The sequence below is a fragment of the Arvicola amphibius genome, chromosome 8 (assembly GCF_903992535.2).
Source record: "Arvicola amphibius chromosome 8, mArvAmp1.2, whole genome shotgun sequence".
NCBI classification, from domain to species: domain Eukaryota; kingdom Metazoa; phylum Chordata; class Mammalia; order Rodentia; family Cricetidae; genus Arvicola; species Arvicola amphibius.
Genome location: NC_052054.1, coordinates 63270428 through 63385213, shown reverse-complemented (window position 1 = coordinate 63385213; position 114786 = coordinate 63270428). Strand labels below are relative to the sequence as shown.

At 38.6% G+C, this 114786-nt stretch overlaps 1 protein-coding gene and 3 pseudogenes across 7 annotated transcripts; 3 read left to right on the top strand and 1 right to left on the bottom strand.

Annotated features, from left to right (window-relative positions):
* Positions 1–3418: 3418 nt before the first annotated feature.
* On the bottom strand, positions 3419–41985 carry LOC119821746 (annotated as a pseudogene).
* A 5342-nt stretch (positions 41986–47327) lies between these two features.
* LOC119821745 lies at positions 47328–92253 on the top strand (annotated as a pseudogene).
* Positions 57121–80755, top strand: LOC119820843 (zinc finger protein 54-like). 7 transcript variants are annotated; one of them, XR_006020867.1, is made up of 7 exons: positions 57121–57308; positions 58414–58529; positions 59010–59092; positions 70080–70206; positions 77404–77482; positions 79217–79321; positions 80306–80755. XR_006020867.1 is itself a non-coding variant. In XM_042055522.1 (6 exons), the coding sequence occupies exons 2-6, from the start codon at positions 58454–58456 to the stop codon at positions 78173–78175; spliced, it is 447 nt and encodes a 148-aa protein (XP_041911456.1). In that variant the 5' UTR covers positions 57121–57308; positions 58414–58453; the 3' UTR covers positions 78176–79431. The 7 variants fall into 7 exon arrangements, 5 of the variants coding, with proteins under 5 accessions (XP_041911456.1, XP_038195416.1, XP_038195414.1 ...); XR_006020866.1 differs by having other exon boundaries at positions 78094–79321; XM_042055522.1 differs by lacking the exon at positions 80306–80755 and having other exon boundaries at positions 78094–79431.
* Positions 92254–92419: 166 nt separating the features above from the next.
* LOC119820856 lies at positions 92420–104408 on the top strand (annotated as a pseudogene).
* Positions 104409–114786: the final 10378 nt, after the last annotated feature.

Here is a 114786-nt window from a genome sequence, read left to right as displayed (position 1 = left end):
TTTGTGGTGTTAGAATGGAGAAGAGAGGGGACTGTAATAAGGTAAACCCAAATGCACTATGCATGAAGAAAGTACTTGAAAACCTATTACTTTGCAACCCAAGTAAAAAAATACAATAAGAGAGGACAGTAGAACACAAGTGCTATAAAAGTATGGGACACAAATTATAGGCTCAATGACCTTTATTTATGGCTAGAAACCGATTATGAGTAAGTATATCCCATACTCATCTTTTTGGGTCTGGGTTAACTCACTCAGGATAGTGTTTTCTATTTCCACCCATTTGCATGCAAAATTGAAGATGTCATTGTTTTTTACCACTGAGTAGTATTCTAATATATATATATTATATATATTATATATTATATATTATATATATGTATATATGTATATATATGTATATATATATATATTCACACCTTCTTCATCCATTCTTCCATTGAAGGGCATCTAGGTTGTTTCCAGGTTCTAGCTATTACAAATAATGCTGCTATGAACATAGTTGAACAAATGCTTTTGTAATATGATAGGGCATCTCTTGGGTATATTCCCAAGAGTGGTATTGCTGGGTCCTGGAGTAGGTTGATCCCCGATTTCCTGAGAAACCACCACACTGATTTCCAAAGTGGTTGCAAAAGTTTGCATTCCTGCCAGCAATGGATAAGTGTACCCCTTACTCCACAACCTCTCCAGCAAAGGCTATCATTGGTGTTTTTGATTTTAGCCATTCTAACAGGTGTAAGATGGTATCTCAAAGTTGTTTTGATTTGCAATTCCCTGATCGCTAAGGAGGTTGAGCATGACCTTAAGTGTCTTTTAGCCATTTGGACTTCTTCTGTTCAATTCAGTGCTCCATTTTTTAATTTGGTTAATTAGCATTTTATAGTCTAGTTTCTTGGAGTTCTTTATGTATTTTGAAGATTCTTGATCCTAGAGAGGCTGATTAAGAAGGTGAACCCAAAGAAAAACATATAGTTATCCTCCTGGATATTGGAAGTAGACAAGCGTGCCGGGCAAAAATTGGGAATTTGGGGGTGGGGTGGGATGGGGGTAAGTGGAGATGGGGAGAGAAAAGTAAGAAGGGGAGGATGGGGAGAGTTTGGGGGAATGAGATGGTTGGGATAAAGGAAGGGTGGATATGGGAGCAGGGAAGTTTATATCTTAATTAAGGGAGCCATTTTAGGGCTGGCAAGAAACTTGACCCTAGAGGGATTCCCAGGTATCCAGGGAGATGTCCCCAGGTAGTTCCTTGGACAGCTGATGAGAGGGAACCTGAAATGGCCCGATCCAATAGCTATACTGATGAATATCTTGCATATCACCATAAAACCTTCATCTGGCGATGGATGGAGATAGAGACAGAGACCCACGTTGGAGCACTGGACTTAGCTCCCAAGGTCCTAATGAGGAGCAGAAGGAGCGAGAACATGAGCAAGGAAGTCAGGATCACTATTGGTGCACCTACCCACTGAGACGGTGGAACCGATCTAATGGGAGCTCACCAAGGCCTGCTGGACTGGGCCTGAAAAAGCATAGGATAAAACCCGACTCCCTGAACATGGCAGACAATGAGGGCTGCTGAGAAGCCAAGGACAATGGCACTGGGTTTTGATTCTACTGCATGTACTGGCTTTGTGGGAGCCTAGCCTGTTTGGATGCTCATCTTCCTAGACCTAGATGGAGGGGGAGGACCCTGGACTCCCAACAGGGCAGGGAACCCTGACTTCTCTTTGGACTCTAGAGAGAGAGGGAGGAGAGTGGGGGGAGGGAAATGGGAGGCGGGGAGGATGCAGAAATTTTTTAATAAAAAAAGTATGGGACAGTGTTTGCTTGATTTTCAATTGGAGATGCAGGAGGAAAACAGGTGGAGTGGATGTGTTAACTGAAAGGAAGGATGCAGGAAGCAGCTTCATGAAATCCCACTATCTTATAAGCTAATAGGAAGTATAATTTTAAACATTAAACAGTGGTATCCCACATGGGTAAATAATGCTCCTCCCAGTCATGGTGGTATTAAAAGGAACTCTCTGTACCAGGTACTAATTATCTGTCTAGTACTTACTAGTTAGGGATGCCTGAGAGTCATCCCAAACAAAACAGGTCATTTCTAGTGCTCTTGCTTGAAGACTCTAGGTACATGGTGTTGCTAAAGACACACAGAGAGAGAGAGAGAGAGAGAGAGAGAGAGAGAGAGAGAGAGAGAGAGAGAGAGAAGAGAGAGAGGAGAGAGAGAAGCCACAGTGTTGAATATTCCTGCAAACTCTTCCTCCTGGCTCCCTTTCGCAGCCTGCTGGCAAAGAAAGGGTGTCAGTGGTCTTACTTGTCCTTGGACCCTGTATCATTCAATACCACCCTACATCACAAGTTGTTTGTACTGGTGTAATACTTGCATGATTGGTTATGGGCATAACCAAGGTCTTTTCAGATTGTATTAGAAGCATGATTGATAGAGAAAAATTTATTTCATGGTCAAAAACTCAATCTTGCAAGTTATAAGTCCAAGGAGAGAACCTACTGATGTTTTGTTAATGCTTTTTGTTAATCTGTGCTAAAAATATTTGTTATATTTATGAATGGTACTGAATTCAACTTGACTTAAAGAAGTCTCCTTTTGCAGTTGGTAATGATTAATGCATAGATTCATAACTGTCCAGAAGGTACTAAGTAAAGCAACTGTTAGACTTTGGCAATTACCAGTTCATCATGGCTGAGGGAGAGTCGCATGAGTCACTTTGACCTCTTTAAGATTCTCCCAGAAGTTAATGAAAGCAATATGATTTATTATTTTGGTAGAGTAAATACTTCCCATTTACCTTCCATATGTGAAAATGAAATCATGCCCTCAAGTATTCCTTTAAAATTTTTTATTGCTTTCATTTTAAAGATGGAGTTTCTCTGTGAAGCCATTTGTATTGGATTTTGGACTATGAACCATGCTCAACTCAGTTTTTATTTCCAGAGTGCTGATATTATGCCCCATGGAGACTCAAGAAACACCTACGGGATTTTAAAGCTATTTGTGAGCATACCTGTGATGTTAAATGCTGGTATTTAAGACATTTATCACTTTGCATGGTATTATTATCAATAATTGAATGTTGAACAAGGTAAATGGTTTTATCACAATTATTTTTAGGGGCTGGCAGGATGATTAGTGGGCAAAGCACTGGTTGTTCCAGAAGACCAGCATTAAATTCTCAACATGCACACAATAGCTCACACCTGTTTTCATTTTATTTACAGCTTCAAGGATCTGAAGCCCCCTTCTGTCCTCTACAGACATCAGACTGACATAGAGTTCACAGAAAGTCTTATAGACAAAGCACCCATGCACATAAAGAATAATTCACATAGTTCATATTGCAGGATTTTATTTGAATATAAGTTCTGTGATATTTTATAAGATTTAACACTTCATTAAAGGCTTTCACAAGTTCCTTATCTTTATATTTCTATTATGTACACTTGGAATTTGTAAGTCAAGAATACCATGTAAATGTCACTTGATATACAATGGTGTTCTGTGCAGTATGAAGTCTCTGATGTCTTCTAACATTTGAAAGGTGGACAGAGGATATTCTAAAGTCAACATATTTGTGAAGTTTCTCTCCAGTATGAATTTTCTGATGTGCTCTAAGATGTGAGCAGCTAGTAAAAGACGTGTCACATCCTGTACATCTGTAATTTCTCTCTTCAGTGAGAATTCTCTGATGTGTTATAAGGTTTTTCATGCACGTAAAGATTTGTCACATGTCAGACATTTACAAGGTTTCTCTCCAATAGGAAGTTTCTGATGTCTTCTAAGATGTGAAATATGGTTAAAGAATAGGTCACAGTTTTTGCTTACATAAAGTTTCTCTCCAGTATTACATTTTCTGATGTTGTCTAATATATGAGCATGTATTAAAAGATTTTTCACATTCCCTACACAGTGTCTCTTCAGTATGTGTTTTCTGATGTTCTCTGAGAGTTGAATGTGTAGACAAAGATTCACCCCACTCCTTACATCTGTAATATCTCTCTCCAGTATGAACTCCCTGGTGTTTTCAAAATATGAATTCTGGATAAAGGACCTGTCACATTCTCCACATTTGTAAGCTTTATTGCCAGTATGAATTTTCTCGTGTGTTCTAAGATATGAGACTGTAAAAAAAAGTCTTGTCATTTTCCTTACATTTATAAAGTTTTTCACCAGTGTGGATTCTGTAATGGTTTTTAACATGTATTATTTCAAGAAAGGACTTTCCACATTCCTTTCATTTGTAAGACTTCTCCCCAATATGAAGTCTTTGATGTGTTTTAAGACTTGAATGCTGGGTAAAGAATCTTTTACAGACATTGCACTTGAAGGGTTTCTCTCCAGTATGAATTCTCTGATGCTTTGTAAGAGTTGACTTCACAGTAAAGGATTTGTGACATTCTTGACATGTGTAAGGTTTCTCTCCAGTATGGATTCTCTGATGCTTTGTGAGTGTCGACTTCAGTGTAAAGGATTTGTCACATTCCTTACATATGTAAGGTCTCTGTCCAGTATGAATTCTCTGATGGCTTCTAAGATATGATTTTAGAGTAAAGAATTTGTCACATACTTCACATTTGTAAGGTTTTTCATCAGTGTGGATTCTGTAATGGTTTTTAAGATGTGATATCTCAAGAAAGGACTTATCACATTCTTTGCATTTATAAGATTTCCCTTTAGTATGAAGTATCTGATGTCCTTTAAGAGTTGAGAACCGGGTAAAGGATTTTTCACAAACTTTGCACTTGTAGGGTTTCTCTCCAGTATGATATCTCTGATGCTTGGTAAGATCTGACTTTACATAAAAGGATCTGTCACACTCTTTACATTTGTAAGGCTTCTCTCCAGTATGAATTCTCTGATGTAGTGTAAGAGTTGACTTCAGATTAAAGGATTTGCCACATTCCTTACAGGTATAAGGCTTTTCTCCAGTATGAATTCTCTGATGCCTTATAAGATTTGACTTCACATTAAATGATTTGTCACATGCTTTACATTTATAAGGCTTCTCCCCGGTATGAATTCTCTGATGTACAGTGAGACTTGAGGCAGTACTGAAGCATTTCCTGCATTTCCCACATTGGTGTGTTTTCTCTCCAATGTAGACTGGTTGTTGTGAAAGACTGTCTGTAGTGTCAAAACAGTCATTGTATTCTCCCTGTCTGTGCTCTTTCTTTGCAGTGTAGAGTCTGTGATCTGGGGTAATGTTGGAGCACAAATTTAAGGATGCCTCAGACTCTTTAGAATTGCAAGGTTCTTCTCCAGTGTGCATGCTTTCATGTCTTTCTGGCTTTGATGAATCAATAGAGGCATCCCTGTACCTGTTGCGTCTATAGTTATTAGAGTTGTCTGTAGTTTCACTTGTTCTATAAAGTGCACATGTAGAGGGGTCATTAAGCATTTTGCCAAGCTCCTCACACTGACAGGTCTTCTTTTCAGTCTTCACATCTTGTTGGGTATGATCATATACGTAATAGTTCTCTGGAAAATAAGTACAACCGCATTAATGAAGCTTGTTACTTGATTAAATATTTGGTCAATGATTATCTCTCTAAGATCTGGGTTAAAAAAGTCAACCAGCAACTACTAAGATATTTCCCTTTCATTGTAACTGAATGTATTCTCACAAAACCCTGACAGCCTTCAAAGATCTTTGAATCATAATAGATATCTGTACCTTTTTAAAAATAACTTACACATAAGATAGATCAGGAAATTGAGAAATCAAAAGTTAGCTTTGGGATTAAGCTCATTGATTGATTCAATTCTTAATAAATTCAATTCTTAATCTGTCTTTCTATGTTTAAATATTTCTTCTCAGAAATTGGTGAGTACAGTTTAATCCAATCCCAAATTCACAGTATTTAACTTAACTACATGATAGGAATTAAAGATTACTGTTCAGAAGACCAAAATCCATTAAACATTAAATTCTTACTTAAATGCATTACAGCATTTATTTTTCTCTCTAGATAAACAAATGAGATTTTTCAAAAGGAATGGAGGCAAACCAAGTATTTTGCCAGACACAAGAGGCTCAGTTCATCTGAGGCATGGCTGTCATGGGCAGCTATTGCTTATTTCTATCTTTCACTGTCTGAGGTCCACACACTGCTGCTTTTAACTTTACACATGTGGTTATTCTCAAGTCTAGTCTGTACACCAACTCCTGAGAGTATTTTCCAGAAGAATGTCTGTTTATCCTCCTCTGAGGAGAAAATGAAGGATGGAATGTAAAAGTAGACATCAAGGATGTTGGTTAAAGAATAATCATACATCATGTACCCACATTATTCATAAAATTATTCTAATCTGATGTCAGGATAGTCAAATAAAATGCATTTTGTACTAATATTTACATCATAATTCAGGTGTAATAAGTACCTGTTCTAATCATTACAACAGACAGGATGCTTCCTGGGATCAGGAAACTACACTGTTATATGATTAGGAATCCTTTCAAGTGGAATTGAATATTGCAAAAATGTTCTCAGTTCTTGCTTTCTCTTTCACCCAAAGCCATCACTGTCATCTTGTTCATTCTCTAGCCCACCCTACTGTACCTTCTCCTCTCTACATTCCAGAGGAATCTCATTTGCTCCAGGGCTACCATGCCTACAATTCATGTGTCCTGTGAGGTATCCCATGATCCATGGTAGAATGTTTAGAGAAATACAGAAGTCTAACACAATATTGTTCTCAGTATATGAAGAGAACGCAAAGTAGAAGAATCTAGGAATGATTTCTGTCTTGTATTTCCTGTCAGAATCTTCAGTGTATTTTTAGGGGAATTTTAAAGTTTCACATCTTGAGATTTTTCTCACAATTAAAATCATGTCAAATTCAGGCTGGGCAGTGGTGGCACACACCTTTAATCCCAGCATCAGGAGGCAGATGCAGGCAGATCTCTCTAAGTTAGAGGTCAGCCTGGTCTACAGAGCAAGTTCTAGTACAGTCTCCAAAGATATAGAGAAACCCTGTCTTGGAAAACAAAACAAAAGAAAACAAACAAAAAACCAAACATGTCAAATTCAACAGTGAATATGGAGCTTTAAGATATGGATGTAGATAATATATGACTAAGTTTCTGAATGCATTGAGAAACCAAAATGAGGAGTGTTTGACAAGACTAACATGGAAAAGAAAAAGAAAAATCAAATACCATGAAAACATTTTTTCTCTACTACCAAACTTTGCCTAGTATCCTGTTTTTTCCAATACAGATTAGCAGAGGGTTTACAACCTATAATGCCAGTATATACAAGGAATTAGTTAAGAGTTCTACAAGCAAAATGTTCTTACCCAGAGAGACCAGGTTGCTGTAATTCTCCAACATCACATTAAGGTACAACATCCTCTGAGAAGTGTCCAGGCATTCCCATTCCTCTTGGGAGAAGTACACAGTCACATCCTTGAATGTCAACAGACCCTAAAACAAAATAGTTGTTTGACAATGTGTTACCAGACAGAGTGCTTTCCTTGAGGTTAGCACTTGAGGAAATTGGGGATGAAGACAATTACTTAAACAGATGATTTTAATACATTTACATTTTATAATGTATTATCTAACTCTGTGAAAACAGTATGACACAACAGGCTTACAAGCAATATTCACAAAACATACATTTAAGGTCTGGACACAGTTTCCTATGTATTTTGGGTGCTGTGATTATGACCCTCGGGATTCAATTGTACATGTCTCAGAAGGAAAATTCTTTATGATGAAATGTGCTTTAGTTCCTGTACCTGTAGATCACTGCCACTCAATCAATTCTGTGGATTCTATTGCCTTACAAGACTCTCAGTTTGTGTGTTTGAAACCTAGGACCCATGCCATCCCATTACATAGCAAAGTGGTAGAAAATGGAAAGTGGAGATTTCATGGCTAAGTTCATAGGCAACAAATTTTCATTTTTTTCACAGTAACAATGAATTTAATAACACTGTATACTATCAATTTTACCATTAACTTATAAGAACAGGCAATCTATGGGATTTATTTTGTAAGCATTTTTGAGCTACTCCCAAGCATATAGAAAAATCCACATCATATTTTAGATATTCTAAAAATTCCAAAATAAACAGGAATATGCCAACTTAGAATGAAGTAACGATTTCAGAAATTTTGAAGAATAATTTCTGAAGAATTTAAAAATTGATGGAAGTCCTGTTACAGGATATTTGTTTATACTGCATGAAGATCTGCCTAAGGTACCTGATTGGTTTAATAAAAAGCTGAATGAGCAATAGCTAGGCAGGAGTTCTAGGGAAAGAGATGAACTCAGGAAGAATCTGGTTTTGAGGGAGACTGTTGATAGAGCTTTCTTTCCTGCCTGGTCTCACAGTTGTTCAGTCCCAAAGAAATACACAGAGGTCTACATTGATCATAAATTGGTTGGCCTGTTATCTCAGGCTTCTTATTAACTCTTACATTCTACATTAACCCATAATTCTTGTCTGTGTCAGTCATGTGGCTTGGTACCTTTTATCAGCATGGCATTCTCATCTTGCTTCCTTTGTATTGGGGTGAAGACTGACCCTTTCCTCTTCCCAGAATTCTCCTGTTCTGGTCACTTTACCTATACTTCCTGCCTGTCACCACAACTATACTTCCTGCCTGACTACTGGATAATCAGCATTTCATTAAACTTGTACAACTGACAAACCTTTACAGTGTACAAGACTATTGTCCCACAGCAGGAGACACCAAAGAGTCACAGAGCAGATCGGAAGGAAAGAAGAAAAAAAGGTAGAAATCCACATGACAAAATGTAGATTAATTGAAACAGGTAATTAGAATTATAGGAGTTATTTGAGACAAAGCCTAAGCTAAGATCTCAGCTTTCATAATCAATAATAATTCTCAGTGTCATTATTGAAGAGCTGGTGGTCCCAAAAAAGAAAGTTCAACTACAATGTCCAAGAACACAAGAAATGATATTTAAGTTGTACACCTAAGGGTAGCAATTGTGGATGCATTCAAAGTATCATAGATTTCCTGTCAGTAAAGGAAATTCTGTAAATATGTAAATATGAAATTCTGTAAAAAAATGTTATCACTTTTCCATGTGTTTCAAATATAGAGCTCAGACAGACTAGGGGAATGTTTTAGCTTTTTTTGCATCTGAAGTTTAAAGTTTTCATTGTGTTCCTTTTTAGTACTTATGCTATATTGTCTAAGAGATTTCAGGTTAGTAGTGTTTATGATTCTTTATTTCTCTGGAAATGCATAGTGGTGACATATTTTATCTGAGTCACGAGTCAGGAGTAAGTACAAACCTGTGGTCAGTGCTCATTCCTCAGATCTCCACTTTCAAACACTGGAGTTTCAGGGTAGAGGAATAGAGCCATGACTGCCACAGGAACTGACTAGAGCAAAGCAATCATACGGAATGTTCTTTCTGCAGCAATTGTGATGGTTTATGTACAGCAATCAGGAAATTCCAAGACATTATGCCTGATGCAGTCCACATGATGCTCCATAATGTGTGCTTGTCAGAAAGGGCTACACAGTGGGATCTTGTTTTGGGGAAAAAGAGAAAGAGAAATAAAAAAATATTGATCTCAGGCCAGGAGTGGTGGTATGTTTCTTTAACCCCAGCAGTTGGGAGGTAGAAGCATGTCGATATCTGTGGGTTTGAGGCCAGCCGGGCCTACAGTGCTACTTCTAGGACAGCCAGGGCTACACAGAGAAACCTTGTCTCAAAACACAAAATAAAACAAAAAACCCCCAAACACTGATTTCTCTAGTTAGGGAAGTTACAATTGAACATCTTAACCAAGCGAGTGATGTGAGTCCCAAATATCCTGAGACAAAAAGATGGCAGCTGTCAACAAACACATGGCTTCGTCACAATGATATTAATCACCAAAGAGAAATACAAGTAGACTAGTGTGGTACTTTGAATGCAATTGGCCCTCATTGGGAATGGTACTTTTAGGAGGTGTGGCTTTGTTGCAGTAGATATGGCCTTGCTGGAATGAGTGTGTCACAGTGGGGGGAGATTTTGACTTTTTAAAACTTCATTCAATGTGACACTCAGTTGATTTCCTGCTGCCTGCATGTGTAGGACTCTCAGCTACTACTCCAGATTGTCTTCCTGTATGACAGCATAATGATAATGGACTGAACCCCTGAAACTCCAATTCAATTAAATGTTTTCCTTTAGTAGTGGTACCATAGCCTTAGGGTCTCTTCAGAGCAATATAAATCTTAACTAAGAAAATTGCAATCTGAATCTATACTCGTGACCATCATTTTCATGGTAGGATGAAGGCACATGTGCAAGCCATGTTTTGCAGTATACAGTGTGCTTAAATTTGTAGGAACAAATTATTACTTAGTATTAAAAACCAAACTTGATCTCTTTATTGTACATGCTGCTAATATGTTGTGACAATTATCCCATGTACTTCAGTATGTACTTCTTATAAAGAATATTTAAGGAAATGGACAGTTCCCACATATAGTTCCTACATGACACAGGAACCCTAAGTCACTAATAAATAAATATATAATGTCCATTGTCTCCAAAATTAGGTATCACACAAAGATATTTTCTGTTTGTGTGTTAAAATAAAAATAGTCTCAAAATTACAGATCATAAGTTCATGTAAATTATATGCTCTCTGGGAAAAGAATGATCGGAGATGGACAGAATGGGGAAATTTGCTACACGTGTGTTATTTTTGGTATTACATTTTATAGCTATAGTCATATATACAGTTTTGTATACGCATAAAAAACAGAAGAGGATACAAGAATATGGTAGAGGACCCAGGAAGAAAACCAGAAAGCTAAGCATACACAATATTTGACAAAGGATGCAAAAAGATACAGTACAAAAATGTGGTCTTTTTAACAATTGGTGCTGGTAAACAACCAACACGAAAATTTAATTGGATTCTTATCTCTAATTTCTACAAAAATCCATTCAAAATGGATCAAAAATATTAAAAAAACTAACATCACATAGAAATCTAGAGAATATGGGGAATATCCATCAGGATGTTGGGATAAGCAAGGACTGATTGATCAGAAGGAATGCCAACAGTACAGGAACAGAACAGATGGGACTACATGAATACAAATTGTTTATGTATAAAAAAAATAACAGTATACACAGATAACAAACTGATGGTAGAGAATCTATACCATCAACAATTCAGGTAGGGGCTTGTACCAACAATTTACCAAAGATCACAGAAATTAAATAACAAGCAACTAAAATTGCCAATTAACATGTGGGCAAATGAGCTGAATAAACACTTTTTAAAAGACAAATACACATAGAGTCAATAAATATTGCAAAAGTGCTTGGGATCCCAAAAATTCTATCATGGAAACACAAACTAAAATTGCTTTGGAATATGGCTGTCATCAACTAACCAGAAAACAAATGTAAGAGAGGATTAGGAGAGAAAGGAAGCCTATGCACTGTAGATGGAGGGGAAGGGGCAAATTAATAAAGCCATCGTGGAAATTAGTTTACAGATTATTGAAAAATTGAAGCTATAACTAATGTAAGACCCAGTAATGTCACTTCTTGGACATAATCTGAGAACTCCACACCCAAATACAGAGACATTTACACCCTATGTTCACTGACACTGCATTCACCATAGCAAAGTATCAGAATCATCCTAATTCTTTATCAATGGATTAATGTATAAATGAAAATGGTATACATATAAAATGGAATACCATTTCCCTGCAGGAAAAATTGCAATAAAATGCAATCAAATGGTTGGACTTAGAATGTGTAATATTAAGTGGGGTCACACAGTGTCAGAAATAAGAAACCACATTTTCTCTCAAATGCAGAATCTAGACAATAATATGTTTCTATGAGAATCAACATACATGTGGGCACAGCAAAATATGGAGAAAAGAGAACAATAAAGGTTAAATACCAGGGTTGAGGTGGGATTGAATACAAGTAATGAACACCAGTTATGAAAATGATATAAATCTAAGTGCTTTTCTAGGTCTAGTTCTATCACAGTTATTTTTCTTTTCCTCTGATGAATGAGTTGGTAAAAATATATCCAATAACAAAAATGTAAAATGTTTTTTTAGTACTGTTTTTTTTAGTAATAGATCTTCTCTCCCCAGTGATTACGCTGCCCACATAAAAGTACACTGACTTATACAGTATTTGGGTCTGCTTAATCTCAGTGCATGGATTTTTGTTGTTTGTTAACAATTCTCATAATAAAATATAAAATATTATCAGTAGTGGAAAATTAAAATCTTTCAATATCTAACAATAAAACATTTCCAAAAAAGGACATGACCACTGACCTGAGACATTCTTACTGGAGAATCAGCCATTTCTTCTGGTATTTCTTCTTTGAGTATCTCTTTCAGGAACAATGAATAGATAGATGGCTTCCTGTCCTTTCATATAAGAGGTCAAAAAGAAAAAGGAAAACATTAGTACTGAAAGCTGCAAGAGAGCAATGTCAGACCACATGAAAAGACCCAAGAAACAGAATGTGTCCAGGTATCCAGACAATGTTCCCAAATCCAGGAAAGCATGGAATGACATTTAAAGCTTGAAGAGACAGTCAGTATCAACAGTATTGTTGAATCCAGAAAGGAAATATATCTTCAAACTGATGCAAATATAAGTGCATTTCAAGATAGTCTCGACATGACATAACCTATGTTATCAAACAGCTTTGCAGACAATAATTAGAGGCAAAATTTATACAGGAGAATTAGAGGGTTTTTTCCCATGAGAATAAGGGAAATAATAAATTTCATGTGAAGAATAGTAAAGTCTGGAAACCTGGAAAGTAATCATCCATGGGCAAGACAGCAAATCACTAATTGTCACAGAGAAGGCATAAAACTATTACAAATAACCCATCCAGCAACTACATCACAAACAAAAGCATTGTGAGTAAAAATGTTATGACCAAAAATCTAGCCACTGTAAATTGATATGGAGAATCCTCAATTAAATAAATAGATCCTCAAGTTAAGTAAGTCTAGCACATTGACCCAGTTCTACTTCACAGATGATTGATCAGTCACATTCATTGCCACTCTACTCTCAGTAGCTACAAAATGGAACCTAAATGTTCCTCCACTGACAGATGAATACTGTAAATGTGGTATGTATACACTATGGAATACTATTCAGTTGGAAAGAAAATTGAAACCACCAGCTGTTCAGGTACATAAATGAATCTAGAAAAGATCATATTAAATGAGGTAACCCAGAAAGACAGATATTGCTTGTTCTCTCTCATAGTAAGTTTCTAACTTCAAATGCTTGGATGTGACTACACAACCTGGAGTAACTAAAAGTAACCCAAAAAGTAAAATGAGAGCACTCTGGGGTGTGGGAGGAGTGATCAACAGAGAACAGTGATCTAAAGAGGGGTAACTGGAAAACTGCTTGGGGTATGTGCTGCTAACTATGGAGAATGGACAGACATATACAAAGGAGGGTAAAATAACAGCAACGATTTCTTAAAAATCATAAGGAATTTTTCTTTTGTCATTACTAATATTGCCTATAATACATATAAGTCTCTGGAAGCATATAAAGTTAGCATATAAATAAAAATTTCCCATCTCAGCTGAAGTTGCTCTTCACAAGAGCCATAGATTTTCTAACTAATCACCCCACCCACTTGCTTGGAAATTGTTGGTCACAGATGTCCTTGAGATTCCCAAAACTTTACAGGCCGCTGTGGCTGCCCATGTTTGTTTGCCTCATAGAGGTAGAAGGTGAGTGTTTATTGTTGAAGAATCCATGTGCTTCTGTCACAGCCAGAGGACTTGAGATGGACCATTTTAAAAGTTTTCTCCCTAGAACCAAGCTTTAGTGGAACCCAGCAATGGCCATTGTGAACCACAATATTTTCTCCTTAACACTATAAACATAAGGGTACAAGAGTGGCCCACATATATTGTTGGTAACCAAGAGTTTCTAATTGGACTTAATACCTCTTCAATAAGAGGAAAATCATCCCTGGCCTGGAAACCTAGCCTATTTCTGGGGATTAGTGAAGGCTGAATCTTGGAGGAGAACTTAATCCACTATGCATTACTCACATGCATAGTCATAAGATTATTTTTGCCTCCTAGTCTCCATTCTTCTGTAGAAAGTCTTCTGAGCTGTAACAGGATAAACCTGAGATCTTTCCCAATGAAAATCTCCAGAATTATTTCTAGTGAAACAGAATATGACAAAACTGAATTCTTGTCCTACAGATCCTCATTTCCTCCCTCTCGACATTCTAGGGCTCAATAGGTGAGCAGGACTGCGTGATCAATGCATCCAGCACATGGTAAGGAAATTGTTCAGAAACCAACTGGATTTCTAATGAAGTTCTTTGCTCGATAGCTAAAGATACAGGAGTTTACAAGTGATTCCCCAATTGTCAGGCAGGGCCACAATACTAAAAACATTTAGAAACCATTTTCAGCTAGTGCCACTTGAATGCCACTTCCAGTCACAGCTCAGTCCAATCTCTGGAGCAGAAATGGCACAGAATAATTGGGATCACAGAAGCATACAAAAATGAACTAGCGAATTTACCATGGACCAAATTTGATGAAAGTCTTAAATCCGGCAAAGGAAACATGCCTGAGTAATTTTGCAAAAACCTGAGGAGGTGAAGGGAAACATCCAGCAAACTGTTCCTGCGCACAGAATCCAGACTGCTGCAAATGTGTAACATCCAGTCAAAGCACTCTGTGTAGTCCTCGGCCATCGCGAACCCTCCTATCCATATTCATACCACTGACTCTCAACAGACCACAAAATAAATCCCAGCAGTATTTTTCTTTTAGCATGAATTCAAATTGGTTTTTAATAAACCCCTAGTCAGATATTAGAGTAAATGCTGAAAAATCAGAGAAGTCAAGGAGCCAGCCATGAGTGCAGCTTCTTACCTCTACTGAATCCACAGGCCAAAAGGGTGAGATCCTGTCTCTAGGAATCCTCAGACTGAGTGGGCTTACTTTGCGTCTCCTCCGGCCTTATAGTCCTCTCCCAACCAATGTCTCCCCCTCCCTAATGCTGGGATTAAAGGCATGTGACTCTAAATCCTAAGATTAAAGGTGTGAGCTCTGTTTCTCTTTTAGACTAGTTAAATCTCATTTAGCTCAAAATGGCCTTGAACTGATCTTACTGTTTCTTTATCCCAAATTCTGGGATTATAGTTTTGTGCTACCAAAGTGTGGCCTCTATGGCTAACTAGTGGCTAGCTCTATACAGTGATCTTCAGGTAAGCTTTATTTATTTGAGCATAAAAAAATATCACCACCAGTTGGGACAGTTTTGTTAGTACACACTTTTAATTCTAGCACTTGTGGAACTCTATGAATTTCAGTTCAACCTGGTCTATATGGTGAAGTCTGATCCAGACAGAGCAACAATGTTAGTTCATGTCTCAAACAGAGCAAATGCAAGAACCAAAACTAACAATTTGGTCATGTGTCCATGGAAAAAGTGCTTATCTTTGACCGAGGACACAAAAGATTATTGTAGACATTTGAGTGATGTAGTTGAGCTAGTATAATTTTTCAAAAGTTGCTTTCTAACATTATCCTATACCATAATACCTTTTTTTTTATTTTTGCCTTCTTCCCTACCTTAGGGCCAGTGTTTCTCTGTGTAGTCTCAGCTATTCTTTAACTTGCTCTGTAAACCAGACTCACAAGGAACTCCGAGATTCACCTGTCTCTGCTTTTCAGATGCTAGAAATAAAGGCGCGCACCACCACCACCTGGGTTTATAATGCCTTTTCTTTTTTTCTTTTTTTTTTTTTTGGTTTTTCGAGACAGGGTTTCACTGTAGTTTTAGAGCCTGTCCTGGAACTAGCTCTTGTAGACCAAATGCCTTTTCTAACTGTGAAAATACTTTGATCTGATAACAAAAAACAGCATACTCTGGTTTTCCAGGCTCTAAGATGTACTAAGAACTCAGCACAAGAAGACACATTTCTCTTTTCACTTTCTTTTTTCTATTTTTCTCTGAGAGAAGGTCTTACCCTGAAGCCCTTGGGGCTCAACCTGAAGGTCAGAAAATCCAAATAGACAGCCACTGGCACTTACCTCTAGCTCAGTCTAAAATGACAATCATGCCTCCAGGAATCCTCAGAATATGATTGACGACTGAGTGCTGTCTCCTCCGGTCTTACACTGCTCTCTAGTTCTGGGATTAAAGGCATGAACCACCTCCTCCCAGTTTCTATGACAAACTACTTTGGCTACTGGGTTTTAAAGTATGTGTCACCACTGCCTGGTTTGTAAGGCTGACCAGGGCGATGCTTTTACTTTCTGATCATTAGGCAAGATTGATTTATTAAAATACAATTAAAACATCACTATACTGTACTGCTATCAACACTAGATGGTGGTCTTGTCATTTTACTAACTCAGTAACAATTTAGTGCTAGGGTGCTTAGACTCCTGCCCATGCACATACACACTCTCCCCACCTACCCCCAGGTGGATGCAGAGACTCTTGCTGTACCAGATGCAGAAAATAACTAAGTTATGTGGTTCCTGGCCTAAATACATCAATGACTCTGGAGACACAGAGAAAGAGGAGTAGGTAAGGGAATAAGAAGGGAAACAGGATAAACGACTAAGACATACCATTCTCTAGACTCCCCACAGCTCTTGTAATCAGTAACCAACAGCAACTATTCTTACCCGCACTGACCACACGCTAGACCACAATCAGTCTAGGAAAGGGAAAGGCTCATAGGTCCCACTTTCTATGTCTCAAATGTTGTTTATGGATGAATTATAGGAGAAGAATCATTTGTCTTTAGCTGTAGTCCTCTGCTAAGTCCAGCAGGCTCCAACACATAACTCCAAAATCGCAGTCTCACAGATGGCCCCCGTTAAACTCAGGGGATCCCAAGCAAAATGAATAGAGAGGAACATAATAGAAAGATTTGGTTCAAATTGTGAAACAGAATACTAGAGAGATAGGCCGTGAAAGTAGGCTGTGTTTGAAGTGTGCATGGACAAATACACACTGTATGTAAATATACATATGTGTTTGGGTGTGAAATAGTTAATAATATAAGTTTGTTTGTTTTTCTAATCAGGGTTTCTCTGTGTAACGCTGGCAGTACTGGAACTTGCTTTGTAGATCAGGATGCCCTAAAATTCTGGAGAACTGTCTAACTCTGAAAGAACAGAAGAGACTCCATTTTGAGAAAGAACTCCATTTTAGACAGGACCTAACTAAGGGGGCATGAATGCAGCCCAGCAAAGTCATAAACCTTTCCAAGAAACTGTGCCAGTCCTGGTCAGAGTGTCCCACAGGATGTCCAAACATCTGTTTACATCTGCTTTGTTGCAACATCCCTGTAGGTATTTGATTAACTGCTATTTTGAAATTCCCCTTTACCCTAACCAACAAATGCAAAAGTTGTATTTTTTACCCAATCCCAAAATGCCAAGGCTTGTGCCTCCCTGCCTTGTGGTTTTGCCTGTAAAATCCCCTAACCCTGAAGCCTGGAGCCATTCTTCTCCACCCACTGTGTTGGAGTGTTGTATTGCAGTCCCAGTTAGCTAACATGTAATCAATAAACCCTAGTGTGTTTGCATTGGATGCTGGCTGTGTGGTGGTCTTGTTTGGGGGTCCCTTTACACAGGCATAACACCTCCACTGTGGGAGTGTGAAATTAATGGACTACCCCATCATGCCCTGCTCAGAAATTTATTAATTTAATTTAATTTAATTAATTTTGGTTTTTCAAGACAGGGTTTCTCTATTTTGCTTTAGCACTTGTCCTGGAACTAGTTCCTTTAGACCAGGCTGGCCTCAACCTCACAGAGATCTGCCTGCCTCTGAATCCTGAGGAATTAAAGGCATGTGCCACCACCACCTGGCCAATTTTTTTTTAATGGAAGGAAGCATTTATTTGGGCTTACATTTCCAGAGGAATGGAAATCCCATCATGGTGGGGAACCATAGCAGCAAGTATGGTGGCTGGAGCAGGAAGCTCATCTCACATCTTCATTTGAAAGCAGGAAGCAAAATGAACTTAATGTGTGAGGAGACTAAACACTCAAAGCCCACTTGTAGTACTATACTGCCCCTGCAAGGCTGTACCAGCTAAACCTCCCCAAATAACTCCAGCAGATATTGAGGGATGTTCTCATTCAAACCACTATGTCTTGTTGCAAGGGAATACGGTGAAATGTGATGGAGCAGAACATTCAGGCATGCACAGGCACACACACATACTCATGTAAACATGTATAAGGACTGCCAATAGGATACATACCTAAGAATGAACTTTTTAATAATTTATTATGTATGAGTGCTTTTCTTACAGTATATATGTGCATTACATGTGTGCCTGGTGTCCACAGAGGCCAGAAGATAATGTAGGATCCACTGTAACTAAAGTTACAGATGCTTGTGTGCTGATATGTGGTAGCTGAGAATCAAACATGGGTCCTCTGCAAGAGTACCCAGTGCTCTTAACCAGTGAGTCATCTCCAGCCATGAATGGGTTATTTTTTAGGCATAGCATATGTGTTTTATATTTTACTATTATAATATTATTTGGTTAGTTGCTGCCCTTTTCTTCATGATTTATAGGATTTTAAGTGTATTCTGATTATTGATCATAGCTAAAATTTTATTTTTTTTGTTTGTGTGTCACAAGTAAATTGTTAAGATAATATAGTTAGATTCAGGAAGCTATGTTATATTACCAGTCATAGTATAACATAGTAGTTAAGAATATGAGCTTTGTAGATATACTGCTTTTGTTTAAGTCAGAGTGTCTCTGTATACTGCCATTGTAACCTTAGAGAAGTTTTACAACTCTATTAGATTTCTGCAAATTAAGTTTGCTGTTTGAGTTGTCTCAGTTAAATCTTTGTTTATTAATTTTTGTTCTTTACTGTCTCTGTGGCTTTGCTTGTAGGCGACATAATTTAGTTCTTTTGTATTCTTCCTTCATTTCTCAGTTATTAGGCTGAAACTTGAAACTTGTTTGATGTAATAGTTAGTGGAACTGATCCCTCCTTGAAATCAGATCTCTAACCCCCAAAGTCTTAATCTTGGTAACCTGTGCGTGTGTGTGTGTGTGGTTGACATGAAGCCATACCAGTACCATTATTGATTAACACATATTTTATGGATAGTTCTTGTAACATTACTGCAACACACAATTTCTTGGAGAGACAAACTGCTTTTGTGATGTTTTATACCATCAGAATTTTAAGTGGACATGTGTAACACCTGAGTTTGCTGACTATAAAATGCGATAGTAATGAAATGATTGCAGTAAGAGTATGTGTAGTAATGAGCTGTGGGCCGGCTTCCTGGCTAGCTTATGCCCCAAAATAAAAACACACAAACTGTATTCATTTAAACCAGCCTCTTACTCGCATCTTGATTAACCCATATCTAATATCTGTGTAGCACCACGAAGTGGTGCTGTACCGGTAAGATTCTAGCATACGTCCATCTTGGGCTGGAGCTTCATAGCGTCTTACCTGGTGGCTGGATTCATGGCGACTGTCCCAGAGAGCAGAGGCAGGGCGACTGTCTCACTTAGGAGAGGCGTGGCATCTGACTGAGCCATCTACCTCACTTCCTTCTTCCTGTTCTGTCTACTCCACCCACCTAAGGGCTGGCCAAGGCAGTTTCTTTATTAAAACAGAAGACCCTCCCACATCAAGTATGGACCACAATTATTTTTGTGTTGTTTACTTTTCTCTCCACAGTGAATGGTACCATATATAGTTTCTGTGTCTGAGTGTGTAAAACTTTGATTAATATTAACTTTTCATGATACTGTAGTTTTTAAAGCTCCACAATGTACATCTATTATTTTATCATGGTAAATGATAAAATATAATATTATTTATGTGTTTTATGTTTTGAAAAGTCAACTATATTAGTTCCCTTGTTTGTGTGTGTGAAAAATATGTAGCTCAGGCTAGCCTCAAACTCACCATTCTGCTTTAGCTTCTGACGCACTCAGATTACATAAGCATGTCCCACCACACTCAGCTTAACTTTTTATCTAGGAAAAACTTTTAAATTATGAACATATGCGGGAGTTATTTTATATCTTACTAGTTTTTATGTATTTTGTTATCAATTCTAATTTTTCATTTTTATTAAGGTTTATTCATTGAATTTACAGTTAGTAAGGTATTTAAGAATAACTAACTTAGACATTTTTGCTCTCAGTATTAAATTTAATTGTATTATGAAGACAGAAATATTTTAGGGATACTGATGTTTTAAGCTTTGTGACTTAGTATAATCATCAGATTTTATAATTTCTATTTTCTCAAAAACATTTATACAATTGAAAGGTACATAATTATCTGAGAATTGTTTTCAGAGTTCAGTAAATCAAGCTTAAGTTTGTAATTTTCAAATTAATTGTAATTTAATTTTAAAATAAAATTTTCTTTTATTGAATTTTATTCCTGTTGGTTTACCAATATTAGGGTTTTATTCAAATCTCCATTTTGATATTGGATTTGTCAATTTTTCCCTGTAATTTCATCAAAGCTTACTTTATATTTGTTGTGTCATTTATTAAAACCATAGAAATTTGTCAACATTTCCTAATAACTTTAATATTTTAATTATCTGCTGTTTTTGTTATCCTTATTTTTTTTTCTTCAAACGTCTGCTTCGCCTAATAGCTGAATAAGTTTTGAGCACTTATTTACGTGCCACATCGTTGTGTCCTTTTCTTTTTTTGTATTTTTTTAATTAAAAATTTCCATCTTCTCCCCTCCTCCTCCTCCTCCTTCCCTCCCCTCCCTTCTACACATACCCCCACTCCCTCCGTCTCCAGGCCAAAGAGCCATCAGGGTTCCCTTCACTATGTTAAGTCTAAGGTCCTCCCAACTCCCCCTAAGTCCAGGAAGGTGAGGAACCAAACTGACAAGGCTCACAGTGAGCCCATCCATGCTGTAGAGTCCAAGCCCATCGCCATTGTCCTAGGTTTCTCAGTCAGCCTCCACCATCAGCCACATTCAGAGAGTCTGGTTTGGTCGCATGTTCCCTCAGTCCCATTTAAACTGGGCTTGGTGATCTCCCGTTATTTCTGTCCCACTGTCTCAATGGGTGAACGCACCCCTCACGGTCCTGACTTCCTTGCTCATGATCTCCCTCCTTTTGCTCCTCATCAGGACCTTGGGAGCTCAGTACGGTGCTCCAATGTGGGGCTCTGTCATTTTCCCCTTCCATCGCCAGGTGAAGGTTCCATGGTGATATGCAAGATATTCATGAGTATGGCAATAGGATCTGGCCATTTCTGGCACCCTCTCCTCAGCTGCCCAAGGAACTAGCTGGGGGCATCTTCCTGGACACCTGGGAACCCCTCTAGAGTCAAGTCTCTTGCAACCCTAGAATGGCTCCCTTAATTAAGATATATACTTCCCTGTTCCCACATCCACCCTCCCTATATCCCAACCATCCCATTCCCCCAAGCTCTCCCCATCCTCCACTTCACACTATTCTCTCCCCATCCCCCTATCCCCCCATCCCACCCCACACCCAAGTTCCCAATTTTTGCCCGGCAATCTTGTCTACTTCCAGTATCCAGGAGGATAACTATATGTTTTTCTTTGGATTCACCTTCTTATTAAGCTTCTCTAGGATCACAAATTATAGGCTTGATGTCCTTTATTTATGGCTAGAAACCAATTATGAGTGAGTACATCCCATGTTCATCTTTTTGGGCCTGGGTGGCCTCACTCAGGATGGTGTTTTCTATTTCCATCCATTTGCATGCAAAATTCAAGATGTCATTGTTTTTTGCCACTGAGTAGTACTCTAATATGTATATATTCCACACTTTCTTCATCAATTCTTCCACTGAAGGGCATCTAGGTTGTTTCCAGGTTCTGGCTATTACAAATAGTGCTGCTATAAACATAGTTGAACAAATGCGTTTGTAATATGATTGGACATCTCTTGGGTAAATTCCCAAAAGTGGGATTGCTGGGTCCTGAGGTAGGTTGATCCCAAATTTCCTGAGAAACCGCCACACTGTTTTCCAAAGTGGTTGCACAAGTGTGCATTCCCACCAGCAATGGATGAGTATACCCCTTACTCCACAACCTCTCCAGCAAAGGCTATCATTGGTGTTTTTGATTTTAGCCAATCTGACAGGTATAAGATGGTATCTCAAAGTTGTTTTGATTTGCATTTCCCTGATTGCTAAGGAGGTTGAGCATGCCCTTAAGTGTCTTTTGGCCATTTGAAATTCTTCTGTTGAGAATTCTCTGTTCAGTTCAGTGCCCAATTTTTTAAATGTGTTAATTAGCATTTTAAAGTCTAGTCTCTTGAGTTCCTTATATATTTTGGAGATCAGACCTTTGTCTGTTGCGGGGTTGGTGAAGATCTTTTCCCAGTCAGTAGGCTGCCTTTTTGTCTTAGTGACAGTGTCCTTTGATTTACAGAAGCTGCTCAGCTTCAGGAGGTCCCATTTATTCAATGTTGTCCTTAATGTCTGTGCTGCTGGGGTTATATGTAGGAAACTGTCTCCTGTGCCCATGTGCTTGTAGACTACTTCCCACTTTCTCCTCTATCAGGTTCAGTGTGTTCAGATTAATATTGAGGTCTTTAATCCATTTGGACTTGAGTTTTGTACATGGTGATAGATACGGATCTACTTTCATTCTTCTTCAGGTTGACATCCAGTTATGCCAGCACCATTTGGTGAAGATGCTTTCTTTCTTCCATTGTGTACTTTTAGCTCCTTTATCGAAAATCAGGTGTTCATAGGTTTGTGGGTTAAGATCCGGGTCTTCTATTTGATTGCATTGATTAACTTCTCTGTTTTTATGACAGTACCAAGCTGTTTTCAATACTGTAGCTCTGTAATAGAGTTTGAAGTCAGAGATGGTAATGCCTCCGGAAGTTCCTTTATTGTATAAGATTGTTTTGGTTATCCTGGGTTTCTTGTTCTTCCATATAAAGTTGATTTTTGTCCTCTCAAGATCTGTGAAGAATTTTGATGGGACCTTTAAGGGGATTGCATTGAATCTATAGATTCCCTTTGGTAGAATTGCCATTTTTACTATGTTGATCCTCCCAATCCAAGAGCAAGGAAGATCTTTCCATTTTCTGGTATCCTCTTCAATTTCTTTCTTCAAAGACTTAAAGTTCTTGTCAAATAGATCTTTCACTTCCCTGGTTAGAGTTACCCCAAGATATTTTATGCTATTTGTGGCTATCGTGAAAGGTGATGCTTCTCTGATTTCCTTCTCTGCTTCCTTATGCTTTGTATATAGGAGGGCAACTGATTTTTTGGAGTTGATCTTGTATCCGGCCACATTACTAAAGGAGTTTATCAACTGTAGGTGTTCTTTGGTGGAGTTTTTCAGGTTGCTTATGTACACTAGCATATCATCTGCAAATAATGAAAGTTTAACTTCTGCCTTTCCAATTTGAATCCCCTTGATCCCCTTGTGTTGTCTTATTGCTATTGCTAGAACTTCAAGCACTATATTGAAGAGATAAGGAGAGAGTGGACAGCCTTGTCATGTTCCTGAATTTAGTGGGATGGCCTTGAGTTTCTCTCCATTTAACTTGATGTTAGCTGTCGGCTTGCTGTAAATAGCCTTTATTATATTTAGGAATGACCCTTGTATCCCTAATTTTTCCAAGACCTTTATCATAAAGGGGTGTTGAATTATGTCAAATGCTTTTTCAGCATCTAATGAGATGATCATATGGTTTTTATCCTTCAGTTTATTTATATGATGGATTACATTGATAGATTTTCGTATGTTAAACCAGCCCTGCATCTCTGGGATGAAGCCTACTTGATCATAGTGGATAATTTTTCTAATGTGTTCTTGGATTCGGTTTGCCAGTATTTTATTGAGAATTTTTGCATCAATGTTCATGAGTGAGATTGGCCTGTAATTCTCTTTCTTGGTTGAGTCTTTGTGTGGTTTAGGTATCAGGGCAACTGTAGCTTCATAAAAGGAATTTGGCAATGACTGTTCTATTTCTATATTATGAAATACATTAAGGAGTATAGGTATTAGGTCTTCTTGGAAGTTCTGGTAGAATTCTGCATTGAAACCATCTGGTCCTGGGCTTTTTTTGATAGGGAGGTTTCTGATTACAGTTTCTAAATCTTCGCGACTAACAGGACTATTTAGATTGTTCACCTGGTCCTGTTTTAACTTTGGTATATGGTACTTATCTAAAAAAGTGTCCATTTCTTTTACATTTTCCAATTTTGTGGCATACAGGCTTTTATAGTAAGATCTAATGATTCTCTGAATTTCCTCTGTGTCTGTGGTTATGCCCCCCTTTTTATTTCTAATCTTATTAATTTGTTTGTTCTCTCTCTGCCATTTGATTAGTTTGGATAGGGTTTGTCAATCTTGTTGATTTTCTCCAAGAACCAGCTTTTTGTTTCATTGATTCTTTGGATTGTTTTCTGTGTTTCTATTTTGTTGATTTCTGCCATCAGTTTGATTATTTCCCGTCTTCTACTCCTCCTAAGTGAGTCTGCTTCTTTCTTTTTTAGAGCTTTCAGGTGTGCTATTAAGTCTCCAATGTGTGCTTTCTCTGTTTTTTTTTTTTAAAGTGGGCACTTAGTGCTATGAACTTTCCTCTTAGCACTGCTTTCATAGTGTCCCATAGGTTTGAGTATATTGTGTTTTTATTTTCATTAAATTCAAGGAAGACTTTAATTTCTTTATTTCTTCCTTGATCCAGGTGTGGTTCAGTAGTTGACTGTTCAGTTTCCATGAGATTGTAGGCTTTCTGGGGGTAGCATTGTTGTTAAATTCTAATTTTAATCCATGATGATCTGATAAGACACAGGAGGTTACCAATATGTTTTTGTAACTGTGGAAGTTTGCTTTGTTACCAAGTACATGGTCAATTTTTGAAAAGATTCCATGAGCCGCAGAGAAGAAGGTATATTCTTTCCCATTTGGGTGGAAGGTTCTATAGATGTCTGTTAAGTCCATTTGGTTTATTACCTCCATTAAGTCTCTTAATTCTCTGTTAGGTTTCTGTCTGATTGACCTGTCCATTGGTGAGAGAGGAGTGTTGAAGTCTCCCACTATCAGAGTGTGTGGTTTGATTGCTGCCTTGAGTTCTAGTAATATTTCTTTTACATAAGTGGGTGCTTTTATATTAGGGGCATAGATATTCAGGATTGAGACTTCATTCTGATGGATTTTTCCTGTAATGAGTATAAAGTGTCCCTTTCCATCTCTTCTGATTGATTTTAGTTTGAAGTCAACTTTGTTAGAAATTAGTATGGCCACACCGACTTGTTTCTTAGGTCCATTTGCTTGATAAACATTTCCCCAACCCTTTACTCTGAGTAGATGTTTGTCTTTGTGGTTGAGGTGTATTTCTTGTAAACAGCAGAATGTTGGATCCTGTTTTCGTATCCAATCTCTTAGCCTGTGCCTTTTTATAGGTGAATTGAGTCCATTGATATTAAGTGATATTAATGACCAGTGGTTGTTAACTCCAGTTGTCATTTTTTATTTGGTAATAGAGATTGTGTGTTTCCTTTCTTTGAGATGTGCTCGTGAAGGGTCGCTAGATATCTGTGTTATTTTGAGCAATACTGGACTCCTTTGTTTGTGGTTTTCTTCTATTACTTTCTGCAAGGCTAGATTTGCAGCCACGTATTGTTTAAATTTGTTTTTATCTTGGAATATTTTGTTTTCTCCATTTATAGTGAATGAAAGCTTGGCTGGGTATAGTAATCTGGGCTTGCATCCATGGTCTCTTAGTTTCTGCAAAACATCTATCCAGGACCTTCTGGCTTTCATGGTTTCCATAGAGAATTCAGGTGTAAGTCTGATAGGTTTACCTTTATAAGTTACTTGACCTTTTTCCTTTGTAGCTCTTAATATTCTTTCTTTATTCTGTACGTTTTGTGTTTTGATTATAATATGGCGAGGGGATGGTTTTTTTTTTTTTTTTTTTTGATCCAGTCTATTTGGTGTTCTGTAAGCTTCTTGAACCTTAATAGGAATATCTTTCTTTAGGTTTGGAAAGTTTTCTTCTATAATTTTATTAAATATATTTTCTGGACCATTGACCTGTAATTCTTCTCCTTCTTCTATACCTGTTATTCTTAGGTTTGGACTTTTTATTGTGTCCCAGATTTCCTGAATGTTTTGTAATGAGAATTTGTTGGATTTGCTGTTTTCTTTGATCAGTGCGTTTATTTTCTCTATGGTATCTTCAGAATCTGAGATTCTTTCTTCTATCTCTTGTATTTTGTTGGTTATGCTTGTTTCTGTAGTCTCTGTTCATTTACATAGATTTTCCATATCCAGCTGGCCCTCGGTTTGTGTTTTCTTCCTTGCCTCCATTTCAGTTTTCAAGTCATGCACTGTTTCCATTATCTGTTTGATTGTTTTTTCTTGGTTTCCTAGGATATCATTTACGGATTTACTCAATTCTTCAAACTTTTTGTTATTCTTCTCGTCCATTTCTTTAAGGGAGTTTTTCACCTCCTGTTTAAGGGACTCTATTACTTTCATAAAGTCAATTTTTTCTACTTCTTCTTGATTAGTGTGTTGAAGTCCTCCTGTTGTAAATTCGCTGGGTTCTGGTGCTTTCATGTTGTTTTTCAAATTGTTGGAGGAATTCTTGTATTGGCGCCTTCCCATTTCTTCCTCTGAATAATCCCCTATTGGTCTTCTTTTACAAGTTCAATTCTCCTTGCTGGCCAGGCAGCTCAGAGGTAAAAGGCCTACCTTGCTGCAGGCAGGCTATTGAAACAGAGGACCTCCCACCCACCTGGGTGCACTCAATTCCTGGTCCTGGCGCCCAAACAGGCTGCGCTGTGGGATTTTGTGGCCCTAGAGACGGGAGGATGAAGCGGGGGTTCTGGGTGCAAGCTGGGAAGGGACAGGAAGAGAGAGGCAGTATCCGGGGAGAATAGCACCTGCAGGAAGACCAGGAAGGGTAGGGGGGGTGGGAAATGTCCGTGGTCCCTCTCCGGGTGGCTGCCACGGTTCAGGCACTCACTTACCCCAATGAATGATGGATCTTCTGGTAGACAGTCAGGTCTCCTTGCTGGCCAATCAGCTCGCTGACAAAGGGCCTACCTTGCTGCAGGCAGACTATTGAAACAGAGGACCTCCCACCCACCTGGGTGCACTCCCAAATTTTTTTTTCTTTTTTCTTTTTTGGGTTTTTCGAGACAGGGTTTCTCTGTAGCTTTTTTAGAGCCTTTCCTGGAACTAGCTCTTGTAGACCTTAAATGATTGTATCAGTTTGTATTTTCTTTTTGGTTGTATACTTATGTTTTCTTTCTTTCTTTCTTTCTTTCTTTCTTTCTTTCTTTCTTTCTTTCTTTCTTTCTTTCTTTCTTTCTTCCTTTCTTCCTTTCTTCCTTTCTTCCTTTCTTCCTTTCTTCCTTTCTTTATGAGACAGTGTTTTTCTGATTAACAGCCCAGGAGTTCCTGTCCTGGAACTCCCTTCGTAGAAAATGATGACCTTGAATTCACTAAGATCCACTTCCGCTTGATCTGGATTGATGGGTTAATTGAGTACACCAGCACACCCTGAACATTATCTGGTTTAATATCAGGAAGAGCTCAGAGCCAGGTGTAATCCTCTATTTGGGTGTGTCGATTAGTTTTTGTCTGTTTGTTTTTAGTTGTTTTGCACTCATGTTTTAAAAAGGATTTCACTGTGTAGTGTTGATTGTACTGAAACTCTACAACAGCTTGTTTTGTACTCTGGAGTACCCGTATTAAAGGCATTTGCCACCACCACCTGATGTCAAAGCTCTTTTAAGTAACTTTTCCCATATGTTTCCTCTGGAGTTCTGATAGAATCCTGTCAGTCTGACCACGGGGTTGTTTTAAGGGTGACATTTTATACGTGCTTACGTTGCATTTCTACTGAAATCTTTAGTTCATGTTGTTTAAATTTGATGTGTTATATTCATCTGTTTCAATTAGAGTTTCCAATTTAGTGTCACAGAAGTCTTTAAAGTCAGTTAACAAGAGATCAACTTGATCACTCATTTTCGTCATGCAGGCTGTGCAGTTACCTTGCATAATTGACAAGACATGGTAAGAGAAGGAGTGTTATTGGCAATCAGCTTTCATCCCAGCATTCCGTAGGCATAGGCAGGTAGATCTCTGTGATTTCAAGACCAGACTGGCCTACAGAGTGAGTTCTAGGTCAGCAAAGACTACAGAGCAAACAACAACAATAACAAAAAATATAAATATCAGCAAGGACATGAAAGCCTTTTAACCCAGCACTCAGGGGCATAAGCTGGGGAACTCAGAGTTCAGGTCAATGACATCTATATAGTGAGTTTAGAAAGACAGAAAAACACAGAGACATTGTCTCAAAATAATGCAAACTGCTCTATTAGAAATATATTTTATAGGACAAGAAGCACCATGTAAGCTTCCAAAGGAAGGATCCAAGCAAAAGTCCTATGAGCCCTATGAACCACATGATGTATCATCCTGGCACAAGAGCCCTAAGAATGTAGTAATGAAAAGCATAATTTGGTGGTATCATGAAGCACGATCATAATTAGTCTTATTAATTATGAAAACCCTGAGTCAGCTATTGAGGGTCAAAACTGAAAGATGAGAGAAAAGGTGTACCCAGTCACCAGAGAATTCTTATCTTTACAAAATCTCAGATCCAGTGGTTGGGATATTCTCTTTCTCTCTCTGAGTCCTCAGACTGACTGGGCTCAAGATCTTGTCTCTAAGAGTCCTCAGATTGAATGGCGGAGATCCTTTACAAATCCTTAGATTGAATGGGCCTGAGATCCTGTCTCCACCCACCTTATATTTTTGTCTCTACCTCACTAGTGCTGGGATTAAAGGTGTGAGCCTCCACCACCTGGCTCTGTTTGTTTTATAGACTCATTCAATCTCATGTAACCAAGGGCTTGAACTTCTGATCTTCCTACTTCCTTCTCCTAAGTGCTGGGATTAAAGGTGTGTGGCATCACTACATGGCCTCTATGCTTAAATAGTGGCTAGCTCTGACTACTTATCTGCAGGCAAGCTTTATTCATCAGAACACAAATAAAATATCATACAACAGTAAACAACAACTCTCTCATTAGACTTAAGACCCTCTTAACTAAGGAGAAACCATGACTGTACTAGACATCCAGCAGGTGCTGGTAAAGACATGAATCATGGAGGACAACAAACAGCCAACACTTTACTAAACCATCATAATCCCTAACAAATAACTAAACATTTATTTTTGTACCCACAGGTAAGGTTAATTTTTGCCCCTCATCAAAGAAACATCATTCTTTTTTGTCCTTACTGTTTTTTTTCTTTTTTATTGATTTTTATTGAGCTCTACACTTTTCTCTGCTTCCCTCCCTGCCTCTCCCCTCCCACCCTCAAGCCTCCCCCAAGGTCCCCATGCTCCCAATTTACTCAGGAGATCTTGTCTTTTTCTACTTTCTACTTCCCATGTAGATGAGATCTATGTAAGTCTCTCTTAGTGTCAATATTGGACCCTAGAGTCCAAACACCGAGGAGGAGTCACCCCCAGAGACCACCTCTCACACCACAGCTGATGTAAAAGCATGGGGATTTTATTAATTTTGTCATGACAGGCTACCTCAGCATTCGGAAAGCGGAGAGACCCCAAATAGCAGGTACAGGCTACTTTTAAAGGAAAAGCCACAGAAGCAAAGGGAGTGCGTGTCTGGGTTGTTCTTTGACTATTATGATTGGTTTATTCAAAAGGGCTACTATGAATAATTGGCTGGAGAGCGGTTGCCAGATCAGATGATGTAAGAGGTCACTTTGACCTCATTTCCCAGGGACTGAGTCAAAACATACATGTGTGGCTTATTGTTCAGGAACTGAGTCAACATCTAAGGGTTATCTTGTCCCTATTCAATAACTGAGTTCTATTTGGAGAAGATTCACATGGACTCAGGGAGATGATGGAAAGTTCCCAACATTTCAGTACGTGTGTGGGCAACTGTTAGGTCCTTGGTTCACATGGGGGGGTGGGGGGGGGGAAGGGAAGCATTACTGCTGAGACTGATAGTTGTCAGAAATGGCTTCAGAGTTCCACATCTTCACTGTTTTCTAAATTCTCTGGGATTGCGTTTTGTAGGCTGGTTTCTTTGCTTTATGTTTAAAAACCACATATGAGTGAGAACATGTCTTTCTGTGTCTGGGTTACCTCACTCAAAAATGCTTTCTAGCGCCATCCTTTTTCCTGTAAAATTCAAGATGTTATTTTTTTCTGCTGTGTAGTACTCCATTGTGTAAATGTATCACATTTTTCTTATCCATTTGTCGGTCAAGGGGTATTTAGATTGTTTCCAGGTTCTGGCGATGACAGATTGCTGGGTTACTTGAGCAAGGAGAAATGCCTGCAGGTCGTTTGACCCTAGTTCCAGGACCTGGGTCTACTGAAAAACTACAAAGGGGATGGAAAATTTCAGGGGAAAGTACCCAAAGCTCTAGTGCACATATGGATGATTATCAGGTTCCTGGTTCCCAGAGGAGGAGGGGAGTAATGCTCAGGGTCTTTCATTTTGATTTGCGTTTCTCTGATGATAAGGATGTTGAACATTTCCTTAAGTGTCTTTCAGCCATTTTAGATTCCTCTGTTGAGAGTTCTCTGTTTAGGTCTGTACTCCATTTTTTATTGGATTATGTATTCTTTTGGTGTCCAATTTCTTGAGTCCTTTGTATATTTTGGAGAATAGACGTCTGTCTGATTTGGGGTTAGTGAAGATCTTTCCTTATTCTGTATGCTGTCGTTTTGTCTTGTTGACTGTGTCCTTTGCTTTACAGAAGCTTTTCAGTTTCAGGAGGTCCCATTTATTAATAGAAACATCTCTTTTCAACAGAGACCACTACAAAAATCCAAAATTAATCAAAAGACAGAGTTATGGAGACCAGGCTCACTGGATACATCTGCCAAACACTCTTTCTCCTAAGGTTTAAGCATAATTTTTTAGGAGGGTGCAAAATGACTAGCAGAGGCAGAGGACCTTGGGGTTTGTTGTGATATTGTATCTCCTAGTGTGGTCAGAGTGCTCTAGTTTAAGAGAACTTATAGAATGATTATGATATACATATGCATATTTATATACATACAAAATACATGCAAATATACATACACATACATACATGCATATATACTGTCCAGGCTGCTGTCCAGCTAATCCAACAGTGGCTGACTATAAGAGAAATTCCAAAAATTTTGTACTTTTTTATTCCACAAGGATGGAGGTCTCAGCTGATCTTCAGTATATGCTGAAATCCTAAAGAAGTAGGCTCCAATGCCAGTGAAGGATTGGATGAACTAACAAGGAAATGAGCCCAGAAATGATGAGCAAAATTATTCCTATTTCTATGTCCTTACAGTCTTTCAACAGCTGGTGTGCCCCTACTTCTCTATCCTGATCAAAGGTGTGTGTCTTTCAGCTTAAAGTTATTTGTTAATGGCATTGGTCTTCCTATCTCTAAGTTCCAGACTAGAAGTGGATTACTGAATATTTTACTTATAACTAGCAAAAATAATGTCTCTCGTGTATGTCCTCCATTTCTGGAATTGTAGTTCATTCCAGTTATAATCAAGTTGAAAACCAAGAATAATCATCACACCTAGTAATGTCAGAAATTTGTTTATAAAAACCTCATCAACACAACCTCCCACAGAAGCTGGACAAAGTAGAGAACAATGGACAGGCCAACGTGCATGGAAAATAACCACAGGATGAGATCGGGGATCTACTGGACCTACTGTGAGTCAGACATCAGTCAATACTCCATTAATCACTTAGACTCCACGCATTCCCTACTTTGACTGGAGGGCCACAGTGTTTCTTGGGATCCCATGATATCAGCATCAGTTCAGAACCAGTATCCAACAAACCCCAGAATGTCTTACTGTTTTCCTCCCACAGTGTGGAATTACCCTTGTAAATGCTCAAAGGTTCCCCTGGGGAAGAACTGGAGAAAGGCTAAATACAAAATTTTTCTGGGTACTATCAAGTTCTTTCCTCAGGGAAACCTGTCTACCCCTCCATTCAAGTGGTTCTGGGTCTGCAAATTTGATCAAGTCTGGAAATTGACTCACTGGCCAAGATTGTCTTTTGCCATTATACTATGTAAATTTTCTTTCATTTGTTTGATAATTTTTCTGCTCATACAGATCAAACAAGCACAGTAGTATTCTTATATATTTCATGCCTGGAACACCATGTGATTCATCCCACTGTAAAGTTCACTCTGCCTGTGCTGACCATGACAGCTTAGACCATTATGAACATTGTTTTTTCTAAGTTGACCATTATGATAACTGTGATAAGTTCATGCTGTTATCTGGTCCCTGCTACCTCAGGATCCAATCAAAGCCATAACATTTAATATGTCCAGTTGAGCAAGAGCAACTCCAACACTAGGGTTTGGCTCAGGGATAAGGGTGAGAAGAAAACATTTCAAACTTGCTGGTGCCCCTCTCACCATTTTGCATCTTATAGGACTTATGACACACATATCTTCTGGGTCTTCTGATTATCAGGGATTGGGTTTTACACAGAATACCCACTCTAGCATTGCAATTTCCCTGAGCCTTAAAATCCCTTAATCAACACTAATCTAAGGGATATTCAAAATCAACAATTCCTTTTTAGTAAGCTAGCTTTTGATCAATGAAAATGAATTCATTGTAATGACTTACAGGCTGCAGTCTAAAATGGCTAGTTGTGAATAAAAATACAAAAACCTAGTAGCTTCTCAGTTCTATGAAGATTGGTGTCTCAGTTACTCTTTTATATATGCTGGTATTGCAAAGAAGTAGGCTCCAATGCCAATAAAGGAATAGACATGGTGGCAAGGCTTGGTCAAGCAAGCAAAGAATGAACACACACCCATCTGTCTTCCCTTGTCTTTATGAAGGCTTCCAGCAGATGTTGTGGCCCATATTAAAGATGTTTCTTAGAGCCTCAAGGTCCTGATCAAAAGCATGGGCCAAACGGACTCAAAATCTGTATCAAAGTCATGTTGTATTATTGCCTCCAGGAATGGAGGACACACTTGTGTTCCACATCTTGAGGTAATAATACAACATGACTTTGATACAGATTTTGAGTCTGTTTGACCCATGCTTTTGATCAGGACCTTGAGGCCCTGGAGTGAGGTTCAGATTGAGTGCCCATGTGACAGTACTGAGAATTCAAAGTGAGTCTTCTGAAGAGCAGACAGTGCTCTTAAGTACTGAGTCATTTCTGAATTTTAGTGAAACCATGAGTTTTATTGGGTTGATCTACAAGTGTAGGGGTGATGGGGGGATGCTTGTAAATTCATAAAGGACTCAATAACAGCTGCATAGTCATGTGACAGTGATAGATAATGAAGCTGGAAACCTAGCTTCATTATCCATCTCAGAGGATGACAGGCAGCTCAGAGGATGTTGGAAAGTGCCTTTCAAACCATCCACTGCTTGATCCAGGCAGCTAGTTTTTTCTTTTCTCATCTAGGTAGCTTAAATGGTGTCTACTTGATGACTGGTCTGAGCATCTTCTGTGCAGCTCAGCTTGCCTGACAGTGTCAACAGTCCTTACCAATTATATATGCTTGAGGCAGAAGAGCACTAATAAATTGTATCAGGTTCTGTGACTTCTAAGAGATATTAAATTTTCTATTTCTGAATGCCAAAGATTCTTTCCAGGATGTAATATTCATCTTCCTTCAAGAAGTGGCACTCAACCTTTTTGGGGTCACTTATAAGATATCCTGCATATCAGATATTTATCTTATGATTCATAACAGTAACAAGATTGGTTATAAAGTAGAACAACAATAATTTTACATTGGGGAAACTATAACATGAAGAACAATATCAAAGTGTCAAAACATTAGCAAAGTTGAGAAATACTACTTTGTAACATCCTAAATCCTTATGTCTCTTTTAAAATCCTGATCTTTAAGGAGCATCATACAAGATGAAAGGGGTAAATCTCACACAAATTGATACACAGTAAACACTAATGGGCATGGACTAAAAGGATTTGCCCTCTTACCAATGAGAACTGACACATTATATTCATTGCTGCTTTATTGACAGTATCTAGGATATAGAATAAATTTACATGTCCATCAACTGACACATGAGGAAATGAGAATATGAGTCCTAGCTTCAAACTTGTTGGTTTTTTTTTTTTTGCATTCAAGTAACACTGTGTGAAGAAGCCAGCAAGTCAGAAATGGATCTTTACTAGGAAGATCCAGAAATAAAGGTTGCATAATAGAATATAGGTAATATGAAGTTAGAGACTACAAGGCCTAACGAAGACCTTCAAGTAAATAAGGATGCCTCCCTAAAAGTGGGAGTGGCAGTATGCTCATGAGTTTCATGGGGAAGCTTAGAAGCAGTACTCTTGGAAGATGTCATAAATGATTTATAAGAAATTTCCCATAAACCCAGTATCCCCATGTTGTAAATATGTGAACATCTCCAAGCATGAAAGATGCAGATATCAAAACCTCACATGTCATGGTGGGCATAATGCGGCTCAGCTTTGCTGGATCTTCGTCAAGATGCTTTGCTGGCTTTATGTGTTTTACCTTTCTCATCAGAAATGATTGCACCAACATAGACAGTTTCTCTGTTTACACTTTCTCATCTTTTATTTTAAGGTTTATCTATAGTATGAAGATTTTGAAAGTGGACAAATTATGAGTCTTTAATCGATCTGTTTTTATGTTTTCTTTCAGTTTGCAATTGTTTAATGTAGTAATTTGAACACTAGGTAAAGGTTTGTCAAATTAAATGTGTTTGGTAGCTGTAATTTCTAATGGACAACAAGACATAGGAATTAAATGTGATATACCTTTTTGTGGTTTCTCAGAAGTATAAGTTTTATGATGTACAGCACAATGAGAGGTCTTTATTATTATTATTATTATTACTACTATTATTGAGATCTGGTTTTTGTAGTCCTTTGTAGTCCTGTTAGTCCTATAATTCACTACGTAGACTAGAATGTACTCATAGAAACTCATAGAGATCTCTTGCCCTGTACTTCCTAAGTGCCAGGAATGAAGACATTTACACTTTGCATGACATCATCATCAGTTATTAAACACTGAACAATATAAACAGTTTAACTAGTGAATATTTCCAGTTTCTGTTACTTCTTAGAGCTATTAAATTTTCTGTTTCTGAGCTTCAGAACATTCTCTGTAGGATGGACTATTTCACCTTCCCTCAGAGCAGTAGCACTCAACTCATATGTAAAAATTCCTTTGGGTCACATATAAAATACCCTGCATATCAGATATTTGTATTATGTTTCACAACAGTAACAAGATTACAGTTATAAGACTGAACAAAAAATATATTTGGGGGACACTGCAACATGAGCAACATTTTTAAAGGGTCACAACTTTAGGAAGGTTGCAAACTACTGCCTTGAAGAATCCCATTTCCATATGTCTCTTTTAATATCCTGTGTTTGAAGGAGCTTCCTACAATATAAAATGTTTTAATCTCACAGAAAATAGATACACAGTAAACACTCTTGGGCAAAAACTTTACGGACTTGCCATCTTACCAAAGAGAACTTGTCCATCATGTTCATCACTTCCCCTTGCCCTTGAAACCTGTTATCCAATGGGGCTGCACACCCCCTGCAGCACTTAGCATTGCAAGGTATGCTCACAAATAGCTTTGACAGCCCTAAGGGCTTGGGGCTCAACTGGCACATGGGTAAATGAGGATGTGGGTCCTAACTTCAAACTAGTTGCTTTTTGTGTTCAAGTAAGACTATGTGTAGAAGCCAGGAGTCCAAAAATGGATTTATAATGTGAAGAGTACGAATAGTAGAATATAGGTGATATGAAATTAGAGATTATGCAAAATATTTCAAATATGTAGTGCAGGGAAGGTGAAAGAGGATTAAGTTAGACCTGGTGCTTATTTGTTTATATAGAATTCAGTAAAAAGGGATAGGTTCCTGATATTCCAAAAGACTTATGACATTTTTGTTTTGTGTCTTGTGTTTAACTTTCTTATGCATCTTATTGTCATTATTGATAAACTGTGAAAATAGAGTTATCTTTTACAGCCATTTTTACTCACCAATCCGATAACCCAACTCCTAGGAATATAGAGACATTTGATAGTGCATTTTTAGGCTAGTGGCTTCAAGAACACTAGACAGAAAAAAACTCAAGTCAGTCCAGGTGGTTGCCATTTTCAGAGCAGTGTATATTTATATTCTTTATGATCAGCATGGACAAGGAAATTCTTCAGGCCAAAGCTGCTTCAGTTATTACTCAACTTCTGTCATAATATGGTGTTCATATCTTATGTCTTCATAAAATTTATTTATATGTCTAATCCTGCTATCTTTTTTCCTTGGTCATAAGACAATACAGTGGCCCTAGATAAGTTAACTTTCAAAGAATGTGAGGTCCTGACACCTCATTCTTTTGTTATATTTTCAACATTCTTTACCCATCAGTGTAAATCCCTGAGCAGGGCAGAGGCAACTGCTACCAATCTAACTTTGTTGTTGGGTATGGCACATAACTTCCTGAATGTATAGTAGGAATAGTCTTGTACTTTTTTCTGATTATCTTGTTTCTGAGTAAGTTAAGGGGTAATTGTTTCAAGAATATCCAAGAGCCTCAACCAAAGACCTCTGGATGCTTTATGTTCATCACAACCCATAAGACCTAAGGAAAACCTTTAAGTAAATGAGGATATCTCCCTAAAAGTGAGAGTGGCAGTATGCTCATGACTTTCCTGGGGAAGGGTAGATGCAGTAATCCTGGAAAAAGTCATAAATGATTCATAAGAAATTTTTCATCAATCTAATATCACCAGGTTGTACAGATATGAACACCTCAAAGCATGCAAGATGCCGAGATCAAGCCTATTGTGGCACTGTGGTCATCATGGGCTCAGCTTTGTTGTATCTTAATCAAGCAGCTCTACTGGCTTTATGACTTTCACCATTCCCATGGCACCAACATGGACAGTTTCTCTCTTATGAATCTCTCACCTTCTTTCTATTTTAAGGTTTAACTCTAGCATAAAGACTTTGAAAGTATATAAATGATGGACTTTATTGGAACATTTTTTATTTCTTTTGGCTTATATTTGCTTTTATGTCAGCAAATTGAGCAATAGGTAAAATATTTGTGAAAATGTATACATTTGTTGGCTGCAATATCTAATGGACAACAAGACATAGGGATTATATGTGGTATACATTCATGTGGTTTCTCAGAAATATAAGTTTTATGATGTACAGCACAATTAGAGGTCTTGGACACCTTTTTATGTATAAATAGTATATTATATTAAGTTTCAGAATGCATTAAGGAATAAAAATGAGTGATGCCTGACACATCTAACATGAAAATGGAAAGAAAAACCAAATACTATGAAAACATTTCTTTCTACTACCAAATATTACCTAGTCTCCTGCTGTTTCTAAGACAACAAGGGTTTAAAAACCTATGATGTCAGTACATACAATGTATTAGTTAGAAATTCTACAAGCAAGATGTTCTTACCCAAAGAGAGTAGGTACTGTAATTCTCCAACATCAATCACATCAATGTACAAAGCCCTCTGTGCACACTACAGGCATTCCCACTCCTCTTGGGAGATGTCCAAAATCACATCCTTGAATGTCAACAGGTCCTGAAACAAAAGAGTTGTTTGACCACATGCTACCAGATAGAGTGCTTTCTTTGAGATAAGTAGACTTGAGGAAATTGGGGATGTAAATGATGAAGACAATTATTTAAGTAGATGATTTTAATATGATCACAATCTATAATGAATTTCCTACCTCTGAGAAAACAGAATGACACAACAGGCTCACATACAATATTCACAAAAAAACACACATTTAAGGTCTGGACATAATTATCTATTCGTAGGAATTTAGTGTCTGTCATCTTCCAATTAAGAGGTCTCTCTTAATTTGAACCTCTATCAATTTTGATAGTATCTGTAGCTTTTGTTATCCCATGGAAACCAAAGGTAAACCTCTTCCCAACTTCACACATATTCTGACTTCCACCTTATGGTCAACACATCTTTAAAGTATACCAGCTGACTTAATTTGATAATGTCTTCTATTATCCAATGTTTATCTACAGCTGTTGTTCCCCTTTCATTAGCCTTTAGAAAATTTAAAGCTACAAAAAAATTATACAATATATTTCTGGGAGTCCTTATCATCCCTTTCTGTTTAATTGGCCTACCCTATAGAGTTTGATTTGATCTTTCTATAACTGCCTGACCTATACGATTGTGGGGTATACATACAATATGCTTTAAATTACAATAAGCAAAACCCTTTTTATTTTATTAGAGACATATTTTGGAGCATTTTTCTGTCTTTATTTGTACAGGTATACCCATGATGAACATAACTTCTAGCAAAAGTGCGATTACTGAACCAGCTTTTTCCAAACTCAAAACAGTTGTCCATTGAAAACCTGAATAGGTATCATTGGTGTGGTGTACAAATTTAGTTTTCCAAATTCTACAAAATGGAATGCATCCATATGCAATATTCCATTTCTTTTAGTACTGTTTGGGTTATTTACCACAGATAGTGGGAAATAGTTTCTAATTTTCATATTTCATGATCTAATTTATTGTAAACCTATTTTATAACCTAAATAATAAAGTGGAATCTCATTTTTATACTTTTTCAGAAGCAATTTGTAATCCAGAAAAAGGTAAAATGTTCTTTTAAATATTGTTTCTAAAACAAAATAAATATTGTTTCTAAAGAATCTATGTTTAAATCAAATAGTAAAATGTCAACCATGTAATGGTAAACTATGGATTCAGGAAATTGCTCATATATCATTTCCAATGACTACCATATAAAACATTAGTACAAGGTTGGATTAATGTTCCCTGTTGTAGAATTTTCCCTTGACTTCCTTTTTTCAGTCAAGAAGACATATTTTTATTAATTGTTATTTTTAATTACCAGAGAACATTTATCATTCTTGGACTAAAGAATGTATGAACTTTTAAAGTGTGAGCCTCTAGGCAATTGAGGACAAGAATGATACACTTTGAAGCAGCTACTAGATCTATTCATCATTATGCAATTACTAGGCATTTATTAAACAACTATTATATGTTAGGAGTATTAACAGTATAACTAGTTGCTTCTTGACAAGTTATATAAGCACCCAAGACAGTTAGAAATAACTTTTTGCCTTATGTTAAGCTGTATATGAAGAGGGACATGGTCTTACCTTCTCCAATTCACATTATGTGAAATAAGCAGAGGAACACGCACACACACGCGTAGATTTTTAAGCCCATGGACTGTATTAAAGATACCAGAAACAAGTTTGTGTGAGTGTTAATCTTAGTCTGGTGCAGCTTTGCATTTGTCTTTGCATTCACTTTAAAGAATAGGATTTATTAAAATTGATTTATTTATTTTTAAGTGCATGGGTGTTTTGTCCACATATATGCCTGTGCACATATATGTCTAAGCATGGAACTCTTACCCTTTTTGCATTTATCCTTTTTTCTATTTTAATTTTAGTCAACATAAAGCAAAAACTCTTTTTTTCATTTTACATACCAATTCCAGTCTCTACTCACTCTCCTCCTCTCATTCCCTCCAACTTCCCTCCTCATCCTACATCCTATCCACTCCTCAGAGAGGGTAAGACTTTGAGGAAGGACCAAGGTTATCCCTACTATATCTAGGCTGAGCAAGGTATCTTTCCACAGAGAATGGGTTCCAAAAACCAGTATAAACAGTAGGGATATATCTTTTCCAAACTGCCAGTGACCCACAGTCTGCCCCAGCCATACAACAATCCTTACATTATGATGGCCTAGTTTATTCCTATGATGGTTCATTCCCTGTTCAACCAGAGTTAGTGATCTCCCAATATTTCAGATAAGGCGTTTCTGTGGGTATCCCCATCATGGTCTTGACCTCTTTGCTCATTGTGGAGTCCCAAAAATGTGAGCCTGTTTCCACCTTGATCAAAGGTCAGAGAGTTGGAATTTACCTCTATTTATTCAAAGTTATTATGTTTCTACCTCAAACACAAGGTCCTACCTAGATTTAGATCAGAGAGATCTGCTCTCTCAAGGTTATTATCAACAGTTGTGACTGATATTCAAACCTAGTATTTCTGGAACAGAGAAAAAGATATGTTTCTCCCTCAAACAAAAGTCTAAGGATCTAAGTCTAACTCAGGTTCCTATTACCTTAAGGAGATAACAATGGATTCCATCCAGGGAGTGGTTTGCCTACAGAATGTTTTGTTCTAGGGTATGAGTATGACTTGTTTTGTTCTAGCAACAGAATGTTTAACTATGAATCTAGCCCACAACTTTCAACTAGTTTATTCGTTTCCCTTTATCATGTTAATGCAGGTTTTTTTAAAAAAAATCTTACTACTACCTCTTGGGGTTGGGGCATTTTAAACAACTGGAAATTAAATGTGGGTGATTTCAGAATTCATTGAAACTCCCTCCCAGTACTATTCTATGTTTCTGTTTTATTATTTTTACATGCATCTCCATATTCTTTATGTAGTAAGAGGCCACTTGTTTGTTTCCAAGCCACCCAGACTCCCAAACTAATCACACAGAAACTATATTAATTAAATCACTGCTTGGCCTATTAGCTCTATTTATTGGTTAGCTTTTATATCTTAATTTAACCTATTTCCTTTATTTTATATTTTATTATAAGAATTGTGGCCTACTGGCAAGGTTCCAGCAAATCTGTTTCTGGCAGCAGCTACATGGCTTCTCCCTGACTCCACCTCCTTCCTCCCAACATTAAATTTAGTTTCCCCCACCTACCTCTGTTCTGTTCTGCCTCTATTCTGCTCTGCACAGTCCCAAAACAGTTTCTTTATTAACCATTGGTAGTCACAGCATACAAATGTATGCTGAATCCCACATCATCTTTACCTATATTTCTAACCCCCATACCCCTACCCTGACATAAGGTATTTTTGCCAAGGCTGGTTCCAAACAGTTCATATTCTCACTCCACCCACTCTTCAACTGGACATTACAAGCTCAGCCCAGTGCTTCATTGTGGCTCTCTGCATCTGCTTCCATAAGGTGCTGAATGAAGCTTCAGTGGTGACATTTAAAAACCATTGTACAATGCAAACAGGTTTGTTCATCAAACATTTTAATGGTAGGGTGGTGTGGGAGGTCCTTCTGTATGTGTGTTGCTTTTAATGGTTAATTATTAAAGAACTGCTTTGAGCCTGTGGCAGGGAAGAACAGAACTAGGCAGGGAAAGCTAGGCTGTATGCTGGGAAAAAGAAGGTGGAGTTAGAGAGAAACCATGGAGCCACCATAGACTGAAGCTAGAAACTTTACCAGTAAGCCACAGTCATGTGGCAATACACAGATTAATAGAAATGGGTTATATTACTATGTAAAAGTTAACCAATAAGAAGGTAGAACAATGGGCCAAGGAGTGATTTAATTAATACAGTTTCTATGTGATTATTTCGGGTCTAAGCTAGCCAGGAGGCCAGGAACCAACAAGTGGCCTCTCATAACAATTTGGCACCAATATGGTTGACTAAAATCCACTTAAAACCTGAGAGGGCCAGAAAAGGAATTCTAGAAACAAAAATACAGAGCTTAACACAACTTCTTGCTGTTAACTGGTGGCATGCTACTGCTCCTTTAAGAGAGGTTTTCCTGTGTCATCAGCATGAGAAAAAAAGTCGCACCATTTTAATGCAGGCATTCTGAACCTTTCTGCCAGCGAAACCTCTGGTTCTTTCAGGAGATCGAATATTTGGATGGAGTTTGTGAGCAACATACTGCATCTTGCTTGATGGCAATGTGGACCAGCTGCGTGCCTGAAAGAGGTGCAGTGGGCATATCTCTCAGAAGTGACAAGCAACTCTGCCAATTTGTAATGGGCAAGGCAAGCAGGAAGTACTGGATATACCCTAGCAATTTCATAGCTTAGGTATTTAAGCACTTAGTGTATAAGAAATGCTTCTGGAGCCGGGCAGTGGTGGCGCACGCCTTTAATCCCAGCACTTGGGAGGCAGAGGCAGGTGGATCTCTGTGAGTTCAAGGCCAGCCTGGTCTACAAGAGCTAGTTCCAGGACAGGCTCTAAAAAAGCTGCAGAGAAACCCTCTCTCGAAAAAACCAAAAAAAAAAAAGAAAGAAAAAAAAGAAAAAAAGAAAAGAAAAAGAAATGCTTCTGGTTACAAAATAATTACAGATATGCAATAAAGACAAATCCAGATAAAAAAGGCCTACAAATGGGTCACAATATTGGATAAATGTATATAGACTTGGGAGAGGGAAAAATAATATAGAAAGTTATAAAAAGAAGTAAATGGTTTTTTTAAAAAAGGTAAAGCCTTTAAAGAGACAGAGTAATAGAGTAAAAAAATAATAAGCAATGTAAAGATGGAAATTTCAAAGAGAGTCTGGATTATGTATATTATTGTGTTTTCTTTAAATTTTTTGACTGTAAAGGAGCTAAGTACAGAGAGACACTTCATTGTATGTGATTCTAAACTAAACTAGCATATATGTTCTACAGGTATCATGATTTCCAAATTTTGGTCTAAGGATATGTTGCTTTGGAAAAGAGGTTTTCCTTTTGTTTCCACATAGGACAAGAATCTGTGGATTGCTTCCAGACTAATATGGGTTGATAAACCAAAACCCCCCAAATAATTGCTGTGAACACCCGTAAAAAGAAAATACTGTGTTCAATAAACAGCAGAAAGTAGTTTGGAAAAACCAAGCTCATATTCCCAAATATTTTTATAAATGTTTAATTATATTTATTTATTTATTTATTTATTTTTTTAGATTTTAGCATTTATTCCCTTCAGTTCCAATCAGATCCAAGCAGTTTTTAGTGTTCATTATTCTCTCCCTTTTTATATACTTCTGTTTCAATTCATGGGTCCTGTTTTAATCCACAAATACAAAGATTTGTGGATTTTATACAAAAAGACTTATGCTGTGAGAAATATTACTATTTTGACTTTTGGGGGGCCCACCACTCAGCTCCCAAATAAATCACATATGGAGGTTTATTATTACTTACAAATGCCTGGCCTTAGCTTGGCTTGTTTCTTGATAGCTTTTCTTAAATTATCCTGACCCTTTTGCCTCTGGGCTTTTTCCCTTTCTTACTTCTGTATATCCTACTTTCACTCTTACTCCATGACTGGAAGGGTGGGTGCTGGTCCCTAGCATCCTCCTCTCCTTGCTCTTGTTTTCTCTCTCCTATTCCTCATGTCTCCTTCTATTTATGCTCTCTGCTTGTCAGCCCCACCTATTCTTGCTCCTGCCTCACAATTGGCTTGTTCAGCTCTTCTTTAAACCGTCAGGTGTTTTAGACACATACAGTAACACAGCTTCATAGAGTTAGGTAAATGCAACATAAACAAAAGTCACACACCTGAAAATAATATTCCCAAACATTTCTCCCTTTTTAAACAAAAATGAAAAGTTTTAACTTTAACATAGAAAGACTGTATGCAATAAGAACAAATATCAAGTAAAGATTACATTCGCACTATACTCTTTCAATACCAGGTCTTTCAGAAGCTGTCCTTTGTTTTTCAGCAATCAAAAACTCAAAATCAACACAATACTATACAGAATCCAAATATAAAAACTTACTGTGTTTTTTTCATTTTTACATGGCTTTTTCTTTTATATTACTTTTACTGTCTCTTTAAAGACTTTACTATTAATTATTTACTTATAATTAATTATTAAAACTATTTCTTTCTTTAGCTGCCTATTCCCATTTTGTTTTCTCATATCATTGTAAAACACACTGAAACCTGTTTAGAGGAACCTCTTTCACTGTGTATCTCTAGCCTTTTTTGACCAAGCAAACTTTAGACTGTTAAGCTACACTTGATCCTCTGCATGTTTAATTATATTTAAAGGTGAATATGCTGTAGATATTTGCATTGATGTGGATCTTTGTTTATTGGTACAAATTTAAGGTCAGTTTTGTTATATATATATTTCTGCTCTTGATTAAGGTATTGTGTTTGTCCAGCTCATTCAAAAATGTAATGTATAATTAAGAAATATAGGTCAATAGGGAGTCATCTATAATAGTCAAGCTTCTAGTCATGTTAGGTTTTCTAGATATATAGTTATATTTCAGGTATTCTTCAAATTTTTCAGAGACCTTCAGAATATGGAATTTAAATGTTTTAAGAAATTAGGACTTTTCATGACAGTGAGACACATCTGCTCCTGGCAGCACTAATTACATCAAGAGGAAGATGGGCATCGAAAAGGATATTTACGGAGTTGACTAGCCATTTGAGCATGAAACTGCTCTTGCCTGTACTGCTTGATAAACTGGACATGCAGGATCCACAGAGAAATGACTGCTAAACTTGCCTAAATGTGAGACCTCTGCCCTTTGGGGTTCCTGCTTCATAAAAGAACAAAAAGATTCTGCCAGACATTCTGCAGGACACATTAGAAAATGACTGACAAACTGCCAATATAGGCGAAACTTTGACATTTCCTGCTTCATGGAAAAGTCTACTGGATACTATGGGTCTGTGGGCTGAAGATGATGCCCCAACGGTACAGAAGAACTTTGGTGACTGTCCAGGTAGCCAGTAGTCTCTGTCAATTCTAGAGTTTTGGATGTTGCTTACAATGCACCTCCTGTCCTCCTGTTTACTTAGGTAATATTATATCCTTCTGGAGTCTTTGATGAAATTAAGAATAGATAGATAGAGTTTTCTGGTGCGGGAAAATCATCTGTATTCCGTCAATTATGTTTTAAATAAATGCAGATCAGCTGGTAGCCAGGCAGGAAGTATAGGCATGAAAACCAGACAGGAAGTAGAGGTGGGGCAATAGGAACAGGAGTATTTTGAGTGAAGAAAGCTCCCTCCCCAGTCCTGCCCAGATTACTGAAGAAGCAGGATGTGACCTACCCTGCTGAAAAAGATACTGAACTATGTGGTTAACAAAAATAAGAATAATGGGTTAATATAAGTTATAAGAATTAACAAGAAGCCTGAGCCAATGGGCCAATCAATTTATATCTTATGTAAACTTCTGTGTAATTCTTTGGGACCTACCGGCTGTGGGAATTGGGCAGGACAGAAACCCCAACAAGCCCTACCCTCATGTTACAGTTTTCCTTAGTTATGATAAAAAATAAACAGAAATATTGTAATGCTTGATAACTATTTTGTTATATGTAATTTTACTATGTTAAAGCCTTCATTTTTGTTTAAACAGAAAAGGGAAAATGGTGTTGGAGGTCATTCTTTCTGTGTGTTGCTTTTATTGGTTAATGAATAAAAAACTGGTTTGGGCCTATGGCAGGGAAGAACAATGTCATTTAGGTGAATTTTTAATTTTGATTTTTTGGTCATTAATAGGAGTTTGGCAAAAATAAAAACCTTATTGTTATTTATGAATTTTTTGTTCTCTCTTCTATTGCTGTTCTATTATCCAGAGCAGTATGTATTGGGAGCTACTGAGTACCAGCCTTAGCATTTCCTAAAGGTGGGGAAAGCTAGGCTGGTTGCTGGGAGAAAAAAGGGCAGAGTAGAGAGAAGCAATGTAACCACTGGAGACAGATACTGGGAACTTTACCCAGTAAGCCACAGTAATGTGGTGATACACAGATTAATAGAAATTGGTTAAATTAACATATATGAGTTAGCCAATAAGTAGTTAGAGCTAATGGGCCAAGCAGTGATTTAATTAATACAGTTTATATGCGATTATTTCAAGTCTAAGATAGCAGGGCAGCTGGGAACCAACAAGCAGCCTCCCGCAACAGTAAGGTTTTTAGTGCCATTAAAAGATCAGCCGCTATTGAACTCTGTCCTTAATACAACCTGAATGATCTGTGAATGTTCATTATAATATATTATAAGATTTTTCCCATAAACTAATGTTAATTTATGGTTTGTTTCTAAGACTGGGGGAATTTTAATAACTGAGTATTCCATTGCTATAACAAATCATGTTCCCACAAATTCTTTGCTATGTTAGCTACGTATGTCTTTAATTTTCATCTCTATCCTTATGGACCTATATATCTGACCAATCTCATAATCTGTCTTACCTGTGATAATGTTCCAAAACTTTGAAGACTGAACATTTACCTCCTGAAAATTCTAATTTGGATGCCAAGATTCTGTTGAAATTATTGCTACATCCACATCTGTGTCTACCAGACTTTCAACAACAATGTCATTTAGGTGAATTTTTAATTTTGATTTTTTGGTCATTAATAGGAGTTTGGCAAAAATAAAAACCTTATTGTTATTTATGAATTTTTTGTTCTCTCTTCTATTGCTGTTCTATTATCCAGAGCAGTATGTATTGGGAGCTACTGAGTACCAGCCTTAGCATTTCCTAAAGGTTTGGAATAGGACCTCTATGACAAGGGAAAACTGGCTTGAGAATGGGATCTTTGAGGTACAACAAACTGACTTAGGCACATTTTTCCTGCATGTATCTTTATTTCTTAGGAAAGATAAAAGAAGAAAAAAGATGATGTATAGGGGCATAAGGTTGACAGTATAAGGACAAAGCATAAGACATAAGGGTAAGGCATAAGGGTAAAAAGAGGGCATAAGGGTATCAGGCATAAGGCATAAAAGAGATGATCGTCACAAACTTTTCAACTTATATAGGCATACAGACAAATTAACAGTCTCCTAGACAGTAACAACGGTATCAAACATGCATTTTCACAGAGTCACAAGAAACCAGTGGATCTGGCAAGGAGGCACCTTATGTATCAACGGGGGCATGGCAGTGAAGTTCCCTTGTGGCTGGGAACACAGCCTTGGTAGCTATACTGACCTGTGGACTTGATTTGCATTAGCATCTAGCTGGTTGAGTTAAAAGAAATCTCTTCTGGCTGCCTTGCTTTTGACTTCAGCAGGGTGCCCAGGTGAGAAGTTTTCTCTCTGGAGCTAGTTTTAGTGATTCGGGCCTTTTCCCTCTAGAAACAGTTAATTTCCTGGCTATGATCATATGTTAGTTGAAGCCAAGATAAAGAGTAATACAGAATATTAGTAGCCTGTCAAGTCAGAATAGTAAACCAGGAGATTACACCTTCCTCAGTTTCCTATTAGAGCATGGTGTGGGGAGTCCTTCTGTATATGTGTTGCTTTTATTGGTTAATGAATAAAGAAGCTACCTTGGCCTGTGATAGGGCAGAGTAGAGCTAAGTGGGGAGTGGGGGGGGACTAAACTGAATGCTGAAAGAAAGAAGGCGGAGTCATGAGACACCATGTAGCTACCGTCAGAGACAGGAACGATGGAAACTTGCCAGTAAGTCAAAGCCATGTGGCGATACACAGATTAATGGAGATGGATTAGTTTATGATGTAAGAGCTAGCCAATAAGAAACTAGAGCTAATAGGCCAAGCAGTAATTTAATTAATACAGTTATTTCAGTTCTGGGCAGTCGGGAATGACCAAGTGGCCTCCCCTACTAGAGCGCTTTATTACCTCCTGTATGAGGTTCCTTTCTTATCAGTGAATACTGTCAATAAAGGTTTGTGTGTGGGGTATTTTTATAAAAATTTTGGCTATGTAGGCAAGGACTTGGCTAAATCGTTGCCACACTATGACTTCTTGGTGTGAGGATATGTATCCAGCTGCCCTACAGGAAAAGTTAGGTTTATACACTGCTGGGATACTATAGAAGGGAGATATGCCTCAAGACCCAGCAATACCACTTTTGGGTATATACTCAAAAGATGCTCAATCATGCCAAAAGGACATGTGCTCAACTATGTTCATAGTAGCATTATTTGTAATAGCCAGAACCTGGAAACCACCTAAATGCCCCGGACTGAGGAATGGATAAAGAAAATATGGTACATTTACACAATGAAGTACTACTATACAGCAGGAAAAAAAATGGCATCTTGAAATGTGCAGGCAAATGGATGGATCTAGAAAATATATTAAGATAATCCAGACCCAAAAGGAGAAATATAATATGTACTCACTCACAACTGACTTTTAGATGTAACACAAAGAAAAACCAGCCTAAAATTCACAATCCCAGAGAACCTAGACAGCAAAGAGGACCAATTCATCTAATCTAAATGGGAAGTAGAAAAAGACAAGATCTCTTGAGTAAACTGAGAGCACAGGGATCCATGGGAGAGAGTAGAAGGGGGAAGGGAAGGAATGGAGAGGAAAGGAGAAATATATATATCTCAATTAAAACACTAAAAAAAGATATTTTAAAAAGAAGAAAAATATCCATTACTGAGAGCTCTAATCTAAATAGTTCCAGGTTCCCTTAAAAGAGAACTTAAGGAGACAATCATTTATCACATGTTTATTATTGGAACAAGCCCTATTAATCTGAGCTGTACTCATTTCTCAAAGACCTGTTGTAAATGTGATTCTGTCCATCAACATGTGAAAACTGTAAATGAGTCCTGTCAGTGCAATGAGCTCGGCCTGTTGAGAGAGTGAGAAGCACCCCTTTGCATCTTGCTGGCGGTTGCACAGCCCTTGCCTGGGATGAATTGACCTTGAAGAGGAAGGCAAGCACCACCCCACACACACACCCCTCACTCTACCTCCACATCTCCCTCAATGAGACCCGGTGCTTAGTGGGAGATTGTGCACAATAGGTTCTAGCTCTTCTAGTCAAAGTTTAAAGCAGAGAAAATGTGGGAAAACTTGAAACAGCCATGAAGGAGGAAGCACCAGTGAGAGTGTGGGCATGAACTCCAGCAAGTTTCTGTCTGACAAAAAGAAAAGCAGCAATCTGAGGGAGTCCACTCCCCAGGACCAGAGAAGCAGTCCCTTTAGAGGAAACATTGCCTTACAGCTTGGACTAAGTCCTTCAAAGACCCTTTCAAGACCAAACCAAAACTGGGCAATGGGGATACCTCAGGCTATGGGAATAATCATTCAGAAGGACAATGACTCATGTGCGATCCAGGGAACAAGGCTAAAATGAAGATCTTCTCACTCTCTCAACAGGCCCCCCAGGGAGGAAAGAGGAAATATTGCTGTTAAACAAATACCCAGAATTCACTGGATACTGAGAAAAAGTTTGATGTCTAATTTCTTGAGGTCTTTACATATTTTGGAGATCAGTCCTCTGTCTGATGTGTGGTTGGTGAAGATTTTTCCTCGTTCAGTAGGCTGCCTTTTTGTCTTATTGACTGTGACCTTTGCTTCGCAGAACGTTCTCAGTTTTAGGAGGTCATATTTATTTATTGTAGCTCCCAGTGTCTGTGCTACTGTGGTTATATTTAGGAAGTGGTCTCCTGTGACCGTGCATTAAAGACTACTTCCCACTTTCTCTTCCATCAAGTTCAGTATGGTCTGATGTATATTAGGGTCTTTAATCTTTATGGCCTTGAGTTTTGTGCATGGGGATAGATATAAATCTATTTGCATTCTTCTGTATGTTGACTTCCAGTTATGCCAGCACCATTTGTTAGTGATTTTTTTCCAATTGTATAATTTTAGCTTCTTTATCAAAAATGAGGTGTTCATAGATGTGTGGATTAATATTCGGGTTTTTAAGTCAATTTCATTCTTCAGCCTGTCTGTTTTTATGTCCCAAGCTGTTTTCATTACTATAACTCTGTAATAGAGCTTGATGTCAAGGATGGTGATGCCTCTGACAGCTCCTTTACTGTACAGGATTATTTTAGCTATCCTGAGCTTTTTTTTTCCATATGAAGTTGATAATTGCTCTTTTAAGGTCTGCAAAAAATTGTGTTGGTATTTTGAAGGGGATTACATTGACTCTACATATTGCTTTTGGTAGAATTGCTATTTTTATTATTTTAATCCTATCTATCCAAGATCATGGGAATCCTTCCATTTTCTGGTATCTTCTTTAATTTCTTTCTTCAAAGACTTAAAACTTTTGTTGAAGAAGTCTTTCAATTCTTTGGTTAGTGTTACCCCTAGATATTTTATGTTATTTGTGGATATTGTAAAGGGTTATGGTTCTCTGTTTTTTTTTTATTCTTTTCAGCTTCTTTATCATTTGTATATAGGAAGGCTACTAATTTTTGAGTTGATTAGTATCCTGCCACATTACTGAAGGTATTTATCAGCTGTAGTAGTTTCCCAGTAGACTTCTTGGGTCACTTCTGGATACTGTCATATCATCTGCAATTAACAAAAGTTTGACTTCTTCCATTCCAATTTAAATCCCCTTGATCTCCTTTTGTTGTCTTATTGCTGTAGCCAGAACTTCAAGAACTATGTTGTCTAAATATGGAGAGGGTGGACAGCCTTGTTTTGTTCCTGATTTTAGTGGGATTGCTTTGAATTTCTTTCCATTTAATTTGATGTTGGCTGTTGGCTTGCTGTATATTGCTTTTATTATGTTTAAATATGTTCCTTGTATCCCTGATCTCTCTAAGACCTTTATCATAAAGGGGTGTTAGATTTTGTCAAATGTTTTTCAGCATCTAATGAGATGATCACATGGTTTATTCCTTCAGTTTATTTATATGGTGGATTACATTGGTAGATTTTCCTATGTTGAATCATCCCTGAATCTCTGGGATGAAGCCAACCTGATCATGGCAGATTTTTTTTATTTATGTTCTTGGATTTGGTTTGCCAGTATTTTATTGAGTGTTTATGAGTGAGATTGATCTGTAATTCTCTTTCTTGGTTGAGTCTTTGTGTGGTTTGGTATCAGGGCAAATGTAGCCTCATAAAAAGAGTTTGGAAATGTTCTTTCTGTTTCTATTATGTGGAACACTTTGAGGAGTATAGGTATTAGCTCTTCTTTGAAGTTCTAATTGAATTCTGCAGGGAAACTGTCTGGCTCTGTGCTTTTTTTTTTTTTTGGCTGGGAGGCTTTTGATATCTGCTTCTATTTCCTTGCAGTTTATTGGTCAAGGAACCTGCCAAGATCCTACAGTGCCCTCCTACCTCAAGCATATATAATTAGTAAGGACTTCTGGCACTGCCAAACAAGCTAACCTGAATAGAAGACACTCAGGCCAGCCATGAGGCCGAGACCAGTCAAGCTTCTTGGACTAGACAAGATAAGACAAACTGCCTTGACAAGGTAGTGAGTGGGTTAAAAGACACTTCCTGCAAGCTGTGCAGTGATCCCCGGGCTTCCAGCTTCAGTAACTATCATCCTCACAAAGTGATGCAGCTGATATTGAGTCTTTTGTGTTACTGTCAGTAACCCTTACCCACATACTTGTAGGCCACCCCAATAAAACTCACTGGTCCACTTAGCTTTAGAGATGATTCAGTGGTTAAAGGCATTGTCTGCTCTTTCAGAAGACTCAAGCTGAATTATTAGCACCTTCCCATGTACAGTCAATGTGTAACCTCACTCCAGGGCATATTATTTTATTGTTATAGCAGTCACAAGAAGCACACATGTTGCACAGAGACACATGCTGACAAAAACCTTCAAAAAGAGAACACATACAGAATCCTTATTTATTCAAGTTAGATTTTTTTCTCAAATTTGATTTGTCATTTGATCCTTATCTGCAATAAGTAGGCATCTGCCATTGTTCCAAAGCAATAATGTCACACATACATGCTGTAATTGCATCACACAATCATTTTCTTTAATTTTTTCATTTTTGAGACTATTTATGTAAGAGCCCACAGAAGTGGGATTTTCCATCTTGACTAAAGGTCAAGGAGCTCAGGCCTATTCTTGCTCCTTCAAGGTTATTGACAAGATATCTGATTTAAAGTGTGGCTACTGACAATATATATTAACCTAGGTTTGGTTACTTGGTGTTATGGGTATTAAGATGGCCCACCATTACACCTTGATGAAAGAGAGTTCAAGTCTATTCATGCTCCTTCAAGGATATGACAGGAGGTTTGCCCCAAGGAGCGGTTGCCTACAGGATACTTAGTCTAAGATATGGTCACTACAAGTCCTGCCTAAACAACACAATATTTTACTCAGAGTATAATTGCTTGATGCTTCAGATATTGAAGAAGGTAATGGTCTGTTTGTTCTTTGTATCATGTTAAAGCAGTCTTTTGCCTTCTCCCCCCTTTTTGTATATATAAGCATATGGAAAATAAACACAGGCAAAGTCAGTATTAACTGAGTTGCCCTTCTAACTCTATTCTGTGTCTGTTCTTTTTCTTTCATATTTCTGTTCCTTCTGCCTAATGTTTTTATTCCACACACTTTTACTGTGGAATATGTGAACCACATTGAGGATGAACCACAAAACATATAGACAGATTTCAAAAGTTGATTATCTTTTGAGAATATACCACAGGAGTATATGCCTCCCTCCCCCACATTTATGCCAACGTTTGTTATCATTTCTATTCCGGATGATGACCATGGTAGTGAAGGCAACATGGAGATTTACAGGAGTCCTAGTCTGCATTTCCTGATAGTCATATAACTTATTTTTTTTTTGGTTTGGTTTTAGATAGGGTTGTTGTTATCTTTTGTTCATTTGTTTTATTTGTGTCTTCCTTTTGACATTATTAATTTTGAGGTTATTATGTAATTATAACATTTCTCCTTTTGCTTTCATCCCACAAAATCTTCCAATATACCCTCCTTGCTATCTTTCAATACATGCCCTCTTTATTCATTAACATTAATATATACATATATGAGTATGCATATGCATATACATTCCAAAACAACTCAGTTATTATAATGTTACTCATATATATGTTTTAAGGCTGACTATGTGGTATTTATTTTTTTTTTTTTTTTTTTTTTTTTTTGGTTTTTCGAGACAGGGTTTCTCTGCAGCTTTTTTAGAGCCTGTCCTGGAACTAGCTCTTGTAGACCAGGCTGGCCTCGAACTCACAGAGATCCGCCTGCCTCTGCCTCCCGAGTGCTGGGATTAAAGGCGTGCGCCACCACCGCCCGGCTATGTGGTATTTAATAACCATTTTTTGTGCTCTTCCTGTGGGCAGACCAGTTGTTCTGCTCCCAGCATGCCCCTCTTGCCTGTAGTCCTCTGTGTAGGGTTGAAGCCTTGTGGACTTTTCCCCATCCACTTTGGCAAGTCTGTTCTACTTCTCATGCTTTGCTCGTATTATGTGGGCTTGTTGGTAAGATTGTACGGATGTAGTTTCTGGCATTACTAGGTGTAATGGCTACTTTTGGTTGTCAACTTGACTAAATCTGTAAAGAACTACAATTCAGAAATGGATGGCAGACCTGTAAGAGATTGTTTTGCTTGACTAAAGGGGGTGAATCCACTTGTAGTCTTCACCTTTAAGGCTGGAAGACACACACCTTTAAAAAGAATCTTGAGGCTGAAAGTTACACCATTAATCTAGGTCACACATTCTCCTGGAAGCCTATATGCTCATTTCTTTGCTAGCACATCTATTCTTTCACTAGCATGAAATCTACTATGAGATTTCACCATATACTGAAGATCAGCTGAGACATTCAGCATTGTGGATCAAGCACTTAACTTGATTTTTGTATTTTCTGTTCACAGCTAGTCACTGATGTATTGGATGGACAGCAGGCTGTAAGTCATTCCAATAAATCCCCTATGTGTGTGTGTGTGTGTGTGTGAGAGAGAGAGAGAGAGAGAGAGAGAGAGAGAGAGAGAGAGAGAGAGAGAGAGAGAGAGAGAAAGAGAGATTCATCCTGCAGCATCTGGCCTTATAGAAATAAGGAATGGTCTTTGAAGAAATAGTTACAGAGCCAATTATGTGGCAGAAGACTGGAGGGTTGTGGCAGGGTTCTCCAGAAGGCAGTATATTCTTTGAATCAGTGTCCAACATATGCTAAATTTTCTCCCATTGTAAGGATCCAGGTGTCCCAGGATTCAATGGGGAGGAAAGGCAAATAATTCCACCTAATATCACCATTAATTACCCATTAGGAAAATTTTGTTTCCTGTTGTCTCAACATTCAGTTCTGCTACTCTAGAAGTCTTGGTTCAATACATCGAAGCATTTCTGCCAGGAGTTGAAACAAATATTCTATTGAAATGGAAGCTGACACTCTCCCTGGTCGCTTTGAGCTTCCAATGCCCTTAAACCTACAGGTTAAAAAAAGAATAACTGTGGAATAATCCTTTTCACTTTGTAAATGTGTGTTACTGTGATTGGGTTAATAAAGAAGCTGTCTGTCCTAAAAAGGAGGACGCTAACAGGAACATACATGGAGGGGCCCAGGAAGGGAAAATAGATAAGATCTCCTGAGCAAACTGGAAGGAGGGTAGAAAGGAGGAGAAAGGGGATGAGAATATGAGGGAACAAGAAAGCTGATTTGGCAAAGGGACAGAGAGGGAGAGTAATGAAAAAGATATCTTGATATAGGGGATCCATTATGGAGTTAGGGAGAAACCTGGTGCTAGATAAATTCCCAGGAATCCTTAAGGATTAACCCAGTTAAAATTCCTAGCAATAGTGGAGTGGCTGCCTAAATGGGCCTTGCCCCTTTAATATGATTAGTTAATTGTCATCATAGAACCTATATCAAGTAACTTATGGAAGTAGATGCAGTGACCCATAGCCAAGCGCTGGACTGAGTGCCTGCAATTCACCTGAAGAAAGGGAGGAGGGATCATCTAAACAAGTTGGGTCAAGAGCATGAATGGTAAACCAAAGAGACAGCTGACCTGAGCTAGTAAGGACTCACAGACTATAGACTGACAGCTGGGGAATCTGCATGGGACCGAACTAAGTCCTCTGAATGTGGGTGACAGTTATGTGGCTTGATCTGTTTGGGGGGGCCTGGTTTTGGGATTAGGACCTATCCTGGGTGCATGAACTGGTTTTTTGAAGCCTGTTCTTTATGGTGGCATTCCTTGCTCAGTATTGATACAGTGGGGAAGGGGCTTGGTCCTGCCTCAACTTGGTATGACAAACTTTGTTGACTCCACAAAGAAGGCCTTACATTCTCTGAGGAGTGAATGGCGGTGGGAAAGAAGGGAACTGGGGGATGTGGGAGAAGAGGAGGGAAAGGAAACTGGGGTTGGTTTACAAAATGAAAAAAAAATTAAATTAAAAAAAAGAAATAAAGAAGCTGCCTGCCCAATAGCTGGATGGGTAGAGTTAAGGCAGGACTTGCAGGGGGGAAAAAAAGAAAGGAGAGGAGTCTTTTGGAATCACAAGTAGATGTTGAGAGAAGGTGAACTTGCCATACTGAGAAAGAGTACCAAGCCACGTGGCAGAGCATGAATAAGAAAGATGGGTTAATTTAAAATGTAAGCATTAGCTAGTAACAAGACTGAGGTTTTGGCCAAGCATTTATAATTAATATTAAGCCAGTTTGTGTTTATTTGGGCATAGCTGTAGTGAAACTCTGCCGACAGCAACTAACAACTCCTAATGGTGTTAGGAGAGGTGATTGATCCACATTACCATGGGGATATTGGAGTGCCTGGACACAATGCAGCAAGAAGGATTACCTCTGCAGTGCAGGAGCTCTTTTCCAGTGTCTCTCTGTGATATCATATCCTGGGATTAAAATCAACTGGAAACTACAACAGCCTAATCCAGAAAGGATGATAAAGGGCACAGACCCATCAGGAATGAAGGAATGGGTCACTTTCCAGGAATAGATTCAAGACATGGAGGAAATACACAATAGGTAGAAGTGGAAGGTAGTTTAAAATGCTTGTTAAGGCCATGTGACCAGTGACAGAAGGGAACAGTGATGTTGACATTAGTGTTTTCATTGTATTTTTCTCAGAATGAATTTGCACAGATATTCGTGTTTTCTTCAATTTCTTTATATCAAGGGGTATAACAACAATTAAGACACACACACACACACACTCACACATACACTCTGTATGTCAGTGTGTGTGTGTGCTTCAAAATACTGTCCATACTCACTTTCTACCTCTCAACTATCCTAGTCCACAATTCCATCAAATGTCTATTGTGTTCATCTATATTCAGTTTTGAGACCAACCGAGATTGGCCAAAGCCATCTGTGGGACGGTGTGTTTGAACCTATGGGTTGGTGCCTCCTGGGCTCAGCGGAGGACTACAATCAAAGGCAGTGATTATTTTCTTACAATCAATCTATCGCCAACATTTGAGAGGTAAAGGGTGGGACCTGCGAGCCTTTCCCTTTCCTAGACTGATTGTGGTCTAGGGTGAGGTCAATGCAGGTAAGTACAGCTGCTGTTCATTACTGATTACAACAGCTGTGTGGAGTCTAGAGCATGGCATGTCTTAGCCCTTCCTCTTCTTTCCCTTCTTATTCTCCTTCCTCCTCCTCTTTCTCAGTATTCTCAGAGCCTTAGACAGGATGGTATCACTGCCGTTTACAGGGATGGGACCACATACCTCACTTATTTTCTGCATATGGGACATTCAAGAGTCTCTGTATTCACCACTGTATTTTTCTTTAAAAAAAAAAAAGCCTTTTCCTGTATTTTATATAAAAATATTTTTAGCATGAGTAACAAGTCTCGTTTCTGAGTATAATGACAAGACCACCATCTAGTGGTAAGAGTAGTACCGTGCAGGATGAACTCCGCAATGGGCTGTTAGCAATGGGCTGACCACTAACTTCTTGAGAAGCCTAGTTCTTTCCAAAATCCAAGTTCCTAAAATGTCTTTTCCAAGTTCCTGAAACGTCTCTCCCCAAAGCAAAATTGCAATATTTAGTTTTGGCTTGTCATGTTTGTGTTAGCTATTGGGCGCTGGCATCTGAATTTAGTCTCTTATCCTTTGGTGTAAGTATGTAGCTGGGAGGCTGGTAGTTAAGTCGAGGTTAGGCTGCCTGTCTTTTATCTGAAGATTCAGAACTCATCTGAGGATTCAGATATCCGGGTGCTATGTCCTCTTAGATCGAGATCTGCTTTAGGCTAGCAGCAAGCTTGTGGGGAGGCTGTGTAGTACTGATCCAGAGCATTCTGACAGCTGGAGCAGGGCAGAAGGCAGCCTGAGACGGAGTGGGAGGGACCGGCCCCAAGGAGGCCGGGACACCTTCCTGAGCACTGGAGTTTAGAGAAACAAACCCGCGCGCTGGACTTGGGAAATTAGTCAAGAAAAAGAACCACTAAAATAGGCGCTTTTGCAGCTGCTACGTAACCGGAAGTGGATTTTAAGTGGGAGGTCCAGGAAGAGCGGATCCAAGGAATTTGGCAAAGTTGCAGGAAATCCTACCATTCCCTGTTGGTATTGGACTCGGGGAGTCCTGTAGTGCAGACCTGGGAGCGGAAGACAAGGCGGTTGTCGCGGGGACTAGAAAACTCCGGAGTCGCAGTCTCCGCATAGCGCAACCTGGGAAAGTCAGCAGTCTGCAGGGTAGTGGCGGGAACCGCAGCCCGGAGGCCCTGGAACCTCCTAGGTCAGAGGAGCTGCGGAGCTGGGACCCAGGAGGGAAGGGACCAGGGATACGAGCAGTTTCTGTGCTGTTCATAAAGAAGCCGGCTCAGAAATTCTGCTGTGAATGCCTTCTTCTCTTGGTGTATTTTAGATCATATAGAATAAGCCTGTTTGTTTTTTCCAACTGATCTTCTGATTGACAAAATATTCTTGTAAAAATAATCTAATCGAGTATTTGAATTTATCTGTTGATATTTGTAAGCATTATTCTCTTTGCTATGGTGGAAACCACAAAGCTCTTGAAATTTACAGTCATCCATACTAATTTCCGTGTTATACCACTTCTCTCTTCAAGAGAGTGGCACATTTACCTGGAGACTTGGATTCGGCGAGAGCTTTTAGATAATAGTCTTGAAAGGAACACCGGCAAATTTCTCTGGAGCTAAAAATATATTTTTGTGCTAGTTCCACAGTATACTTGTAAACATTAACATTTAAAAGCAAACTTTTATCCACCATTAATTTTCCGTCTGAGACGTGCACACTGGTGTAGTGATATTTCATTTGTATTTTAATAAATAAAGCTTGCCTGACGTTCAGAGTAAAACAGCCACACTAATCATTCTTACAGACCAGGCAGTGATGATACACACCTCTAATCCCAGTAGCCACACTAGTTTGCCATAGAAACCAGGCGGTAGTGGTGCAGTCCCTTAATCGCAGCACTAGAGAGGAATGCAAGGCAGGAGGAGAAAGCTCTCACACACAGTTGCTTTCTGAGATTCCTGGAGGCAGGATCGCCATTTTGGACTGAGGTAGAGGTAAGAGCCAGTGGCTGGCTGTTTTGCTTCTCTGACCTTCAGTTTGAACCCCAGTTTCTGTCTCCGGATTTTTATTAATCATGCTACACACTCGCGTGTAAATACAGCATTCTGAAAAGTGTCTTTGTCAGGCCTATTGGCACACCTTTAATCCCAACACTGAGAAGGCCCAAACTCACTGTGTAGACCATCTTGGACTGAAAAACTCAAGGGTTCCATTTACCTGTTTCTTCCAAGTGCTAGGATCAAAGGTGTGCACCAACAGGATGATTCAAACTGTTTTTTTCCTGTGTGGTCTGTTGACAGCCGGTGGTGTGACTGTGGACTTCTCCCAGGAGGAGGGGCAATGCCTGGTCCCTGGGCCCTGAGGGCTTTGTGCTGGCACTGGATGTTGCAGAATTGCAGCGGTCTGCTTTCTGTGGGTGAGAATTGTTTGCTTGCAATCTCCGTTGCTCCTCAGGATTTCTTTAATAAACGAATCTGCAAGTGTGTGAGCTTTGTTTGAATGAGTCTCACATCCCACAGAATAAAGTGAAATTCTCAGAGGAAAAAAGAAATTGTCTTGAAATGTTCTCTCTTCATGTGTGACCTTTTGAGAAGTGTAAGACTTCATCATTATTGGTCCATGATCAATTCAGAAGCTCACTAGTGTATTATATTCTCTTTCCAATCATTCAGTCCCATTTCCACCCCTCAGTTTTGATTGGGCTATGATTGGAAGTGGGATTCAAGTTATGATAATTAAAAATGCTTTCTCTCTATTTGTTTTATGTATTCTGACACTGCAGGACATTTGGGGAATCACTTGTATAATTCTGCATTTTGTTTTCTCTTCGTCTACTGGGCATAGTACAGTATTAGAAATCCAGGGGCATCCTGAACAATTTTTTTCTCATGTGCAGGGCTCTCTGATCACCCAGACCTGCTCACCTATACAGCAGAACAAAGGGCCTGGAAGGAGAGGAAACAGCAGCTAAGTATGCAGGTACGGTGGAGGGATTGGTGAAGGAGAGGAAAGGGGATCAAGTAAACATGGAAGTGGGACAGGAAATCAATTTTGTCACATTCTGTTTCACTCAAAATAATTCTAGTGAATATTTGCCTGAGAAAATTCTCAGAATTATCCCAGTGTGGGCACAATATGGCTTTCCACAGAAGAATTGACAATGTGGTCAAATAAAGTTTTATTTGTCTGCATGTAAGTGATGCAGTTCTTATTCATTCACATCACTGAACAAGTTTTCATACCATTATTAAATCATTTTCATTTCTTGGCTTTTATATATTGTAAAGATGATTTAAAAAAAGTTAATACCTTTGAGGTTTTTTTGTTTTCAGAATTTTAGAGCTTTGATATTCTGGGACATTTTCTACCTTTTAGTAGTTTTATCTCCATTCTTGAAAATGATACCATCAGAGTTTTGATAATAATCAGGAAATACATTTACAGCCTGCTATACTCCATCTAGACTGTCTCCTATTGTATGCTGGAAATTAGCATAAATATTTAGAATACAGTAAGGACTTAAGCTGATTTAATAAAGTACTGGTTACAGGTTCTCCTCCAAGACGAAAGCCTTTAATAGCCCTGGGGAAACAGGCCAGGTTTCCAATACCAGGCATGATTTCCTTCTTGTTGAGAAGATCTTAATCCAATTAGAAGCTATTGGTTACCTTGAAGGTACATGTGCCACTCTCGCACCTTTAGGCTGTCATGCAGTGCAGATCTCATTGTTGTGGTCCATAGGTGTCATAGCTGGGTAGAACTGTTGGTTGGCTCCCTTTTTTGGAAGGATGCTTGTTGCCTTCTTGTACCATGAAAGCTAGACCCCAGGGAGGAGGCTTTAGGGTCAGTTCCATCTGGAGTCCTCTAGGATTTGTGTCTGAAATGTGTGACTTCTACAGCACTAGGTTTCATCTTCCGCATCTGGGAGACAACTGTAATGTGTGGAAGTCTCTTGGACAACTGTGACCAACAACTTCAAAGTAGGCTTCTTACACCTGGTGTTGGTCACCTTGTTAGAAATTTTATGACTCTTGTGAGGAGTATCATAAGTGCAGTTGAGAAATTTTCATTTATACTCAAAATGTATATGCTTACAGAGAATTATATATATTATAGGCATTCTTGGTAGATGGATAATAGTCTAGGAATACTTGGATTCCTTATGAATTTTCCAGACACCCTTACTGTTATTTTACCCTTCTTCTTCTGTGTTTATGGTTATCCCTTCTCCATAATTAAATCCCTTCCCCCATTTTCCCTTTCCCCTTTCAGATCACTGGTGCCCTGTTATTCCTGTCTCTATTGCTTCCCTACATCTCACTGTAATCTCTTTTTTCTTTCCTGGTTACTGCAGTCACTCCAGGTTGTGGACTCACATCTAAAGATTTGGAGCTAGAAACTTCCTATGAGAGAGAACATGCAATGTTTGTCTTTCTGGGTCTGGGTTACCTCACTCAATATGGTCTTTCCTAAGTCTACCTGCAAAGTTCATGATTTTTATTTTCTTTACACCTAAATAGAATTTCATACTAAATGTGTACCACACATTCACTATTTGTTTGTCATTTGAAGTTTAGGTTGTTTCCATTTTGTAGCTATAGTGAGTAGAGTAGTAATGATGTGGTGTGTGTAAGTATTGTGAAGTAGGATGTCAAGTCCTTTGAGTTTATGGCAAGGAATGGACCAGCTGGGTCATATACTGAATTTTTTGTTCATGGCCTTTTTAATTTCCTATCATTTGCTTTTATGTTGTTGCTGATTGGATTATTAGTAGTATTGTTCCTTCTTTTTGAGAAATAGTGGCTTGCTGCCTTGCTCGTAGATGACTACATCCCATTTCTCCTGTATTTCTCTATTCTTCACATGAACTTCATTATTTTTTGTGATCTTGTGGATAATTCCTCTGACTCTCTTGTATTTATTTTTCCTTTAATTTATTATCTGCAGTGCCTCTTTAGTGAAATCAATTAAATCAATTGTGTTAATGGGTGACTATCTTAAAATGCACTTATGTCTTTATCTTTTTTTTTCTTTGAGACAGGGTTTCTTTGTAGCTTTGGAGCCTGTCCTGTAACTAGCTCTTGTAGACCAGGCTGGCCTCGGACTCACAGAGATCTGCCTGCTTCTGCCTCCTGAGTGCTAGGATTAAAGGCGTGTGCCAACACCACCCGACTGTCACCATCAATTTTAAGAGTAGTTTCTTTGTGCAACAATATGCTTGGTGGTGATTTCTCTTCAAGCTCAAAATGCCTTCCTGTCTTTGGGATTATTGACTAGACACTTGGTAGAATTCTGTTGCTTGGCATTGCTCTCTAGCAGCTTTCAGTATTGATTTTAACTCTTCCTTTTTGACCCCTTGTTTTGAAAGGGAATCAAGCCATTCATTCTTTGTGTCTAAAAGAGAAACTCAAGAAGAGAAACAGTAAGAAATGATGGGTTCTCCAGCAAATCTGTCACAGGTCAGTGGTGCTTCTCTCTCTTTATCTAAATATGTTATAGGTTGATATATTAAAAGCCTTTAGTTTTCTGCTTCTGATAATTCTTCAAATTTTTATTATGAACAATTCTGCAAATGGACAAACTACAAAAATCACACACTGATAAAAAGTAGACTCAAAGACTCTACATCTCAGTGTACTTTTACACTGAGGTACAGTTGTCATAGGAAACAGATGCTCTGGAGCCTCATGTGGGATTTTATATTTTTACAATTGAATATATTTTGATTTACCTATCAACCACCAAACCCCCAAAACCTTTTGCAGAACTAGAACTAGAAAAGCACTTAGCTTTATACCCTATCTTATAACTGCTCTTCATTAACTGCATTCAGTCCCTGTTCTTCACCTTTCCTGTCCTCCTTTCTCCATGTTATGCAAGTTCTTTTTTTATATGACAATGAGACATGTCTGATCCCAGCAGTACCAATCTACTTCAGAGAACATTCAGAGGCATGCAAAAACACTCCACGATGGAGTTACTTTCTTGTGGCAAAAGTAAGCCACTAGGCAAGAAAGTGTCCTTGCCTTGACTGCTGACAATATGCTGTTCAAATTGGACAAGCAGGACACAAAACAGAGTGACTTCAAAACTTTGTCAAGACAAGGTGGAACAGTCCTTCAAAAGTCCTGCTTTACAGAAAAGTTTGTGGAATATTCTAGGCCTTTAGGATGAAGATGATGTCCCACCATTGCAGAGGAACCATGTGTGACTGTCCAGGTAGCCAGCTGTTTGCCATTTCTCACATTTCTTTGGAAGGTGCTTGTTTGTACTTCCTGCTTACTCAGTTAATATTATTTTCTTCTCTGTTCTCTGAGGCAGTGGAACACTGAATAGTTATAGTTTTCCTTGTTTACCAGATGCAGAAAAGAGGTGTAAAGTGTATAAGGTTGAGAGACATCAAAATATAGTTTTGGATAGTAATGCAAGTTATGATAAAAAGTAAATTAGGTACAAAACTTTGGGCTTATAAAGATGGGATTGATAATGGAGTATTTCATCTAAATTTGTCAAATACAAATGGACTAGACATTGTAGATGTACTTATTCCATTTATATATTATATATAGTTATAGTACTTACTGTATAAAAGTTTTCTTATATTAGCTATAGCCTCCTATTTTATTTTAGACTAAAAAAAGGAAATTTCATGGTATTTTACTTGTATTTTAACAAATCTTGCCTGAAGATCAGAGTGCACAGTTAAGCCACTAGAGGACAGGCAGCGGTGGCACACACCTTTAATCTCAGTATTCGGGAGTCACAAACCTTTAATCCCACCACTAGGGATGTAGAGACAGGAGTGATATGGTTGGGTAGAGAGAGGAATATAAGGTGGGAGAAGACAAGTTCAGTGCAGTCTGAGGTTTGCTGGAAACAGGAGCAATCTGGAGATGCAGTCTGAGGACAGGATTGCCCCTTCAGTCTGAGCATTGGTAGGGGTTAAAGAACTCTCTAGACATTGGCATTCTATTTCTCTGATCATCAGCATTAACCCCTATAACTGACTATGCATTTTTATTATTAAGTCCTATTAGAACTCACGCTACAGGAGAGTGGAAGTTAATATAGCTACTGTAGGAACCAGTTTGGAGATTATTGGAAAAAATAAAGAGAGAACTAATATTATGATCCACCTGTTGCACACCTGGCCTGCATCTATGTCACCTTTTGGAACAGGAGTATATCTACCTTATGTTGGTCTTGACATTGTATTTTGGATGTAGAGAACTTACTTTGATTTCACAGACTGCTAAATGGGACTTTGGGCTTTTTTGATGGTGCCAGAACAAAGTAAGACTTTTGGTATGTACTTTGGAACAAGTTAAGATTTGGGGATGGAGTATTTTACACTGTGAGGAGGCAAGAGTGGGATGCTATGCTTTAAATATAGTGTGTCCTTTTCCAAACTAGTCTTTGCCATTTGCTTGTGACAGTGCTGAAGTTGGTGATACCATCAGGAGGGGATTAGATCACTAAAAGGAGTAATGCTTCCTGTGGATTGCAGGTTCATTAAGCAGACTATGGGCTGTCATGGAGCAATCCCAGTTGCCCTTCTTCTTTCCACTGTGCACTGAAGCTGAAGAGACCCTCAATAGAAACCTGCACCATTATCTTGGCATTCTTAGCTTGTAATTCTCCCAGTCTCAGGCAGGATGTCATAGAAAGGAAACAATGGGAAGTCTTTTCATGGGACTCCAGCAGTGTTGAAGTCATAATGTCAATGATCTCTATGCCTCTGGGTGTGCAGGTTCACTGCTATTCTCTAGGGTCTTCAGGATGTCAGCTCTTCATGGCCACACACACCCTCTCTCATTTGTTCCCCTATCATTGCTGCTTAACTTTCATTGTAAGATGCATCTGTACATAAAATAAGATGCAGGAAATGTGGCCACATTGGCTATCTCCAGAGGGAGCCAGATGAATAGACATAGAGGAGAGGGGCAACTCTTTGCACTCTTGCTTGTAAATATCTGAATGTATCACCTGCCTCTGCCTCTCAAGTGCTGGGATTAAAGGTGTGCGCCACCACCGCTGGTGAGGCTGGACTTTTTAACCATCTGTGTGCATTACCTAGAACAGACAGGTCCATGTGTTCCAGATATTAGCCCATAATTCTTGTCTGTGTCAGCCATGTGGCTTGGTACCTTTATCAGCGAGGCATTCTTATCTTGCTTCCTCTGTGTCTGGGTGATGACTGCCCAATTACTCTTTTTCTCGGGACATTTTTGGGGGGATGACTTGTCCTTTTTCTTCACATGCCTCATTTGTTCAGTGGCTTTCAGATTTTTTAGCTGGATGCCTTTATTCTCCTGAAAAGACAGAAACAAAACCCTTCACTAACCCTATTTTTGGGGAGGTTCCATCTTGGCAACTTATATCTGATCAGATGAAAAGCATTTGTGAGTTTTATAAGTTAGTTTAGGTTAAATGACCATGCTGTTTGTTAAACTATCATCTCTTCTAATTAAGAGGTCTCTCTTCTTTAATTCAAACCTTTATCAATTTTGATGGTATCATGGATTTTCTTCTCCTGTGTAAACAAGCAAAATCTCTTCCCAAGCTAACACATGTCCTGGTTTCCATTCTATGGTCAACACATCTTTAAAGCATATGGGCAAACATTCCATAATGTTTTCTATTATCCAATGTCTCTCCACCACTGTTGTTCCTTTCTCATTAGTATTTAGAAAATTTAGAGTTAAGAAAGCATTATGTGGCCTATATCTAGGGGTCTTTGTCATCCATTTCTGCTTAGTTTTCATATCCTTTAGAGTTTGATTTGAACTTTCTGTAACTGCCTGGCCTATAGTATTAAGTGTTATACCTGTAATATTATTTATATTATATGAAGCAAAAAAGTGTTTCATTTTCTTAGAGACATATGCTGGAATGCTATATGTCTTAATTTGTACAGGTATACCCATAATGGTCATAACTTGTAGCAAATGTGTGATTACCAATTCAGCTTTTTCTGAACTCAAAGCATTTGCACATTTAAAACCTGAATAGGTATCAATGATGTGGTGTACATATTTTAGTTTTCCACATTCTACAAACTGGGACACATTCATCTGCCAGATTTCATTCCTTTGAGTATCATTTGTATTAAGTCCTGCATGTAGTGGTGTTTGGATGTATAAAAATACTACCTCGAACATTTTCTTATAATTTCTTTAGCTTGTTGCCACATGCTGGGAAAGTTTTTTAAAAACCGTTTCTATTGATGTAATTTTTATGAAACTCTGAGACCTCCAGCACATTTCCAAACAATGTTTGATCAATCTGCATCACCTTGTGCTAGAGGACCTGGGACCTGTATGGGATCAGATGTGTGTTATGTGTGTTATGAATATAGGATGATTCTTATTCCTGATTATATCTTCCAACTGAATAAATAATAAAGTCAGTTATTTATCACCTGGTATAAATTTACCAGTTTCAATATGCTAAACAACTGTTTCTGCATATTGTGATTCTCTAACTGTGTTGAGAGATTCCTTAAAAATCCATTAATACCATGATAATGGCAAGCAATTCTGACTTTTGGACAGAATTATAATGGCTTAGATCCACTTTACTTAAATTTTCTGACTTGTAATCTGCCTTTCCTGATTTATTTGCATTAGTATGAAATGTTGGGGCTATAAATATTGGTGTTTCCCATACAAAACGAGAAAAGATCCAGCTAGTTCTCTTTACAAGCTGAACTTTCTTGCTTTGGGGATAGTTGTTAATATTTCCAAAAAAATTACTGCAAGCTCTTTGTCAGGGTTTACTTTCTGGCCATAATTTGTCAGTTTCATCATCAATGAATGGTACTACAATTTCTACTGGGTTTATTCCTAGTAATTGATGAAGTCTCAATTTCCCTTTTAGAATTTACTCAGATTTTTTTCCACATAAGTTTTTACTGTTTACTTGACTTATGTGGGGAAAAGATCCATTCTAAGATAATATTTTCCCTCTGCATTAAAATTCCTGTAGGAGAGTGCTTGGAGGATAATTTGACCAGAATGCAGTTAATTTTCAAATCCACATGATTCACATATGCCTTTTGTGGTTTCTTTTCTACCAAGGTCAATTTGCTCTCAGCTTCAGCTGATAATTTCCTGGGAATATTTAAGTCCTTGTCACTATCTAAGGTTTTGACTAAATTACTCAGTGCATCAGGTTTTATACCAATAGTGGTCCCAAATAGGACATGTCTCCTAGTAATCTTTGAAAATCATTTAGAGTTTGCAATAGATCTCTCCTAATTTGCATGTTTTGTGGTCTAATTTTCTATGAACATATTTTATACCCTAAATAATTAATAGAATCTCCTCTTTGTATTTTTTCAGGAGCTATTTGTAATCCAGAACAAGGCAAAATATTCTTTACTCCTTTAAATATTCTTTCTAAAGTATCAACATTTGAATCAGATAGTAAAATGTCATCCCTATAATTGTAAACTATAGATTTAGGAAATTACTCATGTATCATTTCCAATGGCTGCCATAGAAAACATTGGAACAGGATGGGACTATTTAACATTCCCTCTTGGAGAACTTTCCCTTGATATCTCTTAGCAGGCTGAGATTTATTAGCACCTCTGTCTACCAAATCTTCAATGATGACATCATTTATGTGTATTTTTAATTTTGGTCTTAGTTCATTCATAGAAGTTTGCTAAATACTTACTTTATGGTTTCTTCTAAATTTTTTGTTCTCTGTTCTGTAGCTGTTTTATTTTCATGAGCACTATGGTAACTTCAAATAGGCATTAGGCTCTTTAATTGCACTGGGAAGGAGTTTTCCTCTATGATGACAGGAAAAGATTGAGTCAGATTTGGCATAGGGGCCAAATTTTCCAATGGCAAGGTCAAGGAATTTTCCAATGGCAAATGGTTACCTTGAAGTCCCTTGTTGATCTGCATTCATTAGTCAAATGCCTGGTTTTTTACATACCTTCTGCATAATCCAGATGGGAGGGACATTCAGTTTGGATTATTCTTATAAAAAAATATTGTTTCTAAGAATGTCCTTTAAGGTGACCTTTTCTGCCACAATTGATAAACTTGACATTTCAATTTTCCCTCATACCTCTGGAAATCACGTCCTATCCAAACATTATAGTCGTAAGATTCAATATTGATTGTATCTTGGGTCCATTCCTCCAAGGGCACTGATCTTGCCTTACTGGCCTAATTATTCTTTTGCATTAAAAATCAGCATTTACAAAAGCCAGAGTTTCAATTCTTACTTGTCTAGCTTCTGAATTTGATATCATTCTATTTACTGCTGATGTCAATCCATGTAAGAAATCCATGAAGCTTTCTTTTGAGTCCTATATAACTTTTGCAAATAATTCAATCTTCTTTCCCACTTCTTCAGTTCTGTCCCAAGCACTCAAAGATGCTGCATGGCTTGAATCAGGATGCAACCATCATTTAGGGACTGCTTTTTTATAGTAGCATAATCTCCTTCTCCAAGAAGTTGATCTTCGAAGACTTCTGTATCTCTAGCTCTACTCCATGTTCAATGGCTTTAGTTTCTTCTTTGATCCACTTCCTTCATTGTAATTGTGGACCAGCCCCCAAATCTGTTGTAACTAAATCTATTCAATCTTTAGGGATAATTCTCTTAACAAGTTGACCACAGGTTAATATTTGCTTCACAAAAGGTGAATGCATGCCATGAGACTGTTGCTTTTTAGAATCTCCTTAAAGAGTCAACAAGAGTCCAGTCAGCTCTTAAAGAGCCTCTGTCACTTAGCAATTCCTATAAGATTAGTGGATATATTCAGGTTGGTTGTTTGAAAACTTTAGGCTGTTCCTCTATAACCTTATAAAGCAATGCTGAAATTGGTTCTCCTTTAAATTCCTCTGTAATTGAATATCTCTATGATCTGTTTCATTAAGTTTTTCTAAGACCTGTATCTTGTTATTCATACCAAACAACTTTTTAAGAGATAAACCAAGAATTACCAACATGACAAGGATTATCGAAATGATATTAAGAGTATGCCAGTCTTGGTTGATTTTCCCTTCATTTAATTGTTCTATTTTTAAATCATGCATTGTGTAATCATACAGACAGCTAACTTTCTCCATTATAATTGTGTTTCCCATTCTTTAACATGGGAAAAACTTTTTACCTAATTCTCCAATTTTCTCCCCAAACTTGCCACCAATGACGATGAAGATGTGAGGCTTACTGCTGCTGCATAGAACATTAAATGTTTGACAGGATTTCAAGGCAGCTACCTGGTTTGGCAGCAGCCCAGAAAGGGTTCAGGGAAAGCTCACCAGGAGAGAAGAAAGAAAAACCATTGAGTAGGGCCATGACTCTGGCTGCCTGTAGTTCCAGCCTATCCTGGTTGCCGCAAAGTCACAGGCAAATGGCTTTTTTTTTGTGACTTTGTTCCCCAAAAGTTGGGTGCCAGATGTAGCATGAGTTCTGGTAGGTTTTGATAGTATGAACCCAGAGTTAGATATAGCAGTTAATATTGGAGACCAGAGAAGCAGTGCACTGGTCACTAGAGAGTTCTTTTAACTCTACCCATGCTCAGACTGAAGGGGCAATCCTGCCCTCAGATTATATCTCCACACTGCTTCTGTCTCTATCAAACCTCAGACTCAAATGAGCTTCTATCTCCTTCTGCCTTATATTCCTCTCTCCACCCAGCCATATCTCTCCTGTTTCCACCTTCCTAGTGCTGGGATTAGAGGAGTGTGACTCCCAAATACTGGAATTAAAGGTCTGTGCCACCGCTGCCTGGCCTCTAGCTGCTTAGCTCTGCATGCTGATCCTCAGGCAAGCTTTATTTATTAAAATACAAGTAAAATAGCACTACACCCTTCTTACCCTCAGTAGTGAATAAGGTTTCCTTTCCCTGCTTAGCCCTTCAAACATGTATTATCAGGTTAGTTGACGACAGCCATTTCTGCCTGGAATGAGGCAGTATTTGTGAATAGTTTTAATCTGTGTTTCCATGGTACCCTTTTTGGGATTCTGAACACTTCTGCAATATTTTAGGCCGTTTGAGTCATCTTTGGTCTTGGAAAAGTGTCTGTTTAGTTCATTTGCCCTTTTGGTGATTTGCAGTTTTATTTCCTCAGTATTTATTTAATTCAGTTTTTGGTAAACTCTTTCTATGAGCCTTATGCAAAATGTTACTGGCACAAATTCTCTTTGCTATACCTTAAACAATTTGATGTGGTTTTTTTGTACTTCTCCCAATTTTTATTACTCTTTGGTAGTGAAGAGAAATATTCCTCAACATTTCTGAAATTGATATTTGCCTCTATTGGTTTATGCATATTCTTAGGGAAATTTTGAATTAAATCATATAAGGCTGATGTAGATTTTTCTATCTGTTCATATTGGCACAAATATTATCATAAGATTAATTCCATAGACTACTTATCTTATATGTTAATATAAGTATATATATATAGTATTGTTACAATCCTTGCTACTGTGTAAAAAAAACTCTTTGTTTATAAAATCAGTCATATATTCTGTTTTCCATACCTACACCTTTGCTAATTAATGGTGTGGCTATACCTAGAGTTTAAACATCCCAACTGAGCCTGTTAAAATAGAGTCATGTAAGGTCCAAGTATTCACAGGATTGATTGGTGTCAGTGTTTTAACATTATCTTCAGGTACAACATTTAAAGCGTATTTCCTCATCATGAATTTTTTTTCTGAGACATGTACACTGTGATCCTGTGTGACATAAATGCAGCATCCATGGCAGACAGATAATTCTTTCCAGACCTAAAATGTATTTCTTGTTTCATGTATATGGCTTGTAAGACTATGATTTCATCCTGTTGTCATGGAGTTGGAACATTCATGATAGAATGTGACTATCATATTTTGAGTAATTATCTTCGCTTTTCTACATTCCATCTCCTTATATCTAGGAAAGCACTTCCAGGTAGCATGTGGTCAAACCATACTTATTTTGTTTCAGGGTCTATTGACATTTAGGGATGTGACTGTGAACTTCTCAAACGAGGAGTGGGAATACCTGAATTCTTCTCAGAGGGCTTTGTACATTGATGTGATGTTGGAGAATTACAACAACCTGGTCTCTGTGGGTGAGAACATTTTGCTTGTTCAATTCCATGTTTCGTTTGTTCTGACTTCATAAGATGTAAAATCTGTTAAGTTGTCCTGGAAACACCACCAGGTGACAAGGCAAAGCTTAGTAGTGGGAAAGAACTTTTTTTATGCTATTTAGCTTTTTCTTTCCATTTTCCATTACAGAGGTGTCACCTACCCATTTTGATTCCAAGATTCAGCCATAAACTCAGTGGCATATAATATTTCAACTCATATCTTAAAGCTCTGTGTCCATTATTGCAGTTTACATGGTTTTTTAAAGATTTGTTTACTTACTATGTATACAGTGTTATGCCTCCACTTATCCCTTTGGTCCCAAAAAGGGTACCAGATCTCATTACAGATAGTTGTGATCCACCATGTGATTGCTTGAAATTGAGCTTAGGACCTCTATAAGAGTAGCTAGTAATTTTAACCTCTAAGTCATATCTCTAGCCCAAGTGACACGGTTTTAATTGTGAGACACATTCAAGATATATGAACTGAATATACTAAATATACTGAAGGATTTGACAAGAAATATCAATCAAGAAATCCTGATAAAATTTCTCTGCTTTGTGTTTTCATGTGCTGAGTACAGTATCATGTTAGACTTCTGTATTCTTTCTAAAAATTCTATCATGGGTCATCAGCTGCCTGAAATAACCTGTGGATTGTTTGTATACTAGATAGGCATGATCACCTGTTCAGAAAGAATGAAATTACCATGGAATGTGGAGAGGAGACAGTAGCCAAAACTAGGGTAGGCTAGTGAATAAGCAAGGCAACAGGGATGACTTCAATTGAAAGAGAAAACAAGAGACGAGAATGTTTTTGCAAAGTTCAGTTCCTCTTGAAAGGATTTTTTTTGTCATTTAATTTAGTGTAGTGTCCTGGTCCCAGATGCATCCTGTCTGTGGTTACCATTTAGAAGGCGTTGTGTCTTATTACACCTGAATTATGGTGGCTTACTACTAGTACAAAGAGCAGTTTTGTGTGACTATTCTGAAATTAGATGGAATAATTTTACAAAATTTTAAGTCTAATGTGTCAATGAAGTAGGCGTATTCCTTAATTGTCTTCTTTGCATGTGTGTCTTCATATTACTTCCTTCACTTTCTTCTCAGTGGAGAATGCACAGACACCCTCCTGGGAAGTAATCTCAGGAGTCAGTGTACAGGCTAGATTTGAGATTAACATAGCACTATGAGGAATGTTAAGAAGCACAATCATGTTTAGAACTTAGACAGTGGAGGATAGACATAAGCAATAGCTGCCCATGACAGCCCTGCCTCAAATGATCTAGAGTCTTTGATGTCTGGCAGAACACTGTCTTTACACCCATTACTTTAGAAGAATCTACTTTGTTTTTATAGAGAGAAATATAAACCCTTTGATGCTTTTAAGTAAGACTTCAATCTTTAAGGAACTTGGTTCTTCTGAACAATACTCTTCATTGTCTATCATTTAGTAAGTATAAATACTGTGAATCTGGGATTGATTAAATTCCTTTTCATTGGATTCTGAGAAGAAATATTTTAAGATAGAAAAATGTAGTCTAAATATAATCAGCCATTGAGCTCTACTTCAAGGTTAATTCACGGCCATCAATTTTTTTTAACATCCTTTTCCCACTTAGAGACTTTGGATATAGCTGAGATATCTGTTGTAAATCACTGACCTTTGAAGGCTGTCGTGCTGCTTTTGTGAGAATCCATACAATTACAGTGAATGAAAATGTTCATTACTGAGAGCTCTAATCCAAGTAGTTCCAGGTTCACTTATGTTAAAAGAGAATTTAGGAAGACAGTCATTTATCACATGTTTGTTATTGGAGCAAGCCCTTTTAATCTGAGCTGTACTCATTTTCAGAGAATCACTGCAAATTTGATCCCGCCCATCAACATGTGAAAACTGTAAAAGAGTCTTGTCAGTGTAATGAGCTTGGCAAAGTGCTTCATGACCCCTCCACATGTGCACTTTATAGAACAAGTGAAACTACAGAAAACTCTAATAACTATAGATGCAGTAATCACAGGGATGCCTCTGTTGACTCATCAAACCTAGATACACATGAAAGCTTGCACACTGGTGAAGAATCTTGCAAATCTAAAGACTATGATAAATCTATAAATTTGTATTTCAACATTACTCAAGAACAGAGACTCTACACTGCAAAGAAAGAGCACAAACAGGTAGAATATGATAACTATTTCAGCTCTGCATACAGTCTTTTGCAACAACCAATCATTACAGAGACACCACACCAGTGTGAAGAATGCCAGAAATGCCTCAGGACTGCCTCATACCTCACTGTACACCAGAGACTTCATAGTAGAATGAAACCATACAAGTGCATCATTTGTGAAAAATCCTTTATCCAGAGTTCAAGGCTTAAAATACATCAAAGACTTCATGCTGGTGAAAATCCTTACAAATGCAAAGAATGTGGAAAGTCATTTCATCACTTGTCAGCATTTCATAGACATCAGAATTTGCATACTGGAGAAAAATGTTACAAATGCAAGGGATGTGATAAATCCTTGGCTTACTGGTACACTTTCAAGAAACATCAGAAAATACATGCTGCTCAGTGGCAACATAATTGTCAAGAATATGGCAAGGTCTTTCGTCAGTTTTCTCAGATTAAAAGACATCACACACTTCATACTGGACAGAAACCTTGCAAATGTAAGGAATGTGACAAATCCTTTGCCCACTGGTTCACTTTCAAGAAACATCACAAAATGCATGCTACTAGGAGACACTATAGTTGTCAAGAATGTGGTAAAGTCTTTCATCAGCTTTTGCACTTTAAAAGCCATTACAGACTCCACACTGGAGAGAAGCTTTTCAAGTGCAATGAGTGTGACCGATCTTTTCTCCACTATTCATCATTGAGTAGGCATCAGAAAACTCATTCTCTAGAGCAGTTTCACAAATGCAAAGAATGTGGTAAGTCATTTCTTGAATTATCACTTCTTAAAAGGCATTACAGGATCCATACTGGTGAAAAACCTTACAAATGTGAGGTCTGTGACAAATCCTTTACCTGGGACTCAACCCTTAGAAGACATCAGAAAATTCATACTGGAGAGAAACCGTACAAATGTTTGGAATGTGACAAGTACTTTACTCTACACTCATATCTTATAGCACATCAGAAAATGCATATTGAAGAGAAACTTCCTAAATGCAAAGACTGTGACATATCCTTTATCCATATTGCAGGTCTCAGAAAACATCAGAGTGTTCATACTGGAGACAGACCTTACAAATGTCTGAAATGTGACAGATCCTTTACCCACATGTCAAATCTTAGAACACATCAAAGAGTTCATACTGGAGAGAGACCTTACAGTTGTCAGGAATGTAACAAATCTTTTGTCCATTCTAATGGTTTAAGAAAACATCTGCAAATTCACACTGGAGAGAAACGTCATAAATGCAAAGACTGTGGTAAATCATTTATCCATAACGAAAATCTTAGATTACATCAAAGAGTTCATACTGGAGAAAGACCTTATAGATGTAAGGAATGTGACAAGTCCTTTATCACTTGCTCACATCTTAGAAGACATCAAAGACTTCATACTGGAGAGAGACCTTATAGTTGTCAGGAATGTAACAAATCTTTTACTAGATGTGCATATCTTAGAGCACATCAGAAAATTCATACTGGAAAGAAACTTTACAAATGTAAAGACTGTGACATATCCTGTATCAATATTACAAGCCTTAGAAGACATCAGAGAGTTCACGCTGAGGAGAAACCTAACAAATCTTTTGAATCAGCAAAGTCCTTTACCCAGGACTCACAACTGAAAACACATCAGAGTGTTCATACTGAGGAGAAACCTTACAAATGCATGAAATGTGACAAGTCTTATACCAGTTGCGCACATCTTAGAAGACATCAGAGAGTTCATACTGGAGAGAAACCTTACAGTTGTCAGGAATGTGGCAAGTCCTTTACCACCTGTACAGATCTTAGAAGACATCAGAGGGTTCACACTGGAGAGAGACCTTACAGTTGTCAGGAATGTAATAAATCTTTTAGTAGGTGCGAAAATCTTCGAAGACATCAGAAAATTCATACTGGAAAGAAACTGTACAAATGCAAAGATTGACACATCCTATATACATATGATAGGTCTTAGGAAACATAGAAAATTCATACTGGAGAGAAACATGCCATTGTAAGTAAGGGGACAGCAATTTCCAGTATTCTCTACTTATAAATCACAGCAGTATACACAATAGAAACAGAAATATAAAAAAGTTGTGAAAGCTTTTAATGAGGTGTAAATCTTAGAAAATATCAAAGTTTATTCCAAAATAAATTCTCCCAATGTTACTGTGGTAAAAGCTTATTTCTTTTCATGTTTATGTGTGCTTTGCCCATTGTTTTACTGTGCACTACATGTATGCCTGGTGCAGAAGAAGGCCTGAAGGGTCATCAGATGCCCTCAAACATCCAGACACCTGTGAGCTGCTGTGATGGGGAGTTAAAGCCCAGTCCTCTTAAAGAGCAGCCAATGTTCTTAAGCTCTAAGTGATATCTTGAGCCCCTTTGAAAAACTGTAATAAAATCATTTATCTTGTTTAACACCCAGAAATTCATAGCAGTGCCAGACATTACAGTGTAAACCTTTAGTCCAGCACTCAGATGATGAGGTAAGGGGATCTCTGAGTCTGAGGCCATTTTGATCTACACAGTTGAGTCCCATGAGAGTGAGGATTGCATTAACCCTGTCACCAAAAAGAAAGAGAGAGAAAGAGAGAGAGAGAGAGAGAGAGAGAGAGGGGGGGGGAGGGAGAGAGAGAGAGAGAGAACAAAACTCATAGGATAAAATGTGGTAACATAAAAATATGAAAAAGTCTTGAGTTTTGCCTCTAATTTTGGTGTGCATCATAAATCTCATGCTTCTGACCAACCCTATAGAAACATACTTTTTTGTTTATTTGTTGTTGTTGTTGTTTGAGACAGGGTTTCTCTGCTGCTTTGGAGCCTGTCCTAGAACTAGCTATTGTAGACCAGCTGTCCATATAATAGCACACATTATCATTCCTGCCTTGATATTTATTGGAAGTTCCATACCTGAAATGCATTCAAATTAACAAATCTTTTACCTAATTTCAAATTTGTACTCATAAAAAAATTTAATGTGTGGCCCTACCCATCCTTTCCCCTGTCCCTGTCCCCCCTCCCCTCCCCTCTGCTACTGAAGGTATTTTTTAATTATTGTGGGGAGGGAGTGTTGGGGAAGTGGACTGGGTGACAAATAACTGGCAGCATGGAATGGGTTGAGGCTGGCTGGGCAGCCAGCTGAGCTCTGGTCCCCAGGCTTCATCTGAAGGAAGCCAGGCTACTCAGGCTTGGGAGGAGCTGAGGCTGGACTGGCCCTGTTGCTGACTGTGATGCCCTGGCTCATAGGCACCCTGCTAGAGGCCTCCTGGCTTTCCTTGACCTCTGAGTATTCCTCCCCCTCACTCAGCATCCACAGAAAGCTGGCTCTTTTGGGGTCCCTGAGCCCCATCCAGTCCTACATGGCCCTTTCCCAGGATAGACTGACTGGGAAAAGGAAGACAAGTCAGGTCACTGAGCCCTTGATTACCTTACCACACATAGTGGGCAGTAGTGGAAGCTTGTGTGTAGTAGGATCTCACTCTTCTAATCAATAGATAGAATGGGAGAAAATCCAACAAGTTAAAACACAGGTGGCAGGCTGTCAGGAGCATTTATCATGAGCTATTGCAGGCCATGATACAATTATAGCTTACTCTGAAACTTTTGCTTTCATCTGTAATTTCACTTGTGCAATAATAGCTATGAATCTCCCTATTACAATGCATTTTCATACAATGTGTACCTGTAATCTTATGATTGCATCTCAATCTTATTGGCACACATATCTGTGGATGATCAAATAGATGACTGTTCTCTTGGCTATATAGTTTTGATATATAGAATATATACGGGGACAAGCTTCATAACTAGACCTATTGTTCCATGAGGACTACAGACACCTAAAGTCTGCCTTGCTAACTACACACAATAAATTCATTTTCATCTCAGAAAAAGTTCAACTAGACTAAAGATGTTTTGTAAAAAGAAAACTTTACAGCTTACACAAGGTCAGAGTCATAGATGTCCAACCAAGGTTACTAAGAAAAGGATGCCAGTTTTTCACTTGCCGGTCTACTAACAATCTGTGTCTTGAAGTTGTTATTAGCACAGGGCACCCCCCCCACTCCCCCACCCCCCGGATCTGGCTGAGGTTTTGGTCCTATTATCTTGGACCTTTATGTTTCCATGGTAAGCAGCTCATCTTATCACTTCAAGGTTCCTGTAGGAGAAGAGTTTTTAGAAGAGAAGAACCTTGAAGAAGTTAGAGGTAGGACAGGATTATTAGAGTAGAAACAAAACAATAAAGAGCGCTTGAAATGAAGAGCATGAGCCTGTCTGTGTGAAGCTATTATAGAAATCCTCATGACCACCTTGGCTCCTGAGAAACATTTCACCTTTGTAACCCTGGGTAGGGACTGGAGCTGGTCTCTTAGGCTCTACAGCTGGCACTCACAACAGGGTATCAAGGAGAATAATCTGGGAATTATCGCCAGGAAGAGGTAGTTTCCTTGGAGGAGAGCATAAAATGGTCCTTCTTGGAAGTTTGCAAGAGACATTCCCAATTAGCGCCTTCTCAGGGGAACTCACCAAAATGACGCTGCAGATCTCAGGGACAGTGGAGAGTGCCCTGGAATGGGGTGAGTAGCTCCTTTCCCACAACAGTCCCCCCAATGGCAACTCTAAAAAGTGTTGTAATCTCCTGGCCTGCCTTGTCATCTGGGTACCTTGTCCCTTTAAGAGAAAGGCCCGCCCACTCCCAATCTTCCCCTTCCCCACACAGAGGCAAGTGGATCTCCCGCCACCCCTCCAGTCCTCTCTCTGTCCTTCTGGAGAGGCAACTTCTGTCTCTCTCCCTTCTTCCTTCCTTCTCCCCTTCCTCTCACCCTCTATAACCCACTAATTAAACTCTATACCAAAGCTCCCTCTGCATGGCATATCTGTCTGTCTCTGATCCACCACAGTCTCCCACCCACCAGGGGACCTGCCAGGGTTGTGCTGTCATAAGTGATACCATTGCTGCATGACTTGGTTAGGCTCTGTCCATGTTCCTTCCCACCTGCAGGTGGACGGCTTGAGGCACACGGGGAACCTGGACCTGGACCACTTTCCAATTTCCTATGCCTGCTCCATCGCTGCAAATGGTAAGGTCCCCTTCTCCAAGTCTTTCATCAACATTCATCTCTGATGATTCCCCATAGTTGAATACTGAGATCTCATTTCTTGTGTCTTGGACTATAGTCCCTTGGCCAATTGGGGTGGCCCTGGTGCCCCACCCTCTGAGCTAATAGGCCATACGGTGGCCTGACTTATTACTCGACCCGCGCTCTGTCTCGAAGATGTTTGCAGCCAACCAGCCATTGGGTCTCATATCTTTCTCACATTCTTGGCCACTGGTAATAAACCCAAAACTATCTGCTCAACCTCAGCCCTGAAATGTCTTTTACAGACCCTAAAACCTCTAAGCATAATGGTTTACTTACAGGTTCCTAATATTATCCATTTTTGCACTAACAAATGGCCTATGTACCCCTTAAATAACAACCTAAAGTGGGATCTTTCTAGTTTCTAGCAACAAACAAGCAGATGAAAAAGATTCTAGCCAGACATGCTCTGTACTGCCAGTGTCCCGCCAGCATCCCACGACCGTCCTTTTCCTTTTGCTGGGCAGCCCCTCCCTCACCCACCTGTAAATGGTCCTTTTCATGCTCCTGTTCCTTTTCTTGTTTCTATTCTGTCTCTGCCACCACTACAGTTTCTGGTCCTGCAGGAAACAGCAAAACCAGCCGGATCCTCCAGGTGGCTGTTACACTCCCAGCCCTAGCTTCCCCTGGTGACTGGCAGCAAGTGGCAGGCAGCACTGAATGATTTCCCTGTCTCCTACATGAACGTATGAACGGTGTGGACACATGGAAGTGGTTCTATTTTAAATGTATGTTCTACACGGCCTTTGTGTCTCTATTGCTATTTATATCTGTTTAAAATCCTACTGCAGCTCTGAAAATGTGGTTTCCCCATGCAGCATGTGACTGCAGCCATTTTGACTAAGGGCAAGTCAGATAACCAAGTTTCCATCTTTACCGAGGTATCCTTTGCCTAGTGTCACTGTTTATTTACATTTTTGTCTCTAAACTCCTCTTACTGACTCTGTTACATGCGTGTTTTACACAGTGGCATGCTTTTGGTAGGACCAACCAGAGCATCCACTTCACCCAACTCCTATTTAATATATGTGTGTGTGCATTCATGTGACTTTTGAGTTAACTTTATGTATGAAGATAAGTTAGCTTCAACTGTGTGTATGTGTATAACACTTAAATTCAACTCTGTATATCTGTACATGTACTTATTATTAAAAATGTTTTAAAAGCTAACCTACAGCCTTTCCTGTAAGCTATTCGCCACTATTGTCAGTTCTACCTGTAAGCTTCTACTGCAGTTTTTTCTCCTTTGTCTTGAACAAGTACAAACCTCACCTGTTAAGTTAAAAACTAGTACATAAAGCTTGGACTCAGCTCTCCAGGCAGATCCTAAAATATAGTTATAACTTATCTATACCCAATATCAGCCCTCAACTGCTCAGAGATCTGGGGAGTGTGGCATTTAAATGTTTAATTATTAAGAGACTTTTCATAACAGAGAGACAGGTTGGCTCCTAGCAGCAGCACTCTGTTTCCTCCAGAGAAGACAGAAGACAGATGGGCACAGAACAACGTTCATTTGCAATTCACTTCATCAAGTGAAAGTGCTAACCAGTGGGAGAAACTGCCTTTTAACTAAACAGTGAATAAAGGACAATTAGAATCAATGACCAAGCTGCTCAGGGTGAAGTAGGCTTGTCTTCCTACAGATTTCCTAACTGACAGGATCTTCTAAAGTCTGACAGGCCCTGCTTCAGAAAAGAGAAGGCAAATACAGTCCTGATGCCTCTGTCCTCCACGAACATGGAAGATCCTGAGGAGTGGCTCTAGGCAGCCAATGGAGTAAGTTCTCTGTCATTTTTAAATCAATAAAAATGTATCCTTCTCAAAGATCTCTGATGAATTTTGACAGCTGAGAAGTTTTGCCAGTTTAAAAGGACAACCTCACCAAACAATTTCAGTACAACTTCTTTTTTTTTTTTTTTTTTTTTGGTTTTTCGAGACAGGGTTTCTCTGAAGCTTTTTTAGAGCCTGTCCTGGAACTAGCTCTTGTAGACCAGGCTGGCCTCAAACTCACAGAGATCCGCCTGCCTTCTGCCTCCCGAGTGCTGGGATTAAAGGCCTGCGCCACCACCGCCCGGCTTCAGTACAACTTCTTAACATGTTCTAAATAAAAGGTGTTTTAAGATATACAAATGCAAACTGGGCTGTGGTGGCACACGCCTTTAATCCCAGCACTTGGGAGGCAGAGGCAGGCAGATTTCTGTGAGTTCGAGGCTAGCCTTTTCTACAAGAGCTAGTTCTAGGTCAGCTAGGACTGTTACACAGAGAAACCCTGTCTTGAAAAACCAAAAAAAAAAAAAAAAAAAGGTGATCAAACGCAATTTATTAAGGTGTGTACCTGAAAGTTATAAAGGTCTGAGGACAAACGGAAATCATCAAATTTCTCTCACACATTGCTTTTCATAGTCTTAACATTATCAATAAAATGCTAATAATCTATTACTCTAACTCTTGCAGAGTACTACTACTACTACCGCTACTGCAAGACCAAGATTTTAAATTCTCTTTGCTCATTCTCTAAAGATAATTTTCATTGTACAAAAACATCTGTCACAGTCATTCTGACATAAATATGCTGTTGTTTATTCAATGTGTGTCTAAAACTTATGTTTTACACACTGAATGAATTCTTATGAGTTCCAGGGAGCCATATTGAAGAATTCACCTTACATAGGTCAAATATACCCCTCTCAATTCCCTGGTCCTGAATTATTTTTCTTCCTAAACTTGCCATTGTTCTCTGCTCTACCAACACCTTACCAGGTCCAAGAGGCACCAGACAGGAATCATTTATCCACACCATAAATCGTGGACAGGAGTAAAGTGACCAGCTACCACCAAATGTCATCAGCACCCAGCTTTCTCAGGTCCCCCAGGAAAGATTTTGATGCCCACAAATAAACAGGATGCAGTTTTGGGAACCCGTCATCCTAATCCCCTCAACCTGCCATGCCTAACTTCCTGTCTTTTGATTATAAGAGAAAGGCAGAAATGTTGTAATCTGCTGGCCAAACTTGTCACCTGGGTACCCTGTCCCTTTAAGAGACAAGCCTCACCCACTCCCAATCTCCCTCTTCCCCTTCCAAGGCAAGTTGATATTCTGCCTGCTCTCCAGCCCCCCCCCCCCCATCCTTCTTCTGGAGAGGCAGCTTCTGCCTTTCTCCCTTCTCTCCCTTCCACCCTCTCCGTCCCTTGCCCCTTCGTAACCCACAAATAAACTCTACCCAAGATCTGTCTGCATGATGTATCTGTCTGTTTCTTACCTGCTGGGGTCTCCCACTCACCAGGGAACATGCCAGGGTCTCGTTATATGAATGATAACAAGAAGTCCCTTCTGGAAGTACCTAGAGACACTTCTGAGTCGAGTCATCCGCTTTTCAGAGAGTCTCCACCAGTAAAATGCTACAGGTGCAAAGGCCATGAATGCTTGTTGACAATGACTGATCTTTTACCTCAACCCCCTCTAAAGATTTTCTTTCTTTCTGATTTTCTTTTCTTTCACAATGGGTCTACCAGTTTCTAAGCAAAGGCAGTTCCTTACAAAATTTATAAAAAAGCATGCTTAAAAAGAGAAGGATTCAAATCTATTCTAGATAGCTTAACGACTTCCTCTAATTCATGCAAAAAAGTGAGTCCCTGGTTTACTAACTGGGGGACCCTGCATGTACAATTATGGAATACTACAAGGAAAAAATATTAAAGATTGGTGCACAAAAAATAAAGGGATAGATATGCCTTCTATCGCCTTCACAGTTTGGAATGCACTTAGGAGAGAACGGGCTAACAATCTGGACCTATGCACACACCAGATGAGGGAACATCCCTATTGTCACCTAGCCCAAATTTTAGTGTCAGAGACCAGCTTCAACAAAATACTACTTACCAGGGTAAGGATATGGGGATCAGAAAAATAGTAAAGAGGACAAAGATGTGAGTGAAAATAATAAAAACAGAAACATGGGATAGTATTGGGAGATGTTTCAGTGATTACTGAAATCACCTGTGTTTAATTTTCCATACACTTTTATACCCCAATACAAAAAGAGGAAGAAGGCAATGAAAGACTTCTTTATCATGATACAAAGGACAATTTGAAACAGTTAATTGCTTCAACACTTTAAGAAAATAAGTTATTAGCATTCTGTTGTATAGGCAGTGAACCCACCCTAGACCAAATATCTTGCAGGAGCCACTGCCCAGGTAAAACCTCCTATCACAAAAGGAGCAGAAATATGCTTGCATATCCTGACCATTGGTCAGGATGGAGTGGATCCACCTTTATGGGCCATCTTAATGTCAAAAGAACCAAGTAATCACATCCTTGTTCAGGATGTATAGCCCTGGTTGTTGTTAACAATTTTGAGCAACCTCAAACTCTCTGACCTTCAAACAAGGTGGAAGTAGGCTCACATTTTTTTGCAAGTAGCTTTCTTTACTATGACCCCCTGAGAACATAAATAAAAATGAATTGGATATTCTATACTATCCCAGCTACTTTGCAACTCCAATAGCTCTAAAAATCTCTTATCCTGCCACTAGGTACATATTTCTTTAATTGTCTATTTATCTTCTTATTATGCCCATCTAATTTCCAGGTATAAATAAAAACAGCCATAAAATGTCTGTTTTTTGACTGGTTTTAAATGTCTGAGTTTTTAGGTCCTTTCTGTTTTTCTGACAGCTCAAAAAATACTTTTCCTCTTCTTGTTACCCATAAAACAACTGTTTTGGGTATGTTTTCATATGTTTTGAGTATATGATGCACTATAACAATTCATAAAATTGCCAATATCTTTATATGTAATATTTCTGGTTAAGAGCTTTCATTTCCATATTACAATGACTTCAATTCAAATTCTTATCTTTAAGGCTAAATTTAACAGAAGTAAAAGTAATTTCTGACTCTATAAAGACCACAGACCTAAATATAAACTATCAAAAATAAACACGTATACTTCTAAAACTTTTTTTAAAATAATGCCTAACAAAAAAAAAATGATGCTTAACTTTTAGTGTTTCCCACTAAATTATATAAGGCATTCCTTATAATCCCTATGCTCAAGCTATTATGGAGAGAGCTTATCATACTTTAAAACTCAAGTATTCAAGTTACAAAATGGAGATTTGAGATATGCATACCCCATTATTGTTTGGTTGGAAGCATCACCTCAGCTCCCTAATACCCCTTTAAACAAAAAGTCTTGATTGTTTGCCTGGGGGCTTCACTCCAGCTCCTAGCATAAGCTCCCTCCCCTGGGAAGTTGCTTTAGTCCAAACTCCACCTTAGAAAAAGTCCATCAAACGGTGCCCTCTCCCCAGGGATGGTCAAGAAAGCCTGCCAAATGGTAAACCCTCCCTAGGGAAGGTCAGGGCCACTCCCACAGGCTATTTAAACTGCCCCCCGAATGAACACATAGTCTCCAGGTTTCGTATAATCTCCCCTTCTCTCTCTTTACCTCTCCATGTTTTCTTGGGGCCACTTGGGAGTATTGCATTAAAGATGGGCATCTTTGATTTAGTCTGAGATTATTTGTGCCAGTGGAGAGGCTCGTCTAAGAGAAAATACCATGCTCTGTAGGCAATAAACCAATAAATACCTCAGAGGACAATATGAGTTTCTTCCTCAGATGCCTTTCCACAAAATCATTCCCAAACCTCTAGTCAAGTGAAAGGATCTCCTCACTGGCCACTGGAAAGATGCAGCTGTATTAATAACATCAGGGAGAGGGTATACTTGTGTGTTTTCCCAGGACACTGAACCACTCTTGTGGATTCCAGATCAGGTGATTAGACCCTATAGCCAGCACACTGCAAACAAGATGCATTCCAAAGCTGCCAGCAGTGGCCAGAGAGAGAAAACTCCCACTGTTAACAGCTCCCTTCTTAGGAACCTGAGATGACCCTGAGCGCTGCCTCTAAAGGGGACACTGAAAGCCCACAACCAACTCCTGGCCATCCTAAATGGATGCATTGTGTCTTCCCTGAAACAGAAGCCTCCTTTCGTCCTTATAACACCACCTTGGTTAAAATATATGATTGATAATACACCACTGTAAATCAATAAACCACATTTGGTTAAGTCAGTCCCATTTATGTGGCCTGGTCCTCTCACTCACTCCCTCACACTTCAGACACGTTTATACCATTTGCTGGTTGCCAGTGATCATGTTAGTCTTCAATTACCTGCACAGCACAATTACAACTCAATTGACATTCAGGCTTGTGTTATGTTCCCTTTTGCTACCTTATATACAGAGAATACAGGAACTTGAACATCATTCCTAATGGATCAATTTATGATATCTCCTGTAACAATTGTTATCTAAGTACCTTAACTCCTCTACTAATCCCAAAATCTCCCTTTTTCATCAACCTCTGCATGTAATGTTACCTGTTAATCTCTCTTCACCCTTCTAGAAGACACTACCATGTTTGCCATAGGACATGCTGCCAGTTTTTTCCTACATCCTATGAGATTCATTGCTGAGCTTATCATCGGTATTACTGCTGTAATAGTAGCCATTGTAAGTTCTGTAGTCACTTTGGTTTAGCAAATTCACATTGCTAACCATGTTAACACTCGTCTAAGTGTGTTTCTATAGCTCTGGTCACTAAGAAAGGAATTGATCAAGGATTAATAGAAGGAATAAATGCTCTAGAAGAAGCCTTCCTTTTTATGGGCAATCAGATCCAGAATGTTAATGTACAATTGACAACAGCATGCCATGCTGATTTTAAATGGATCTGTGTCACTCCTCTATCCTTTAATAGCTCAGAAATGTCTTGGGACTAGGTACAGCCTCACCTGAGAGGTATCTGGAGTAGTTCCCAACTAGGTATGAATATAGGTACCTTATGTTCTTAGGTTAGTGCTAATAGCCATTCCAGACTCCGGCTTTCTTCTGCAGAGGATGTAGCTAATTATTTTGTAAGTTCAGTTAAGAATTTTGTTTACAATAATTCTTTATGAAACCTTATTAATTAGGGAATTATAGGGACATTGATCATCTTGCTTTTACTTTTTAATCCAGTCATCCTCAAACATCTAGAATCTGTTTTACATGTTGCCCAGAGAGAAACTCTTACACTTTTTATTAAATGAAAGAAGGGGAGCTGGAATAAACCATAAGATTATGCAGTGAGAGTTCAGCACATTCTTCGGGGGTCAACTCATGAGTGATGCTAGTCTCATGTGGGACACCTCATTTAGCAAGGCGGTGAGGAATATTGTCACCAGAGATGCACATCTCATTAACCTTATCTGCAAGATGATAAGGAATGCTGCCTACTGAATATATTAAGCTGACTCTCTTGCAGACTTCTTATGTGAAGAGCTCTTTCCCTCAGATTACAGCTTGGGAATTCTTCCCACATCACTGCAGTGTTTACCGAGCATAATCTTCCTTATTAATTGGTATATTGGATGACTTCCCCCAGCAGTACTTGATTTTGGCAAGAAAGTAATCATAATAAATTCCCTTGCTCTCTCAACCAGGTCTTTGTATAAACTTAGAAGTCTGCCCTCCTGCAATTATCTTCCTTGGCAGAGAGTTGGTCACTGTTAGAGTTCAGGCAGAGACCTCATTTGATACATTCACAGATGCCAAAGAACAAGAGCAACAGCATTTCTGAACTTGTTGAGCCATAGCTCTCGAGAGAGATAGAGAAAAAGAGTGTACTAAATTTACTCTGCCAGCGATAGGAAAGAGCTGCCCCACAACTGAATTATATTCTTCTCTTTTTAAACAGAAAAGGATGAACTGTCAGGAGTGTTTACCATGAGCTATTGCAGGCCATAATGCAATTATAGTTTACTCTGAAAACTGTTGCTTTCATCTGTAATTTCACTTGTGCAATAACAGTTTTGATATCTCTCTATTACATGTATTTTCATATAATGTACATACAATCTTATGATTTCATCTCACTCTTATGGGTACACGTATCTGTAGATGGGAAATAGATGACTTTTCATTTAACTATATAGTTTTGATATATACTAGGACATGCTTCATAACTAGATCTATTGTCCCATGAAGACTACAGACATCTGTAGTCTTAACTACACACAATTCATTCATTTTTACCTCAGAACAAGTTCAAGTCGACTAAAGGCTTTTTGTAAAAGGAAAAGTTTGCGGCTTACACAAGGTCAGAGTCACAGATGTCCAACCAAGGTTACTAAGAAAAAGCATGCCAAGTCTTCACTTGCCAGTCTACTGTGTCTCAAAGTTGTCATTGGGCACTGTGCAACTCCCCCCTCCCAGTCTGGTCAAGGTTTTGCTTCTATGTTCTTGGAACATTTTGTTGCCATAGTGAGTAGCTCAGCTCCTTATCATCACTTCAAGGCTTCTGTAGAAGAGTTTTTACAATAGAATAGGAAGCATGGAGAAGTTAGAGGTAGGACAGGATTATTAGAGTAGAAACAGAACAATAAAGAGCATTAGCCTGTCTGTGTGAAGTTACCATAGAAACACTTTTCACCTGCTTCACTCCTGAGAAGCATTTCACATTTGGAAGCCTGGATAGGGCTGGAACCAGTTTCTTAGCCCCTACACAAGGTTTTATTCAGCCATGAATGAGAAAGCCAGAGCGAAAGTATGGATATGAGTTCCAGCCAGTTTCTGTCTCACAAAAAGAAAAGCAGTAATCTGAGGGACCAGAGAAGCAGTCCCTTAGAGGAAACATTGCCTTACAGCTCGAACTAAGTCCTTCAAAGACTCTTTAAAGATCAAACCAAAACTGGGCAGTGGGAATACCTCAGGCTATGGGAATAAGCATCAAGAAGGATAATGACTCATGTGCCACCCAGGGAACAAGGCTTACATGAAGAGCCTCTTACTCTCTCAACAAGCACCCCAGGGAGGAAACAGGAAACATTGCCGCCCTACAAATACCCAGAATTCATTAGAAACCGAGAAAAAAATTGTAGACCTGCAAGTGGCTTTCAGAGGCGAGACAAACACTATGGAGTCAACTCCACCCATGACATGGAGAGTGTTTCCAGTCCTACAGTTGGGAGTCACTCTCTGAAGCAGACGAAGACCCCAGAACACTGGGTTTGTGTCCTTTCATGAGAACTTACAGCTAGCAGTCAAAGCCTCTTTTCCATTAAAAGAAACATTCGTCATTCTGAATGGAGAAATACCCTTTTCTTGCTAGCTCAGATTTAGCATAAAAGTGGCAAATAATTATACAGCATACAGCTCCAGTGAACCCACATTCAACAATTTTTGATAAATTTGATCCCTCACTGTTGTCTCCAGAAGGTGAAGAAGATAACCTCTTAGAGAGAAGACAGCTTAGTATTAAAGAAGGGGTGTAACCCACTTCCAGTGCAACAAGTACACATATCTGAACTACTGCACAGGTCAACCCATTGCATAACCTGGGACCAAAGTTAGCCCCAGGAATGATGGAAATAAGTGGAGACAGTGCTGTAGTTCCACAAAATAACAGAGACTCAGAAGAGGATTCAGCCACCCTGTGTTTGCAGTCATGGACACAGAAGCCGCAGCAGATGTCCAGGGACAGCCACTTATTTGCATATTAGCAAACAGGGAACTTGTGAAGTTCACATGCGGATCAATTACATATACTGCCTTTTGCTTGATTTGCTTTAGATCATATAGAATCCCTGTTACTGGGGTGTAATAATACTGATAAGATGCAGAAGACCTTCTGCAAGGGAAACCTGAAGGCATGTTTTTGCTCAGGGACTCTGTGCAGTCTCCCTGTTCTCTGGGAGCTTAAACTGCCTCAACAGATCCCTACACGCCCAAATCAAACAGTGGAACCACAAATGCACTATCAATACCCATGACCCTTGCAGGTTCCACTCCTCCGCTGTCACTGGGAAAGACCCTGGTTCGTGCATGTGTTTTGAACCATTGCTTGCAGACCAGACTGGCCTTGAACTCAGAGATTCGCCTGCCTCTGCCTCCCGAGGGCTGGGATTAAAGGCCCCACCACCTGACTATATGATATGATAGCTATATGATAGTTCCCTAGTTACCCACTGACATTAGAACCCACTCACCACCACCCCAACCCCCACCCCCTCCTGCTTAGGGTCTCTGTTGACTGGCCGAAGCAAGATCATAAAGAAAAAAACAAAACAAAAAAAAAACCCAGCCTTTTGTCACAGCCTAACAAACACCATCTCTGGCTGTGGCCTCAACTAGCTGATAAGCTTCTGTGCCCCACAGTGGTTTTTTTTTAATTTTTAAGTTTGCTTCTGGTTTATTAGACTTTGATGGTCTGTCCCCATCTTTGCGCGACCCCCCCTGGACCAACCAATACTTTACTACATCTGGAATGAACTACAATCCAAAAACGGAAGACACACCTGTAAGAGATTATTTTTCCTTAGTTTGAAGTCTGTGAATCCACATTTTTGTCTCCTGCCTTTTCTGACTCCACTGCACAGCGTGGGTCAGACTCAACTGACTACACTGCGTGTGTGTGGACTGCCACAATCTCAGTGGCAACCTAGACCATTGCTAGGCCAAACACCACATCTTCTTCATTCTTCTCACCTGCTCAGTAGCAGCAGTGGCTGTGGCTAGGTGACCAAAGCACTGCCACTTTCATGGGTGAAGGTCAGGGCATACTTTGTCCTCTCTGAGTCCTGGAGTAGCCCAAAGGTGGCAGCGGAACATCACCAGCACAGAGGCAGGAATATAATATTTACAAACTCTAGATATCTCTGTCTTTGTTTTTTGTCTTTAGCTCCTCTAGCTATGAAAATACATCCAAGCAACTGTAAAGATAACTGAATACTATTTCCTTGTCCCATATCTATAAATATTTACAGTTTTACTCCCATTTTTTTGCCCCACATTTTTTTTTCCTTTTTTATTATTTACTCTTTATTTTTGAGCACTCATTACTCACCTCTCTACCTGTGGTGCAATTTTTGTGGGAAGTCCCTCACGTACTCACTTGTTCACCTGGCCACACTTTTGTGCATTCTGGGGGTTTACCCTCATTGTGGTGCCATATGTCAGGGACTCGTCAAAAACACTTCTTGCCAGGGTAGGGGCATAGGGATTTAGAAATATAAGTAAAGAATATGAAGACGTGAAAAAATAAAATAGAAACCATATAATAGTACCAGCAGGGCATTTCAATGAAAACTGAAACAGTTTGCATTTAATTTTCCATATGCTTTTATACCCCAATACAAAGGGGAGAAGAAGGCAACAAAAGACTTCTTTAACATGATACAAAGGACGACTGGAACAGTTAATTGCTTTAACACTTTGAGGCATCAAGTCATTAGCATTCTGTTGTTTAGGCAGTGAAGCCAAACTAGATCAAGAATTCTGAAGGCAGCCACTCCCCAGTTAACTTCCTATTATAAAAGAAAGAGCAGAAGTATGCTTGTGTATCTTGACCATCTATCAGGATGGAATAGATCTACTTGTATGAGCCATCTTAATGTCAAAAGAACCAAGTAACCACATTCTGTGTCAGGACGTGTAGCTACACTTGTTAACCATTTTGAGAAACCTCCAAACTCTCCGACTTTAAGACAAGGTGGAAATAGGCTCACAATATCTTGAAGTAGAAACACACACATATCTTGGGAAAAGGATCATGTGGCTGGAAGATACAACTTTAATCTGGGAAACACTTTCTGCTGGAAGTCTATATAATGACATGGAAGAATGTTGCTTTTGCTCGTTTCCTTGCACTAGCCTTTTTAGAACATTTATTCCTTCACTGGCATTGGAGTTTACTACTTCTTTGTTATTCCAGCATATACTGAAGACCAGCTGTGACATCCAGTCTTGTGGACTGATTAGTAAGTTCTTGGACTTTCTGTTCATATTGGGGTGGAATAGCTGGATAGCAGGCTGTAAGCCATTCATATATGTCACACATACATTTAATATATATATATATATATACATATATATATATATATATATGGAGAGAGAGAGATAGGAGAGCTGTTACTCTAGTACTTGTATATACTGACTAATATATAAGGAAACACAGTCTTATGGCAAAGTCCATGATTCTCTGGCACTTACAACCTTTAAACCTCCCCGTTTCTTCAAAAATCTTTTTTGGACCTTATATTCAGGAGTGTTTTCTATATGTATCCATTGGGCCTGGCATTCACAGCTCTGCATTTTGGTTAGCTGTGATTTATTTGTAGTACTTTCTCTCTTTCTCTGTTGCAAAGAGAAATTTCCTTGATGACAGGTGAAGACCACCCTTGTCTGTAAGTATAAGTAAAATGTTTACATTTTTGTTAGAGATTATGGTGGTTAGTAAAGTAGTGGTTGTTGGTTCTCCTCCAAGATTCATGACTTCACCAGCACTGAGTAGTTAGCCAGGTTTCCGGTAACTGTCACAGTTTCTCTTTTGTTAAGAATTTCTTAAGTTCAACTAGAGAGCTGTTGGTTACCTCAAAGGTATGCTTGCCACTACTACACTCAGGATTTTTGTACCATGATGATCATTGATGTGGTTCATAGGCATCCTAGTTGGATAAGGCTATTCACTGGCTTCCAATTTTGGATTCTTGAATAGTGCTTCTGGTACCATGAAAGCTATTCTTCAGGGAGGAGTTTTCTTTGTTTGGGTCAAGGATTCACTCTTTATTACCCGTTGTCCTAGATTCACTATATAGACAGGCTGGTTGTGACCTCATAATTTCCTTTGCCCCTGTTTCCTCTGTGCAGGGATTAAAGTCTTATATTGGTGTAGGAAGTCCTTCTGTCTATGTGTTGCTTTCATTGGTTAATAAAGGAACTGCTTTGGGCCTATAGCAGAGCTGTAGGGGAACAGAGCTAGGTGGGGAAAACTAAACGGCATGCTGGGAGAGAGGAGGCAGAGTTGGAGAGACGCTATGGAGCCACTGCCAGAGTCAGACATGCTGGAACTTTGCTGGTAGACCACAACCTCATGGTGATACATAGATTAATAGAAATGGGTTAAATTAAGATGTAAGAGTTAGCCAATAAGAAGTTAGAGCTAATGGGCCAAGCAGTAATTTAGTTAATACAATTTCTGTGTGGTTATTTCATTTCTGGGCAGCTGGGACAAACAAGCGCGACCTCCTCCTACATTGTATAATCTTGCAAAGTATGCATAACTTTTTATTAACATGTCATGACAGCCTACTTGATAAACACAAGTAAACATATAGATATTATTTCTATTGTTATTAAAGATGTCTATCCCACTGAATTGGAAACTGTAATTGAAATAGATGTTGCCAGATCCACATAACCTATGAAATTTAAACAACATGAAATAAATATGTAAACACAAGTAGCAATGAGACTGAAGCAGCAATAAAAATGGCCCACAAACAACCCCACAGCCAGACTGACAGGATTCTATTAGAACTTCAAAGAAGAACAGCAAAACTACATAAAAACTTGAAACAAAAAGGAAGACTTCCTGTCTCTTAGTATTACCTGATAATAAACCAGGTACTGATACATCCAAAAATAAATTAAAGATTGTTGCACTAATATAAAAATTTCTATAAGTAGTTCTCTCCCCCCTTTCTCTGTCTCTCTCTGTCTCTCTCTCTGTCTCTGTCTCTTTCTCTCTCTCTCTCATACACACACACACACACACACACACACACTCCTACCTCTCTACTATTCTAGTCTACATTTCCAACAAATTGTTCATCTCCATTTATTTTTTCTTGGGGCACACTGAGATTAACCACGACCATCTGTGAGTCTGTGGGTTTGAACCTATGTGTTGGCGCCTGGAGGATTCAGAAGAGGTCTACACCGAAAGATAGTGAGTGATTCTTTTCCTCCAATCCATCCATGGCCAACATTTGAGACATAAAGAGTGGGCCTTGTGAGCCTTTCCCTTTCCTAGACTGATTGTGGTCTAGTGTGAGGTCAGTACAGGTAAGTTGCTGTTGCTTAGTGATTACAACAGCTGTGTGTTGTCTTAAGAATGGCATATTTTAGCCCTTCTTCCTCTTTACCTTCTTACTCCCTTTGCTCCTCCTCTTTTTCAATGTTCTGAGAGCCATGAAAGGGATGGTGAACTGAATTTTCAGGGCTGGGAATGTATATCTTATTTATTTTCTGCATTTGGGACAGCAAGAGTCTCTGCATTCACCAGTGCAATAAAAAAATTCTAAACTGGGCTATGGTAGTGCATGCATCCCTTTAATACAGCATTCGGGAGGCAAAGGCAGGCGGATCTCTGTTCAAGGCCAGCCTGGTCTACAAGAGCTAGTTTCCAGGACAGACAGGCTCCAAAGCTACAGAGGAAAAAAATGTATATTTTATCTCAGAGCACCTTTAACAAGGTTTGTTCGTGAGCTATTAAAATGACAAGACCACCATCTAGTCGTGGGAGCCCTATAGCGCGGGATGAACTCAGCACTGGGCTTCTTAGCACTGACTTCTGGAGACACCTATTTCTTTTCAAAATCCAAATTCCTGATTGTTCTCCAAGGAACAATTGTAGTATATGATTTTGGCTTCTCATGTTTGTGTTTGTGTGTCAGAATTAGCGTGTCATCGTTTGGTGTAAGTATGTATGTAGCCCAGACAGCTGGTAATCAAGGCGAGGTAATCATCTTTTATCTAAAGGGTTCAGAACTCACTGTGGGGTCAGACACCGGGATGCAGCGTCCTCCTAGATCCAGTTCTGGTCATGGCTGGCAGCAAGCATGTGGGGAGACTGTGCAGAGAGGGTCTTGGGTAGCCTGACACCTGGAGCTGTGTGGAAGGCAGCCTGAGATGTACTAGGGCTGACCAGTCAAGATTGGGCGGGACACCCACACGGAAAAGGGCAGTTGCGAGGACGTGTCCCATTGGTTGGACGCAGGGGAATTCTGGTGGTTGGGAGGGGCTGGAGCAGTGACGTAAACGGAAGCTAGGACATAATATGAGCCCGGAGAAATTGGAAAGCAGTGTCAGCAGTGCCAAAAGCTCATTCCCTGTCGTTCCTCCGTGACCTGCAGCGTGGAAAATCGTATGGTTCAGACCTGGGTGCGGAGGATACTGCACGGTGACGTGGAAACACGAAAACTCCCCGGAGCCATAGTCGCCGCGAGGCGGCCTGGGAAAGTCAGCAGTCAGCAGCGCAGTGGCGGGAACGGCAGCCCTGCGGCCCTGGAACCTCGCAGGTCAGAGGCGCTGCGGGGCTGGGACACAGCAGCGATAGGACCAAGGATGCAATCATTTTCTCTGCTGTTGATAAGGAAGCCGGCTCTGAGGTTCTGGCTGTGAATGTCTTCTTCCCTTAGTGTATTTTAGATCATATAGAATAAACCTGCTCTTTTTCAAATTGGTCTTCTGATTGCAAAATATTCTTGTAGAAATAATCTAATGGAATATTTGAATTTATCTGTTGAGATTTGCAAGCACGATTCTCTTTGTTATGGTGGAGACCACAAAGCTGTTAAAGATTACCATCATGAATACAAACTTCCGTGTTATACCACTTCCCTATTCAAGAAAGTACTGGCACTCTTACCTGGAGACTTGGAGTCGCTGAGAGTTTTACATAACAGTCATTAAAGGAACGCCTGCAAATTTCATTGAGTCTGAAAGCATATATATTTCTTTTGCAAGTTCCACAGTATCCTTGTAAACACTAACTTGTAAAAGTAAGCTTTTATCTACCATTAATTTTCCATCTGAGACATATGCACACTGGGATGTAAATACAGTATTCTGAACAGTGTCTGCCTGGCCTTGTGGCCCAGGCTTTTAATCCCAACACTAAGTAGGCAGAGGCAGGTGGATCGCAGTCAGTTGGAGGCTGGGAAGGGGTACATAGCGACTTCAAGGACAGCCAGCACTACACAGGAAAAGCCTGTGTCCGGGGAAAACAGAAAAGGGAAAAGAAATATAAATATATTATATTATAGAATAATATTAGAAAGCATCCTTTGAATAATTCTGATAACGCATCTATATCAGAAAAATGTCTACAAGAGTCTTGTCTCTTTAGTTCCAAGTAAAACATTCTGTTCATGGACAAATGACCAAACTGTTTTTTTGGTTCTTGTGTTTGATGTGTTGAGACCTGAACTCACAGTGTAGCCTAAACTTATCATGTAGACCAGACTGAAATGGAAAACACAGAGTTCCACCCACCGGTTTTTCCCAAATGCTAGGGTTCTAACTAAATGTGCTTTCCAAATAGTTTCAGTATTCTGACACTGCAGAACAATTGGGGCGTCACTTGTGTAATCCTGTATTTACTTTTCTCTTCATCTACTGGGCACAGTACTGTGTGATAAATACAAATACTTCCTGAACAATCTCTTTCTCATGTGCAGGGCTCACAGATCACCCAGATCTGCTCCCCTGTGCAGCAGAACAAAGGGCCTGGAAGGAGAGGAGACAGCAGCTAAGGATGCAGGTACGGTGGAGGGATTGGTGAAGGGGAGAAAAGGGGATCGAGTGAATGTGGAAGTGTGACAGGAAATCAGTTTTGCCACTTTCTGTTTCACTAGAAATAATTCTGGAGACTTCCACTGAGAAAATTTCTTCAGTTGTCGTAATGTTAGCATGAGAAAACTTTCTACAAAAGAATTGATAATGGAGTCAAATAAATTTTTATTTGACTATGTTTGCCAGTGATGTCTTTATTCACTCATCTCTGATCGTGTTTTCATAACATTAAATCCTTTGCATTTCTTTGATTTTATTACCATATAAAATGGTGAAAATTAAACCTCTAGGTTTATTTGTTTTATTATTTATTGTTTATTTATTTAGAATTTTTGAGGTTTGTTATTATAGCACATTCTCTACATTTCAGTGTTTTTGTATCCATTCCTGAAAATAATGCCACAAATTTTTGAGAAGAACCAGGAAGTACATGTACAGCCTGCTAAACTCCCATCTATGCTGTCTCCTATTGTCTGTTAGCAATTTGGATAAATATTTAGAATGCAGTAAGGACTTAGGCTGATTTAGTAAAGCACTGATTGTAGTTTCTCCCAGATCCATGCCTCTACTATCCCTGGGGAAACTGGCCAGGTTTCCAGTACCAGGCATGATTTCCCTCTTGTGGAGAGGGTCTTAAGTTCAATTAGAAGCTGTTGGTTACTATCAAGTGTGCCACTCTTGCACACTTAGGGCTGTCGTGCAGTGCAGATCATTGTTGTGGTTCATAGGAGTCACAGATGGGTAGGAGATCTGGTTGGCTACCTCCTCTGGTAAGTTGCATGTTGCCTTCTGGTACCGTGAAAGCTTGTCCCCAGGCAGAAAACTTTCATGGCAGTTCATCTCAAGTCCTTTAGGATTTGTTTCTGAAGTGTGTGGCTTCTTCAACACTAGGCACTCAACTTCTGCCTCTAAGAGTCAACCGTGGGCAAAAGCTATACTCATTAATTTTCGGAAGTCTCTTTGACAAATGTGACCAACAACTTCAAAACAGGCTTCTTAGACCTGGTGTTGGTCTATGTTAGAAAATCTATGCCTCTTGTGAGGAGAATCATGAGCCCTGTTGGGAAATTTTCATTTATACTCTATGTATATGTATTTTAGGGTTTGTTTTGATTTTTGCTGGTAACAGTTAAGGAATAGGTGGTTTCCTTATGATGTTTTTAGACATTCTTACTGTTTCCTGTCCCTACTCCATAATTAAATCCTCACCCCCTTTTCCCATTTCCCCCTTTATATTACTTGTTCCCTGTTACTCTGTTAGTACTATTCCCCTACAATGGTCTTCTTTTACTTTCAGGTTTCTGCATTCACTCCAGGTTGTGTACTCACACTGAAGATTTGGAGCTAGGAACATCCTATGAGAGAGAACATGCATTGTCTGTGTTTCTGGATCTGGGTTACCTCACTCAATATGATCATTTCTAAGTCCATCTATTTACCTGCAAAGGTCATCATTTTAAATTTCTTCACAGCTGAATCATATTCCATAGTGTATATTACCATACTTTCACTATCCATTTGCCAGTGGAAGGACACTTATGTTGTTTACATTTTGTAGCTATTGTGAGTAGAGTAGCAATGAACATGGCTGAGCACATATCTGTGGAGTAGGATATCGAGTCCTTTGAGTGTACACCAAGGAATGAAACTGGGTCATGTGATCAATTTATTTATCTTGAGGATTTGCTTATTTAATTGAGGATTCTCTGATTTGATTTTTCAGAGTGGCTTGTTTTTGTTGTTGTTGTTATTGTTGTGCATGGCATTTTTATTTACTACAGCTTTGTTTTTATGCTACTGCAGATTGGATTACTGGCAGGTAGTATTTTTCTTCCTTCTTTTTGAGAAGTAGTGGTGTGCTGTCTTGCTCATTGATTTTTTTCCAGTTCTTCTATATTATTTATTCTTAACATGAAATTTTTATTTCCCCTTTTCTCATGGATAATTCTGCTGAATCTCCTGTGTATGTTTTGCCTCTAATTTATTATCTACAGTGCCCCTTTAATGAAATTAATTGTGTTGATTGGTGAGTGTCTTAAAATGCACTTATGTCTCCATCAATTTTAAGAGAGTACTTTTCTTTGTGCAGCAAGATTCTTGGTGGTGATTTTTTTTCAAGCTTCAAACTTCAAATGTCTTTCCATGCTCTCCTGTTTTTCAGATCACTGACCTGACATCTGGTAGAATTCTGTTGCTTGCACATTTTCATATGTTTTGACGTTGTTCTTTAACAGCTTTTAGTATTAATTTTATCTCTTCCTTTTTGACTCCTTGACTTGAAAGGGAAGCAAGCCCTCTATTCATTGTTTCTGAAAGAGAAACTCAAGGAAGAGGAACAATAAGAATGTCTGATTCTACAGTAAACATGTCACAGGTTAGTGGTCCTTTCTACTCTTTATCTAAAATTCTTATACTTTGATACATTGAAAGCATTTAATTTTCTGCTCTGGATAATATTTTTAAATTTTATTATGAACAATTCTGTAAAGAGACAAATAACAAAAATCACACACTTAAATTAAACAGACCCAAAGACTATACAACTCAGTGTTCTTTTATATAGTTACAGTCATCACAGGAAACAGAAGCTCTGGAGCCTCACATGGGATTTTATATTTTCGCAACCCAATATATTTTTTAGTTACTTATCCACCACCAAATTCCCTCAAACCCTTTGATAGAATTATAATTCTTCACTACACTGTGCCAGAGGGCCTGGAAGATCCATATGGGATTGTATGTGTGCTATGTATATGGAATGATTCCTATTCCTGATTATTTCTTGTAACTGAATAAATAAAGTCAATTCTGTATCATCTGCCATAATTCAGCAGTTTCCAATGTGCAATACAACTTTTTCTATGTATTGCAGATCAGTAACTATGTTAAGAGATTTCTTAAAATCCATTAATATTATGAGAATATTATATAATTCTGACTTTTGGACAGAGTCACAAGGGTTTTGAGCCACTTTACTTAGATTTTCTGATTTATAGCATGCCTTTTCTAACTTATTTGCATAAGTATAGAATGTAGGGGTTCCAAATATTGGGGTTCCCTGTACAATGGGAGGAAGAATCCTGTTAGTTCTCTGTATAAATTTTATTCTTTTGCTTTTGGGATATTTGTTGTTAATCTCTCCCCAAAATTACAGCAAACTCTTTCCCAAGGTTCATTTTCTGCCCATAATTTGTTTGTCAGTTTCATCATTTGTAAAAAGTACTACAATTTCTGCTAGGTTTATTCCTGCTAATTGATGAAGTCTTAGTGTTCCTTTAAGAATTAATTCAGAGAACTTTTTCAAATAAGTTTTTAAATTTTTACTCTGTTTATGTGGTAAAAAGATCTATTCTAATATAATATTTTTCCTCTGCATTAATATCCTTATAGGAAAATTCTTAGAGGACAAAATAACCAAAATGCAGTCATACTTTGGATCCAAATGATCTACATCTGCATTCTGTAATTTCTTTTCTACCAAAGCCAATTCTTTCTCAGCTCCATCTAGTAATTATTTTCAACTATTAAGTCCTTGTCACCTCAAAGGTTTTAAACAGACTACTCAGTTCATCATTTTTTTACCCCAATAGTGGATTATAGATAGGGAATGTTTCCTGATAATCTTTGAAAGTTATTAAGTCTGCAATCAATCTTTTGCGCCTTTTCGGCTCTAATTTTTTGTAGACCTATCTTATATCCTAAGTAATTAATAGAAGCTCTTCTTTCTACTTGTTCAGAAGCAATTTGTAATCCCCAACAAGGCAAAATTTTCTTTACTTAATTCAAACATTCTTTCTTCTTCATCTACATTTGGGTTAGCTAGTAAAATATTGTCTATATAATGGTAAACTATACATTGAGGAAATTGCTTATGTATCATTTCCAGTGACTCACATACAAAATATTGGTAAAGGATGGGGCTATTTGACATTCCATATGGAAGAATCTTTCATTGATATCTCTTACAAGGCTGAGAATTATTTTAAGTAAGTGCCATGAAGGCAAATTTTTATTTTTTATGTAATGGTACAGTGAAGAAGCAATCTTTTAAATCAGTAACTATAAGAGACCATCTTTTAGGCAACAGAGAAGGCAAAGGAATTCCAGACTGTAGAGAGCCCTTTAACTGAATCACCTTATTAAGAACTCTTAGACCTGTTACCATTCTCCATTTTCCAGATTTCTTTTTAATAACAAATACAGGAGAATTCCAATGGCTGATTGATTCTTCAATATGCTGAGCATTTAGCTGCTCCTGTACCAGCTGTTCCAAGGCCTACAGTTTCTCTGCTGTTAAAGGTCATTGCTTAACCCGTACAGGTCTGTGTGTCAACTATTTTAAAGGTAGGACTGTTGGTACTGTTGAAAGATCAACAGCTGTTGTGCTCTGTTCTTGTGTAATCTGAATCGTTGGTGACTTTTCTTTATATTATCTTTAATATCTTTCCCAGAAACTAACATTAATTTATGGTTTGTTTCTAAGATTGGGGGAATGTTAATCTGAGTAATGCATTGCTGTAAAAAATAATATCCCCATAAATTCATTGCTATATTAGCCACATATGGCTTGAGTTTTCCTCTTTGTCTTTCTTGCCCTGTACATTTGACTCATCTTGTGTTCTGTTTTACCTGAGATAATATTCTAATACCTAAAAGATGAACATTTACCACCTGAAGAGGTCATCATATAAAGATTGCCTTTTATGTTGGCATAATCTCCCTCTCTAAGAGTTTGGTCTTGGGAGATTTCCATACCTCTAGCCCTACTTTACTTTTCAAAGGTCTTAGCATCATCTTTCTACCAGATGGTTCACTGTGAGGACCGGGCTCCAAGATTGCTATAAACAAATTTCTCCAGTATTTTTTGTTGTTTTTGGTTTTTTTTTTGAGACAGGGTTTCTCTGTAGGTTTGGAGCCTGTCCTTGAACTAGTTCCGTAGACCAGGCTGGCCTCGAACTAATAGAAATCCACCTGCCTCTGCCTCCTGAGTGCTGGGATTAAAGGCATGTCCCACCATTGCCCAGCTAAATTTCTCCAGTATTGAGGGATAATTCTATTATAAGTTGAACACGAGTATAACATCTGCTTCATAAAAGGTGAATGCCTTCCATACCTACACTTTTTTTAAAGATTTATTTATTTATTATGTATACAGTATTGTGTCTGCCTGCAGGCCAGAAGAGGGCACCAGATCTCATTACAGATGGTTATGAGCCACCATGTGGTTGCTGGGAACTGAACTCAGGACCTTTGGAAGAGCAGGCAGTGCTCTTAACCACTGAGCCACCTCTCCAGCCCCCCATACCTACACTTTTACTATTTAATGGTGTGGAATTATACCTAGAGTTTTGTTGTCTGAAGTTTTCTGTCCTGCCTAGTTCCTGCAATTGTTAAGTCCCAAAGAAATCACACAGAGGTCTACATTAGTTATAAACTGATTGGCCTAGTATCTCAGGCTTCTTATTAACTCTTACAACTTATATTAGCCCATTATTCTAGTATATGTTAGCCACATGGCTCAGTGCCTTTTTCAGCCAAACAGTCACATCTTGATTCTTCTGTGGCTGGTCAGGACTGCAGAGAAATGGGCTTCCTTCTTCCCAGAATCTCCTTTTCTCGTCGACCCGCCTCTACTTCCTGTCTGGTTACCCATCTATACTTCCTGCCTGGCTACTACACAATCAGCATTTATTTAAAATATAATTGACAGAATATAGACATTTGTACCACCCAACTGAACCTGTTAGAATAGAGTCCTGTGAGGCCCAAATATACACCGGATTGATTGTTGTCAGTATTTTACTGTGATCTACAAATACAGCACTTAAGGCTTATTACCTCATCATGAATTTTACTTCTGAGGCATGTCTGCTGTGATCATGTGCAACATAAGCACTACAACCATAGCAGATAGAAAACCATGTCCATGCCTTAAATATGCATCTTGTTTCCTGTATACTGCTTATAAGACTATTTTATCATCCTGTTTTCACAGTGTTAGAACATTCTTGATAAAATGTGGCTGTATTGGAAATCATCTTTTTTTTAAAGATTTATTTATTGGTTATATACAGCATGTTTTCCTGCACACCAGAAGAGGGCATCATATCTCATTACAGATGGTTGTGAGCCACCATGTGGTTGCTGGGAATTGAACTCAGGACCTCCGGAAAAGCAGCTAGTGCTCTTAACCTCTGAGCCATCTCTCCAGCCCCTGGAAATCATCTTTTTGAGTAATTATCCTCACTTACCTACATTCCATCTCCTTATAACCAGGAAAGCACTTCCAGGTAGCACATGGTCAAATCATGCTTTTTTGTTTCAGGGTCTGTTGACATTCGGGGATGTAGCTGTGGACTTCCCCCAGGAGGAGTGGGAGTACCTGGACTCTGCCCAGAGAGCTTTGTATATTGATGTAATGTTGGAAAATTATAACAACTTGGTCTCTGTGGGTAAGAACATTTTGCTTGTAGAACTAGTAAACCATTTTTTGTTTGTTCTGGCTTCATAGGATGTAAAATCTGTTAAGCTGTCCTTGAAACACCAGGAGACAAGGCAAAGTTTAGTAGTGGGAAAAAACTTCATGCTATTTAGGTTTCTTTTTCCATTTTCCATTTCAGAGGTGTCATATAGTCTTCATTTTCGTTCCAAGATTCATCTATAAGTGCATAGTACATAGTATTTCCACTCAAGTTTTCTTTTTAAAAAAGATTTATTAATGTATTTATTTATTTATTATTTATATAATGTTCCATCTAAATGCCAGAAGAACGTATGAGATCTCATTATAGATGATTGTGGGCACCATGTGGTTGCTGAGAATTGAACTCAGGACCTCTGGAAGAAGAGCTAATGCTCTTCTGAGTCATCTCTCCATCCCATCCACTTGTATCTTAATGTTTCATGTCCATTATTGCAGTTGACGTGGTTTAGTTGTTAGAAAAATTCCTGATACACAAACTGGAAATATTTGGAAATATTAAAAATCCTGAAGATTTTGACGAGAAATAACAATTGAGAAATCCTGCTTAAATTCTTCTGCTTTGTATTTTCATGTACTGAGCCCAGTACTGTGTTAGTCTTCTGTATTATTTTTTAAAAGTTCTAGCATATGTCAGGGAGTACCTCAAAGCACATGTAGATATTGTATGCAAGGTAGGCCTAGTCACCTGCCCAGAGAGAATAAGATTTCCCTGGAATGTGGAGATGAGAGAGAGTAGCTACAACTAGGGTGGGCTAGTAATTGAGTAGGAGAACAGTGAAGACTTCAAGAGAAATAAAAAGCAAGAGCTGAGAATGTTTTGTGATATTCAATTCCTAAAAAGATTCTTGACCATTTAACTTATTATACAGTCTTGGCCCCAGGATGCATCTTGCTTTCATTACTATTAGAATATGTTGAATCTCATTATTCCTGAGTTATGGTGATTAAATACTAGTATGAAATGTGATTTTATTTGACTATGTTGAAATCAGATTGGAATAACTTTACAAAATCCTAAGTCTAATGTTGAATCCAGGAAATAGGATTATTTTTTAATTGCCTTCCTTGTATGCATATCTTCATATTACATGCTTAATTTTCTTGTCAGTCAAGAATACACAAACATAATTCTGGAAAATAATCACAGGAGTCAGTTACAAAAGCAAAAGAAACAGCAGTTTGTGGAGCTCAGACTGTGCGGTGTAGATATAAGCAGTAGTTGTCCATGACAACCCAACAACTAGAGTCTCTGATGTCTGTCAGAATACTGTTTTGAAGAATCTAAGGTGTTTTTCTAGAGAGAAAAATAAATCCTGTACTGCTTTTGATTAAGACTATAAACTTGAAGGAATTGGGTGTTCTCAACAGTACTGTTTATTGCCTATCACTTAATAAGAATAAACACCATGAACCTTGGATTAAAACTCCTCTTCATCAATTTCTGAAAAGAAATATTTAAAGCTAGAAACATGTATTTTAAATATAATCACTCAGTGAGCTCTACCCCAAAACTAATTAATGAACCTCAATTATTTTTCCATCTTTTTCCCAGTTATTTCTAATAGAGATGAGATATCTGTTATATATCACTGACTTTGAAGGCTTTCATGCTATTTTTCTGAGAATCCATACAATTACAATGGATGAAAAATGTTGAGTACTGGGAATTCTAGTCTAAATAGTTTCAGGTTGACATACTTTAAGAGAGAATTTAGGGGAACAATTATTTATCAAATGTTTAATCTTGGAACAAACCCTATTAATCTGAATTGTGCTCATTTTCAGAGAACTATTGCAAATGTGATCCTGCTCATCAACATATGAATAAAGAAAAGAAGTCATGTCAGTCTAATGAGCTTAGCAAAGTCCTTCATGACCCCTCTACATGTGCACTTAAAAATACAAGTGAAACTACACAACACTCTAATAACTGCAGATGCAGTAATCACAGAGATGCCTCTATTGACTCATCAAACCTAGACAGACATGAAAGCATGCCCACTGGAGAAGAACCTCGCAAATCTAGAGACCGTGAGAAATCTTTAAGTTTGTGTTCCAGCATTACTCAAGATCAGAGACTTTACACTTTAAAGAAAGACAACAGGCAGGAAGAATATGATGATCATTTCAGCTCTGCATACAGTCTTTTGCAACAACCAATCTACATTGGAAAGACACCCCACCAATGTGCAAAATGCAGGAAATGCTTCAGTACTGCCTCATGCCTCACAGTACATAAGAGAATTCATACTGGAATTAAACCCTACAAGTGCAATGTTTGTGAAAAGTCCTTCACCCAGTGGTCAAGTCTTAAAACACATCAAAGACTACATACTGGGGAGAAACCTTACAAATGCAAAGAATGTGGAAAGTCATTTCCTCAATTATCAGCATTTAATAGCCATCAGAAAAGGCATACTGGAGAGAAACCTTACAAATGCAAGGAATGTGACAGATCCTTTGCCCACTATTCCAATTTCAGGAGACATCAGAAAATGCATACTGCTGGGAGACACTATAGTTGTCAAGAATGTGGCAAAGTCTTTCATCAGTTTTCACACTTTAAAAGCCATTACAGACTCCACACTGGAGAGAAGCTTTACAAATGCAATAACTGTGACAGATCCTTTCCCCACTATTCATCATTGAGTAGGCATAGGAAAACTCATTCTCTAGAGAAGTTTCACAAATGCAAAGACTGTGGTAAGTCCTTTTTTGAATTATCACACCTTAAGAGACATTACAGAATCCATGCTGGTGAAAGGCCTTACAAATGTGAGGTGTGCGACAAGTCCTTTACTTTGAACTCAACTCTTAGAACACATCAGAAAATTCATACTGGGGAGAAACCTTACAAATGTATGGAATGTGACAAGTCCTTTACCAAACATTCAGATCTTAGAAGACATCAGAGTGTTCACACTGGAGAGAAACTTTACAGATGTAAGGAATGTGATAAGTCTTATACTAGCTGCTCATATCTTAGAGCACATCAAAAAATTCATACTGGAGAGAAACTTCACAAATGCAAAGACTGTGGCATATCCTATATCCATATTGCAAGTCTTAGAAGACATATGAGAGTTCATACTGGAGAGAGACCTTACAGTTGTAAGGAGTGTGACAAATCTTTTACCAGTTGCTCAAATCTCAGAAGACATCAGAGTGTTCACACTGGGGAGAAACCATACAAATGTATGGAATGTGAGAAGTCCTTTACCCAGGACTCACATCTTAGAACACATCAGAGAGTTCACACTGGAGAGAGACCTTACAGTTGTCAGGAATGTAACAAGTCTTTTTCTCACTCTTCTGGTTTAAGGAGACATCAGAAAATCCATATTGGAGATAAACCACATAAATCCAAAGACTGACATATTCTTTAAACAGAATTTGAATCTTAGGAGACATTAGAAAATTCATACTGGAGAGAAACACAACCATTGTAAATAATGTGACCTACCATTTTCTGGTATTTTTACTTAAAAATCACAACAGAATAAAAATTAGAAACGTAAAGATAAGAAAATTGTGAAAGTCTTTTTTCTTATTTTTAGTCTTATATGACAGAAATTGGAAGTTTATTTTCTATAATGTACCTTTTTTCATAATAATATCTATTGTCTTCATAGAATATGTACCACATGATCCCATTCCATTTGAATGTAGACAGTGTTAGTATAAAGTTAACATCAATCATTTCTTTATAACAAAATAATTCTTTAGCCTGGCATGGTAGTCTGTACAGGTACATAATCGTAGCACTTGGGAGGTGGAAGCAGGAGGATCAGGAGTTCAAAGCCAGACTTAGCTATGTAGTAAGTTCTCAGCCAGCCTGAATTGTATGACATAATTTTTCAAGAAGATGATTTTTTTGACAGTTTTATCTGTCTGACTGCCTGCCAGTATCTGTCTGTCTGTCTGTCTTGTGATTATATGCATCAAGTATTATTCTCTTTTCTCCCTTCTTCTCCCCTTGAATGGCATTTCTTTTCTTTTTTTACTTTTACTGATTCTTTTTTATAATATAAAATAAATATTTTTATTGTTTTTATTGAGCTTTATATTTTTCTCCACTCCCTTCCCTACCTCTCCCTCTCATTCTACCATCTCCTGTGATCCCCATGCTCCCAATTTACTCAGGAGACCTTCACTTTTTCTACTTCACATGTACATTAGATCCATGTATGTCTCTTTTAGGGTCCTTTTTATTGTATGGTTTCTCTGTGGTTGTGATATGTAGGCTGATTTTTCTTTGCTGTATGTCTAAAAGCCACTTATGAGTGAATACATGTTATATTTGTCTTTCTGGATCTTGGTTGCCTCACTCAATATGGTGTTTTCTAGATCCATCCATTTGCCTGCACATATCAAGATGTCATTTTTTTCTGCTGTATAGTACTCCATTTTGTAAAGGTACCACATTTTCTTTATCCATTCTTTGGTCAAGGGGGCATTCCAGTTCTTTCCAGTTTCTGGCTATTACACACAATGCTGCTATGAACATAGCTGAGCACATGTCCTTGTGGTATGATTGAGCATCCTTTGACTTAGACCTGCTCCCTCTGAGGTTGCTTACTTGTACCCTGTGAATGTTTTTAATGAAGGTTTTAGTATTAAAACATATCCTCGAGTTTATATTAAAATAAAATTCTTCAAATGTAGCAGTGGGAAAAGCTTCTGTTTTTCTTTTAATGTGTATGAATGCTTTGCCTGAAAGTATGCCTGCACTAAACATATGCCTGATGAAGACAGAGGATAGAGGAGTCATTAGAGCCCCTGAAGCTGGAGTTACGAATCATTGTGAACTGTTGTGCATGTGTTGGGAATTGAACACTTGTCCTCTGAAAGATCAACCACTGCTCTTACACACTAAGCCATGTCTTGAGCCCTGATTAAAAACTGTGTGTGTGTGTGTAATAAAAACATTTATATTCAATATCCAAAAATTCATAATAATGCCAGGTGTGGTGGTATACTCCTTTTTCTCATCACTCAGGATGCAGAGGCAAGAAGATCTCTGTGAGTAGGAGGACATCATCATCATCTACATACTGAGTTCAGGGACAGCCAGGAGTACATAAACTCTTTGTCAAAAACAGAAACAAAAATAACGATGCCCATCAAAATCCCAGCAAAATTCTTCACAGACCTCAAAAGAACAGAACTCAATTTCATATGGAAAAACAAAAAATGTAGGATAGCTAAAACAATCTTGTACAATGAAGGAACTTCTGGAGGCATCACAGTCCCCGACTTCAAACTCTATTACAGAGCTACAGTGCTGAAAACAGCCTGGTATTGGCATAAAAACAGACAGGAGGACCAATGGAACTGAATTGAAGACCCGGATATCAATCAACACACCTATGAACACCTGATTTTTTTTTAAAGAAGCAGAAAATAAAAAATGGAAAAAAGAAAACATCTTCAACAAATGGTGCTGACATAACTGGATATCAACATGTATGAATAAAAATGGATCCATATCTATCCCTATGCACAAAACTCAAGTCCAAATGGATTAAAGACCACAACATAAAACCAATCACATTGAACATCATAGAAGAGAAAGTGGAAAGTATACTTGAATGTGTTGACACAGGAGACCACTTCCTAAATATAACCACAATAGCACAGACACTGAGAGAAACGATTAGTAAATGGGACCTCCTGAAACAGAAGCTTTGGCAAAGCAAAGGACATGGTCAACAAGACAAAACAGAATGGGAAAAGAACTTTACCAACCCCACATTGGGCAGAGGACTGATCCCCAAAATATACAAAGACTCAAGAAACTGGTCATCAAAAGAACAAATAATTCAATTTTAAAAAATGTGGTACAGACTTGAACAAAGAACTCTCAACAGAGGAATCTAAAATCGTTGAAAAACACTTAAGGAAATGCTCAACATCCTTAACTATCAGAGAAATGCAAATCAAAACAACTCTGAGATTCTATCTTACACCTGTAAGAATGGCCAAGATCAAAAACACTGATGACAGCATATGCTGAAGAGGATATGGGGTAAAGGGAACACTCCTCCATTGCTAGTGGGAGTGTAAACTGGTATAGTCCCTTTGGATTTCAGTATGGCGATTTCTCAGAAAATTAGGAAAAAAACAACCTCAAGACCCAGCAATATGCTCAATCATACCACAAAGATATGTGCTCAACTATGTTTATAGCAGCATTGTTTGTCACATTTGTCACAGCCAGAACCTGAAAACAACCTAAATACCCCTCAACTAGAAAACGTGGTACCTTTACACAATGGAGTACTAAACAGCAAAAAAAGACATCTTGAAATTTGCAGGCAAATAGATGGGTCTAGAAAACATCATATTGAGTGAGGGGACCCAAACCAAGCAAGACAAATGTCATATGTACTCACTCATAAGTGACTTTTAGACATAAAGAAAAAGAAAAAAGAAATTCACAATCCCAGAGAACCTAGACAACAAAGAGGCATATGTTTATCTAATGTACATAGGAAGTAGAAAAAGTCAAAATCTTATGAGTAAATTGGGAGCTTGGGGACAATAGGAAAGGATAGAAGGGGAGGGAAACCATATAAAGGTATAGAATATATACTACCATGTCTTTCTGTCCATTGGAATTTACACCTCTCCAAATGTATTGAATTGACAAATCCTTTACATAGTGCTGAAATTTCAGAGATAAAAGCAAATTCATCATTAAAGAAAACACTCTGATAAATTCTTAGGTAGCCACCTGGGTTCAAAATGATAGGCTCCTATGTAGCTTCTTTGTGGTCATATCATTTGGTTGACCTTTCAGAATTCCCCTCTCTTCCCTACTACTCTACTACATTCTGCTACCAGGACACCCACTTTCGAATCTCCTATCACCTATATTCTACTCTCCAACCCCTCTTCCTGCAACTCTCCACTAATGGACCCTTTCTAGAATCCTGGCTTCTACATGTAGTCTTACTAAAACACACAAAGCAAAGTTTGTAGCTTAGATGTATATGTGAGAGAACATGTGATTGACTTCTGTGGCCTAGGTATCTGAACTCGTCATCATTTCCTATATGTACATCTATATTTCACACTTTCATTTTTATTTACACCTGAATAATATGCTAGTTTATAGAGATATAAGAATCATAGTTTCATTTACCCATGTTTTAGTTCGTGGACATATAGGTTGATTCCATTTCCTAGATATGGTCAATAACATCATTGAACATGATGGGCGAGTACTCATTGGTAATATGGCAAGTCCTTGGACTTTATGCCCATGATGGTTATTGTGTATCAACTTCCTCTTCAGTTAAATCCTTCCAATTTGGAGGAATCTCCTTAAAACACAGGGACTGGCTGGGCAGTCGTGGCACATGTCTTTAATCCCACAACTTGTGAGGAAGAGGCAGGTAAATCTCTGTGAATTTGAGGTCAGCCTGATCTACAAAGCAAGTTCCAAAATAGCCAAATCCACACAGAGAATCTCTGTCTCAAAAAACAGCAAAACGAAACAAAAGAAAACCAACCCAACAAATAAAAAACCCTAAAACACACAGGGCATGAAAAGAGAGGTAAAGGAATGGGATGCTCTAATGGTTCTCGTGCTTGCCGATGTTGCAGCCCTTTAATTCAGTACCTCATGTGGTGACCCCATTCATAAAATTATTTTGTTATTTCATAGCTGTAATTTTGCTCCTGTTACGAACTGTAATGTAAATATCTCATATGCAGGGTTTCTCATATAAGACCCCAAAGAGACCATGACAGAAGGGTTGCGAGACACTGCTGTCAGGTGAGGTGATAAATTCAGTCTTGCACAGGAGCTCCGGAAGCATAGGAATAGAAAACTTCATATTTTGAGAAATCACAGAAACTGACATATACTGAAGACCAATGGTGACCTGAAGCCTTGTGAACTTAGTACTAGATTCTTGAACTTTCTGTTCACAGAGATCATTGTTGGATTAGCTAGACAGCAGGTCATTCATATGAATCCCCTTTATATGTGTATAATATATATGCATTATCATATATGTATTACACATCATATATACATCATATGTGATATGCATATGATATACCTCATATATATAAAATATTACATATAATGATGTGTGTATGTATGTATGTATGTATGTATATATGTATGTATATACACAGAGAGAGATTCATTCTATCAGTTCTGTTACTCTAGAGAACCCTGAATAATACACAAGGATTCACAATCTCAGCAAACTTCCTGATGCTCTTGCTTTTACAACCTTTATAACCCCTTCTTCAAAAACTTTCTTTAGCCGGGTGGCGGTGGCGCACGCCTTTAATCCCAGCACTCGGGAGGCAGAGGCAGGTGTATCTCTGTGAGTTCGAGGCCAGCCTGGTCTACAAGAGCTAGTTCCAGGACAGGCTCTAAAAAAGCTGCAGAGAAACCCTGTCTCGAAAAACCAAAAAAAAAAAAAAAAAAAAAAAAAAAAAAAAAAACTTTCTTTAGCCTTATATTCAGGAGTGTTTTACATATGTATCCATTGGGCCTGGCATCCATGGTGGTGATACATCATTTATGATCTAACAAAGCTTGCCTGAGGGTCAGTGCACAGCGCTAGTGACACTAGCTTGTCATATAGATCCAGGTAGTGGTGACACACACTTTTAATCCCAGCACACTGGGACAGAGGGAGATGGATTGCTGTAGTTCAACGCCACCTGGGATACATGAAATTGTTCCAGCCTAAAAGAGAAGCAAAGCTCACACAAAGGTAATCCCAACACTTGGGATCACATGCTATTAATTCTAGTACTAAGGAGGTGGAGACAGGAGTGATATGGCTGGGCAGAGAGAGGAATATAAGATGGGTGGAGACAGGAGCTCAGTGTAGTCTGAGGGACCAGAACAGGATCTCCCCTTTTATCTAAGCATCAGTAGAGGTAAAAACTCTCTCACTGCTGTGTTTCTCTGACCCTTCAGTGTAGATGGAGCTGCGGGGCTGTGTCCCGCCACCCGGCTAGCTTTACCCAAAATAATTACACGGAAACTGTATTCTTTTAAACACTGCCTGGCCCATTAGTTTCAGCCTCTTATTGGCTAATTCTCACATCTTTCTTTAACCCATATTTAGTAATCTGTGTAGCACCACGAGGTGGTCGCTTACCAGGAGAGATCTTAGCCTGCATCCATCTCAGAGAGAGGAGAGGCATGGCGACTGACTATGGCGACTGCCTGAAGCATCTGCCTCACTTCCCTTCTTCCCAGCATTCTGTTCTGTCTACTCCGCCTACCTAATTTTCTGTCCTATTAAAGGGCCAAGGCAGTTTCTTTACTAGCCAATGAAAGTAACACATAGACACTCCTCCATCACTCAGGTTTCACCTTCTGATAGCTGACTCCAAGTTTTTTATTATTAATAGCAATTAGAATTAATGCTACAATTCACAACTCTGCATTTTGATTACTTGTGATTTATTTGTAGTGGTCTCTGTAACAAAGAGATGATGGGTGAAGACTATGCTTATCTATGGGTATAAGGAAAATGTTTACATTTTTAAGGGAATATGTTGGTTTAGTAAAGTGTTTCTCTTCCAAGATTTATGGCTTTACCAGCACTGAATAGTTAGCTACTGAATAGTTAGCACTGAGTAGTTAGCACTGAGTAGTTAGGAGTTATCAGTCATAGTTTGTCTTTTGTTAAAAATTTCTTAAGTCCAACTAGAGAGCTATCGGCTACTATCAAGGTATGCTTGCAGCTATTGCACTCAGGGTTATTGTACCATGATGAATATTGATGTGGTTCATAGGCATCCTAGCTGGATAAGACTGTTCATTAGCTTCTACTTTTGGAGGACTGAATGGTGTTTCTGGTACCATGCAGGCTACTCTTAAGGGAGAAGTTATATTTATTTTGAGACAAAAACTCTCTGTTTATTACCAGTTGTCATAGACTCATTATGAACACCAGGCTGTCCATGACTTCAGCTTTCCTTACCCCTGTCCTCTGAGTGCTGGGATTAAAGGCTTGTATAACATTGCAAACTGCACATAATATTTTATTATCATGTCATTACAGCCTACTTGATAGACATGAGTAAACAAGTAGATCTTATTTCTACTGATATTAAAGGCCTCCAATTCACTGAATTGGAAACTCTAATTGAAATATATGAGTTCCCAGACCCACATAACATATTGACAGGAATCTCTCAGAACTTCAAAGAAGAACAGCAAGCTATATAAAATAACTGAAACAAACAGGAAGACTTTGCACTCTTAGTAGTATCTGGTATTAAAACAGATAATGATACAACCAAAGTGAAATTAAAAATTTTTCCTATTATGGGCTCACTCTCATCTCTGTCACACATGCACAAACATGTGTGTGTGTGTGTGTGTGTGTGTGTGTGTGTGTGTGTGTCTGTGTGTTTCATATACTGCCCATTTTCATTTCCTATTTCTCTACTATCCTGGTCCACAATTATAATGAATCTTTGCTGTGTTCATCTCCATTCATTTTGCTTGGGATCCCCTCAGATTAACCAGAGACAACTGTAAGAATGTGAGTTTGAAGCTATGTGTTGGAGTCTGGTGGGCTCAGCAGAGGATTACAACCAAAGGCAGTGATTCTTTTTCTCCAATGCAACCATTGCCAATGCTTGACAGGTGAAGGGTGGGCCCTGTGAGCCTTTCCCTTTCCTTGACTGATTGTGGTCTAGGGTGAGGTCAATGCAGGTAAGTACAGCTGCTGTTGGTTACTGGTTACAGCAGCTGTTTGGAGTCTAGAGAACAGCATGTATTAACCCTTCCTCCTTCCCTTCTTTTTTCCTTTCCTTGTCCTCCTCTATGTTCCCAGAGTCATGGAAGGGAAGGTGTAACTGACGTTTTTAGAACTGGGAACACATACCTTACTTATTTTCTGCATCTGGGACAGCCAAGAGTGTTTACATTCATCATTGTATTATTTTTTTCTTATGTTTTATGTAAAAGCAACTTTAGCATTAGCCACAAAAGAATTAGTTTGAATTAGTAAAATAACAAAGGCACCTCCTAGGGGTGAGAGCAGTTCAAAGCACGATGAACTCAGTCCTGGGCTGTTAGTAATGAGGTGACCACTGACTTCTGGATTTGCCTATTTTTTTTTTAAATCCAAGTTTTTGAAATGTCTTTTCCCAAGGCACAATTGCAATATTTGGTTTTGGCTTGTCATATCTGTGATGGGGATGGGACACTGACATCTGAATTTAGCCTGGTATCATTTGGTGTAAGTAGGTAACCGGGGAGGCTGGTACTCAAGTCGAGGTTAGGTTGCCTGTCTTTTATCTGAAGGGTTCTGAACTCACTGTGGGTGTCAGATAGGGGGATGCAGCACAAGATCACTTGTGCTCTAGGCTGGCAGCAAGCATGTGGGGAGGCTGTGCCGAGCGGGTCCAGGGCAGCCTGACAGCTGAAGCTGTGTGGAAGGCAGCCTGAGATGCTCTGGGTGGTACAGGTCTTAGTGGGGCGGAGACACTCAACCAGAAACAGCGACTGGGAGGATGTGGTCGGTTGGCTGGATTTAGGGAGTGGTAGGATTTGGAGGAGTGATGTAAACGGAAGCTGGGACACGAAGTGAGCGCGGGGAAACTGAACAGAAGCCAAGGTCGACAGTGCTGAGGGCCCATTTCCTGTCTGTGTTCTTGGGCTTGCACCTTCGGGAAGCTCGTGGAACAGACTTAGGAGAGGAGCACACGAGGGGGTGCCGTGGGAACGCGCAAGCCCCCGGAGCCGCAGTCACCGAGTGGGACGACCTGGGAAAGTCAGCAGTCAGCAGCGCAGTGACGGGAACCGCAGCCCGGGGTCCCTGGAACCTCCCAGGTCAGTTCATCAGAGAGGCAGGACCTTCCTGCTGCCACATAGACATTACAATTTCACCTTGGAGTGCCTTCTTTCTTCAACTGACCCACACTACACAGTACATCCTGACACTGCAGATTTGCAGCACTAGGGTTTCTGTGGCTGGAGAATTGTGTACTTTCAGTCTCTCTTGCTCCTCCTCAGGATTTCATGACAAACTAATGTGCAAGTTTGTGAGCTTTGTGTGATTGAGTCTCACATCCCACAGAATAAAGTGGAATCCTGAGAGGAAAAAAGAAAATTTCTATTAGGAATATTTTCTAACATGAGCTTCTTTGCCGACGCAGAATAATCCCAATCAAACCCAATCAGACCAAATTAAAAGATATCCAGGTTTAATTGGACTCCTGCACTCTCAGGTGACCCCGAGGTGAACTGGAAAGCTACCAACGTGACCACTGGGGAAAAGAGGGAACCACTGGGGATAAAAGGGAAAACATGTTTATTGGGGGGGGGGGAACAATTTAAATAGCCTAGGGGAGTGGTCTTGACCTTTCCTGGGGAGGGGTCAAGGTTTGGTGGGCTACCTTGACCCTCCTCAGGGAGGGGTAAAGGTTCAAAGGGCATAGGGGCGGGGCCTCCAAAGATGGAGGCCGGAGACCGGGATTTACAATTTCCATGAAATAGTCTCTCTTCTTTTTGTGTGTCCCTTTGGGAGGTGTAAGGCTTCATTATTGTTGGTCCATGATCAAGTCAGAACCTTACTGGTTTATAATATTCTCTTCCCAATCATTCAGTGCCATTTCTACCCCTGATTTTTGAGTGAGTTGCTATTGAAAGTGGGATTCAAGAGATGCTAACAAAAACATAATTTTTAATTATTCTCAATATTCTGACACTGCAGGATAGTTGGGAAGTTACTTATATAATCCTGTTTTTAGTTTTGTCTTCATTTAATAAACACAGTAATGTTAGAAATCCAAGTGCTTCCTGAAGAATCTCTTTCTCATGTGCAGGGCTCACTGATCACCCAGACCTGCTCACCTCTGCAGCAGGACCAAGGGCCTGGAAGGAAAGGAGACAGTAGCTAAGGATGCAAGTATGGTGAAGGGATTGGTAAAGGAGTGGAAAGGGGTTCAAGTGAATGTGGAAGTGGGACAGGAAATCAGTTTTGCCACATTCTGTTTCACTAGAAATAACTCCGGAGATTTCCACTGAGAAAATCTCCTCATGATTATCATAATGTAGGCACAAAAAGACTTTCTACAGAAGACTTGATGATCAAGTTTTAAAATTTTATTTGACTATATATATATGAGTGATACTCTCCTTATTCCTTCACATCACAGATCATGTTTTCATACCATTATTGGATCATTTTTATTTCTTTGATTTCAATATCTTATAAAATGATGAAAATTAATACCTTTAAGTTTATTTTTTCAGATTTTTTGAGGTTTGGTATTCTAATACATTTTCTATGTTTTAGTGTTAATGTCTCTGTTCCTGAAAATAATGCCAATAGAGTTTTGATAAGAATCAGAAAGTATGTTTATACCTGGCTAAACACCATTAATAGTGTCTTATTGTCTCCTATTATCTGTTGGAAATTAGGATAAATTTTTAGAATGCAATAAGGACTTGTGATGATTTAGTAAAGTAGGGATTGTAGGTTCTCCAAGAATTCTATGACTCTTGTGAGGAGCATCATCAGCCCAGTTGTAAATTTTTATTTATACTCTAATGTCTTTGCTTACAGAAATTTAGATGTATTATAGGATTTTATTTTAGGTGGATAGATAATGGTCAAGGAATAGATGGATTCCTTATGAATTTACCAGTCATTATTAATGTTATTTTATCCTCCATTTTCTGTGTTTATGTCTGTCTGTTCTCTATAATTAAATCCTCACCTCTATTTTTCCATTTCCCCCCATCAGATGATTTTCTTCTCTATTACTCCTGTCTGCATCACTCCACCACACCCAACAGTGCTCTCCTTTTACTTTTCTGGTTACTGCAGTCACTCCATATTGTAGACTCAGATATGAAGATTTGGAGCTAGGAACTTCCTACAAGAGAGATCATGTAATGCTTGTCTTTCTGGGTCCAGTTTACCTCACTTGGTATGATCTTTTACAAGTCATCCATTTACCTAAAAAGCTCATGATTTCAATTTTTTTACATCTGAATAGTATTTCATAGTGTATGTGTACACTTTCACTATCCATTTGTCAGTTGAAGGACATTTAGGTAGTTTTTGTGACATTTTGCAGTTATTGTGAGTGGAGCAGCAATAAACATTGGTGAGCAAGTATCTGTGGAATAGGATGTTGAGTCCTTAGAGCATATGCCAAGGAATGAAACAGGTGGATCATGTGCTGAATTTATTTCACTTGATGGTTGTTTGAGGAGTCTTTATTTTGATTTCCAGTGTTGCTAGTTTTGTATGTTTATGGGGTTTTTATTTTCTAATGTTTTGTTTTTATGTGGTTGCTGGTTAGATTATTGGTAGTATTATTCTTACTTTTCTTTGAGAAATAGT

Excerpts from the sequence above, each read along its gene's own strand:
- LOC119820843 (XM_038339488.1), top strand. The coding sequence starts at position 58,454 with ATGCCTGGTCCCTGGGCCCTGAGGGCTTTGTGCTGGCACTGGATGTTG. Across the intron at positions 59,093-70,079 it reads AACAGCAGCTAAGTATGCAG|GGTCTATTGACATTTAGGGA; the intron begins GTACGGTGGAGG and ends ATTTTGTTTCAG. Across the intron at positions 70,207-72,082 it reads CAACAACCTGGTCTCTGTGG|AGAATCACTGCAAATTTGAT; the intron begins GTGAGAACATTT and ends ACTCATTTTCAG.